The sequence below is a fragment of the Cebidichthys violaceus genome, unplaced genomic scaffold (assembly GCF_023349555.1).
Source record: "Cebidichthys violaceus isolate CVI_PGR_0920_01 unplaced genomic scaffold, fCebVio1.0.p SCAF_3, whole genome shotgun sequence".
NCBI lineage: Eukaryota > Metazoa > Chordata > Actinopteri > Perciformes > Stichaeidae > Cebidichthys > Cebidichthys violaceus.
In genome coordinates, this window is record NW_027176483.1 from 9,581,786 (window position 1) to 9,711,149 (window position 129,364).

At 40.2% G+C, this 129,364-nt stretch overlaps 7 protein-coding genes across 9 annotated transcripts; 3 read left to right on the top strand and 4 right to left on the bottom strand.

The window, feature by feature from the left end:
• Nucleotides 1-1,273: 1,273 nt before the first annotated feature.
• On the bottom strand, nt 1,274-36,028 carry otud7a (OTU deubiquitinase 7A). Its single transcript, XM_068723532.1, has 13 exons — nt 35,911-36,028; nt 22,915-23,044; nt 19,696-19,849; nt 17,011-17,196; nt 16,678-16,896; nt 14,596-14,697; nt 13,967-14,094; nt 13,236-13,348; nt 11,633-11,760; nt 11,403-11,552; nt 6,054-6,168; nt 4,750-4,834; nt 1,274-4,430 (listed from the first exon to the last, which is right to left on the bottom strand). The coding sequence occupies exons 3-13, from the start codon at nt 19,778-19,780 to the stop codon at nt 2,871-2,873; spliced, it is 2,871 nt and encodes a 956-aa protein (XP_068579633.1). The 5' UTR covers nt 19,781-19,849; nt 22,915-23,044; nt 35,911-36,028; the 3' UTR covers nt 1,274-2,870.
• A 928-nt stretch (nt 36,029-36,956) lies between these two features.
• Nucleotides 36,957-52,327, top strand: LOC137881881 (proprotein convertase subtilisin/kexin type 5). The gene is made up of 16 exons (XM_068724064.1): nt 36,957-37,298; nt 38,954-39,157; nt 39,242-39,310; nt 39,463-39,505; nt 42,932-43,077; nt 44,066-44,260; nt 45,290-45,376; nt 45,468-45,666; nt 45,777-46,000; nt 46,148-46,390; nt 47,309-47,554; nt 47,752-47,947; nt 48,270-48,475; nt 48,595-48,695; nt 50,513-50,684; nt 50,760-52,327. The coding sequence occupies exons 1-16, from the start codon at nt 37,121-37,123 to the stop codon at nt 51,140-51,142; spliced, it is 2,892 nt and encodes a 963-aa protein (XP_068580165.1). The 5' UTR covers nt 36,957-37,120; the 3' UTR covers nt 51,143-52,327.
• Nucleotides 52,328-52,704: 377 nt separating this feature from the next.
• On the top strand, nt 52,705-54,903 carry gcnt3 (glucosaminyl (N-acetyl) transferase 3, mucin type). Its single transcript, XM_068723919.1, has one exon. The coding sequence runs from the start codon at nt 52,859-52,861 to the stop codon at nt 54,122-54,124; it is 1,266 nt and encodes a 421-aa protein (XP_068580020.1). The 5' UTR covers nt 52,705-52,858; the 3' UTR covers nt 54,125-54,903.
• Nucleotides 54,904-76,229: 21,326 nt separating this feature from the next.
• Nucleotides 76,230-77,651, bottom strand: LOC137881858 (beta-1,3-galactosyl-O-glycosyl-glycoprotein beta-1,6-N-acetylglucosaminyltransferase 3-like). The gene has a single exon (XM_068724017.1). The coding sequence runs from the start codon at nt 77,135-77,137 to the stop codon at nt 76,397-76,399; it is 741 nt and encodes a 246-aa protein (XP_068580118.1). The 5' UTR covers nt 77,138-77,651; the 3' UTR covers nt 76,230-76,396.
• A 1,116-nt stretch (nt 77,652-78,767) lies between these two features.
• LOC137881857 (proprotein convertase subtilisin/kexin type 5-like) lies at nt 78,768-83,180 on the bottom strand. The gene is made up of 6 exons (XM_068724016.1): nt 83,144-83,180; nt 82,798-82,993; nt 82,270-82,475; nt 82,050-82,150; nt 79,674-79,845; nt 78,768-79,598 (listed from the first exon to the last, which is right to left on the bottom strand). The coding sequence occupies exons 1-6, from the start codon at nt 83,169-83,171 to the stop codon at nt 79,216-79,218; spliced, it is 1,086 nt and encodes a 361-aa protein (XP_068580117.1). The 5' UTR covers nt 83,172-83,180; the 3' UTR covers nt 78,768-79,215.
• Nucleotides 83,181-95,774: 12,594 nt separating this feature from the next.
• On the top strand, nt 95,775-97,624 carry LOC137880999 (beta-1,3-galactosyl-O-glycosyl-glycoprotein beta-1,6-N-acetylglucosaminyltransferase 3-like). Its single transcript, XM_068722659.1, has one exon. It carries the CDS (start codon nt 95,783-95,785, stop codon nt 97,046-97,048), a length of 1,266 nt encoding a protein of 421 aa, XP_068578760.1. The 5' UTR covers nt 95,775-95,782; the 3' UTR covers nt 97,049-97,624.
• A 613-nt stretch (nt 97,625-98,237) lies between these two features.
• bnip2 (BCL2 interacting protein 2) lies at nt 98,238-107,767 on the bottom strand. 3 transcript variants are annotated; one of them, XM_068722656.1, is made up of 11 exons: nt 106,737-107,767; nt 104,712-104,807; nt 104,508-104,575; nt 103,949-104,125; nt 102,285-102,467; nt 101,965-102,067; nt 101,751-101,882; nt 101,525-101,611; nt 101,343-101,441; nt 100,342-100,377; nt 98,238-98,804 (listed from the first exon to the last, which is right to left on the bottom strand). In XM_068722656.1, exons 1-11 carry the CDS (start codon nt 107,099-107,101, stop codon nt 98,747-98,749), a joined length of 1,404 nt encoding a protein of 467 aa, XP_068578757.1. In that variant the 5' UTR covers nt 107,102-107,767; the 3' UTR covers nt 98,238-98,746. The 3 variants fall into 3 exon arrangements, with proteins under 3 accessions (XP_068578757.1, XP_068578756.1, XP_068578758.1); XM_068722655.1 differs by having other exon boundaries at nt 100,321-100,377; XM_068722657.1 differs by lacking the exon at nt 100,342-100,377.
• Between the last annotated feature and the right edge of the window lie 21,597 nt (nt 107,768-129,364).

A 129,364-nucleotide genomic window follows, 5' to 3' on the forward strand; every position in this document is an offset into this window, starting at 1 on the left:
GCTGTAATTAAATGAACCATACATATCTACAAAGGTAAATAAATAATTAGCCATGTCTTTGAATTTTCTGAGTCATTTGAGTCACTGAGTGTTTGATACCATTTGTCTTGATGTGTGACATTTGCGCGCATGCAGGAAGCCATCACCAGATTCAACCATGGCAGGGTTAGAGGACACTCTCACATGAATGCACTTGCTGACTTTCTGCTGCTTTTCGAACGCCTCTTTCGCTGCGTGGCATCGACCCTAATGCCAATGTCGGGGCATCTCTGGAGGAATAAAGCAGAGCTCCAAGTCTGGAGTGCTGCCCTACTTGTTAGTTCACTCCCAAGAATCTCAATGCTGTAACCTCAGAAGGATTTTGATGGAAATATTCCCCTCATTCTGTTTTGTTTGACTCATTCAAAAAGCAAGATTAATTACCTTTTTTCCATTAATGCAGAGTCTTTCAAATAACCATCGAAAGTGTCCTATTTCAGAGACAAATAGCCTATTAAAGGGGCACTGCACTGATTTTAGACATGAAGACCAGTTCGTTGGAAGTACTTTGCAGTTGTATAATGTCTCCTGAGGCTCTGGAGAAGCTTTGTCAAGTCTGAGAAATTAACCCTGGTGATGTCATCAGGGTTATCTCAGCTTCAGCTTGGGGACTTTAAACTCGTTAAAGTCTGTGTTACAAAGTTGAGGCATGGAGTTTAAAAGACCAGCCAGAAGGCTTTTATAATAGAAACTATTCAATGAAACTGGGAAACTAGGAATTGGAGGATCCAGTCTGTTTGGAGCTTGACCCACATTTGCAACAAACAAATCAGCATATTTTAGTCTCCGTTGCATCAATTTAGACAAATCTTTTTTTTTTTTTTTTAAACTGTCTCTCACAAGTTCATCAACATTATGGAAGTGCAATGTTAAAAGTGGAGTACCCCTTTAAAGATGCTGCTAAATTCTGCTAATGCCAATGACAGTTCAAATATTCATCCTCAGTGATTGTTGTTTAAAAGAACATAACCATATTTAGTTTTGATTAGTTCTGGTACCCTAATACAGTAATTTAACGAGTTATCGTCTGCCTTTAGGCCTCACTAGAAAAAGGAAAAGAGGATAAAAGCTAATAGCAAAAAAAGTGTAAGAGAAACCTAAACAATATGATCTCAATGGTAACTTGATTGAATATTGATTTAGAAAATCATCAGCCTAAAAATAAAATCTATAATCTCTACATTTCCTGATGATAACCTCCTTAAGGTCAAACAAAAATGACGCAGACACACCATGTTTGTAACAATAAACTTCATATTTACATCTGTACCTAATGTGCAAATTAATAATTTAAAGTAGTGTAAAACTCTTAAAGGAATACAAAATCATATCTTACAGTCCTAACATGGTGAGAGTCCATGAACTTGTCACATAGAAACAAAGAGGAGCAACACTGCAGTGTGTACAGGAGAGAGACAGAAGCAAACCCAGGGAGCAGTGGACATCCTTGGCCAGGACACACTTAGGTAAGGACAGCATGGTACATTATCCAAGCATCACCAGAACAAACAGCAACACAAACACTGCGTCTTTACAGTAGTCATGTCAAATGAGCAGAAAGCACTTGGAGGCCCGGGGTTTTACAAACCCACTGATTGGTTAAAGCACTGATGATCACAAAGGCTTGAGGTGCTCTTAGCAGCAGGTGCTTCTTTTAACGGCCTCTAGATATGGAAGAAGAACAGACAATCTCACACTGGACCAGTGACACATCTATACTGCAGGTCACCACATAGTGCTAATAGCATGATTGCACATTGTGTTGTTTGTGTGGGGAGGGGAAGAGACACGTAATCACACTTCAGACAAATACGCATCGGCCTGCTCTCACTACCCACAATTCTTCTCATCTAAACACATTAACCGAATAGAGTAGTTAACAGGCGACTCAGAGAAACACACCATAAACACTGCATATTTAGAAGCAATTCATCCTATGCACATTGTTTGGTGTTTGCCACAGAAAACATTTTGAAAAATTTGAATTGTAATCTTTTTAAGGAAGCCAGTTTGGCAGTGCTTGTGGACTTAAGGAGGTCGACTTCAGGTACAAACGTGAAATGATATCTTACACATTATCTTGAGTCCAATTCTGACACAGGAAACCCTTGTACTGTGGCAAGAACAAAGGTACACTTAACAAATGAGATAGTTTTACATTTTCATCCTAATCCAAGATTACAATCTATAATGCTTACACATTTTAATTCCTGTAGTTCAAATTTGTTTACAAAAGCACACCGTGACAATCCTTTACCATTTACAAGACACAGTTAACCTACAGTAACTATATTATTGGTGCATAGACAAAATTGGGAGAGGGTGTAGCAAAAATCACCAATTTATTGCTTTAAAGTCTAATATTAATCTCCCATTGAATTTCTTTTGATTGCAAAACAACTACAAATTTTTGAAGAACCAAACAGAGGTATTGCATTCAAACTGATTAAAAGAGCTAAAATGTTCCCTCCTGATGAGATGCAAATCTTTTTGTACTTTAAAAAATAAAGAACTTTCCCTCACATACAGAAAGTTATATCACAGAGAGATGACTTTTACTCTAAAACAAGTAAAAGACTAACTTCAATGAGACAAAAAAAAAACACAGCACAATTTCTGGCCAAAGCTGCTCACTGTTTCAAGTTCTGCTTCCCCTATCACAAAGTAATAATCTTTACTAACAAGGGAGGGGTGAGAGGAATACAAGAGCATTCTTCAACAAAATAGGAAAATGTTTGCCATCATGTTATTCTAAATGCAGAGTGCAGATGGTGTCGTTCCCTCACGTCTCCTGCGGCCTTGCTGACAAGTGGCTGAAGTGGCTGTGATGGCTATGCAGGCCTCTGCACTTTGCTCTCCCTCTCCCTGCGTTTCAGCTCCTCTCTATAGCAGTAGGAGCAGTAGTTGTCTGTCTCTGGCCTGCCGTAGAAGGAGCAGTTCTCCCTCTTGCAGCGGCGCTGCTGAAAGCAGTACAAAGGGCTTCCAGAGCTCCGCCCTTTGGTTTTCTCTTGGTTGAGCCAGGTGTGAGACGAGTTGTCCTCATCAGCAAACTCCAAGCAGTCCTGAATGTCCCCCGCGTTGAATCCATTGGTGTAGGTGTGAGACTTGTGTTCGCCAGGCATGTTGTAGGACAGGGTCTCTATGGTGTTAACAGTGCGGACCCCAGACAGGCGAGCAGGGCTGTAACTCTGGGATGAGAGTGTGCGGTTCTGCTGGGGGTAGGTGGCACATGTCTTTAGGGTGCCCACCACAGGCTTATAGGGGTCATCTTGGAAGATGGAGGATTGCATGTTGACATCTTGTAAGTGAATCACGCTGTGCCGCTGGATGGGCGGTGTATGGCTGTAGTGGGCAGACACAGGAATGGGCCCAGGTCTCTTAGCACCAATACTGGGGGAGGAGTAAGGCGCAGGGGCTGGGGCTGGGTGGGGGACATGGTGGGAGGCTGTTGGCGGGGTGAGAAGAGGGACTGGGACAGAGACGAGAGGGGCTGCAGGAGTGGGACTGTTCCTGCCCTGCATCTTGAGACCCAGTGGGGGCTGGGAGTTGTGGTTGTAGGTGTGGGTGTGGTGGGGCAGGACGGGAGAGCAGCTCTCTGGTGGCGAGCTGTCCGATCTCTCCCTCTGGAAGACACTCTCATGCTCGGGCTTCTTCACGGCCACCTCGTTAGTGGCAGGTGGCTTCTTCTCTGCCTCCTTCCTCTTCTGCTCCTGCTCCTGGCTGAAGCGCTCCTGGGCGTTGGTCAGGTAGTAGCTGATCATCTCCTCATGGAACTGGTGTCGATGGCTGGTGAGCAGGAGGCCTGCAAAAATGAACTTGCGCTCCCCCTGCATGGCAGCCCGCAGGATGTTGAGGCTGAGCTTGACATCGGTGCTGTATTTCCAGTTTTCCAGGGTCTTGTCTCTCGCTGCACTGTCTTGTCTCCCGGGGGGGGAAGAGCTGGAGGGTCCATCTCTGTCTGTAGGGGATGGACTAGTGGCCTTCTCAGAGGAAGTGGAGCTGGCTGACTGGCCCGACTCCTCCTTGCTCCCTTTGGTTGTCTTTGACTCCTTTTTCTTTGTCTTTTCCACTCCATTCTCCCCACTACGACCTGAGCCAGAGTTAGATTTGTTCATTTTTCCGTGCACAAGGCCACCCAGACCTCCCATGTTCTTCTTCAGCTTGATTCCCAAGGTTTTGCTGAAGCTACCTAGTTTGTTGGCTACAGAATCAGCCCGGCTCTTGTCTTTGTCCTTGCGCTGCTTGTCTTTGTCCTTCTCCTTGCTGGGCTTGCCGTTGTTGACGTTAGAGTTGCTGCCGACAGACTCGCGGTCAGAGTCCATAGACTCAGCTAGAGACTGGACATCCTCACCTGCAGAGGCTGTGGGAGACTCTGGCTGAGCTAGGGGAGCCTGCGCAGAAATACACACAAAAACATACAGCAATGACTAAAACAAAGAACATAGCAATAGCAACGAGGTCTCAGGGAAATTAATCAGGGACTCCCAATCTATTCCAGTCAAATTACCCCAAAAATATTTAAAAAATAACATTGTTGTCTGATTTTCGGTGATTCATAACCAGAAAAAAACAGAGGAATTCCTGGAACTCTGACAGTAAATAAAACTGATTGATTGAACAGTATGTGGTTTCAAGAACATCTGGAATCTGAAGTCTCTCTCGGGCTAAATTAACCGTGATGAACCACAAACACGTGTGAGAAAACGTTACCCTTGTTTCAGATGGAATTCGGATCCATGTTACATTCATGTAGTTGTGCAGCAGGTTGAGTTTGGCCTCAAGAGACAAGATGAGACTGTGGGAGAACATGTGTCCACAATTAACAACACGCAGTGATATAACACAGTTGACATTTGACACATTTTGTTTTTTACCAGGACCCAATGGTATATATAGCATATTAATGTAGCTGAGTATGACATGTTTAGGAACTTACTGAATTTAAGAAAACTATGAATGCATTAAGGGTAATATAAAGAGGTGTTATTAGAAGCTTGAACATTCTTCCCATGTATAGCTGCATTGTTCATTATGGAGCTTGTTAAAGGGACAGTTCACCCCAAAATCAAAAATACATATTTACCTGTAGTGCTATTTATCAATCTATATTGTTTTGGTCAGAGATGCCTAGTTTTGGAGATATTGGCTGTAGAGATGTTTGCCTTCTCTCCAATATAGTGTGACTATATTACAGCTTGTGGTGCTCAAAGTACCAAAACAATAGATTTGAAAACAGCAATATCTCTCTCCAGAAACATGACCCGGTCCCTCAAGATAATCCACAGACCCTCGATCTAGTGTCACAAACGGTATCAGCATGTAAAAAGAAGCGTGCATCTACTCATGGACGAGATGTAACCTTTAATTGTAGTATTGATTATAGACGCACCCTGGGAATACGGTTGGCAGGTGTAGTTTGGTCAGAAAATAGTTCCTACATGAAACAAGGTCTGTGTATTATCTTGAGTAACCGGGTCATGATGTCTGGAAAGAGACATTGCTGAAGTTTTTCCAAACTGTATTTTTTGGCACTTTGAGCACCACAAGCCGAGTCACATCTAGTCCCAATATACTCAAAAGAGAGCAGAAATCTCTTTGGCGCCATCTCTAAAAGTAGGCCACTCTCAGCAAATATGTATTTTTGATTTTGGGGTGAACTGTTCCTTTAAATGATAAGCTGACCCCCTGACTGGCAGGAATGTGAAACAGAAACCCTTACATAAACTCTTTGTTAAACTCAGAGTGTGTTGCTGCTTTAGTGAGGCCATTCCTGGAAAACCCTATGGATGACTGACGTATCTCACAATTTGTTCTCTCTCTGCTCACTCTTTAAAAGTGACCTGAGCTCGGAGGCCATAATGAGAGTTAAATCCTCCACGTACAGCCCTGTGGGTAGACTAACAGAACTGCCTTGGCCTACAGTTTTTCACCCTTCATGGGTCTTTCGTAGTCAGCGCCACTGTGTTCTTTGTTGATAAGCATCAACACCCTGCGATATGCTCTCCAGGACTTACTTGGCTAGCTTGGTATTATCATTGTCGTCCCTCCCCCACTCCCAGTCCCTGCCAGGGTCCACGGCAAAATGGAGTGCCAGCAGCTTGTGCTCCGAGTCAGTCAGAGGGATAACAGCTGGAAGAGATGAGATTATCAGAAGGTTAGTTTGGTCTAGCTTTACCATCGGAGTCTACGTTGCGCGCCACCCATTCTCTCACAAGGCCACCGTGGTGTCAGAGCTAACGTGACGCCACACTGATTCACTAGAATAATGACATGTTAATTATCCCAGATGTCTGTCAGCATGGGGTAAATATACTGTGGGTGCATTCTATCTGACATACATTTATTAGGCAGAGAAGTAACCGTGACCCAGTGAGTGTCACTCATGCTGACTCATCCAGACAGAGAAGGTCAAGAATTAATTATTAATTCTCAAATTGGCTCTTATTTTCATGGGCATCTTTACTATCTGCAATGATAACACTGCAATATCTAGAGATAATACTTAGATCTGGGAACACAGTGACATCGCTACAGCAAAGTCCAATGGGGCAGGGCAAAAAAGAAGAAAAAAACCCAGTTTAGTCAGATTATCTAAGACACTTTATTTGGCGGTAAATCCAAAAAGAGTATACTTTAATTAAATGTTGGTCATAATCCTTTGATTCACAGAAACAACTATAGGAAGTATGTTAGGTCAAAGTTGAAGTAGTCAGTCAGTCAGTCTGTAAACTGTGATGAATTTACAACACACAGCTTGGGTCATAATTTTACCATTTGTCTTTGTTTTCTCTTCCACATGAATTTGGCTAACCTTGGTGTCTGCCTTGTGTGTTTTCTTTTTAGAGACATCCCAGACCTTTGCAGATACTTGGGTCAGTGCAGTGTTATCATTACCAGAAGGAGTGATGGGCTAAACTACCAAAATAGGACCCAGTTTGTGACAAACTGAAAGCATCCCTGAGCTAAACTAAAGGATTTTGTAGTCTGAGCTTGTCACGATGAGACTGCTGCTTGGATTTACATTGAACCGAGTAGCTCTGCAGTTGTTCAGGGCTGTACAGGATGATTTAGTTTAGTAATAGAGTGCAATCAGACACAGAAGTACAGAAAAATTGAACGAGTGCTGAAATAATTTCATTCATACCCTGCTGATATGATCAGCTACTTACAAGCAGGAAGATGTTTTCAACATTATAACACTGGACAGAGCACATAAAACAGACACCCACCCGAGTGTCCTCTCGTGGGAGGCGTGCTTATATTATGTGCACAGTGCGGGCGTGTATGTGTTTGTGTGAGTGCATGGCTGCCTTTCAAAACAAGAGTGTGAGGAGGACTAGCTAGACCCCACTGGCCCACATGACAGCTCTCCTCAGGCGGCCTAGTGTGGGGGCTGTTGTCCACATGACAGCAGAGAGAGGCAGGCTGTTCAGGCAGAGGACATTCCAGCCTTCACTGTCAGCCCCAGATGGAAGATACAGTCTCCTCCCTGCCTTATCAATTCTTCCACTGCCATTGGGCTGCTCTGCTCTGCAGGCTTCATGCGGACACAGACACGAGCAGCAACGGCCCCTCCCGTGTCCCTGATGAAACTGCAGGTCAAACGCTCACTGAGTGCCTATGCATAGGTGCAAAGTACACTATGTGTCAAAATAGTGTTGATACATGCATAGTGATGATGCCTTAAGTTTTTGAAGCAGAATTAGTGCGGCCACACCCATGCTAGCAAATTTAACACTGCAAACATGATCACTTAATGGTATCTGACACCATTAGTCGCTACGCAAACAAATTCCAACAGCTGAATAAATACATCACTAATAGCAGTGCTGACAAACTTGTCTACAGACCTGTTCTAAAATGTCAAGGTTGCCTTTGCATTATATTTGTAAATTGCAATGCATTTTACAGCATCTTCCAAAAAAAAAAGCATGACTAATGCCTGTAGCCACAGAGACAAACAGTAATGACAGCAGTGGCATTGCAGCGATGAACACTGGGAGAAAAAAAAGAGTGGTTTTCTTAAAGAAGGGTCTTTCCTAGAACACTCTTGCCCAGAAAAATTCAGTCATAATCAAAAACACACACGGACAGACAGAACGCAGTTAACCAGCTCCCACTCAGTTCCCACTAAGGGTCATGCAGCAGGCAGCGGAGGTCTGTGAGGTGGCGTCCTGGCTCCCACGATGCAGCTGTCCTCCATTCACGCCATTCCAAACTGCTGTGTGTGCTGTTGTTCCCACTTGGGTCCGGTCCAGATTCAGAGATTCAACACTGCCAATGGAGCTCTGGGGGACTAAAGTGTGCTGTAATGTATTTACTATCCCTGTTGGCAGCCTTGTTTTGTTGTCCTTGAATGACCGATTCCCATAGCTTATGCATGGATGACATCATAGCCCTCCGCGCTATGCGAGCTGTGCACTCAGCAACATAGCTGCCAGCCTGCCTCGCCTTGCTCAGTTTGCATCTTTGATTCGGAGGGGGACTTGGGTGTAACCTGTGAGGAAACAGCTGTTGGAAATGAGGTAGATAAACTTTCTAAGCATGCATTCACATGATGTGATTGCTTTTTTTAGTTTGCACAAAATTAAAATGTACAAGTATATCATGCCTTGTGTCATGAGAGCAGAAAATGAGAGGATTCTCTCTCCTCGTTTACCCCCTTCAGAAAACAAACTCACCCATTTGAAGCATTTATTCACAGCAGGAACAGTGAGCCAATGTTTCCTCTGTTTGCAATTTAAGAACAATTTGTGCTGTCTGGAAAATGCACAAATTTGAATCCTTGACTTTGGTCACTCAGCCCAGCTGCAGATTTAAAGGACTCAATTCAGCAGACTAAACAGCAGTCATGCATATAAACAAGCCTGGGCTTTTTTTCGCCACAGATTTTAACAGCAGAACCATCGTGGTAATTACAAGAGCATCACATTTGAAGTAACATAAAACCACAACAAATAGCATTTTTATTCAGCCATATTGATTTAATTATGCCGACTGCATGGGGAGAAATACACTGGGTGTCTTTAATAGATAGAGAGGTAGAACCTGGCCAGAGCTGGATGGTTACACCGCACTGTTATGTAGGTGGTCTTTGTGTAAAAGACGGCCATTTACTTCATTCAGATGGGTGTTAGGGGGTTGACGATGGGATGCCAAAGAAAACCTGGAAGTGTTTTGGTACTGGGACCAGAGCTTGAAATAGCTCCACCGTTTTTTAGAAGTCCAGTTTCACTCATACATCGTTTAACCACAGGAGCACAAACAAGCTGATAAAAGACAGTGCCAACGGCGTCTACTGAGGAGCCAGTCATTATCACACAGCAGGTGAGCAGCAGTGGGCTGATAGAAAACACATAGAAAGCTCTGGGTTCACCTGACTACCTTACTCAGAAAAAAAAAACTTGACTGTGCGGTTGGGATGTGCCCAGAGGGAGAAAAATGGAATAAAAGAAAGTTTTGATCCTCAGCAATAACCTCTGACCTTAGACACCCCTCCCTTTTGTTTTGTTTTTCATGCAAGCTATCCATAAAAGGGTCAGTAGCGTGATGTGTCAGTGTGATTTAGAATCGGGTTACTGAGGGGGGACTTCGTTATAACCTTCCGTACAGAAGAAAGAGCCAGTATTCTAACCCAGCCTCTGGCACCTGAACACACACATGCCCAACAGCTTCTCGGATGCTCTTCACTGTGCTGAGGGAAACTGAGACCAACCCTCTACCTGAGACGTCCACACACTGGCCTGACTGTAAGCAGAGAGGATCAGTTTGTTGAGGCCCCAGCACAGGACCCTGCCCATATGTGGTGAGGGCTTAGGGGCCGGCTGGTGCTGCTCCGTCCTAATTGGCAGTGGAAGATTAGGTCTGTCCGTCTGTCTGTCTGTCTGACCCTCTGCCTGTCTGTCTGGCATTTGTTCAGCGATATAAGTTAGCATTGTTCCATTCATTAAAATTCAGAAACACACATTACTTATAAATATCATACAAAACAATAAAACTATAGAGGGGTTATTTTTTATGTATGTACCTCTTACATACATAACAAATGCAGAGAAACATGCCAGGAGCAGCAAAGATTTGTGTCATTGCTGTGTAATATGATTCATCACGTGACACACAAATGCACCATGCTAAGCATGCAAATGTTTTCATAACATCTTGGAGAGAGAGAATGCGGACAAAACGCACTCTGATTCCTATCACAGGACACAGTGTACCAGAATGAAAAAGTAGAGTCATGCAGTGGTGTAGTGGTCTAGCTACAGCCGGTTCTTTGGACATATGCACCATCTGGTGGACAAAACAGAGAACCCCCTCTGCAACACTAAAACACCCAAATAAATAAAAGTGGGTGTGCTGAATAGTTATGTGCTGTGGAGTAGGCTGCCTTTGATGTACTGCTGGCACAGGGACTGACTTCAGGACAGGGATTGCATGTTAGTAATCATGTCTGTCTGCTAGTCTGCAGTGGTCGTACCCAGACTTAATAACTAGGTTGGTGTTTACATGCCGAGAATAGGAAACGTACATGCTCAGAAAAGCACAAGAGAAGGAGGAAGACAGAGAGAGGAAGAAAGAAAACAGTTTGCACATCTGTGTTTGAGAGTGAGAAAAAGAGGCAGAGGGGACGGAGTTGGCCAGCAGCCCACGCAAGTGACAAGTGAGTTCCTCCCACTGAGTCAGATAAAGAAGAGTGCCGTGACTACTAAGACTGGTTGTCAAGGAGATCCACTCTATTTGTCAATTAAAGGAACTCCATGTGAAGATTACTCAGACCTCGAGAATAAGCAACACATCCGGAGTGGGAGCACAACAAGACAAAAAAAAAAAGAGTCACTCACACAAAATGGAAAATCCACACCCCCTCGCCACGACATAACACAATCAATATGCTCTACCCAGCACCATATCACAGAGCCCTGTGAAAGAGGCAAACCGTAAACAGACCTACTGTAACTATCTAAATTCAAACAGTGACCTCTGAGAGAGATGTAGATATACAACAACATGCAATTGAATGATTTGATCGGTGCTCAGTAAGTCATCCATGTTGGCCACTCCCTGGCTCCTGCTGTCAACTGACCTGCTTTAATAATGGAGCACAGGTAATTAGACTGCTGTCTCATACATTATTCACCTCTAGCAGGACAGGCAGACCACTCGCCCTCATTCTTGCAATCTACCCACTTAAAGTTAAACCAGAGACAGTCTAACTAATGCACATTACAGCAGGTGACACTTGGGATTTTTGAAGAACAGGAGGTCAAGAAAAGGTTTACATCCCACATCCCAATCTGCGAATGCCGCCAGATTTTTCTGTCAAGATTATGCAAGTGGTTTTGTGATGATGCACAGTTGCCTACCTTGCTCTCGCTGCTGGTCTCTCTGCTCCATGGACACCAGTGCGGAGAAGTGAGCCTGATCGTAGGCTAGGACCAGAGGTGAGCAGTGGCAGCGGCTCGGAGGAACCTCCAGAGGCAGATAGAGCCCTCCAAACGGGATGGGAGCAAACGCTGGAACACCACATCTAGTATCAGTACAGTGCTTATCCTACTGTAATGTAGAAGATCAACGCAAGGTGCGTTAAGCCTACCTTCTCCTCCTGAGTCTCTGAGCATCGTGTCAGCCACCACTACAATTGGCCTGCGTAACACGTGGGCCAGCACAAACACATGGAACTCCTCCAGACTCTCATAGACCGGATCCTCAGAGTTATCCACCCTGCAACAAAAAACCAACAACAACCATGTAACACAGTGGGATCATGGGATACCATGACAATTTCCTGACTTGGAATAGACGGATGCAAAAACAACTGCCAAAACAGTAAATGTCATGTGCCTGCATGATCTAACCTGATCCATTTTGCCCTCTGGCTACCTTGAACAGACTTGTACAAAGATCCATCTATTCATACATGAGATTGAATGAAAGAGAGCAGGAGAGAGAGAAGAGGGAGAGAGGGTGAGACCGAGAGAAAAAGCAGAGGCAGAGCTATCAGGCATGCAACCACCAGGGAACCAGAGGATGTGCAACAATTAAGTTGTCAGCCATACAAACAGCCACGCTGCCAAATTCACTCTAATAAAGAGCCTCTTAATATGTGAATCCCACTCATCCTATTTAGGGGCTCATCTCACACTAGGACCATCAAACGTCCCTGACCTGATTACTGTATTACAGTCTAACTCAATGAGAGGTTAAAACCACCAGAGTAAATGACTAAATTGTGGGATATTTTCAGTGATAGAGGGCTTTGTACTGGAAGTCAACGCTGGCGAGGACAGCTAATTAACGCAGTTATTAAATTGTTTTCAGATGCTGCTGTCACACGGAAATAGCCTTTGCATGGTTTCTTATGAGGTTTTTTACATTTATCTTTGTCTGCACTGAGCGCAAACAACCACAACCTGCTTAAATCACATTGTATGCAATTGAATTACATTTCAACAGCAGACACCTTGGTGAGTTTTTTTTAATTTCCATTATAGTTGTTTTTTTCTCTACCAAAATAGCTGCTATGCCCATCGTGTGCATAAGAGAGAGTATGAGTGATCATTTCAGTGAAAATGGAGACAAACCACAAGGTTTCTGTGCGTAGGAGGAGGAAACTACAGTTAGTTTCCAATCTGCCTCTGTAGCCTATGATAAACCCACTCTTACACTTGTTTATGCAACGGGTGGGGTGGACACACACACACACACACACACACACACACACACACACACACACACACACTCACACACACACACACACACACACACACACACACACACACACACACACACACACACACACACACACACACACACACACACACACACAAATTATTAATACTGATGGCAGCCAGTAGATGGCACAGTCTCACACTACAGCTTCAACAATGTTATTAAATCAAGAAGTCAATTTAAAAGTACTAGTGGGAACAATGAGTTTCCCTGACAAATCTATCTAAGTGAGAAGGTCACTTTTGTTTTAATTGTGGGCCTCCTGCGGTGTTTCAACATACAAGCCATTAAAACACAGCAGGAGAGTGTAATGTGTGATGTGGGACGAGAGCTGTGCAACATATTATGGCTGCTCCGTTTTGTTCCACTCTCCATCTAATACAATGACTACGGAGCAAACATTGCTGGATTCTGGTTGAAGGGATGTAATATGCGTTGTGGGGATAAATGTGAGTCAAACTGCTTACCCTCCACTGGTGTTGCCGTTTTTGCTGAGGTGAGTGCGAGGCTCACTGGAGGCCAACTTCAGCAGCTCATTCCACTCTCTCTCCCACTCCTCCTCAGTGTACACCAGCCCCGACTGCACCAACACACACACACACACATAGAGAATTTCTAATAAATCACCCACACAATCCTTATCATTATTGATCATAATTAATCTACAAAGTTATCTCCAGAATCTTTGTGCATCTACACATTTTGGTATTTTTTGTCATATTTTTGCCGGTAATGGATGAAAGATGAAAAAACAGACAGGGATTATGTGTAATTAGAGAAAGGTGGATGACATGCAACAAACCAGGACGCTGCATTTACATGGGATGCGTCTTAGATCAGTGGGCCACCAGAACGCCCAAGGCATTTTTAAAATATGAGCATCTGGACTACTTCTTTGCCTGAGCTATCTTTGGTGACACCATTTTTCTAATAGGCAAATACTTTAATCCATGAACATCAAGAGAAGGGAGAGGACGTGCAGAGGATTTGACAGTATTAACACTGCTACTAATGCACACTTGGCATCATCAAAAGACTATTTTCCTCGCAGCAAAAATCCAAATGTGCGACCCAGCAACAAAACTAAAATCATTGCTTAATAACAGAGGCTACATGTGGCTCATCCCTTCGCTTGCTCTTATGGATGTATTAATGCTATCATTCGTGAACGTGGATGTGATGCATTTACTCTTCCAACCTCCTTGTTCTGTTGGGTTTGCTGCCACCTCCACCTCCTCTTCAGAGCGTCCCTCTCCGCTCCGCTCTTCATCATGGTATACAGGGATTTCCTCAGCATCAGGTCTCTGTCATGGAAGCCCCACATCCCTGATGGACACAGATTCAAGACACCGTTACTGCTTGTTAAGATTGAGGACATAAAACAATGACACAGCCATTGCACCAAACTATATAATCATTATACGAAAACCTCAGCTCTTTAACTTCCTGTCTAAAAATGTCTTTCAGCACTCATCAAAGGGCCTTAGTTGTCTGACTGTCAGTGCAAATTGCATTAGCTCTGGTGCCTCTAACATTGACAGCTCCTGCTCCAGTAGTCCTCACACTGGGAAGTCAACAACCTCCTTCGGCAGGGACCTGAATAAACTGTGAATCCACTGAACCCTGCAGCTGACAGCTTCCTGCAATGTATAGGTCACTTATCTCCCTCCCTCCCTTCCTTGCTACCTTTGCTCTTCCAATCCTCCTTTCCCACTCCCTCCTCTGGATTCAGTAGCTGTGACGCAGCACTGACACTGTTAATAGACAGCGCCTTGCTCTTGTTGTTATGGATGATATGGTAATATCATGTGTACATGAGTAGCTCACCTAAAGAGGCAGCATGCAGAAGGCAGTTCCCGTCCCCTGTGGTGGCCAGAGGAAGCAGCTTCTTACAGCTAGTGCACATGGTGGACCACCAGTTCAGACGACCTGCACACACGCACAATATTAGAAGACCATGAATTCTGCACAAAACTGAAAAACAGAAGGGAGCAAATACCTTTTAGTTTCAATCCATTTTCAAGTCAACGTTCTCTTGATTTACTCAAATTGAAATGCACACACAAAAAATGTATTTGTGCGTTTCCAATATAATATGTAATTGGGCTTTGCAGGGCCAAAGCAACATTTATTCCAAACACCAGCCCAGCATCTCTACCAAGAGGAGAATACAATCTACAAAGAAGAAGTTGCAGCACATAAGAAAAACAGAAAAACTTTGGGAGAGGCAATTCCAAGAGAGATGTTTATTCCACGGGCGACTGGGTATATAACAGGGGCCATAGGTGATCAAATGAATGAACAGAAACATACTAATTTATCAATAATAGAAATACAACAATTTTAGGTTCATAGCAAGTATATTTTAGATATAGAAAGAGCAATACAATAAATAAATGAGTCTCAGGTCCATAAAAAGCTCTATAGCACATTATTTTTAAATTATTTACTACATTGTTAAGGGTTACTTTATTTATAAAAATAAATAACATGAAATTAGTGTCATTTTGAGTGTAGTTTATCTCCAGATTAGATTATTTTAGACATGGGATTAACCATCTTGTGAAAAGATTATTAATTACTGCTTTCCAGTGTGTTTCTAGTCTAATTGGTCCTTTCAGATTCTGTAAAAAACATGTCTGTCAGGAATGTACTACGGATATTTACAGCAGCCTTCAATTGCCCGTCACAACTGTTTGTCACCTTGTTACTCAAATGAACTGTAAACTTAATGTCCTCCAGTCTCACACTACTGGAGCAGGTACCAGTGATGGCCCAATGAGAACAATTAGCCAACAGGCATAATTAGCTTCATTAGCTGAACTTTGAAGGCAATGATTAGCACAGGCCATATGCTTTGCACACACCCTCAAATACCCAGCAGTCTTTCAAAAACCCACTCTGAGTATCTTCCTCCTCAGCCTGACTTTTACAGTATCTCCAGTTTCTGCTCCATCACCGCCCTGCCAGCATCCCTGAGGGAGAGACGACTGCTTCACAGCCCCGGGCACGGCACACTGCTTTACTGCAGGCAGCCTCATCGCTCTGAGCCTGGGGTGATCTGACTGCATCATTTATTTAACAACAGTAAACACAGAAGAAGCTCTGAATGATTTACCCCTCACTGTGGATGGGCTCAAAATGCAGATGTTTTGCATTTTACATGTTAGATATGAAGTTAATTTTCTAAAAACTTGGACTACTGTTACATCCCAGTTTGTTTCATGATGTTATATCCATGAATGATTCATGTGCTGGTTGACATTCAACCACCCATAAAGGGATGGCTAATACTAAACTGGTTGTTGTAATTTATCTTTTTATTTGCAGAGATACATATTTTATAGTATTTATAGATTTTCTGGTTGGACAGTTGAAAATGTATTCACAATACTAGACAGATTCTCTCTTATTCACTTGTTTATGAAATACAGAAATATGAAAGTCAATGTATTTAATTGTCCTGACCTTCTTTTTGGACGACTGTTCCCAGAATTTGAACAGAATTAGGTGAGAAAGGCTTTACAATCTCTGCAGTCTCTGTGTGAGAACATCTGCAGGAAGATTTGAAACTTCACTAACTAGTTTCTCTCTGTTAGTTCAAAACTGAAGCTGGGAGATGAATCCTTTGGGATCCTGGATGCTTTGAATTAGTTGTTGTCGTCTTGCTTCCAGATAATGCTGCTCCGTATCTCTTCTCTCAGTCTCACCCTCCACGTCTCTGTCTACATTACTGACTTTCAATGGTATTTTCTCATTGCTACTGCTTTGTGGGCCTGCTGCATTTCAGTGTAATCTAAATCAAGAACACGCTGAAATGCCTAAGATTCTGTTACATATCTCATATCAGTAGTAGGAGAAGCACTATACCAGAACGTATTGTATAATATTATATCCGGTATTACTCACCGGCCTGCTCCAAAGCCATCATGGTGGACTGCTCAATCAGGTCTCTCTCTATGAAACTCCTGAAATCCTCGCTGTACACGCTGAGATCTGGTAGCTGGAATGTGTAGATGGGCATCTCAAGAGGGAACTGCTCGCTGGTACACTCACTGGCCACCTGCAGCCGCGCCAGCGAGACGATGGCAGAGCTGGCGTGGGAGATCCCGCGGGACAGACGCTTCTCTAGAGGGGAGAAGAAGCGAGAATTGCACGGATGAGTGGGAAGTGAGTGAAGAAAAGACAAAACTGGTGGGGGTCATTGGTGGTGGCAATATGGTGTTGAGGGAGCCCTCGTACCTTGTGCATTGTCCTCCTGCTTCTGTGCACATGGCCTGTCGATCTTGCTGACATGGGTGGGCGTGTCACGTGTCTCTGGCTGCTTGTAGTAGCGGCCCTCGTTGAAGACCTGCGGCAGGTTGGCAGTGTGGACCTGCCTGAGCTCCTCATAATCATTCAGAGCAGCACTGAGGTCCCAATTTTTACCTGCGGGACACAAACAAAAGGTCTGGTCGATTGCACGTCAACACTGATTAAAAATATCAAGAATGAATATTGTGTACGATTATTGAAGGGTATCATATTGATATATTTTTTTTTTTATATTTAGTCAAAGATATCCTGCATTTCTGAACAATTAGAGTGGTTTACCAAATATTATGTTCCCACACATCAAAAAGTAGTTTTTTTGGTGCAACAGGACACTTTTCGCTTACAGGGTTATCTCATGGTGAATAACTCATAATATGTTACCAATAGCTGAAAGGGAAGAAAGAAATGGGGTGAAATGCAAAAGGGCTATGCATCTGCAGATTTTTGGATTACTGTCTTTTTCTAAAACAAATTCAGATAAATTCCCAGCTATTTACAAATATTAAATAATGAGCCCCAACAATAATGATGTATACAGCCCATATGGAGCAATGCCATACAGTGTCTGAGTAAAACATGCTGCATCATAAGAAGAATAACCGGAGGTTGAGGTTGGGTGGTGCCACAACAATGAAGACGCTGAGGGGAGACAGATCATTTCACAGAGTGACAGCAATATCCTGATGTGCAGGAGGGACCAACACACTGGTAACACATGCACGCCATGAGCACACACACACACACACACACACACACACACACACACACACACACACACACACACACACACACACATCCTGTCCTCTGGGTGTTGTCTCTCTAATAGAGATCCCTTCCAGGTTTGAGAGAAACAAGTCGAGCCTCAGTCTTATTATAAAACAGTGTGCATTCTCATGACGCCACAAGAACTATCTACAGTCTATACAACTCACATCAACGTCTACAACTGCAAACATTCAGAGGGTTCCTGCATGTAATCTGAGTATGTTTGTGAGACAGGGTCCATTAATGGACTGCCTTCGTAAGAGACCTGGAAGAAGTTGTCTTCTTCCTCACTTCCAGACATGATGATTCTCGGCAGTCTGAACATGAAACCTGGCACCACTAAACCCCGTCTCTCACGACGATCAATGCAAAACTGCTTCTACTTTATCGAGCTGCACACATCCAAGAATACAATTTAAGGTCCAGCAACATAGCCACCCAGCACCTAATGCATGTTCTTTAAATGCTTCTACATTAGCCTACTATTACTGTGGCATGGAAGGCATTGTTTCAGCTCCTTCATTTTGAATGGCTGCCGTCAGCAAAAGGAACATTGATAAATTCATCTGCAGTGTGAACATGCATCATCCCTATCTATTAGAAACACAGCAGCTAAACTCCTTTTTCTCCTTTAAGGACTGTGAATTAAACCAGGTGCACAGGCGCATTTGAGGGCAATAGAAGTAAATCTTTATGAGCAAGCTTTACTAACTATCTGATTATTTTAATTAAATGAAATCTCCTAAATTAGTTTGTAAACCCTTTTTCCTATTCTAAAAATGAAAAACCCCAGAACACAGAAAATGTCCTGGTTGTCAATAAATGTATCCACAAAGCTCCAAAGAAATTCTTCAGTACATAAACCAGCCTCTAGGGGGAAGCACCACATGTTGCGCTGTCATATGACTCAGACTAGGGGGTCACAGCTGATTGATGCAGGTCTGGAGAGCTAAGCTAACACCAGAGAAAAGCAGCAGGCATGACACTGAAATAGGACATCCAGGCCCACGTCTGTCTTGTCTGAGTGCTGTGTCTTGTTTGGTGTCTTGTTAGTGTCCCTGTGGCTTTGTGCCAAAGCCGAATCAGAAAAAAAAAATGACTGAAGGGGAGGGAGAGACAGACACCCAACACTTTAATTCTTTTATCAGACTAGACACCAGCTGCATAATAAACATGCAGAGACAAAAAAAAAATTCCAGGACGCACTCTACAAGGATTTCATCCCCTAATGGAAGTCTGATTTGTGTGGAGCATGCTTTTATTCCTGTAAAGTAGACAAAACTGGATCTAAATTAAGAGTTCAGCATTTCTTTACTGCAGTTTGAACAGATGCTTGAGTGCAAAGCGAAATCGTCTGAGACTGAAATTGCTGAAAAAAATCGGAAATAAAAACACAAACCTCACTTGACTGTCTCAAGAAAGCCAATTCAACTGACCATCAACCAGCTTTCTGTTGCCGTATGCACTTTTTCTCTCCAGTTTTTTCCCCCCAAAGTGGCCCTGTATGTAAGCTATACAAGTGCCAGTAGCACTCTGCTCCTCAATGAGTTCCAATGAATGGGCACAAAGCTCTCCCTGGGGAGTGCACTCGTAAAACCGTCACACTGGCCTCTAAATCAGCAGGCTGGCTCACTGTTACAGGCCCAACTCCTCTCCTCCCCTCCTTTGTTTCCTTTCTTTTCCCTTCCCCTCATTTCCTCTCCTCTTCTGTTCTTCCCTCTCCTCTGCTCGCTTGAGTACAACCGCAGCACAACAGGGAGCAGCTGATCAAAACACAAATTCCCACATATTGAGTCTTTTATACATAACCTTGAATCTCAGAGGTGCAGGACAGTTTGGGTCTCTTACCTTCCAGCAGGTCTCTTGCCAGACCCGGTTCTGCCCCCGTGGACCGAACAAAGTCTGACAGGACCGCGTCCATGTCCAGAGTCATGTGATCATGTGTGTGCGCTGCCCAAGGTGCAGCGGTGGCCTTGGTGGATGCCAGCCTTCACGTTGTCATCTGGAAAAAGACACCATTTTATTGTAAATCCATTTCAACGACACTCTTAAAAACCCATCACTTGTGAGAAATCAGAAACTGGGCGGCCCCTCTCTCTTATTCTTATCCCAGCCAGCAGTCTCGGCCATGTGTAATGCTTAGAGCTGAACGTACATAGTACTGTGAACAGCACTCCACTCCCAGAACTCCTCCCAGCTCTTGCTAACAGTCATAACATAAAATCCAACAGCACGGATGTAATATCAACAATACGACCAGAGGTTGTATCCAGGACACACCTGCCTCTCTCCAAAGCTTTTGGCCCACCACCCATGACGTAAAACAAACACTAACCCTCTTCCTGCCACTGAGTGCCAACCAGGGGTTTCTGGGTATGATCCAGCATCTCGAATCACATGAGCTGGACAGCAAGGACGGATGCCTAGCAACTGTTTGTGGAGCGATTCAGTGTGATGTTATTTAGTATGATGCTAGCTAGAGAGCAGGTTAACAGCGCGGCTCTAATGACCAACAAGCGTTCCTTTGTTAGATCTTAAATATCACTTCTAAGATGCACAAGTGTTCCCTCCCTCGGCCCATGGAACGACTGAGCCCATGCATAGCTTTCATTCCTCTGGAGGCTGTGTGGGTGACCGAGGAACGGAGTTCAGAGCGTCGTCAGTGAAGAAACAAACACCCACAGGTTTGCAGCTCTGACACCGGGGCCTCTGTGTGTGCAGACCGGAGGTTTTGAAGGCTGCTCAGGTCTGTGGCTTTGACCGAAAGAGGAGTGAGAGCATGCTGCAGACATTCTGATACTCTGCCCACATCGCTGAGCTGTACGCTCAGTGTGGCCACATGACATACGAGCGTACATCAGGTTTCGGCTCAGTTTTGGCACAGACGCTCTTATCTGGAAATGCAGCCGATGCAAAAAAACATTTCAGTTGTTTCCTGCTTCTGAGACGGATGAGCATTAGTGGATAGGACATCGCAGCATATCTTTAACTGATCATGACAGAACAATCTCAGAAACTCTCGGTCAGTATTATCATCACATGAAAATGAAAAGCTCACGACAAAAAAAAGAAAAACAGACAGCTGAGCACTGCTTGATTATTGGCATCAGAGAGAAAATATCTTTGTTCAAGACCCAGCAACTTTAGTCTTTATCATATGCATTATTGATGAGTCAAAGTCGCACTTAAGCTGTAGTTTAGCTGACCTACTTACTGTCAGCCACTTGCATTGCGTTGCATGTGCTGCAGCGGTCACAACCAAAGGTTTGTCAGAGATCATGAGATTGGGATTGATACACATTATGTTATCAGATCAAAGGGGACCCCTAATGTATCGCTGGAGGAGAAGATAGTTTTCTCTTTATTGGCACTTCTTTCTTAGAAATCAACTAAATGTTTATGATAACACATTTTAAATTGTAGGACACTTTTTACAGGAAATTCAAAAGACAAAGAAACAACATATGTGCACATAATTACACTGTCTAGAGGTCAACACTGAGCACAGAATAATAAGCTGCCCATCAAGTGAGAATCACAGCATTGCTTTGCAGGTCAAAAAGCCTTGAGTCTAGTAGTGTGAAGCGAGTCACAGGAATAGCTGAATATTATAAGTCATGACCTCATCGTTTCCCTGAAGAACAGCCTTATTCAGATCGCTTTCCTTGTGGGAGGTAGTTATGACTCAGAAACACCCTAATGCATGTGTTTTTATCTGACATACAGCCTGGGAATGTCCAGCTTCCCTTTAATCATAATGACAATTTGCTTATTTCACAAACATGATGTATCCGGCTTCTACAATCGGCATTATAGCAGCACAGTGAACTAGAAAAAGATCTACAGGGTGACCGTGGATAAGTGGAGAGCAGGGCCGCCTTTCAATCAGTGGTTCGATCCCCGGCTCCTGCTCTACTAGTCTCATGTCAATGTGTCCTTGAGCAAGACACTTAACCCCAAAATTGCTCCCGTAGCTGCGTCTACGGTGTGTAGATAGATACTGAGTTGTAAGTCGCTTTGGATAAAAGTGTCTGCTAAATGACCGTAATGTAATGTAATCTACGTTAAAGGATTAACGTTTGACAAATTTGTCTTATTCTTAACAAATGGCATGAAAAGACCAGAACCAACAATGCATTGGTCCATCTATTAAAACTTTCAGACTCTGCTGCGATCCTCAGGCCCAAACCTATTTGTTACAACTTTATATTTAGTCATATTTTATCTTTAACTGGGCAAAGTAGTCTCTGAAAATCTTACTCAAATACGAGTAAATCTTCAATGGTGGATTAAGACACATTTGGTGTACTAGTTGTGAATATTTATGGCACCAGGTGCAGTGATGCAATGTAAAGAACTATACTCAGGTACTGTACTTATGTACAGAGGTACTTGTACTTTTTATAGTACATATTGTGTGCACTACATTTATTTGACGGCTATAGTTACTTTCCTGATAAAGATTGTGTAGGAAAAAAACATATAAAATATGAAAAATTAAACAGCCAAACAGTATAATGTGGTTAATATTACCTCCCGCGTGACCAACTACAGCACAGCAGTAAAACGCTTTTCCCCTATTGATGCATCAGTAACAATAATCTAATAATCTAAAACTGTACATAACTATCACAGGGACTGTTTGTCTGCCATCAGTTATAACATTTTGAATGTAAGACTGTAATGGAGTATTTTTGCACTTTGGTATTGCTGCATTTACTTCAGTATAAGACAATGTATATGTGGGATTGACTCAAAATAGACCACAGTGCCTGTTCTATCGTAATGAAGGAACATGTTACCAAGTGCAGCAGTGTGGCTCATTTGTGTGTTTTTAGTAGTTTTTGGTCAACAATGGAGGTCTGTGCCACAGATTAATAAATTAGTCCTCGCATACACAGACAGCACAATAGGATCAACTCATTGTTGTTTTTGGTCTTTTCATTTGTTGTTAATGAGAGAAATATTGAATACCTCTAGCCTCATCCATTCAGTGTTATTTAGCAGCTGTCAGCTACAATGTGGATGACTGTGATTCAACTGCTTTCTGTTAGTTATGACACATACTTTCTGTATTTTTGCTGAGGGTTGTTGAAAAGCCATCTGATGACCGTGGGACTGTCAGGACCAGACGCAGCTCTAGTCCATGGCTTCAGAGGCCGCAGAGGAGAGGAAGACACCGGGGAGGCAGAGAACCCTGAAACACACACACACACACGCACACACGCACACACGCACACACACACACACACACACACACACACACACACACACATATGGAAAGTTATCACCCTGAAACAGAAAGTTATGGCCCTTAGTTCTGATCGACTGAGCTCAATTTGAAGCTGCTGTGAAACACCCGATGGACACACACCTGTGACTGCATCAGCGTTAATATGCAAATTTAAGAAGCCATTACTTTCATAATGTGTAATTTAGAAACCACTTGGTCTACTGACTATTCATCAGTAGAGCATTGCTCTTGAACAGCCAACATGTAATCATCGATTGAAAATGAAAGACTTTTTACTAAAATGTGGAATTACATCATTGATGTCATGCTTGAGTACTTTTAGAACAGAGTTTTAATCTGCCTTGTGATATGTGTAACTACACCAGTCAGCGGTTGTAAGAGCCCTATAAAGCTGCCTAACTGCCTTCTTCATGAACATTTCCTTAAACAGCTGAACCTGAAGTTTAGGCAGCAGCTGCACTTAAAAGCAGCACCGTTTCTTCTAAGACCGCATCTTCTGAAGGCGTAATCATATTTTCAGCTCCACAAAGTAAGATGCAGATGTTTCTGTGACACCAACACTGACGCAGTAAAGAAAGTGCAGCGCTAGCCTCACGATCTTTGCTTTTACGTAACGAAACGCAAACACGCTGATGCCAGTAAATGCGGAGGAGGTCACTGTACGAGTCGCTGTGATCCAGGATGATCCTGCATGATACAGCAGGCAGAGAGACGAGATTATCAGTGTGTGGAGACAAACACATGGAAACTGAGAGAGAAGAGTGTGAGAGCAGCCAGCAACAGAGCAACGGAGGATATTCTGCCACTACCGACGCCTCTCTTCACCCTTTCAGCAGAACACTGCTGAGGAGTTAGCGTCAAAGCCCTCCTAAGTGGGACTGAAATATCCTTCAGTGTCATGCATAATTCACACGAACAGTAAAAATGTCCATATACTGTATGTGTCCTCTGTTTATTTGTACGATATATATCACAGCAACGTTAACCACAGCACTATGTGTAACCTTTGAAATCAGAGCGGTTCCTCACTTAAAATGACAGCAAGTTGAGCAAATTGTAGTTTGCAAATTTGATGCTGACTATTATCCGTGAGTTATATAAAAGGAACAACTATCGCTTCACGTTAGTGATGACTACTACAAATGTGATTAGCATGGCAGGAAATAACACGAGAACATTCCACCTGAGCAGAAGTTACTTGACTAGTGTTGTCCTCGAGTAAAAGTCAGATGACTTGCGTTGAAAAAAGATTTACATTTACCAAAGTAATGTACTATCCTGAAGTAAAATCCTGAAGTACTTGTACTTAACTTGTGCATTTCCATTACTTTATACTTTTACTTCACCACATTTCAGTGGAGAAACTTGTACTTTTTACTCCACTTGATCTGACAGCCGTAGTTACTAGTTACTTTTCAGATTCAGATTTTACATGTCAAACATGTGATCCGCATTCAAAATATGGAGCATTGTTATAGATTAAACTAATAATTATCCAACAACATGATTATATAACACTGACATGGGCTATTGCAAAAACATGAACACTTTTGTGTCAGAAGTGAACACACAATGTTCACTGCAGGCTGCATCTTTGATCTTGTGGTTTCGATACAAACACTTTTACAGTTTTAGACTGCGAGAAAACGTGTGGCCTTGCAACCAGCTACGGCCTCATTTTCTCTCGGATGTTTCTGCTTTCGGTCTTCCTATTACACAGCTGAGCAGCAGGCGTATTAGTAAAGCAGAGTCAAGTTGTGTAGTCTCCTAACTGTATTCACAACAGCACTCAAACACACTGCGTCTTTTGCCTCCTATAGTCCACTGACCCATGAGCATTCTGCCCGCAGTCCCTCCATATTTACAAGAGCCCGTTTGTAGACAGTAAAAGACAGACAAAGGAATTGTTTCTTAATCGTCTGACTGCACAAGCACTGGAGGACGGTCCACTGACTTCTCCTTCAGCATCGATGTGTCCACTCAACAGCCCTGGTCCACAGACACTGCAGCTATACAGTACAGTATGACATTCATATCAAATTATTTAGCCTTTAGCATCAGACATGACATAAACGAATCACCTACATGCGAGCTCAAATACATTTTTCATAAATAACAGCTGTAATTTGCATGCAAGCATGAATGCTGGACCGACTGTTATAAATGAGGCCCCCGGGGGAGCTGTTGGATGAACCCCACTGAGAGCCGTACATTGCTGATGGTTAGAAATTTAAAATGTAGTATCTGTGTTTTGGGTATACGACTATTACCACTTTACAAAATCAATCATTAGCAACTGTCAATCAAGCCGTACAACCACCACAAGACCATGAACCTACCTCTGTGAATTCTGCTGCAGGCTGTTTAAATCCAATTAACCTTCTCTCACCGATCTCTTGTGAAACAATAAAAAAAGCCTACAAACACAGCTGTTTTTGACTTTGCCTTAAAAATAATTAAATGCAAAACCACCCTACACTATGCATGCTAATGCTGTATAACAACTCCCCACCCACTACTTACTTTTTTGTTTAACGCTATTTGAAGAGTCACTACTTTAAACCACCAGTACACCAGTTGGCTGATTAGAAAGTGTGAAAAGACTCAACAATGAAAACTTGGAGCCTTTACTCCGAGAATACTTGTGAGTGTCGCACAGATGATCAAAAATGACGCACAATTGCTTTCCATCGTCACAAGCTCATTTCCCACTTGATACAGATTTTCTTTTCCATAACATCCACTATTAAATGCAAATGTGCTATTTTTTCCATGATGTACATGTATATACGTAACCATATTACAGTAACAGGATGAGTTATAGATGAGATAATTGTCTCCATCGTGAGCCATGATCGCCCACATGCAAGGCAGATACACAGCAGGTGGGAGGTGAACATACTGTATAAACACTTACACTCTGGTCTTTACACTGCATCTCCTTCGTAACTGCAATATGGTCCAGCAGCAAATCCTATACATGCACACCAATGTTAACAGCAGGGTATACATTCCCTTAGATACGCTTTAAAAGGCAGCTTCTATTATATTTTGCAAATGTGAGTTTATGTAGATTTCAGAGTACATTACAAACAATGATGCTGTAACAAACAACTTTACACACCATATTAATTTATGTTCGATGAATTCCCAGAGTCTATATTTTAGTCTATAAATGTCTAGATACAAGCACATCTAAGAGCCTGATACCACAACACAATACATCCAGTCATTCTTTAAGTAAATACAAAAATAAGTCCTAATGAACACTGTATCTGTGGAAATAACAAAATGCAAGATATTTTATGAATATAAGCATTTAAGTTGATTAGTGGCGTTGAAAATCAGACAACATATGAATGAGACAGTTGATCTCAGTCACTGATTCAATGCATCCTTCTTGAGGAGGACTAGCTCACGTCACAGCTTAGTAGGTGGCACTAGTCCAGAGATTCAAGAGTCAAAAAGACCGTTGGAACCTGAAACATGAGCCTGATCAACAAAATAGTGGCAAGAGACATGCCCAGCAAGGGTTGGACAAAAGACGTGGGCTTGTTGGTAAAACACAAATGAAGTTACTCAAACCTCAAGTAAGTGTGATCCCTTCTCTACTTGAGAGAATATTTTGGATCCTTCCAGGCAGAGAATAAAATCGTACGTTCTGGCTTTGACATACGGCTCTGTCGAGCCAATTGTGGCTTCATGAGCTGATCTGCAGTTAGCAGGGCCAAGCACCAACTGGCTTAAACTGTTATGTTCAACGGTGGTAGATAAACACCCTATGATCCCCGTCTCTAGAGCGCATGAGGGTGTGTGTGTTAGTGTGTGTGTGTGTGTGTGTGTGTGTGTGTGTGTGTGTGTGTGTGTGTGTGTGTGTATGCAAAAACACTAACTATTGCATGTTCACTACTCATTCTGCCCTCTGTGTGTTTACCAATCTCAGAGCCAACAGAGCAAGTGCTGCAACAAAGGGCTGCCAAAACACAGAAGACAGTTAATAAAAGATGGCATTCATTCTTACCCAGTACTTATTCACATGCCTGTGCACAGCAAAATGTCAAGCCACCCTTTCATTTATGGTCAGAAGAAAAATGTCAGTTTTTTCCTAAAACAATTGCTGTTTGCTCTTTTAATATACTGAGATAATATAATATATAATATAACAAGATGGAAACACGAATACCAGACAGTTTCAAAACTATGTTGTTGCTCTATTGATGTCATTGAATATATAAAGACAGAAACAGAAAAAAATACAGAGATTCGTAACACTGTTACATTAGACTTGGGGTAATTGTATGTTGGAGGAACAAATGAGCACAATTCAACGGAAACAGATAATTTCCACCTTGCATCAGTACCGAATAATCAACACAATCCATTAGCTTGCTTCATAACACAGCACACTTAAGTGGCATGGAAAATTCATGTAATGGGATATTATAATGTCTCACCAAACTACAAACTAAGCACTTCAACAATTTCAAAGTCCTTGCTTGACAGCACAAGATTCAATCAGTGAATTTCAATGCAGACTGGAAGCACCACTTGCTATTCAGCCTTCATATCAGTCCGTCAGTCAGCCTCAATCTCCGTCCCTCCTCCTCCTGCAGTCACAATAGTAAGCTTGTACTTGTGGTGATTGTGTATGTGCCTCACCAGTGCTCAGGGTAGCAGACGTGCGCATGTACACGCTTATACGCCGCCATCTAGACGGTATTATAGGCGGGCATGTGGTATGTATGACGTGTTTCAATCAGTGCCTGGAACGACATGTTCAAGCGAGAGCTCTTCACCCTGCACCAGCTCATCAAATTAAGCCATTTTGATTTCCGAGAGCTCCATCTACGTCTGTCTTTCTCGCCAGTCACCACCTGGGAGTGTGCCGAATCACTCCTTATCCTCCATTATGCTCACCAGTGGGACTTCCCCTGCCTTTAGGACCTACAGATGGCATTTATTTGCTGTGACCTGACACCCTAAGAAATCAATGCTGAGCCCCTGCTTCCAGTGGCAAGAAGATGGAGAGACCAACAGCGAGAAATGCAAGACTGTGAAGGGACAAACACCAATGTAAGGCACAAAGAGAGTGGGACACTCCAAAGTCTTGACCTCTAGACAGAGTCTGTAATCAAGCCATGCACAAGCACTGATACTCCCACTAAAAAACTTTCCTTCTTAATCCTTCTCTAAACTTAAAGAAAAGCCAGACGTCTGTGCAGCAGCCCCTCACATGCTGCAAGAAAGATGCTGCTGGAAGCAATAATGTCACTTTGCATCTCATTGCTGCGCTGCACACTGCCAGCACAGCATATGCATGGAGGGGGAGAGTTGTTGTCAATCTGCACGAAATGCATCATTGCATTAATATTTGATACAAATTTCAATTAATGCTGCAGTGGAAAGCATAAGCACTGCACTGTGTACCTGAGGTGACATGAGTGTTCCTAGAAAAACCTTTTTGTGAAGAAGTTTAGAAGCACAAGCTATGAATTTGCCATCAAAATGCTACATTTTACGACTTCACCTGTATTTTCTGTTATCAACAGACGCAAAAACGACACTACAAGCAATACATCCATGTAACAAAGCAACTGATAATTCTTGTGTGTGACCTTACAGTGAAGTCAGACCTTCAGTTCTAACAGAGCTGCAGCTCGGCTGTCTGTGCAGCGTGCACCCAAACAAAGAGCTGGTTGCTGAGGGGCACAGAACAAGATCGTAACCCCTTGAAATGTCAGCCCCCCTCTAGCCCCCCGACCACAGCGGCCAATACCTCTTCTGCAGACTGGGCCCTTTTCGACAGAATGCCACGAGCAGACAGCTGTGAATAGAGACCAAAGCCTTACCAAAGAGGAAGGTTCCTGCATTTCTGTTGATTTGAAGAAGACAGAAAAGACCACGCTGTAAAATTATACTCTACAGCCAGTGTGAGGTGTATTAATGACATGGATGAAAAAGGCGGTTTCAAGCACGGAAGCTAGGGGGTTGCATATAAGAGCTGCTTGGTATCTGAGTACGTATATTCTAATCCCACGTGAGATAAACACACCAACTAGCTGAAACCAGCTGGTATGTCCTATTTGAGTTTGTGCTGAGGGAGGGCGTCCTCTCAAGTGTTGAACACACAGAATCTTTTGCTTTCTTCCACCGTCCTCGCCAGCTCAAAGACCTATATGTGGCCTGGAGATATATGTATGATAGTGGATCGATATGCTCTATCTGAGGGGTTGGAATGTTACTCTACATGTATATTTTTAAATCTAAGTCGAAAAGATATATAGAGTAGATTATAATTATGTCTCCTCTGAATCCACACACACAGCTACATATAGTAGCTAAGATAAGCAGCAGCAGCTATACAGTACTTCATGTTCTCTTGTCAACCTGATTATTTCATTTTGGTGCCATGGAAAAAAAACAGTAAAACAGCATTTACTGCAAAGCAGCGCACAATGTCAGGTTCGCTAGATAACCTAGTGCAGTAGCTTTTTTTTTATAAAACAAGCATCTGAGATGTACAGAAATATCAAGGAACTACAGTAATTGTATTCAGCTGAAACTCTGCTTCAATCATATGATGCCCTACAATGACCCCCAAAGATAAGAATTTCATTATCTGCACACATCCAATAAGAAAGGAAATGCTGAAAGAAACTGTTTTGACACCCGTTATATCTCAGACTCCACATCTCACCATATCTGTATGTACAGTGTTGGATTGACTGTATGTGTGGGTACACTCATGTAGGTGGAGAGGGCAATATCATAACCTTGTTCTCAATTTAGTATCTGAAGAAAAAGACAAGAAAACCCATAAACCAGTAGGTTCCCGAATAAAAAAAAGGATCTTTCTGGCTAAACCACAAGAATGCTGTGATGATCTTTCACCACTTTTGTTCTAGTTACCAATTATCACAAATACTGAATGGGTTTATTGCTTCCTTCAGTCAGCAACTGCTTTCTGGGGTGTCCTTTAGCAATGTAACAAGACCCACTAGAGGTCTACATAGTAAAGAGATAAGGCAGGTATTAAGGATAAGAACAGCTGTGGTACAATTTGTAGGTGAGTGCAGTCACTAAGAGGTAGATTAATAATTATAGTTACTATGCCTTTAGTACTGTTAAAAAGGCCTCCTGTAGTGGTGCGCTCCGTCCCCCCTGTGAAGTTCAGGAAGATGCTACACAGTTGCTGAATTTCAGTATTGAGGTCAATTAAGTTCCAACACAGGTGTTACTGCCTTTGTTTTTGACTGTTTCTGTGCATAGATCGAATTAAACCACACATAACACTAAGAAATACATGCACAAAGGCATTGTGTTGCATTCATCCTGTCAAATCACTTTTTCGGAAATACATTGTCCTATCTGGAACGTCTGGATTATTTGTGACTTGATCGGTCACTTCAGTGGTGGGCTGGAAGTATATCAGAGAAGTCTTTTTATGTACTAAGTTTTATGTATAATGTCAAATGAATCATTACATACTACTGTAGTTTTTCCTCACCTTTTGGGAGGCATGGCGAAAGAGAAGAACCTAATTGCATTTCCTCGGAAAAGTAATACCTGAGCAAACAATTTCCTTATGATACAGCTGCTGGGTTTATTAGACATTCACAGTTGCATTTAGAAAAAAAAGGTTAGAGCCTTTCCTGCTAAATACTTCTATACATAAAAGCAGCATGAGTTGAATAATAGTCTTTGTTGCGAGAACAATATCGTTCAAGAATCTGAACGACGAAACACATTTTACAACTAACCATGTCCAGTGTAATCTCATCAGAGATAAGAGAAAATTCTCTGAAGCTAAGAATTGTTAAGACTCAAACATTCTAGCGAGAAAATTAAAAACTTTGCTCAAACAGACTGGAATCCAAACAATGATCTGAGCACTGTGCTACAATATTAACTTACTTTTAGCAAGCAGAAGAACGGGACCGAATGCACTTCTTACGCTTGTGGTCCGACATTTGTAAACCTGTAGAAGGAAGCTTCATATGACCCTGAACTTAACTGCAGTGCTTCCGGTACTTTACTGTGGTCAGTTTGGCTGAAGGCACGATAAGTTATCCAAATGGAACTGATGTTAAGTGCAACAGCCATTTTTATTTGACAACCAAACTGTTTCTGTCAAAGGATTGACCAGAGCCAGTCAACAGTTAATGGAAGCTGCAAAACAATTTACTCCCATTACAAAAGACATCAATTATCACTGTGAGAGATGAATGGATCCAAGCCTGAAACTTTTACGCAAGTATTTTGGACTTATTGGAATTATTGTCTGATGTTAGTTCTCCAAACTGGCCTGAAGTGCACCCACAGAAGGAGCATTCAGCAGATAAGGGTACATAGCGAAGGAAGGATGTGTCAGACCTGTATCAGTAACTGACATGTATGTTTCCCTTTTATAGTTCAAAGGGTGAACCAACAGAGACGGTCTGTTTAAATTATTAACTGATCTGATACAGCCTACGAGGATTTTTATTATGTAATATGTATACTTTTAATTGGCTTGTTGGCTTGCAAATCTAAGTTTGTTACATCAGGGGTTTTATGAGCTAGCCAAAAAAAGTAACATAATATGCCACTTTTGTGATTCGGCCAATTCATTATGTTATAATTTAATATTTTATAATAATCTTTGTAGTACAAAGTTAGCCTCTAATCCCACTAATTGTTAAATTTACAAGGCATTTGTTTGGAATAACTTACAACCATTGATATGACTTTAACCAGTCATTATTTAGTTGTAGAACAAACCTTAAACTCATTATTACTGACCGGGTGCAGCGTTCAAATTTAACTTCTTAGAGCTGTGCTGGGCTTCTCAACTCTATTCAGTCCCCAAACCAGATTGTACAGTTTTCAGATTTCTATGAAATCACTCCGCGCTTTTGACACTATTCATGGTCGTAAATCTTCCAGCAATAGCTATTCAATTACATGCTATAACTAGAGGGGCACTGGGAGACCTCCGCCAAGGCCAATTATCCAGTCTTTCATGTTCTGCAAGCGCAACCACTATATATGTCAGGATATATTTCCAACATTAGAATTATATCAAAATGTGTATATGCTCAAAAATGTAATGGGTTGTTCCTTGGCCCATGCTACTCTCTTCCACCAAGTTTCATGAAAATCAGGCCAGTAGTTTTTCCGTAGTCCTGCTGACACACAAACTAACCAGCAAACCAAACCAAAAAACATATTGTTGTTAGTGGCGGAGTCCACCATTATAGCGATTTCTCAAGGAACGTTTGCTGCCTCTAACTAGTATCGTACCTTTGGGCGTCGCTAAATCAATCAAAACTGAACTCTTACATTAAAGTTCCCTGCAAACCTTTGTAAGATAAATATAGTGTACAAAAAATAGGCTACTGTACTTCTTGACCCTCTTGAGTGATCTCAGACATTTTTCTTTGTCCTCTCACCAGAAAGAAGACCACGAAGAGTGGCGAAATATAACTACAGATGAGAAAGGGAAAGATGAAAGAAAGGGCAGTGACAGTGACAAACAGCAGAGCATTTCTTTTCTCTACTTAAGAAAATGAATGACGTAGAAAGCAAGCTGAACAAGAGCGCTATTGCTCCTCTTTTCTCAGGGTGGCATCTAACCTGCATTTCCCTTTTTACATTTCCTTCAACGGAAATAAACTGTGAGACAAAATGGAGATAAACTGAATTTCCAACAAATGCAGCTGGGGTTTGCAGAGAGGCCTGACCTGTTTTTCTGAATGAATGGAAATGACCTACGCTGTGGGCCTGTGTGAATCTAAATTGTCACCTAGAGTATCCTGTGCAACAGTGTTCTGTTTGATTTAGGAACTGCTCCCTTGCTGATTCAAGGCCGGACAGGGGATGGCTGTGCCCATTGGGCCTTTTGGGGAGAATGTCACAATGACAGCCGTCTCCAGCCGCCAGCCTGCTCCCAGACTCAGCACCAGACGCGAAGCAACACAAATGCAATTAGGTGGCGCGGACACACACACACACACACGCACACACACACACACACACACACACACACACGTGTACACGTAGGCATACACAAGCTAGGCCTATGTCTGTCACAGAGGATATCTTCTTGGCAAAATGTAACATCCAACTCCTGTTGCTAAATGTGTCACAATTGGATAAAAGAATGAAGAAAAAAAAGCTCTGTTTGTCCATAAACACAAACGTTGTGGTCTCTCTCTGTTGATCACAACGTCTTCACATTGGTAATGAGAGTTCAATGTGTGCAACTGAAAAATGTTTCAATGTCAACTCAACTCAAAACACCAAACGCGGGTGTCATGAAAGTGTTCTACAGAAACGTCATATTTTGCAAAGCGGGTTGACTGAAACCTCAATAGACAATATCTCTGCTACACCATAATAGCCATAATTGCATATTATTATAAAATTAATATATCATAATAGCCATAAAAGCCACCTCTATGGTGTCTTCAGGGGCAGTACATCGTGATTATAATAAACCTTTATATCATATTGCAATCAAAAAAGTGAAATTCACACATTGGCGTTTAGATTTCCTCATTTAAGCACGAAATACAAAAGATGACATCAGGCTATTGTCCGGGCCTCTAATCATCTTTTCAAAAACGTATGGGTCCCTCCGGACTGTAGTTACAGGCCATGTAGAATCCCCTGTACACCTCTTTAGAGACTCAAACATCAAAAACAAACAAACGTTAAACCCAAACCCTGACCTCGCAAACACTGTAAAATATGGATTCATTATAAAAGTGTTCATAAATCACAGTTAAATGCTTTCTGCAGTAAACGTGTTCTTTACCACAGCAGAGAAGGGAATACTGGTGTAAGGATTTATTACAGCTTTATGACACAAGGCTTACAACTTAATTTGTCTGTGATTTGGAGGTATATTTCATGTTGCCACATATTCACATTTGAGAAGAGTTGGAGACAAATTTTCCAGAAGTACCTGTCCGACATCAAGGCCAGTGTACAGACTCACATGTGACCACAGGGCAGTGACTGGAAAGCTCCACCCTCCCCTGTTTTGATGTGTGAGAGGAGCCTCTGTGCCTGCCTCCATGGCCTCTAGCTGACCTCCTGCTGCCTGCAGACAGAACACTTAACATTGCTATCCCACCTGTACAGATGTCTGAAGAACAGGGCCAACTTCAGAGCCGTGCAGTGATTGGGCCATGATTACCATGGGCACTTGACTCATTTCATGTCCTCTGAAGGACTAAACTTTGGGGGAAATCAGGCATGGAGACATGGGATTCTTTTCAAAAGGAAACAAGAGATTTAAGCCCCCTTTCCAGGTGCTTTTCAGGGTTCACCTGATGATTTACCTTCATCAGTTTTTTTTATTCCTGCCTCGTGATACCAGAGGAAAAACACACCATCATTGCTGCTGGGTCCTTTAGGTGCAAAATATGTAGAAATGTAAACTTAAAGAGTCATTCTAAAAATGCAACCAGTGTTTTATTTATTTTTTTACATTAAAAGCTTATGAGTGTAACGTTTTTTCTTCTTAGGTTTTTGAAGTAGGTAGTGGGCAACTGGCACAGATGTTTGCAAAGGAATGTCATTTTGTATCAGTCAACAAGCACTTTGATAAAGCGACACTGCCACAGTGGCATGAAAGCCCAACTAGGTTCAACAACAACCGTCATCTCTGCTCTGCTTTTCTGTAGCTAAATGCCAGTGACAGGAACAGAACTCACTGTGGTAACTGATCAGGTGCCAAGCGCCCTCTCCCCAGTGCCCTGCTGCACTAAAGCCCTCTGTGGAGCTGGCATGGCCTGGCAGCTACGGGCCCTGCTTTGTATCTCTGCCCATCTATACAAGCTGTCTCAAAATCAGACTCCACTACTGTTAGCTGCCCATCTCATGTGCCCAAGTGAAGCATTGGGACAGGTTTAATAGGTGGCAGAATATGTTGTAAAGGTAAGACAGCAAACCAGTTGATTTGATGTGCATCATTATCTTCCAAATGACCAGGAGGAAACCGTGGAGTCAATTTCATTAGTGTTGTACCCAGCTCAAATATAATCTGATATTAATGATAGATTAAAGGTTTTATTATGTAGGTCTTTTAAAAATAACATAGCAATGAATTAGTGGCCTCACCATCTTTACAGGCAGCCGTATGTGGTAGATATTGTGAACCAGGCCAACAATAAAAGAAGCGTATATGTGCACCAGAATTAAACCATCCAGTGGTATTTGCAGTTATTGTAAGGTTTTTACAATAACTTAAGATGGACAGATAACCAAGAGTGAGACTGCTTTGATTTACTATATGAAACATATAGCTGTTATGTATTCCATCACCATCTACATGTTCAACCATCTGGCCCAAAATACACTGTGATGATTTAAATGTCATGTCTGTAAAAAGAACCAAAGCCTCCTATACGCTAATAGCCCTGGCTATTTATTTTTTTAGGATATGCCACCATCACAAAATAATATTCTCAGCTCTCTCATTTTTGTATTACATATGCTACTGTATGTTTCTACATCACAAAGGTCTGTGACTAAGCATAGAGATAGAAGACCACATCCATGTTTACAGCATTTCACTCTTAGACTACCGTCTCATCCCAAAACCGTCGATGAGATTTGTGGCCTCGATGCATTTGCCTTCGACCTAAAATAAAAAGGTATTCGCACGGAACCTGAAGTTGAATGCATCGAAGCACGTACTCGCATAAAGGCAGGTGCACCTGTCTGCAGTGGTAGCCTATTGTGTTCCCTGTCAAATGAGCCATGAATCGGCCTGTGGCGCTGTGTGCGCAAAATGCAATAAAAACAGGTCTGTCTCTTACCGTTCTGTTTTCAGTCATTACTCCCCATCCTAAGGTTTGCAGTCCAGACCTCTGTCGAACCGTTAATTCCTGTCAGGCTGTGTCTCTCCCTCTCTCTCTCGCTCATCCCCATGTCATATTTCTCCGCTGCAGCAGAACAAAGCCACGCCTCCTCCAGCAGCCTCGCTGCCGCGTGACGTCGGCCGGTGAGGACGTTTGACTCACGCGCTCGGATACACACATCCGGAAAGGAGCCGCGAGAGGCCGCTGTGTCGTCACTTCGACTTAATATTTTACCAAAGTCCGAGGCATATAGTGGCGTTGTGTGGCTTAGGACTTTATATTAATATGTTGTATAGAAGATAACTGCTCGTGCTGTATGCATCACTGGGTTTTACACTACAATTACCAGTTAGACTGTTGAAACAGTTCCATCATTTAAGTTAATAGCAATTCATGTTTCACATTATTCTTCCGAGAAGCAAGATAGTGCTTAAAAGGTGGCCTATAAAACAAGCATAAGACGTCGCCAACGAATTGTATTTTCTTCATTGTTTTGAGGTTAAAGTTTTCCCTTTAGCCTAATACACACAAATGTCAACTACTATACCTTTAATTCCTTGCTTAAATGTTAACAAATCTACCGTTAGCTAGCTTCACATTTAACATTAGTTAGTTAGTTAACAGATGAGTGAATCCTGAAATCAGTGGCGTATAAATTAAGGTACACATGCTCAATGTGTTGACCTAGTTATAGCAATATACATTGTTGACGGCTACACAACAGCTAATTAATTATAGTCTGTAATGCATTTGGTTTGGCAGGTATATCACCTGAACTTCCCTGTTTCTAATTAGAAGAATAAACACATGCACCAAACGCTTTGCGAACAGTCACTCATCTCAATTAACGTTTTTCTCCAGCCACAGTATCTACGGTGTGATGGTTTGTTAAGGCGATCCACTGTAAATAGTCTATTGTGACACAGAAACTGGGTTGCTCTCTTTTTTTCTTCTTCTTTAACTAAATGCTGACCGCAGTCCACGCTCATTGTCGAGGGCTTCACTTGAGCGAACTGGTCCTGCGAGTTGTTTCTGTGCTGGTGTCACAGAGCCCCATATCGATCTGCCAGCGTACCTGCTGCACGGACACTGCGTCTGTGGAGGCACTCCTGACTGAGTGTCTGTTTTTTCCCCCCTGACTTCCAGTGAAAGTCTTCGCGAAACAGCCATGCGGTCCGACGTCGCGTTTCTGATCTTTCTCCACTGTGTGGGATTTATTGGATGTAAACCCTCATCGCCCTGTTTGAGCGGACAGTTTATGCTGAAGAACCAGTGTGTCCTCTGCCACCCCACCTGCTCCGAGTGCGACGGGCACGAGCTGTTTGAATGCACTACCTGTGGAGTTGGTGAGTAAAATGTACTTTCAACGCAGCATACAATCACGGATGGCTTTTCGGCGAATTATATATGAATTAAATCTTTTATTTTTCTCAAAATACGATGCCCTTGATTTACTTTAACAGGGGTTTAAAATCAGCGATGGTATACCCTGGTTATGCAAGGACAACAAATAAATCACCACCAGCTAAACAAAGGCTTCATCGAAGTTAGACAATATCCTTCATCAAATGACAAATTTCACATTCCTCATTATTTCTCTATGAGCTGTGCAAATGTGATCCGTGAATTGCTTGCCATTGACCGATATAATTCCTCTGTTTTTATTTTATTTGTATTTATTTAGTTGGGGCTCCACAGATGGATGATTAAAAACAAAGCCATGTCACAGACTCATTAATCCATCTGAAAGAGAGGGAGGCAGCTCTATTTAATGATTACCAAAGTAAAGTTGTTTGAATGCTTTTGAATGAGAAAAGGAGCAATCTGGTTTACCATTTACCCTTGGCAAACAGTCAGATTGACTGTAGAACTTTTTGGGTTGGATTTTTTCTGTCACAGGGGCACCTTTTGAAATAGGTAAGAAATGAAGGTGTGATCATTTTTCTCCCGAGCTTTCACAGTGTAATCTGATCATGTTAGAATGGGGCCTTTGTTAATCAGAGGGAAAGGAAAAAATATCCCCTCGGGCTAGAAGTATTATACTGTTGCAGTTCACTGGGCGTAACCTGAAAAACCTGCACGTCTCTCTTTCTCTTTCCCTCACACATACTCCTTTCTTTTATATATTCTTTTAATATATGCATTTTGACTTTGTCACATTGATGCCTTTCGGATTTTACTAACTGCATTTCAATGTACATTGATTATATTATCTGTTTTGTTGTTCTTTCTGAACCAACTTCAGCCAAAAGACTATACCACGTTTCTCATGCTCTGTTGCATGTTGTCATATAGAAGTCACATTTCTCTGTGCTTGCTGAGGTTGAATCTCTGGGAAGTGGAAGGGTTAGAAAGGCCCCTTTCCTCCCTGTCTCACACATCTTAAGTGCAGCAACAAGCAGATGAGACAATGCTGTAACTAGGATGCTTCCAGAGAGGCCTCAGGTGCCACAGCTAGGCTAGTGGCAGGTGGCAGAGAATGAATCATTAGAGCCAACAGAAGACTCTGCCTCTGTCTCTGCCCACAGCTCTGATCTCTCTTCTGCCTCTGATTGCCCTTGTTTACATTAGTTGGAGCAACATCAGTCTTGAAGTGATCTCAAACTGTGATCTGTTATTTGCAGGCCTCCAGTCAACATCCTGTGCTGCAGCCATCAGTTCATGATGTTGCTCATGGCTTTGACATCCATTTGTTCAGCTACTATATTCTGTTTTCGATTTCTGCAATATGTGTTAAGTGCTGAAGACACCAAACTTTAACACACTTGGCAGCTTGTCCTTTTGTCTTTCTTTCTTTCCATGTAATTGCCGGGCCCATTTGGCTCTACTTCTGCATTTATTATGAGAAGCTCATTGATTTCCACTTTCAGAAGAGTCTAGATTTTTTGGAAATGGCGTTTCCTGGCAGGAGTTCCGTGTGGCTAATGGCATCTTCATCAGAAGAGAAAATACAGTAGGTTTTATATTAACAAATCCCCTGTGTCCTCCTCCTCCTCCTCAGATGAAGATGGACAGGAACGTTTCCTTCACCAAGGTCGCTGTCGGACACACTGCCCCCGGGGACTCTACCCTGACAGGGGTCACTATGCCTGTCTGCCCTGCATAGCCAATTGTGAACTCTGCACAGATGGCAACATATGTGCCAAATGTCGGGAACACTACAAACTCCAAAATGGAGTCTGCCAAACTGCGTCCTGTGTCATAGGTAAATGTAAAGTATAGTTTCTGTGTTGGCTGTAGGTTAAGAGAAAGTCATTCAATGTTATTATGCTGGATGTCTGGGTTTTAGGGCAGGTGCAGGACCCGGATACAGGGGAGTGCATCGACTGTGAGATGGGCTGCAAAGCATGTTCCACAGGCAAGTCACCATACAACACCATACTATTCCCTCCCTAAAGTAAGGTTCATTGGCTGTGTATTTTGTATAACCCTGGTTATAATAGTGGTACACAATGAAGGTTGCTTTTCCCTATGAGTTCTAATTAATCACCTTTGCTCATTTTTGCACAGAGGACCCTGATATCTGCAACAGCTGTGTGGAAGGTTACTTTCTGTGAGTATTTTCTTCTTTCTATAAGTGCACTTTGTTGTCCTCCCATATTTTCTGCAATAATATCAAATGCTTTCTTAGGTATTATTTTATATAGCTAACATTTTATATTAAGGCTGCTACTAATATTATTTTTGATTAATCCAACTATTTAATTTATTGTATGATGAGGCATGATTAATAAAATGTCCAAAAATAGTAAAAGAAATGCCTACTGCAATACATACAATATTTATTTATCCTCAAAATTGTTGCTGATTATTATGTTTTTGGGTTGTCAGTACGTTTGTACCTACCAGGCGGCACCCTTCACGTTTGAAAACTGAAGCCAACGTGGAAGTGCCTTAAACTTGCATTATTTCTAATAGCCAGCAGGGGGCGACTCCTCTGGTTGCAAAAAGTCTGATTGTATTGAAGTCTGTGAGAAAATGACCTTACTTTTTATTGATTTATTACTTCAGTAAACATCATAAACATGAGTTTTTGATCTCGATAGTCAGTTTCAAGTCTTCTTCAATACAGCATAATGTTCGTTTAGTAAATTATGGTCCCATTTATAGTAAAATAGACTATAAAGCAGAGTATGCTTTAGGGTGTGGCTTCCTTGTGATTGACAGGTCGCTGCCACGGCGTTGTTCAGTCTGGGTGTTGTCAGCGTTTCTATCTTACAACGTTTTCAATTCATGAAAGTTAATTCTTAGCGTTTGGTTGCCTAAAAATGTCTTATTCAATGTTCGGTTGTACTTGGCTCCATCCTCTCCTGTTACTTCTGGTTGCAATAAACCAAGATGGCCACAGCCAAAACCCAAGATAGGGACGGCCAGAATGTCGAACTCAGGCCTTTAAAACAGTAGTCGACAAACCAGTGGGTGACGTCACTTTGACTACGTCCACTTCTTATAAACGGTCTATGCCTCGTACGTATATCCGACAGGACCATTCTTGTGAACACAATAGCCTTGGAACACTTCTAGGAGATTTCTTCAAATTTGGCACAAATGTCCACTTGGATTTAAGGATTAACTGTCTAAAATTTGGTGGTCAAAGTTCACTGTTACCTCACAAAACATGTTTTTGGCCATAACTCAATAATTATGACAATTTTACAATTTTTATCTAAATAAGATATAATTATGAAGTAATGACATTTTTGACAGACATGGATGTAAACTGCAACATGACTTGTTGGCGGAGGCATACAACTGTTCGGCTGTAATTCTACCTAACTAAATTACCTCGGAATTGTTTTTATTTGCATTGCCACAATACATAAAGAGTAAATCAATATGCAGTTTGTGAGTTGATACACCATACCTTTCTATAAATTCCATTCCTTTTTATTCATGCCACAAGAAACTACATTTCATCTGTATATCTGTTTACACCACATTATCACTTGGAGGTTACAGAGGTAGAACAGACCTTCAATTGTTTACCTCTCCCCTGAGTTTAGGCCTCCTGGTATTGTGTTAGTCGGGTTACCTTCCATTCGGAGTTGTACACTGTTACCTGAGCCTTGGTTTGAGCACAGAAGAGTAGTTTGCTTCACAGAGATAATTAACAGTGTGTGTTTTTATGTTCTGTGTGTGAAGGAGAGTAGTAAAGAGAACAAGTAAAAGTGGAAAGCATAGCCAGTATCGGGTGTGATTATATAGGGTGTACCATCTTGACTTCACTGACTGCTCTTGTGAATCACAGCGGAGGAGGGTTGAAGGAAAATTCCTCGCTTCACTGCACTCACCTCCTCTTACTGCCTTTACATAGGTTCAATGATATACTCAGTCTTCTTCTGTGAATCTAATTGTGTAAGTTTTACTTTAACAGTAATGGTTTAGAGATTTAAAACAGCAGGTCCACTCAGTCATTTCTGTGGCAGCAGTACTTATTACATCTATCATGTGAGGCAAACACCAATGAAAGAAACCTCATAGAGCATCAACTGCAGGAAGAGCCTCACTGTGATAGATTGTGACAGTTTCCAGCACTTAAAGAAATTCCACTACCGAGGTTTTGCTAGTAGTAATGAAAAATGTTTAAGCCGGACAGCTTTGGCACAATTGTGAATCTGTGGAGCCAATGTTATTCTCGTATAAAACACTGACTATTGAAAAGAATCACAGCATGATTGATGATTCATTTATTGACATTTATCTTTATCTCTATGGATTATCTGTGCAGCTAAACCAAGAAATAGTTGTCATTCACTCTCAATATATATTTATATTGTATATATATTTTATTTACTTAAGCTTTCTTAACTTTAGGGATTACATAAAGCATATTATCAGCTTTTCCTAACAGATTAAAGGAGTAAAAGCCCTAAACAAAAGTTCCTTTGGAAATGCTGATGTGCTCTCCTGGAATGGATAGTCTAATATTTGCACAGAGGGATTCTTAAACATCCCGCAGATTCTTGAGTGGTGTACTGTTTCCAGGCCAGAGACAGGGCCTGGTCTGCACCAGTTGCTATTGGGAGTGAGTTGATGGATGCAGTGTGGCGCCTCCAGCTGTTCCTTCTCAAACAACCACCGCATCTTAGCACCAAATCCATGGCAACGCAGCAGGAATTGCGTCTAGACTGTCGGTGGTAAAATTCTCTCATGTTGGGAAGTGGCTGCAGAGCATGTTGTACTATATAAGTTAGTGGCTTATTATTGCTGTTTAGCTTGTTTCATTTAGAGTGTTAAGTCTCTAAATTAGGAGTCATTCTTGTTTAAATGTTTTATGTGTGACATTTTTGCAACTCAATATCTCAGCTCCTTTGGGCTAGATTTTTTTTTTTTTAGGACAACTGTCTCATGTTTAATAGCTCAGTTAAGCCCCGAAGGACTAATAGGACAGGTTAATGATAGAAATCTCCCCATGTTTCTGGGCTACAAATAAAACACCAATTAACTTTCTGTCCTAAGAAGAGAATAGAACCATGATAATCTTCAAGTAAAGCAGCCTACATTATGTTTTGGTGTCTGTTTGCTGTCCTTACTGATGTTTGACTGAGTACACCTTTTGGTTAAGGACTGAATTGAAGTCAACAATAGAGCTGCAGGTGTGCTGTGGACTGACACAGTGCATGATTTCCTCTTGCATGCGGTTTGTTTTGTCTTTTCCTTGGTTTCAGTTCACAGCCTCAGACTCATCCATGTTGGCAAAGCCATTCTTCATTCACTGTAAACCTTTGACATCATACAATACAATCACAATAGTTTTCATCAGGTCTTTGATATTTCAATAGCTTTGTTCTGCATGTTTGCTTTCGAAAAAGGAGCCTCTTTTTGCTTAATAGCTATGACGGACAACAATCTATTGACCTTTTTCCCACACATAGAGCAACCCTAGTTTTAGACAGACGGCTGTTAATTGTTATGGATTATTGGTTAACACTTTGGATAGTATTTGATTTTAGTTGTGAATCAACCTTTTCTTTTGCAGTTTCAGACACCAGTGTCGCAGGCATTGCCCCCAGAGCACCTATGAAGACTGGGGCAGGGGTTTGTGTCTGCCCTGTCCAGCACCATGCACAGATTGCAGGAGTAACACACGCTGTCTTGCCTGCCAGCCTGGTTACTTCCTCAATGGTACCGGTCGCAAAGAATGACCATTTCTGTGTATATTTTGTTTACTACTAGCGCACTAAAGGATTCAGGTGACCTCTTTGTCCTACACAGTACTAGTAGAGTTTGGGTGTAATATACTCTTTAATCCCTGTGTATGAGAGAGTGATCAATCATTCTTGCGAAAGACAAATGATGGCACTCTGGAGTCTTCATTTGGATTGCAAATCATGTCCATGTCAGCAAATCAGGAACATGAGATATGCAAATGAATGGTTTATGCAAACAAGGAATTATGATTGTGTTCTAAGGTTGTCTTCTTTATGGGCATCTAAGAACAATTGTTTTGAGAATGTAAGTAAAGCCTGTAGCTATTTAATAAAAGATCAGCGAGTATACATCTACTCTATCAATCTGATTTTGTACATATTTCATGGGCATGTGGTTATAAATAGTGTCAGACAGGATATATCACAGAAGGTCAGCTTATTTGCTCTTCTTTAGCCACAAGGTCTACTTTAAGAAATATTTTTGTAATATTATGTACCTGGGCATTTGTATGGAATTTGGAGAGAGAGAGAGAGAGAGAGAGAGAGAGAGAGAGAGAGAGAGAGAGAGAGAGAGATCCTGAAAGGGCAGACAGAAGTAAATGAAGATCTTTTGATGAGATTTGAATCTGAGACCACATCAGAGCCACATTGCTAGTTTTTATGCTATGTTTCAATAAAAATAGGTTGTACTGATTCTAAACATTGTGTTGTGCAAATTGGAATACTTTAGTGTTGCCCTCCTGAAATAATTTATGTTACCATATCACATAGTGATTGGGCACTCCTACATAAGATAGTAAGACTCTTTGAAACTTCCCTCAATAGATAATGGTTGAAATGGTAAATTATATATTATCTACAATATTGTCTCTGCTAGGTTTTTCAAGATACTATTTGCTGATACAGATGAAGTGCAGTACCAAAAACTAGTGTAACTTCTTCTCTACTTACTGCCCTGTCAGGAGGTGACTGTATAAAGCAGTGCCCCCAGCAAACCTTCAGTGACTCCAGTGGGTGGCTCTGCCAGTCTTGCCACAACTCCTGCCAGACATGCCATGGACCTCGGGCAACCAACTGTGACCTGTGCCTTGGTGGGAACCCTCCTCTACATGGGCAGTGCCCTCTGGTTAACTGCCCCTTGGGACAGTACTTTGAAGGTAAGAGGAACAACCAAATCAGGCCTAATTTTTAACAGTTAATGTGATCTTTCTCAAAAGGTAACTGTTTCTGACTTACAGAAACAAGACAACATGAAAGCAAAGTGATTATGACATCAGGTGACGGTTAAATCAGAGATTGTACTGAATAACATGATACTTGACTCGTTGATTCCCTGATGGAAAAAAATGTTTTTCTCCTGTGGGAGGTCAGAGCAGTACCATAGGAATTTGGAGGGATTCAGTGTCTTGCTCATGGACATGTTAGCATGGTGGATTCTTGCCCCTGAGACAGTAGCTTGAACCCTGCTGAAGGACCTCTAGGTTGAAGGACGCTCTCCAACTCACTATGTCACCCTGCCGCACATGCACTGCCTCACCTTTCATTCAAAAGCCATTTTAGTGGAGCTATTTCAAAAGGCTTCTCTGCCTCAAGCACAGGGCTCTTCAACTGCTTCCCCTGTGGTGTCTGTGTCAACAGCATTGGAATATCACACTCCACTGTCATCAACCATACAGGGTAATTGGGCTGATCATTTATAGTCGGTCTGACGTTCATTGTAAAGAGCACTTATCATAAGTGACCTCATACCAATGTGTTGCATTACAAGTATAACTGATTTTTATTTTTGTAATACAGAGTATTTTTTAAAAGCTTGGTTATTCCTTACATGCAATCCTTATACCTTGTATATAGTTGTATCCATATAAAGGGTGTAAGAATTGCATGTAAACATCAATGGTTTACATGCAATAATGGATAATTTCGTGGCTTCCCTATTGTGAATACCCGGTACCATTTTGCAGGTTTCAGACACCCCAACCGCATCCATCCTTTGTGCCTAAGCAACACAAGACTTATTATTGAAATAGTTTATTATGCTTCCATCTAGTGGTAAAGGTGGGTAATGCAGACAATTGTCAAGTTTCTGTACTCAAGTCCTCAGATGAACAGGATAATTCTCTGTGTTCTGTCAAATGTGATGTTTCGTTATATATAATATATCTGTTTATTAATTTATTTTTTAGGGAAATATAGTGAATGCCACGCATGTGATGCTTCCTGTAAGAGCTGTTTTGGCCCACAAGCGCTGGATTGCTCTTCTTGTTTCAAAGGTACAAGTATTTACTATCTTCATTTATGACTATAAATTGAAACATTATTCCAGTTCCTTTTGTGCATTGTGTGTGCATTTGTGTGTCACAGGATATTTCTTGGGTCAGGACAGTTCTTGTGTAGTGCAATGTCCATCTGGCTCCTACGCAAACACTGCAACTCAGTTGTGTGAGGACTGCTCGCCAAGCTGTGAGGCCTGCGTGGATACCAGTGATAACTGCATCAGCTGTTCTAAAGGCAGCTATAAACTTTTTCTCCACCAGGGGAGGTGCTGGTCAAATTGCCCAGAGTAAGTAGTTGGAGAAGCTAAGCAGTAAAATGAAAAAAAAACCTTTGTTAATGATGGTGTGTTCTTGATTTCACTCTTTATGCCTGAACAAATCTACTGACTAATTTCAGAGGTTTCTTTGAGACAGCAGAGGGATCATGTGAAGCCTGTGATAGCTCCTGTTTGTCATGTGATGGGATCAAGTCCCAGTGTCTATCCTGTGCTGATGGCCACTACTTGGAGAGTGGTATGTGTAGATTCAACTGTTCACTGCGGACATATCCTGCAGATGATGGTACCTGCAGACGCTGTTCTCCCCACTGTGATGTTTGCTCAGATGACAGGACCTGTTTCAGTGAGTTTGTGGCTGTTTGGGCAGCTTTTTTAATAAAGAGGAAAAATGTTCCAAGTGGATTACATTTTACAGTGAATTGTAAGACATTGTATCACATCCTGAAATCTCTTCATACATCTTTACCACCCTTCCTCAATATCATTTCAGAATGCAGTTTCCTTTACCTGATGCTGCACGGTGTGTGTAAGGCAAGTTGTCCCATGGGCTATTATGAGGACATGGAGGAGGGCCGCTGTGGTCAGTGCCACCCAACATGTGTCAGCTGTTCAGGGCCTATGGCAGATGACTGTGAGACCTGCTCAACATTTAGCCCCAAACTCTATAAGGGTACATGCTCCAAAGACTGTCCCACTGGTACCTACTATGAAACTGAAGCTCTGGAATGTCAAGGTAAGCCTCTTGATACGACATGACTAAATTCAATTTTTAAGCAGCGTTGAATATACAAGCATAGTTTTCTGATCATGTACTATCTGGCCCTGCCCTTTTAGATTGTTATGCAGGTCTCATTGTTTATGCACAAGAGCAGCTCAACTATGGAAACTAAAATAGTCAAATATACACTTTGTAAGACCTCTGCACCGGCAGCAGCGTTTCTGTGATATCTCAGAAATGCAATTTAAGTAAGTAAATAAGCAAATCTCTTCAAATTTGGTAAAGAAACACTTGGACACAAGGAGGAACTGATTTGATTTTGGTGGTCAAAGGTCAAGGTCACTGTGACAAAAATGAATATTTTAATTATGATAATTTCACACAAATGTCTAATAAGATAAAATGATGAAATTATGACATTTTGTACGACATGGATGTAAACTGAAACTTGATGATCTGCAGAGGCATACAACCGCAAGGCCGCGGTAAACCATACTATACTATACAGAGGCATACATACTATGACTATTTCATGATACTTTGCATGGCATACTATAATATGACAATGTTATGCCTCTGTACCACCAACATATTCATCTGAAGTGATCCAGGTGCACACTGGGTATTTTACCAGACAGTTTTGTAGAATGAAATCCAGCTTGACATTATGCCTTGGCTTGTAAGGGTTTAATATAACTGGTTGATCAGAAAAATCACTGGGCATGTTTTACAAAGACACAATTTACAATTGTATGTAAGTTTGCTTATGCTTATGTAGAAAGCACTAAATCCACAGTATGTAAAACCACAACACTACCATGTCTGTCTGTTGCTTAAGATGATAATAATTTACCTTGGTGATCACATCCCCTTTTGCAAATACAGTCATATTACATTCACCTGACGCAGTCTCATTTGTTTCACCATGGGCAGAGTGCCACCAGACCTGTATGAGCTGCTCCGGTTCAGATGCAAACCAGTGCACCCAGTGTGAAAAGGGACTTGTGCTGGATCCAAACACATTGTTGTGTGGTGTGACAGGTGACACTGACTGCCCACCGAGGACTTACCTACACGATGACCAGTTCACCTGCGTGCGTTGCCATCAGCACTGTTACTCTTGTGAGGGACCAGGCAACGATGAATGCCAGACCTGTGGCGTCCCCAAATACCTTTATAGTGAGCATGTTCCACCAATTTTTTACTGCACACTGAAGGGGTTTTGGGTGTAAAATAAACAGAAATCAGCAGAGAAGCGGATTTTTAAAAAGTGACTAAAAGTGTCCAGATAAACAGGACAAAAAAATAAAGAAGTAAGAAAGGATGCATGAGTGTGTACTAATAAATTGGGAATGGGACTGTCTGCTATTTTCCAGACAGCACTTGTGTAAGTGAGTGTCCGGCTGGTACATACGACACAAGCCAGGATGCTGACGGAACAGAGCTGGGCCTCTGTTTGCCTTGTGATAACGCCTGTTCCACCTGCTCGGGAGCATCACCCAAAGATTGCCTCACTTGCTCTTTAGGATACCTGCGTCTCCTTCAACTCTGTGTCACCCATTGTCCCACAAGGTAAAAAACCTAAGCCTCCATATTTGTCTTGAATATATTTACTTTGTGATGAAACAAAATGGTCTGTTGACTTTCTCCCCACCCTTATTGATCCAATAAAACAAAGAACATGTCTGGAAACGAGCAAAGCTGCTAACAGAGCCAATATGTTCCATTTCTATGCAATTTCTTCAACAGCAGAACAACTTCCTCTGGAAACTTTTATTCTTAATTGAGTCAATTCCACAGATGTAGACTACTTTTTTAATCCTAAATTATGTCTGGCAGAATCCAAAAATCAAAGTACATGTCTGACTTGTTTATTGATGATGCATTTCTTCAGGTATTACAGAGAGGGCTCCCACTGTGAGAAATGTGACCAGTCCTGTGAGCAGTGTACAGGACCAGGACCTGAGTCCTGCAGGGCCTGTTTACCTCCTCTTCTGGAGCTGCAAGGCACCAAGCTGTGTGTTGAGCGCTGCCCACACCGCTTCTATCGGCTCAGTGACATCTGCAAACAGTGCCACACCAGTTGTCAGACCTGCATAGGTACAGATGATGAAGCTATTAACTTAAGCTATCAAATATTGTTGTCTTCTCCACCTATTGTCAATATTGAACATTTCTTTATTAGTTTTCGTATCATGAGTACGTATATGTGTTTGCAGATGCCTCGCCCCAGGGATGTATGACGTGCGACTGGGGCAGCACTTTAAAGGACAGTGTCTGCTATCCACACTGTGAGGAGGGGCAATACTTTTCGAAAAAGGTATAATTATTATAATCATAATATTTAAAGGCACAAGATTACATGACATTACAGTCATTTAGCAGACGCTTTGATCCAAAGCGACTTACAATAAGTGCATTCAACATTGGTAATCAAAAGAACTACTAGTCACCAGAAGTCATAAGTACATCTCCTTTTCCAAACAAGCATCAAGCAAACAAAATAAATGCCTACGTTTGATTTATACCTAACACAAAGTGCAAAGCAGTCGCATTCATTTCTCACTTAATCAGTGCACTGCTACATTGGAATAGTGGATGTACTTTGGTTGTTATATCCATAAATGAGATACTGCTGATGTCCTTTTGTATGCATTATGAAATCATAATTAAGTACATGATTCAATTTGACATATGTTTTTTTTCAATCAGCTTCTTACTATAGATCTGCCAAACAAAGATGTTTTCTTAACTTCGTATAGTATGATGGGCAGGGGTGGGCTGGCCATAGGGGATACCGGGCATGGCACCGGCACCAAAACGTAAATCCTTTAAAGGTGGAGCTGAAAAGCTCAGGGAGAAAAAGAAGAGATGTCTTGAGGAAGGTGCATCAAAATGTTTTTAAATCTCTGACTTATTTGGGAAACCTCTGACTGGTGACAGTGATATGATGGTAAGGTCTGACAGTAACTCCACTTTTTTCCCCCAGTCCGCCCCCGTGTGTAGGCCAGGATATCTGCAGCACGACCATATTGAATTTAAATCGTTTTTTTAAACACACGTTTTGCCTTTAACAAATATTTTGCCTCCTTATTGCCATATTGCAATTTTGATAACATTTTGAACAATTGTTCAGCCCGATTTTTTTTTAACCCTCCTGTTATATTCGTTTTTTAGGTACAGCCATAATGTTCGCAGGTCAATTTGACCCGGTGCATGTTTAATCATCCAAAAGTGGTCAGAAACCAAAAAATCCTAATAAATACAGTTTGTACCTCATCATCAACTCCATTACTAACAATTCAATCAGTATTTAGTGGAATGTAGTTATTCACCCCTCCATAGATCATAGTTCACTCGTTTTCATGAAAAATATATGTTCAAACATTGTTTTTGGTACTTTGGAAAAACCTAGATATAAATTGCATTAGTCTACCATAACATGTATTTATTTAAAAAAATTTTGTACATTTTGAAACTTTCTTTTTTTCATGGGGTGATGTAGATAAATAGAGATGAGACACCTCTGCTGTTCAGGGTCATATTGACCCGCTCACTCAAAATCAAGCCAAATGAATACAAAAGGATTTGTATTGAAAGTAAACTTCATTTATGTTCATTTATAGTGTTAAGAAATAGAAATTTACAAAAATGAACAAGGGATGAGCACAATGAACAGGTGTGTGTGTATGTGTGTGTGTGTATGTGTGTGTGTGTGTGTGTGTGTGTGTGTGTGTGTGTGTGTGTGTGTGTGTGAGAAATGGGGTGAAACATGGTGGGAGGGAGTAAGAAATACTTTGTCTCACGTTTTCAAAGAAAGAAATGGTCTAAACTTGACACTTCTGACCCCTTATAGCCTCCATTTTCACTGCCGGGTCAAATTGACCCGAACATCATCTCTGTTATAGAAACCTGCAGGGGGTGGGGGTTTTTTTAAACGTTGATTACACTAATTAAGGCAAGCAGAATAAGTTTCATACAGAAAAAGTACTTTTAAATATTTTTTCTAGATTTTCAAACTTTGAAACGGGTCAATTTGACCCGGAACATAACAGGAGGGTTAAATATATTTAAGTGCAGACAGATAGATGTGCCCAGTTCAGAAAATATATAATTTCTGAAAGTGTACCTTTGTAGGAAACCTGTGAGCCATGCGACAGCTCCTGTGGGCATTGCACTGGCCCCAGACCTGACCAGTGTCTGACTTGTCACCGGGATTCTGCTCTTCATGCTGTGGAGAACCGCTGTGCTCACTGCTGTCAGGTCGGAGGGAATGACACAGATTGTTGTGTTTGTGACAGCCGCTCAGGTAGAGACGCTGCCTATCATAACAAACACAATTGTTTTTATTTGACCATCTACTAAAGGCAGTTTTTTGTTCTAGTTCTGTGTGTGGAGGCCCCCCAACCCAAGTCAGGAGAGGATCAGGCAACAGACCTGAATATGTCTTCTAGAACTCTGAAGCACACCTCAGCTGGCCTTCCTATTGCCCTGCTGCTAGCACTGGGGTTGGCTCTGGCCATGTTTGCCTTGGTCAAGGCCCATGCCAGGAAGAGGCTTTGCTGGGGCCAAAGCTATGAGAGACTCAGTGGCAGCGCCAGCATCAATATGCCCCACGGTGTTCCCGAGCCGGACAGTGGAGACGAGGTGGATGTGGTGTACACCAGTAGAGGTGGATCAGTATATCGACGCTACAGCTTTATCCATGAACCGGACACAGGTGCAGACCAGGATGTGGATGAGAGCACTTGTCTCAATCAATTTTAGATACATACGTACCAGATCTTGAAGTGTCAACACAGGTGAATTCAAAATAGTTTAGTCAATGTATTTTGCCTTTTAGTGATATTTTGCTTTGGTACATTGCTTGATGAGTTATTGTGTTTATTCTACTTTACAAAGTGCCTGTACCTGTATAATGCACATTCTAAGTTGAGGCATTTGCGAGTAAACAGTGAAAGAAATACATATGTGTATGTATTAAAATGGTAAACAGCTTAGTATAACCGATACCCCCTCCCAGTGTGGGTCACTGAAACACTGCTGTTCTATAACCTCTAGCTTCCCTGACAGCGGGATAGCGACAGAATGTGTTGATTATATTTATTTGTATTACTCTGAATCTGTAAAGTAACTAATGTTAAAATGTGTCACAATAGAGCTGCATTTCACCCAAAGAAATGTGTGCGTGTGCATGTGCGTGTGTCTGTGTGTGTGTGTGTTAGATAAACCCAAAGTCAGGCAACAGAAATGTGGTTTGACTGCATCCATTTAAATCAGGAGCGATAAGGTGAAGAATTGTTTGTTAAATACAGATGATAAGTAATGCTAAAGTCTTGACAGACTCATAGGCTCTTGGACTCTACCAGGACAGCTATTTAGACTGCATTTTACAGTTGGCACACCAGATTGGTACAATTTAGGATTAATGACCCCCTCAGCATCAAAGCACGATCTGGTTGGGAGTCAGGGAGATGAAGGAGTGACACCGGCCTCTGCAGGTGCCATGTTATTAATGGGGGCGCCATCAGCCTCTGGTCCAATATCCTGCCACCGCCTGCAGCGGAACAAACTGAGAAATACACAGAACAGCACCACCCTCAGACAGGGAGGGAAAACAACACAACCACACACAAAATACAAGATACACATTATGACTCAGGTTCCTAACCCTCACTATATATCTCTATGGCTAAAGGTTACAAATGTATAAGTTTGGGTCAGTTACTATGGGCTCGTGCTTTCAGCTGTCTCCAATCCTGTAGCAGATCTCACCTGCAGTTGATCACAGAACTACAGTTTCACAATGTTGGAACAATGTTTCTAAGTATTCAATTCATTTACAATTAGTCAATAGATAAATTAGATGAACAGATGAATATATCTGGGTGGACTGTTTCTCTGACAATTTGGGTGTATACCTTAACAGTGTGTATTACTTTTTATGTTTTACTTGAGATAAAAGAGATATTTGTTAAACATTGAAATGATCATGTATAATAATTGAAACCTGAATGATATGTTATGAATATTAATTTATATATTTATCATTTCTATAATAATCTTTTCTACTTGATGTCGTTAGTGCATCTTGAAAATTGGCTATATTTTGATGGCTGTAGGGAGTCTTTAGTGTCAGTGTAAGCAACAGACGTAGGTTATGTCAATCTTGTGTGTTTAAACAAGTCTACAACTATACTACTTTGTTCGTACATCTTCTCCGTTGTCACATGCAATACACCACACCCTAGTCAGGAACTATTGGATAGTATACTTAACAAGCTCCTTCCACACCTTAGTCTGACACACCTCCTTAGGGGGCAGATTCAGCTTGTGTTCATGACAACAGACCGTGTCTCACTGGACAAACTCTAACTCGCACTAAAGACAAGGTGTGTTGTGGTTAACTCGCACTAAAGACAAGGTGTGTTGTGGTTAACCCGCACTAAAGACAAGGTGTGTTGTGATACCTCAAGCAAGGACATGGCTTATGCAAGGCTGTTGAAGAGCCAGATGTTGAGGACCTCCTTACTAATCGTCATCGGTATGTTACTTTCTTTTGTCCTTTGGGAAACTGCCTTAAAAAGGCAGCCATTGCCTGATCTCAAAATACCACTGCAGTTCTCTTCAGACCTGCCTGGCTGCTTGGCTATCATCAGTGGAGACGCAGAGGGGAGGAAAGACGAATTAAAAGGGCTTCTGGCATCCCGGAAAAGACAAATTCTTTTATCCGAGGACTTTTACCTTGATGTGACAAAGGACTGTCCATCTTACATTGAAAAGAGAGGTTTTATTACAGCACCTTTCAGTGAGGAGGAAAATAATTTTCCCATTGCCTACTCCATGGTGATCCATGAGAAGATTGAGATGTTTGAGCGACTTCTACGAGCTGTTTATACTCCTCAGAATATCTACTGTGTGCATGTGGACCAGAAATCCACTAAAGAATTTCAGAAGGCTGTGGAGGCAATTATTTCCTGCTTTCCTAATGTGTTTCTAGCCAGTAGATTAGAAAGAGTGGTATATGCCTCATGGTCCCGAGTGCAGGCAGATTTGAACTGCATGAAAGACCTGCTGAACTCGCAGGTCCAGTGGAGGTACCTGCTTAACACCTGTGGGACAGATTTCCCCATCAAAACCAATGGAGAAATGATTAAGGCAATGAAGACCCTCAACGGGAGAAACAGCATGGAGACTGAGGTAACCAATGACTACAAGAAAAATCGTTGGCTGTATCATTACAATGTAACTAATGAGATCATCCGGACAGATGTGAAGAAAAGTCCCCCACCCATTAGCAGCCCCATGTTCACAGGAAATGCTTACTTTGTGGTCACCAGAGACTTTGTGAAACATGTGCTGCAGGACAGAGAAGTTCAGCAACTTCTGGAATGGGAGAGGGACACATGGAGCCCTGATGAGCACTTGTGGGCCACTCTACAGCGAATGCCCTCTGTTCCTGGATCAGTGCCTGCCAACAACAAGTATGATGTGTCAGACATGCAAGCCCTCGCTCGTGTGGTGAAGTGGGGCTATTTAGCAGGAGATATGAAAAATGGAGCCCCGTACTATCCTTGCACGGGTGTTTACAGAAGATCAGTTTGTGTGTACGGAGCTGGTGACCTCCCGTGGCTCTTGAGACAATATCAACTCTTTGCAAATAAGTTTGATCCTGAGGTTGATGATATTGCCATTAGATGTATAGAGTCAATTCTACGTTTGAAAGCTTTAGGCCATGACCCACTTTAAACAGCTCAATATTCCATCATTGTGTAAAGCGTGTTATTACATGAAATGTAAAATGTATTTTACTTGTCAGTTTGTTCTTTGGACAGGTAAATAGTATATAAACCTCTAACTTATTCTATATTGTCAACGATTTTCTACTGCAATGTCATTAAATATTTTGTATTCTTTTTATATTTTATCATTATCTTTTAATGGGAATATTTTATTCTGTGGCTGTTAATGTTATTATCAGTATATTGTTATCCATCATCTATAATATTCATTCTTATATTATTTTCAAGATATTATGGATTTTGCTTCTTTATTCTAATCAAATTTATATGATTTCAATTAAATCTATTTGTGGTGCCTTTTAGTGGACCGTCAGTGGAAGAGAAAGCAAAAAAAACTACATCGCAATTTGGAGATTATTAATTTAATCTTGTCAAACGTGCTTAGTGTTTTGTCACTTTACAAATTACATCTATCTTGTTACCATGGCAAAACTGTTACTAAATAGAATATCACAATTGTTTTCTCTCCACAAATCAGGGGGAACATTCAAGTGAGGGGCAAAAAAAACAACTTTATTTTCCCCAGGCAAGATTTTGATAGAGAACATCAGCAGTGAACATTGAAAAAGGTGTTGTCAAAACTTGTTCTATGAAATACCAGTCAACGGGTCAGAGACCATAATGCATTGTAAAAGTCAGAGCAACCATAAAAATATATTAAATTTCTCTCCATTGTCACCTTTTGAATATAAATATGTATTTAAATGTAATAAAGCAGAACATGCATCAACCACTTGTAACAGAGTGCCTTAAATAGCGTGTAGTAACACCAGTAACTAGGGAACACCAATAAGCTAAGTATGACATAATGATTCAGCAGTAAATACAAAATAAAGATTACAAATGTTTCAGACAGCATGTGGAAAAACGCTGAAGATCGAGCTGTAAAACGTTCCATGGTGTGACAGGCAGCATAGTTTCAAAAAGGCACTTTCTTGAGTCACAAAGAGTCATGGCAGTCGAAGCGTTCTCCTCCTCCACATCTCGCAGTGCGAGCAGGGTCACTCTGGAACAGCAGCAGCTGCGATCTCCACTTTGCCGTGCATGTCCTGGTCGATTCTGCAGACAAATTCAACAGGCATCAGACATCTGTGTGCCAGGGATGGTGTTGGAGAAAAATAACTTTTAGAATGATCAGTTCTTATTGTTTAACATACAAGGCTCCGTGAAGTCTGTGACTACTGTGTGAAATCTCTTCACACTTGTTATCCTCAGATGTTCCTCGTTTAGCAGTCACTGTGACCTTCTGTAAGGGACGATTGTATATCTTACTAAACGTCAAGATGACGTTTGCTTGTGCGGAAGGGGCAAGTTCAAGACATGCCACGTAGCTTTATGCAAATGATTCTGTGCAAACGCACTTGTGTGTTATCCGAAGTATAAATATCAGAGACTCAGAGACAGACCTCTGAGCAGCCTTGATACATGACTTGTATGTGTTTCAACTCTGTCTCCTTCTTGCAAGAATAAATGTCCTGTGATAATTACTTTTACATCGGCTTTGAGTGAATTTCTCTAACAGATGGCATGTCTTCTAACAGGGCTAAGATAACTGATAATCAAAGTGACGACAAGCTACTAAACTGCCCATGAACACACTTTTCATATGATCGCATCCTGAAATGTGATCATTGCACTTATACCATTAAAAAGAGGAGTCTTTGTGTATGACAGAATATTTCTATTTCTGGACCAGACTTGCCGAATTTTGTCCATGATTTTTCTACTGAATGCACTTTAAATATCTGGCCACCGATATCTATTATGAGGTTCTTACTTCCCTTGAAACCTTGCAAGACAAATGCACTAATGTATAGTATAAATCCATGTTAGGGCACTTTATCTCCAGCACACACTGCAAACAGTCGTACAATAAGACAATGTATACAGGTTAAGCAATCTGTGCCAAACTCCAAATTCCATATAAGTGCAACCGTTGTACTTCAGAAACAGCTCCATGGCAATGTGTGAGGTTTTAGTGTGCCTAAATATTAATATTAATCTTCAACTTAAGAACTCATGCACCTTATAACAGAAGTGTTACTAATTGTGACAGCATTGCATACACAATACAGAGTCTCTTCCACAACCCAACAGTTATTCTGTTTATAATTTCCTAACATGACCCGACATATCTGCAAATGAACAATCTCACACTCACTTCTCATCTGTACAGAGCAGAACATTTCTGTGTGCTTGAGCAGGTTTTGTGGCAATAACTAAACATCAGCAGGAAGTGGGTAAGCAGTGAGTCATGCAGAGAGCTGTGAGAGTGGACAGGCCGAGTGTTCAGTGAGGGAGAGTTACTGAGGGGAACCATGTGAGGACATAACAGTGCAACCAAAAAACCACAGTGACTAAGACCAGCTACTTCCTTGTAGACCCATCGCATTTAGTTGTAAAAACATGAACAAACTTAGTAAACATCAACCACATCAAATTCAAAACCTGTTTTTTTTTTTTTAAAAGACACATGCAAGTAAGTGCTACTTGATGCCCCAACTTTAATATTAGAAAGAAGCAATTAAATCATTTACTTTTCAAACTATTCTAACTTGATATTGACATAAAATCGATAATTTAGCATTCCAGTAGAAACGGTGCCTTGGGTATAAAATGGGCTTCAAAGTACATGGTACGATTCAAACCACATACAGATATAGCAATAAATAGAAAACAAAATGAACAAGAAATGACTTTGAAATGAACATCACAGAATTGGCTCAGAAAAAGGATTTAGTTGGTTAAACAATCACCAAGCCACCTATTTTTGGAAACCAATCAAACAGCTTCTCAGTCCACTTTTAAAGGAAATCTACTGTGAGAGAGATGTGGGACATTTGGGGAGGATCATTGTTGGTTTTAGCCAGAAGTTAACGACAAATCATCCCACTACAAACCCGTGGGACAGAATGAGGTGTATTGGTGCATTTATGAAAGCCAACGGATCATTTCGCTGTTAGTTTGGTGAAATACAAAAGAATGCTGAGACTGACCCTGGGTGCAAGTGCATATACCTTTTACGGCTTTTCCTATTTTTTTCGTCATCAAACCTTAAGAGGGGGCAGGGACATGGAGTCAAGGAAAGGAGAATTACACAGCCAACAGCAACCAGACATCCAAAAGAGCAAAAACATTTGATTAGATAAGATAAATGTCATGTGGATAGAAAACACATCAAGGAAAAAAACAGCAAACATGAGCTCAATCGTCATCCATATCAGCAAAGGTTAACACTTGTTGAAATGTTACAAAGAACTCAGGTGCACAAGGCTGTACTATTCTCTAAATTTGTATAATATAAAAGAACATGTTTAGATATTTGTATTTTGTTGCATTTGGACCTCTACCTCCATCAGAATATATACAGTGTAAGTAAGACAATATTTCACCTAAATCCTGTCTGGTATTTTTAGAGCTTTGAACGAAGATTAATTGTACACAATTTTAAGTGAGTCAGACACAGTGGCCTCGCAGGAACAGCAGAACGTTGCTGTAGCACCACCTACAGATGAAATGTAACCACATTCTGCAGGACCAGTCAGAGCTGATACTGCGTATGCACAAAACATTACTAGAATACCTGCTAGTTTTTGGAAACCAGTTAAAGGAAAAACATGAAGGCACGTCAAAAGGAGTTACTTTTGTTTTGTGAATTGTTTAATTATAATTTGTACCATGTCCCATGGTGGGGATTGGATGAAATCTGTAGAAAGGAAGAAATGGAAGGTGATCTCTACCGATGTGGTTCTTTTTATTTACTAATTCAAGTGAGAAGCCATGTATTGCCCCACTGCACAGCTGCAAAATCTGCAATTCATATGGAAATAAAAACATAAGACATGGAACTGCTTACTCAAGCGTTCATTGAACACCTTTTATTATTAAAACCAGAGCGTCAAATCACCACATTTCTGACATGGCCTTGGATTTATATTTGTTAGCTTGCAGACACCTTAATATTTTGTCTTTTGACAGGACCTTTGTCTTGAACATTGCTGACGTGTTTGAGTGGAGCATACTTACTGTTTGATACAATCTGGTATGGACACGTACTCCATTGGAACCAGTTCTGCAAGATCTGTCAAGCTGAACACATACTTGATTTTCTGACTAAATTTGGTGCTGTGAAAAGAAGCAAGAAATCGAAATGTTACCGGAGAAGATCTTCATTTCATTATCCAGAGGAGGGCAGTGTGGAAACACAAGAACAACAAAGCACATTAGGCAGCAGCAGTCTGCTGGTGGGTTGCCACGAAAGCCAAGAAGGGGATTGAGGTGTGTGTGTGTGTGTGTGTGTGTGTGTGTGTGTGTGTGTGTGTTTGTGCGCGTGTGCGCTCAAACGCCTATGCAGGGGTCTGGGAGAGGAAGTGTGTCCATCTGATGAATGGACATGAGCCTGAACTATATGCTAATTGCAGTGTCATTAATTTTTGCTCGGGACAATCTTAGGTGTAAAATAAAACACCAAGACTTTAATGTAAATGATCTGAATTCATTTTGTGTGTGCAGATGCACAGTGTGGACACAATTAATGGAACTTTATGACAATCAGATTAAATCATCAAAAAATGTTTAGAGCAAAAACATGGAACACAACAGAAGGGTTGAGTTCACTTTCAATTAATAATGAATTCATTGCTACAGTTGTTTATATTTTAAATTCAACTATAATAATTATTATCAATGATGGTATTTATCAATATATCTTGATCATAACATTTTCCGACAACCCCTGAAGGCATCATATGTATCTTTATATGTATACGTAGTTACACCATAAGGAAGAGAACCTTAATTATTCGTCTTCCTCGGCTGACATCGAAACATTTGCTCGACAGTCCGGGATCTTTCGCTAAGAAATGGCCCCCAAAACCGCAACAAATTTGATTAAAGGCGTATTGGCGGACCTGTCACAGGACAACTTTGAGAAGTTCCGCGACGAGCTTTTGGACTGTGAAGAAGAGCCGCGGGTCGAACACAACCAGGTGGAGGGTAGACGACATAGTAGTCGCTGATGTCTTGGTTTCAACTTTTAACCTGCAGTGGTTGTAGAGTTATTGAGAGAGATCGGCTGCCACAAGAAAGCAGAACAGCTCGGTAAATATCTCACGGCTTCATGGTTTTGATGTGGAATGAGAGTAGAATCTATATTTGGTTTAAGATCGTTAAACCCTTAAAAGTGTGCTGGTAGATAATTAAGCGACAAATGACCACGTTTAATTGGAAAGGTGATAATTTTGCAGCATAGTCTATTTTCTACAATATTAAATAACATGTGTGCATGCACATGTAGGTCCAGTCAACGCTTATTTCCAGCTTAATACAGCAAAATGGCACAGCTGCTAAATAGAACCCTTTTCACGGCAGACATTTTGATTTGTCATAGTAGGAAAAGCACAGGTGTTATTGTTATTAATTGTATTCATTATATTAAGTGCCCCTGTAAGCTTTTCCAGTGTGCACAGTGTGCACACTGGAACAGTAAACTCTAAACTATATCTGGACTATACTGCGACTGAGTTCTATCGCCTCAAGTTCTCCCACACAACTTCCTTTCTCCGTTCTCTACACTGGCTCCCTGTAAGATCTCGCATCCAGTTTAAGACTCTGGTGCTAGCCTACAGGGCAGTGAAAGGAACAGCTCCTTCTTATCTCCAGGCCATGGTCAAGCCCTACACCCCCGCCCGACCACTTCGCTCTGCTGCCTCGGGGCGATTGGTTGCCCCGTCGCTCAGAGGTCTCTGCGCCCGATCGACCCGGTCACGGCTGTTTTCTGTCCTGGCCCCACAGTGGTGGAATGAACTTCCCACTGACGTCAGGACAGCAGACTCGCTGCCCATCTTTCGGCGCAGGCTGAAAACTCACCTCTTCAGGAAGTACTACCTGGAGCCTTCCACTTAGCACTTATTGTATTCATACTAGTTTGTTGCACTTATTGTACTCATTAGTTTGTTGCACTTATTAGGGCCCGAGCCACCGACAACGTCGGGCCAGCGAAGGCCCTATTGAAATTCTAAGGGGTATTATTAGGGCCCGAGCCACCGACAACGTCGGGCCAGCGAAGGCCCTATTGAAATTGTATGGGTTATTATTATTAGGGCCCGAGCCACCGACAACGTCGGGCCAGCGAAGGCCCTATTGAGTTTCTAAGGGGTTTTATTAGGGCCCGAGCCACCGACAACGTCGGGCCAGCGAAGGCCCTATTGAAATTCTATGAGGTATTATTATTAGGGCCCGAGCCACCGACAACGTCGGGCCAGCGAAGGCCCTATTGAAATTCTATGGGGTATTATTAGGGCCCGAGCCACCGACAACGTCGGGCCAGCGAAGGCCCTATTGAGTTTCTAAGGGGTTTTATTAGGGCCCGAGCCACCGACAACGTCGGGCCAGCGAAGGCCCTATTGAAATTCTATGGGGTATTATTATTATTAGGGCCCGAGCCACCGACAACGTCGGGCCAGCGAAGGCCCTATTGAAATTCTATGGGGTATTATTATTATGGCCCGAGCACCGACGTAGTCGGAGCGGAGGACCTATTGTTATTCTAATGTTTTTTATTATTATTATTATTATTAGGGCCCGAGCACTGACGTAGTCGGAGCGGAGGACCTATTGTTATTCTAATGTTTTTTATTATTAGGGCCCGAGCACTGACGTAGTCGGAGCGGAGGACCTATTGTTATTCTAATGTTTTTTATTATTATTATTATTATTAGGGCCCGAGCACCGACGTAGTCGGAGCGGAGGACCTATTGTTATTCTAATGTTTTTTATTATTATTATTATTATTATTATTATTAGGGCCCGAGCACCGACGTAGTCGGAGCGGAGGACCTATTGTTATTCTAATGTTTTTTATTAGGGCCCGAGCACCGACGTAGTCGGAGTGGAGGACCTATTGTTATTCTAATGTTTTTTATTATTATTATTATTATTATTATTATTATTATTATTATTATTATTATTATTATTATCGTACCAGTTTCATCGCAAAAAGGAGGTGCTTGGGATACTGGGAATCTTTTGAAATTTGGCACAAAATTCAATCGTGGTGAAAATTCCAGTATTATTGGGGTGTCCAGCTGCGGCATGACATTTTGGCTTGATAGCGCCCCCTACAGAGTAGCCCCAACTTTGGGTTTCACCTAGCTGTATGAAATTTGGTAGGTATGTGGAACGTGATGGGACGTACAAAAAAGTCAAAAGGAGATATATCCTAAACCAAACAGGAAGTCGGCCATTTTGAATTTTATGACGTTTTTGGACCGTTTCAAGGCACCGTACTTTAACGAACTCCTCCAAGAGATTAAACTCGATTGCCTTCAGATTTGGTCAGTATGCTCTTGAGACCTTGGCAGTGAAACGATACTCAAAGATCAAAAAGTTATCGAACTATGTGTCCGTGGCATGGCGGCAAAAAAACACCATTCGCCATGAAACAGGAAGTTGTTGTAACTCGGCTGTACATTGCCTAATCTGCTCCAAATTTCTCAGATGTCATAACATCCTGACCCTGAACACATGTATATGACAATTTAGAATCATAGTAATAGCGCCACCTAGTGGCAACTGGAAGTTGTACGTTTTGTACTTTGACATCCTGCTCCTCACAGATTATTCCGATCCCTCTAAAGTTTTGTCAGAAAAGCCTTAAGATGTTGATAATGCTTCATTGTGAAGATCGTAAGAAGTTGTCGAAGGGCAGCGACGTGGCGGCTCGGCGAACTTCGATCCTTCGCCATGAACGAATAAACTGATGTAACTCGACTCCGCATCATCAGATCTTTACCAGATTTCACATTTTGATTAAACTCCAGGCCTGAAGACATCTGCAAGCCAATTTTGAATCATAGTCATAGCGCCACCTACTGGCAACAGTAAGTTAAAGTCTTTATACTTTGGCTTGTTTCTCTTAGTTGGAAAATCAGATCAACATCAAATTTGTTCCACACAAATGTAAGAAGTTCATAATGCCAGTTCTCTAAGCTTTTGATGTTTCGTCGAACGACGTTGCCGTGGTAACGCAGTCTTCGGCGTGAAAAACGATGGTCATTTGGAGAGGTTAAAAAGCTCGAAACACAAGCAAAGTTGACACACAGATCACAAGGCCAAAATGTAGTTCTATAATATGATTTTATTCAATCAGAGTGTTAAATCGGCTCAATAGCGCCCCCTACAAAATTTCGACAAAGCAGCCCTCGCAGTACGTTTCACATAGATTAACAAAATTTGGTAGGCACATGTATCACATGTGGACTTAAATAAAAGTCTATTGGGGCCATGCCCTAAACCCAACCGGAAGTCAGCCATTTTGAATTTAGTCTGAATTTCTAGTGTTGTTTTTTCAATTTCCAGGCGCTCTACTTTAACGAACTCCTCCCAGGGAACTAATCAGATCAACTTAGAATTTGGTCAGAACAATCTAAAGACCTTTGTGATTAAAAGTTACTCAAAGCTTGTTGTTTCGTGAAATGCCGTTGCCGTGGCGACGCATTCCTCGCCATGAAAAACAAAGGTGTTTTTGAGGGGCTAAAAATACTCAAAACAAAATCAAACTTGTCACACACATTTAAAATCCTGAATGTAGTTATCTGATGTAATTTTAATGCTTCAGAGTGGCAACTCGGCTCGATAGCGCCCCCTACAATATTTCGACGATGCAGCCCTCGCAGTACGTTTCACCTAGATGTATGAAATTAAGTAAGCAGGTGTATCACATGTAGACTTAAAAAAAAGTCTTAGGGTCCATGCTCTAAACCCAACCGGAAGTCAGCCATTTCTAATTTTGTATGAATTTGTCGTGTATTTTTCCCATTTCCAGGTGCTGTACTACGAACTAGTCCTAGGTAATTAATCAGATCAGCTTAGAATTTGGTCAGAACAATCTAAAGACCTTTGTGATTAAAAGTTTAGAATTCATCAAACATGGACTTGGTGTAGCGGCCATTTTACATGGTTCGCCATCATCCATCAAGCTGTTGTAACTCAACTGTACTTTGTCAAAACTGTCCCAAAGTTGACATGCTTGATTACCGTCATGATTTTAGGACATCTGCATGCCAATATTAACTCATAGTCATAGCGCCACCTACTGGCAACCACGGATGTAAGCAGGATTCTATAATTACAGCGGCCCGAACACTGAACTTAATTAAAGGGTTTGTGGACACACCATGAGAAAAAGACTTCTCTGATCTAAATATGTGCAAACTAAGATGCTTGGAGAGCAAAAGTTAGACAACAGTGGTTCTCAAACCATGTCAGTGGTCATTAGTATAAATGATCAGTCCAGAGCTTCTACTCGAGAATCAGAATAAATGTTGCAATGAATGCTTCACACTACAATCTAAAGTTACAGAAGAGCTTAAAATGAAAACAGTGTTAAATTAAAGTGTTCAAGTAAAAGCAAATTACACTACTGTTCTGTTAACTTTCATGTGAGTCCAAATACAATCAGCAGGACACTGCAGCCAGTAAACTGACAAGTCTGTTATGTTACAAACACTGAAGCGCATTCACGCACATTCATTTTCTTAATGATCTTAACAGGCTTCCATTTATGATTGCATCGGAGTAAACTCAAAACATTTGAGGCATAATGCCTGGCAACATGATCTTGCTACGCTGCTGGTCGACGCAGAAATATCATCTAACTCGTGCACGCAGTGTATGATGGTCACAGAAATGCATGACCGCGTCAACCAGAGTCCTGCCAGTATCCTCGACGTGCGCGTAGTTGCGAGGGCCCGATCAATGCTGCTTGCAGCTTTAATTATTATTATTATCGTACCAGTTTTATCGCAAAAAGGAGGTGCTTGGGATACTGGGAATCTTTTGAAATTTGGCACAAAATTCAATCGTGGTGAAAATTCCAGTATTATTGGGGTGTCCAGCTGCGGCATGACATTTTGGCTCGATAGCGCCCCCTACAGAGTAGCCCCAACTTTGGGTTTCACCTAGCTGTATGAAATTTGGTAGGTATGTGGAACGTGATGGGACGTACAAAAAAGTCAAAAGGAGGTATATCCTAAACCAAACAGGAAGTCGGCCATTTTGAATTTTATGACGTAAAATGACGTCTGCGAATTTCGATCCTTCGCCGTTAACAAATAAACTGATGTAACTCGACTCCGCATCATCAGACCTTTATTAGATTTCCCATGTTTGATGAGTCTGTGGTCCTGAAGACATCTACAGAACAATTTTGTGTAATAGTCATAGCGCCACCTACTGGTAACAGGAAGTAAAAGTCTCTATACTTTGGCATGTTTCTCTTAGTAGATAAATCTGATGAACATCAAATTAGTTCCACACAAATATAAGAAGTTCATAATGCCAGTTCATGAAGCTTTTGATGTTTCGTCAAACGCCGTTGCCGTGGCGACGCAGTCTTCGGCGTGAAAAACGAAGATGCTTTTGAGGGGCTAAAAATGCTTGAAACATAAGCAAACTTGGCACACAGATTTAAAGCCAAAAGTTTAGTTACATGTTATGGTTCTATTGCTCTAGAGTGGAGAGTAAGCTCAATAGCGCCCCCTACAATATTTCGACAAAGCAGCCCTCGCAGTACGTTAGACCTAGATGTATGAAATTTGGTAGGAATATGTATCACATGTGGACTTAAATAAAAGTATCTTGGGGCCATGCCCTAAACCCAACCGGAAGTCAGCCATTTTGAATTTTGTATGAATTTCTAGTGTCGTTTTTTCAATTTCCAGGCGCTCTACTTTAACGAACTCCTCCTAGGGAATTAATCAAATCAACTTCAAATTTGGTCAGTACAATCTAAAGATCTTTGTCATGAAAAGTTACTCAAAGGTTGTTGTTTCGTGAAAGGCCGTTGCCGTGGCGACGCATTCTTCGCCACAAAAAACAAAAGTGTTTTTGAGGGGCTAAAAATGCTCAAAACGTAACCAAACTTGTCAAACACATTTAAAATCCTGAATGTAGTTATCTGATGTGATTTTAATGCTTCAGAGCGGCAAGTTGGCTCGATAGCGCCCCCTACAATTTTTTGACGATGCAGCCCTCGCAGTACGTTTCACCTAGCTGTATAAAATATGGTAAGCAGATGTATCACATGTAGACTTAACAAAAAGTCTTAGGGGTTCATGCTCTAAACCCAACCGGAAGTCAGCCATTTTGAATTTTGTATGAATTTCTTCTGTTTTTTTCCATTTCCATGTGCTGTACTCCTAGGGAATTAATCCGATCAACTTAGAATTTGGTCAGAACAATCTAAAGACCGTAGCGATTAAAAGTTACTAAAAGCTTGAGGTTTCATCAAACAACATGGACTTGGTGTAGCGGCCATTTTACATGGTTCGCCATCATCCACCAAGCTGTTGTAACTCAACTGTACTTTGACAAAACTGTCCGAAACTTGACATGCTTGATTACCGTCATGATTTTAGGACTTTTGCATGCCAATATGAACTCATAGTCATAGCACCACCTACTGGCAACCACAGAAGTAAGCAGGATTCTTTAATTACAGCAGCCCAAACACTGAATTTATTTAAAGGGTTCGTGGGCACACCATGAGAAAAAGACTTCTCTGATCTCAATATGTGCAAACTAAGATGCATGGAGAGCAAAAGTTAGACAACAGTGGTTCTCAAACCATGTCAGTGGGCATTAGTATAAATGATCTGTCCAGAACTTCTACATGAAAATCACGTTAAATATTACCATGAATGCTTCACACTACAATCTAAAGTTATAGAAGAGCTTAAAATGAAAACAGTGTTAAATTAAAGTGTTAAAGTAAAAGCAAATGACAATACTGTTCTGTTAACTTTCATGTAAGAAAGTCAGCAGGACACTGCAGGGAGTTGAACCCCATCCCAGTAAACTGACGGTCTGTTATTTTATAAACACTGAAACACATTCACACATATTCATTCAGTGTGGCTTTGTGGCACAAGGCAGTAATACTGCCTGTGCCAAAGCACACTGACTGTAATCCTGCGGGCTTATTGTTGGTATGCTGATTCAGCATTCCAAGTATTGTTATCCTAATCTTTATTCTTCAACTATTTCTTCCGTACGTATTTTGGCACTTAATAACTTCAGCATCTTTTCAGCTACAGAAACCGTTCAAATATGAAAATGTTCAGCTTTTTCAGGAGAGGGGTGCTATGTCTTTTTATGTTTCTAATCTTTCAACTTTTTTAATTATTAAGCATTTTGCAATTTTTTTTTGAATGGGATGTCTATGGAGAAACTTTTCAAATCCTCTTAAACTTGTTCAACTTTCAGATCATTCTACTTCCTCATACTTTCAGCTACAGACACCATTTAAACTTTCAAATGTTAAGAAAACCCTGATCAATGATTGTATGTTATAATCATTTTGATATCTTTTATACTTTTTGAGCTGTAGCAATTTTGCTTTTATGTGTTTTTCAGTCCTTTTCTGCTTTTATAATGGGTGTGTATTGCGCAGCTTAGAGTGCGTGATGTCATCGCTAGAGTGAAGAGAAGCCTGAGATTCCTGTGAAAAAAATATTTGTCTTTTGCGACTGACTCCTCAATTTTCACTCTACATGCATAATTTTTGGATGGAAACGTAGCTAATCTTGTCCTTGTCGTAGACATATGACTGTGGAATCTCACAGATTTACACATTTGGCACAAAAGCCTTTACTTGAGAGGAAAACCAACTTTCTCCTCCATAGACCCCAATGTTAAAACGTACTTCAAAAAAGTCTTACACAGACAACCGTACCCCATTTCTAAATCGCCATTGAAGCCACCTTTTTTTTACACTACAGACACAATTTTCACATGATCTGTTCTTCAAGTCATCCTCCCTCTCCAGTATTAATATTGGAGCAATAGGGGCTATGATTATGGGGTTTTGGGGGTTTTGTTTGACAGGTGTTTCCCAGTCTTTTCTCATGAAAAGGCAGCCAGGCTCACAGGTGTTCGTACTTGAGCTAATTACTGATGTTTATAAACACACAGACTCACAGACACAAGCCTCACTCTATCTCTCTGTGTCTCTCTCTCTCTGCGTGTGTATCTCTCTCTCTGTGTGTCTCTCTATCTCTCTGTGTGTGTCTCTCTCTCTCTCTGCGTGTGTATCTCTCTCCCTGTGTGTCTCTCTATCTCTCTGTGTGTCTCTCTCTCTCTGCGTGTGTATCTCTTATACAGTCATTCAGGTATTAGAGACTTTTAGAAGACCCCCCCACACACTCACACACACACACACACCATTTTAAAATACAAGCCCCACCGAATGAATTCCAACTGAAATGCTTTTGATGAAGCCTGTCATTTAATAACCTGTTTGTGTTTATCTAACATTATGATTCAGTCACCTCTCCTCCTGTCTAACCCACCCAGCCCCACCCTTTCAAAATAAAAGCCCCATGGATTAACTGTATTTAAACATTAAGCTTAAAATGAGGCTTTTTTGTTGAAATAATTAATGCTCTTACTAATACTACGACAACTACTACCGCTGCTAATATTTCTACTATTACTACTACTGCTACTAATACTACTACTACAACTTCTATTACAACTTTTGCTCTTGCGACTATTACCACTACTACTACTGCTATTATTACTACCACTACTGCTAATACGACCAGTACTACTATTACTTATACTACAACTGCTACTACTACTACTACTACTGCTGCTATTCATGCTACTGCCAGTACTAATACTACTACAGCTATTAGTATGAATGCTACTAGTATTTCTACTACTGCTATTACTGCTACATGAAATACTCCCATTACTATTACTAATACTACTACTTCTTCTACTACTACTACTGTTATATTAAATACAACAACCACTGCTACAGCTATTACTACGACTACTTCTACTACTTCTTTGAATTACTAATACTTCTACGACTAATAATACTTCTATTACAACTACAACTTCTACTACTACTATAAATATCTCTAATGCTACTAATACTTCTACTTCAAACAATACTTCTACTACAACTTCTACAAATATCACTACTGCTGACATTTTTTAAGCCACAGAAACCATTCGAATATCAAAATGTTCAGCTCTTTCAGGAGAGAGTGATATGACTTTTCATATTTATAATCTTTACATTTTTGAATTATTAAGCTTTTTGCAATTTGTTTTGAATAAGATATCTATGGAGAAAATCTTCAAATCCTGTTAAACTTCTTCAATTTTCAAAGCCTTCTTCTTTCTCATACTTTCAGCTACAGACACCATAGTTAGACGTTTCAACTAGAAGGGTTTTCAGCAGTGCAGTTTAAATGCTTTCGGGCTTCAACATTTTTCAGACAGGTACTCTCTCATTTCTGTATTTTCAGCAATGTTTTTGCAATTCATTTCAGCTTTCAGCATTCCAACGCATTTTCAGCAGGAAATGCATTTTCTAGTTATTCTTATTCTCCATCTTCCACATCAGAGTTTGCCGCGAAACTTGCCCCACAGTGTTGCCAACACCTGCTCAAAAAGTAATTCAACACGTGCGGCTTGATCGGGAATCGTGAGCTATGACTTTTATAAGAAATTCGTCCAGCGGTTTCCCCGAAAATCGCGATCTACGATGAAAAATCGGCCCATTGACTTGAATGGGATTTTGGCGTGAAGAAAGCAAAAAAAACACTTAACTTTGGACCCATATTGACCAGCCATACTTTAACGTAGAAACATGATTCAAAGTTTAAAACGTAGACAAATTGATGGACGTTATTGAGCAAAATGGACATTTTGCTAGCTAGCATAGTTTTCATGAAGTCACCGATTTAGTTTCAGCAAAACTTTGGGTCTGTTTGAGATTTTATAATGGGTGTGTATTGCGCAGCTCGTTAAGTGCTAGAGTGATGACATCACGGTCAGAGTGGAGCAGAGCAGGAAAAAGTTCTGTGATTTTTCCAAACAAATTGCTCCCATTCCCACAATTTTTACTCTTTATACACCATTTTTGGCCAAAAAGCTTGGAAATCTTGTGCTGGTCGCAACAAAGTGTCTATGGAATCCAACGGACTTACACATTTGGCTCAAACAGCCGTGGAGCGACATGAATTCCAACCGACCGCCCCATTAGACCCCATGTTAAATCAGAAAAAAAAATTGTCAAAGAAAGCAGACGGTACCAGTTTTGTAACTTGCGCTGGCGCTCACATTTATAACACTATAAACATAAAAAAACATACCAGGGCGTTCGGCAGAGTCTTATCTCTCTCACGGTGCACTTATTTTATTGATTGGACCCATGGTTTTGGTATAAAGTGCATTTGTTTGACAGGTGTTTTCCAGTGTTTTCTCATGAAAAGTCTGCCAAGCTCACAGGTGTTCTTAATTCAGCTAATTACTGATGTTTATAAACAAACAGACTCACAGACTCTCCAGGCCCTGCGTCGTCACCATGGCAACCAGTGACACGCACGCACGCGCTCTCTCTCTCTCTGTCTGTCTGCCTGTCTCTACACAGAAGGATTTACAAATAAATGTGACTCACAAATGCACGCAGAACAAATATATTTCTGCATTTGTATGTATTTGTGTGTGGATGTTTTCTATTTGTTTGTGGATTTGTGTGGATTTGTTTGTGGATCTCTTCACATTTGTTGGTGGGTTTTTTGAGACTCCCCTGCCTGGCCGGATTCACAAATACGTTTTTTTTAACATGGACCTATCTGTAGCCAATCAGATGTCAGCCTCATTTTCAAGCAATCACATGAGCGCAGCTCCCCCCTCCCCTCCCCTCCCCACGAGGCTGCCAGCTGTGTTCACACCGAACGCAGGGCGAATTATTCGCGCGATGAGATTACATACAAAGTCTTTGCACAGACGCGATGAGACTGCAGTGACGCGAATTTTGCGCGGCGCGTTTGGGGCGACGCGTTTGAGGCGACGCGTTTTGAGCGACGCGTTTGGGGCGTTTGGAGCGTTTGAAGCGACGTGTTTGGAGCGACGCATTTGAAGCGACACGTTTGAAGCGACGCGTTTGGAGCGACGCGTTTGGGGCGTTTGGAGCGACGCGTTTGGAGCGACGCGTTTGAAGCGACGCGTTTGGGACGACGCGTTTGGGGCATTTGGAGCGACGCGTTTGAAGCGACGCGGTTGGCGCGATGTTCCTCCTGTCATCACTGACGTCCTGTTGTTGTTGAATCAGGAAGTACAAACTGTAGCCATCTGTGTTCACCCAGAGCTCTACGCAGGGACGTGCGGTCAGGGTGTGATGATGAAATGTAAAAAACAAATAATGCTAAAATAAAATAAATATTAATATTTCTCTACTGATCTGCGCTATAAATGTAATTTCTGTATTATTCCAAACATTTGTATAATCAAAATCTCTGAATTAGCGCATGTCCTGTTCAAACAGAGAGGAGACAGTGAGGTGAGGCAGTGACCAGCTGTTCCTCACTTCAGACTGTGAATCCCTCACAAACTGGGTTGAGCGCGTTCCTTTTGCTGTCTTATTCCTGCACACACTGTAATATTTGTAGACACTTTTATTATATGTCCTTTCTTTCCATAGAATAGGTACTGTATTTCACGTCTGTGTAGAACATATTTAGTGTTGCTGATCTGACATTAAGGGGAGGCAAACACTACTCTGCCTCAATGAAGGGTGCGCGAGAGCCCAAGGCTCGGGTTTATTGCGTCAGTTAACACAGAGCAGATCGACCCAGGCAGGAAGTCAGACACCGATAAGGGTTAGAGCATCCGGTAAGTTTTCAAAATGAAAGCGTCAGCTTTAACTTGGTTTAACTTTTTCAAGAGTATGAATCTAAAATGCAGAAAAGAGAGAAGCATTATCTCAATCGAACCTCAACGATACTGCCGGTAACATCAGCGTTTATGTATATATTGCGACGTCTTCGGGCAGTAGAAGCCACACTGTCAAAATTTCTTGCGAAATTTTCTAGTTTTACATCTAAGATTGTCCCGAGCAAAAATGAATGACACTACAATTAGCATATAGTTCAGGCTCATGTTCATTTATCAGATGGACACACTTCCTCTCCCAGACCCCTGCATAGGCGTTTGAGCGCACACGCGCACAAACACACACACACACACACACACACACACACACACACACACACACACACACACACACACACACACACACACACACACACTTCAATCCCCTTCTTGGCTTTCATGGCAACCCACCAGGGAACTCTTCCCTTCACAGTAATGAAGAAATTAACCTGGTGTAAAAAAACACGTCACCCAGTGCAACGATGTGACACTTTTAATAGTGTTACAATAAAGCTCTGTGGCACAGAATGATACGATAGAAGACTACCAGGCTTTGGATACACAGATAATAATAGTAGTTCACTTTTGTCTTTTCATAGGATTGATTGAGTGTTATGAGAAATATAGAATATTGGCATGCAGCATAAGCGCAAAACAATATTACAAAGACTCATCTACTTCCGACGCACAGACAGAAACTAGAAGATGCAACGCTTGTGGTCAAGATGTGATGCACCAATAAGACAAAGCTAGAACCTCTGGCCTGCTTACACTCCACTGAATGGAGTATTTTTCATACTGCAGCCACAGACGTGGTTTAGTAGCTGACAAGAAAGTACACAAAAATGATTTATGATCTCATGTTACTTAGTGTTCATTAAATGGTAATAACATATGTGATATTCTTTCATTCATAAATATGTTTTCCTATGTGCCTTTATATTCAGTGAATGGTAAAGATAATAAAGTATTTGATCATTGTCAGAGTTAGGTATAGGAAACAGGTTGTAAGTTGGAGATACTGCAAACTGTTAGAGACATCCGGTTGAGATGCTCCACCGACGAAGGCCAGGCAGGAGCCTTCAAAGGAGGGCTACCCAATCAATGTTATTCAACGAAAATACCGAAAAGAGTGTTATCAGTGATTTGGTAATGTTTTAGCTGTTGACCATACCTGGATCTGGAGATGAAAGATGTTGAAGTAAAAATGTATAAATAGGGGGAAACAACAAAGGATCGAGGTATTTGGAGTTTTGTTTTAGGTCGCTGACCTTTTTGGGATTTTGCTATTTTGGTTTTACTTTTCATGGAGGGCGTTTTTAATCGTTTTTGTATTATTCAGTGTGGCTTTGTAGCACAAACTGTGCAAAAGCCCAAAGACTATAATCCTGGGGACTTAATATTCGTATTCTCCATCTTCCGCCTAAAAGTTTGACGCTCTTCTCCTCACACAGCGTTGCCAACACTTACGCCACAAATATATCAAAACGTGTTGCCTAATCGGGAATAGTGTGCTAGTCATGAAAACATTTCCCTTCTTGGGTTTATTTGTTGGTTTGTAACACAGAAGCAAACACGTTATCAAACTAGTCTCTTATATCCTGGGTCTTGGATCTGGTTGTATTCGCCTTCCTTGATTGTACAGGTTTGGATAGGCAGCAGACTGCTGTTGCCTAATGTGCTTTGTTGTTCTTGTGTTTCCACACTGCCCTCCTCTGGATAATGAAATGAAGATCTTCTCCGGTAACATTTCGATTTCTTGCTTCTTTTCACAGCACCAAATTTAGTCAGAAAATCAAGTATGTGTTCAGCTTGACAGATCTTGCAGAACTGGTTCCAATGGAGTACGTGTCCATACCAGATTGTATCAAACAGTAAGTATGCTCCACTCAAACACGTCAGCAATGTTCAAGACAAAGGTCCTGTCAAAAGACAAAATATTAAGGTGTCTGCAAGCTAACAAATATAAATCCAAGGCCATGTCAGAAATGTGGTGATTTGACGCTCTGGTTTTAATAATAAAAGGTGTTCAATGAACGCTTAAGTAAGCAGTTCCATGTCTTATGTTTTTATTTCCATATGAATTGCAGATTTTGCAGCTGTGCAGTGGGGCAATACATGGCTTCTCACTTGAATTAGTAAATAAAAAGAACCACATCGGTAGAGATCACCTTCCATTTCTTCCTTTCTACAGATTTCATCCAATCCCCACCATGGGACATGGTACAAATTATAATTAAACAATTCACAAAACAAAAGTAACTCCTTTTGACGTGCCTTCATGTTTTTCCTTTAACTGGTTTCCAAAAACTAGCAGGTATTCTAGTAATGTTTTGTGCATACGCAGTATCAGCTCTGACTGGTCCTGCAGAATGTGGTTACATTTCATCTGTAGGTGGTGCTACAGCAACGTTCTGCTGTTCCTGCGAGGCCACTGTGTCTGACTCACTTAAAATTGTGTACAATTAATCTTCGTTCAAAGCTCTAAAAATACCAGACAGGATTTAGGTGAAATATTGTCTTACTTACACTGTATATATTCTGATGGAGGTAGAGATCCAAATGCAACAAAATACAAATATCTAAACATGTTCTTTTGTATAATACAAATTTAGAGAATAGTACAGCCTTGTGCACCTGAGTTCTTTGTAACATTTCAACAAGTGTTAACCTTTGCTGATATGGATGACGATTGAGCTCATGTTTGCTGTATTTTTCCTTGATGTGTTTTCTATCCACATGACATTTATCTTATCTAATCAAATGTTTTTGCTTTTTTGGATGTCTGGTTGGTGTTGGCTGTGTAATTCTCCTTTCCTTGACTCCATGTCCCTGCCCCCTCTTAAGGTTTGATGACGAAAAAAATAGGAAAAGCCATAAAAGGTATATGCACTTGCACCCAGGGTCAGTCTCAGCATTCTTTTGTATTTCACCAAACTAACAGCGAAATGATCCGTTGGCTTTCATAAATGCACCAATACACCTCATTCTGTCCCACGGGTTTGTAGTGGGATGATTTGTCGTTACCTTCTGGCTAAAACCAACAATGATCCTCCCCAAATGTCCCACATCTCTCTCACAGTAGATTTCCTTTAAAAGTGGACTGAGAAGCTGTTTGATTGGTTTCCAAAAATAGGTGGCTTGGTGATTGTTTAACCAACTAAATCCTTTTTCTGAGCCAATTCTGTGATGTTCATTTCAAAGTCATTTCTTGTTCATTTTGTTTTCTATTTATTGCTATATATGTATGTGGTTTGAATCGTACCATGTACTTTGAAGCCCATTTTATACCCAAGGCACCGTTTCTACTGGGATGCTGAATTATCGATTTTATGTCAATAACAAGTTAGAATAGTTTGAAAAGTAAATTATTTAATTGCTTCTTTCTAATATTAAAGTTGGGGCGTCAAGTAGCACTTACTTGCATGTGGCTTTTAAAAAAAAAAAAAAAAACTTTTGAATTTGATGTGGTTGATGTTTACTAAGTTTGTTCATGTTTTTACAACTAAATGCGGTGGGTCTACAAGGAAGAAGCTGGTCTTAGTCACTGTGATTTTTATGGTTGCACTGTTATGTCCTCACATGGTTCCCCTCAGTAACTCTCCCTCACTGAACACTCGGCCTGTCCACTCTCACAGCTCTCTGCATGACAAAACCTGCTCAAGCACACAGAAATGTTCTGCTCTGTACAGATGAGAAGTGAGTGTGAGATTGTTCATTTGCAGATATGTCGGGTCATGTTAGGAAATTATAAACAGAATAAGTGTTGGGTTGTGGAAGAGACTCTGTATTGTGTATGCAATGCTGTCACAATTAGTAACACTTCTGTTATAAGGTGCATGAGTTCTTAAGTTGAAGATTAATATTAATATTTAGGCACACTAAAACCTCACACATTGCCATGGAGCTGTTTCTGAAGTACAACAGTTGCACTTATTATATGGAATTTGGCACAGATTGCTTAACCTGTATACATTGTCTTATTGTACGACTGTTTGCAGTGTGTGCTGGAGATAAAGCAGTCTGTGCCCTAACATGGATTTATACTATACATTAGTGCATTTGTCTTGCAAGGTTTCAAGGGAAGTAAGAACCTCATAATAAATATCGGTTGCCAGATATTTAAAGTGCATTCAGTAGAAAAATGGACAAAATTCGGCAAGTCTGGTCCAGAAATAGAAATAATCTGTCATACACAAAGAATCCTCTTTTTAATGGTATAAGTGCAATGATCACATTTCAGGATGCGATCATATGAAAAGTGTGTTCATGGGCAGTTTAGTAGCTTGTCGTCACTTTGATTATCAGTTAACTTAGCCCTGTTAGAAGACATGCCATCCCTGGCACACAGATGTCTGATGCCTGTTGAATTTGTCTGCAGAATCGACCAGGACATGCACGGCAAAGTGGAGATCGCAGCTGCTGCTGTTCCAGAGTGACCCTGCTCACACTGCGAGATGTGGAGGAGGAGAACGCTTCGACTGCCGTGACTCTTTGTGACTCAAGAAAGTGCCTTTTTGAAACTATGCTGCCTGTCACACCGTGGAACATTTTACAGCTCGATCTTCAGCGTTTTTCCACATGCTGTCTGAAACATTTTTAATCTTTATTTTGTATTTACTGCTAAATCATTATGTCATACTTATTGGTGTTCCCTAGTTACTGGTGTATCAACATGCTATTTAAGGCACTCTGTTACAAGTGGTTGATGCATGTTCTGCTTTATTACATTTAAATACATATTTATATTCAAAAAGTGACAATGGAGAGAAATTTAATATATTTTTATGGTTGCTCTGACTTTTACAATGCATTATGGTCTCTGACCCGTTGACTGGCATTTCATAGAACAAGTTTTGACAACACCTTTTTCAATGTTCACTGCTGATGTTCTCTATCAAAATCTTGCCTGGGGAAAATAAAGTTGTTTTTTTTGCCCCTCACTTGAATGTTCCCCCTGATTTATGGAGGGAAAACAATTGTGATATTCTATTTAGTAACAGTTTTGCCATGGTAACAAGATAGATGTAATTTGTAAAGTGACAAAACACTAAGCACATTTGACAAGATTAAATTAATAATCTCCAAATTGCGATGTAGTTTTTTTTGCTTTCTCTTCCACTGATGGTCCACTAAAAGGCACCACAAATAGATTTAATTGAAATCATATAAATTTGATTAGAATAAAGAAGCAAAATCCATAATATCTTGAAAATAATATAAGAATGAATATTATAGATGATGGATAACAATATACTGATAATAACATTAACAGCCACAGAATAAAATATTCCCATTAAAAGATAATGATAAAATATAAAAAGAATTCAAAATATTTAATGACAATGCAGTAGAAAATCTTTGACAATATAGAATAAGTTAGAGGTTTATATACTATTTACCTGTCCAAAGAACAAACTGACAAGTAAAATACATTTTTCATTTCATGTAATAACACGCTTTACACAATGATGGAATATTGAGCTGTTTAAAGTGGGTCATGGCCTAAAGCTTTCAAACGTAGAACTGACTCTATACATCTAATAGCAATATCATCAACCTCAGGATCAAACTTATTTGCAAAGAGTTGATATTGTCTCAAGAGCCACGGGAGGTCACCAGCTCCATACACACAAACTGATCTTCTGTAAACACCCGTGCAAGGATAGTACGGGGCTCCATTTTTCATATCTCCTGCTAAATAGCCCCACTTCACATGTTTCACAAAGTCTCTGGTGACCACAAAGTAAGCATTTCCTGTGAACATGGGGCTGCTAATGGGTGGGGGACTTTTCTTCACATCTGTCCCGATGATCTTATTAGTTACATTGTAATGATACAGCCAACGGTTTTTCTTGTAGTCATTGGTTACCTCAGTCTCCATGCTGTTTCTCCCGTTGAGGGTCTTCATTGCCTTAATCATTTCTCCATTGGTTTTGATGGGGAAATCTGTCCCACAGGTGTTAAGCAGGTACCTCCACTGGACCTGCGAGTTCAGCAGGTCTTTCATGCAGTTCAAATCTGCCTGCACTCGGGACCATGAGGCATATACCACTCTTTCTAATCTACTGGCTAGAAACACATTAGGAAAGCAGGAAATAATTGCCTCCACAGCCTTCTGAAATTCTTTAGTGGATTTCTGGTAGACATGCACACAGTAGATATTCTGAGGAGTATAAACAGCTCGTAGAAGTCGCTCAAACATCTCAATCTTCTCATGGATCACCATGGAGTAGGCAATGGGAAAATTATTTTCCTCCTCACTGAAAGGTGCTGTAATAAAACCTCTCTTTTCAATGTAAGACGGACAGTCCTTTGTCACATCAAGGTAAAAGTCCTCGGATAAAAGAATTTGTCTTTTCCGGGATGCCAGAAGCCCTTTTTATTCGTCTTTCCTCCCCTCTGCGTCTCCACTGATGATAGCCAAGCAGCCAGGCAGGTCTGAAGAGAACTGCAGTGGTATTTTGAGATCAGGCAATGACTGCCTTTTTAAGGCAGTTTCCCAAAGGACAAAAGAAAGTAACATACCGATGACGATTAGTAAGGAGGTCCTCAACATCTGGCTCTTCAACAGCCTTGCATAAGCCATGTCCTTGCTTGAGGTATCACAACACACCTTGTCTTTAGTGCGGGTTAACCACAACACACCTTGTCTTTAGTGCGAGTTAACCACAACACACCTTGTCTTTAGTGCGAGTTAGAGTTTGTCCAGTGAGACACGGTCTGTTGTCATGAACACAAGCTGAATCTGCCCCCTAAGGAGGTGTGTCAGACTAAGGTGTGGAAGGAGCTTGTTAAGTATACTATCCAATAGTTCCTGACTAGGGTGTGGTGTATTGCATGTGACAACGGAGAAGATGTACGAACAAAGTAGTATAGTTGTAGACTTGTTTAAACACACAAGATTGACATAACCTACGTCTGTTGCTTACACTGACACTAAAGACTCCCTACAGCCATCAAAATATAGCCAATTTTCAAGATGCACTAACGACATCAAGTAGAAAAGATTATTATAGAAATAATAAATATATAAATTCATATTCATAACATATCATTCAGGTTTCAATTATTATACATGATCATTTCAATGTTTAACAAATATCTCTTTTATCTCAAGTAAAACATAAAAAGTAATACACACTGTTAAGGTATACACCCAAATTGTCAGAGAAACAGCCCACCCAGATATATTCATCTGTTCATCTAATTTATCTATTGACTAATTGTAAATGAATTGAATACTTAGAAACATTGTTCCAACATTGTGAAACTGTAGTTCTGTGATCAACTGCAGGTGAGATCTGCTACAGGATTGGAGACAGCTGAAAGCACGAGCCCATAGTAACTGACCCAAACTTATACATTTGTAACCTTTAGCCATAGAGATATATAGTGAGGGTTAGGAACCTGAGTCATAATGTGTATTTTGTATTTTGTGTGTGGTTGTGTGTTGTTTTCCCTCCCTGTCTGAGGGTGGTGCTGTTCTGTGTATTTCTCAGTTTGTTCCGCTGCAGGCGGTGGCAGGATATTGGACCAGAGGCTGATGGCGCCCCCATTAATAACATGGCACCTGCAGAGGCCGGTGTCACTCCTTCATCTCCCTGACTCCCAACCAGATCGTGCTTTGATGCTGAGGGGGTCATTAATCCTAAATTGTACCAATCTGGTGTGCCAACTGTAAAATGCAGTCTAAATAGCTGTCCTGGTAGAGTCCAAGAGCCTATGAGTCTGTCAAGACTTTAGCATTACTTATCATCTGTATTTAACAAACAATTCTTCACCTTATCGCTCCTGATTTAAATGGATGCAGTCAAACCACATTTCTGTTGCCTGACTTTGGGTTTATCTAACACACACACACACACACACACGCACATGCACAAGCACACATTTCTTTGGGTGAAATGCAGCTCTATTGTGACACATTTTAACATTAGTTACTTTACAGATTCAGAGTAATACAAATAAATATAATCAACACATTCTGTCGCTATCCCGCTGTCAGGGAAGCTAGAGGTTATAGAACAGCAGTGTTTCAGTGACCCACACTGGGAGGGGGTATCGGTTATACTAAGCTGTTTACCATTTTAATACATACACATATGTATTTCTTTCACTGTTTACTCGCAAATGCCTCAACTTAGAATGTGCATTATACAGGTACAGGCACTTTGTAAAGTAGAATAAACACAATAACTCATCAAGCAATGTACCAAAGCAAAATATCACTAAAAGGCAAAATACATTGACTAAACTATTTTGAATTCACCTGTGTTGACACTTCAAGATCTGGTACGTATGTATCTAAAATTGATTGAGACAAGTGCTCTCATCCACATCCTGGTCTGCACCTGTGTCCGGTTCATGGATAAAGCTGTAGCGTCGATATACTGATCCACCTCTACTGGTGTACACCACATCCACCTCGTCTCCACTGCCCGGCTCGGGAACACCGTGGGGCATATTGATGCTGGCGCTGCCACTGAGTCTCTCATAGCTTTGGCCCCAGCAAAGCCTCTTCCTGGCATGGGCCTTGACCAAGGCAAACATGGCCAGAGCCAACCCCAGTGCTAGCAGCAGGGCAATAGGAAGGCCAGCTGAGGTGTGCTTCAGAGTTCTAGAAGACATATTCAGGTCTGTTGCCTGATCCTCTCCTGACTTGGGTTGGGGGGCCTCCACACACAGAGCTAGAACAAAAAACTGCCTTTAGTAGATGGTCAAATAAAAACAATTGTGTTTGTTATGATAGGCAGCGTCTCTACCTGAGCGGCTGTCACAAACACAACAATCTGTGTCATTCCCTCCGACCTGACAGCAGTGGGCACAGCGGTTCTCCACAGCATGAAGAGCAGAATCCCGGTGACAAGTCAGACACTGGTCAGGTCTGGGGCCAGTGCAATGCCCACAGGAGCTGTCGCATGGCTCACAGGTTTCCTACAAAGGTACAATTTCAGAAATTATATATTTTCTGAACTGGGCACATCTATCTGTCTGCACTTAAATATATTTAACCCTCCTGTTATGTTCCGGGTCAAATTGACCCGTTTCAAAGTTTGAAAATCTAGAAAAAATATTTAAAAGTACTTTTTCTGTATGAAACTTATTCTGCTTGCCTTAATTAGTGTAATCAACGTTTAAAAAAAACCCCACCCCCTGCAGGTTTCTATAACAGAGATGATGTTCGGGTCAATTTGACCCGGCAGTGAAAATGGAGGCTATAAGGGGTCAGAAGTGTCAAGTTTAGACCATTTCTTTCTTTGAAAATGTGAGACAAAGTATTTCTTACTCCCTCCCACCATGTTTCACCCCATTTCTCACACACACACACACACACACACACACACACACACACACACACACACACACACACACACACACACACACACACACACTCTTTCTCACTACGCCACCTGTGCGAGAAATACAGATACTATTTTGACGAGAACCTTTTATAAACTCCACCCACACTTAGCAGGGGAGGGTTGCTTGAGAGTCCTACCAACATTACACTCTGCAGATGCATACAACACAGCAGAATACTGTAGGACAATATGAGCAACAGAAACAAAGGATGAGGCTCTGGAGCACATCCTTGATCACGACATGAAATAGAGGAGGATGTGTCTGAAGGTGAAGTCCATCTTGAGGTCAATTCAGATTATAATGGTACTGATAATGAACCATCAGATGAGGAAACGAGGAAATGAGGAAAGACAATCACAATCACACACACACACATATACACACACACACATACACACACACCTGTTCATTGTGCTCATCTCTTGTTCATTTTTGTAAATTTCTATTTCTTAACACTATAAATGAACATAAATGAAGTTTACTTTCAATACAAATCCTTTTGTATTCATTTGGCTTGATTTTGAGTGAGCGGGTCAATATGACCCTGAACAGCAGAGGTGTCTCATCTCTATTTATCTACATCACCCCATGAAAAAAAGAAAGTTTCAAAATGTACAAATTTTTTTTAAATAAATACATGTTATGGTAGACTAATGCAATTTATATCTAGGTTTTTCCAAAGTACCAAAAACAATGTTTGAACATATATTTTTCATGAAAACGAGTGGGTTATCCTCATTGAACTATGATCTATGGAGGGGTGAATAACTACATTCCACTAAATACTGATTGAATTGTTAGTAATGGAGTTGATGATGAGGTACAAACTGTATTTATTAGGATTTTTTGGTTTCTGACCACTTTTGGATGATTAAACATGCACCGGGTCAAATTGACCTGCGAACATTATGGCTGTACCTAAAAAACGAATATAACAGGAGGGTTAAAAAAAAATCGGGCTGAACAATTGTTCAAAATGTTATCAAAATTGCAATATGGCAATAAGGAGGCAAAATATTTGTTAAAGGCAAAACGTGTGTTTAAAAAAACGATTTAAATTCAATATGGTCGTGCTGCAGATATCCTGGCCTACACACGGGGGCGGACTGGGGGAAAAAAGTGGAGTTACTGTCAGACCTTACCATCATATCACTGTCACCAGTCAGAGGTTTCCCAAATAAGTCAGAGATTTAAAAATATTTTGATGCACCTTCCTCAAGACATCTCTTCTTTTTCTCCCTGAGCTTTTCAGCTCCACCTTTAAAGGATTTACGTTTTGGTGCCGGTGCCATGCCCGGTATCCCCTATGGCCAGCCCACCCCTGCCCATCATACTATACGAAGTTAAGAAAACATCTTTGTTTGGCAGATCTATAGTAAGAAGCTGATTGAAAAAAAACATATGTCAAATTGAATCATGTACTTAATTATGATTTCATAATGCATACAAAAGGACATCAGCAGTATCTCATTTATGGATATAACAACCAAAGTACATCCACTATTCCAATGTAGCAGCGCACTGATTAAGTGAGAAATGAATGCGACTGCTTTGCACTTTGTGTTAGGTATAAATCAAACGTAGGCATTTATTTTGTTTGCTTGATGCTTGTTTGGAAAAGGAGATGTACTTATGACTTCTGGTGACTAGTAGTTCTTTTGATTACCAATGTTGAATGCACTTATTGTAAGTCGCTTTGGATCAAAGCGTCTGCTAAATGACTGTAATGTCATGTAATCTTGTGCCTTTAAATATTATGATTATAATAATTATACCTTTTTCGAAAAGTATTGCCCCTCCTCACAGTGTGGATAGCAGACACTGTCCTTTAAAGTGCTGCCCCAGTCGCACGTCATACATCCCTGGGGCGAGGCATCTGCAAACACATATACGTACTCATGATACGAAAACTAATAAAGAAATGTTCAGTATTGACAATAGGTGGAGAAGACAACAATATTTGATAGCTTAAGTTAATAGCTTCATCATCTGTACCTATGCAGGTCTGACAACTGGTGTGGCACTGTTTGCAGATGTCACTGAGCCGATAGAAGCGGTGTGGGCAGCGCTCAACACACAGCTTGGTGCCTTGCAGCTCCAGAAGAGGAGGTAAACAGGCCCTGCAGGACTCAGGTCCTGGTCCTGTACACTGCTCACAGGACTGGTCACATTTCTCACAGTGGGAGCCCTCTCTGTAATACCTGAAGAAATGCATCATCAATAAACAAGTCAGACATGTACTTTGATTTTTGGATTCTGCCAGACATAATTTAGGATTAAAAAAGTAGTCTACATCTGTGGAATTGACTCAATTAAGAATAAAAGTTTCCAGAGGAAGTTGTTCTGCTGTTGAAGAAATTGCATAGAAATGGAACATATTGGCTCTGTTAGCAGCTTTGCTCGTTTCCAGACATGTTCTTTGTTTTATTGGATCAATAAGGGTGGGGAGAAAGTCAACAGACCATTTTGTTTCATCACAAAGTAAATATATTCAAGACAAATATGGAGGCTTAGGTTTTTTACCTTGTGGGACAATGGGTGACACAGAGTTGAAGGAGACGCAGGTATCCTAAAGAGCAAGTGAGGCAATCTTTGGGTGATGCTCCCGAGCAGGTGGAACAGGCGTTATCACAAGGCAAACAGAGGCCCAGCTCTGTTCCGTCAGCATCCTGGCTTGTGTCGTATGTACCAGCCGGACACTCACTTACACAAGTGCTGTCTGGAAAATAGCAGACAGTCCCATTCCCAATTTATTAGTACACACTCATGCATCCTTTCTTACTTCTTTATTTTTTTGTCCTGTTTATCTGGACACTTTTAGTCACTTTTTAAAAATCCGCTTCTCTGCTGATTTCTGTTTATTTTATACCCAAAACCCCCGCAGGTGAACTGGTCATCGTGTAGGTAAGTCCTCGGTGGGCAGTCAGTGTCACCTGTCACGCCACACAACAATGTGTTTGGATCCAGCACAAGTCCCTTTTCACACTGGGTGCACTGGTTTGCATCTGAACCGGAGCAGCTCATACAGGTCTGGTGGCACTCTGCCCATGGTGAAACAAATGAGACTGCGTCAGGTGAATGTAATATGACTGTATTTGCAAAAGGGGATGTGATCACCAAGGTAAATTATTATCATCTTAAGCAACAGACAGACATGGTAGTGTTGTGGTTTTACATACTGTGGATTTAGTGCTTTCTACATAAGCATAAGCAAACTTACATACAATTGTAAATTGTGTCTTTGTGTCCCAGTGCATTTCCCCAAAATGTCATCATAAATAAAATGTGGGAATGGCATTTGGAGAAAACTTAATTTTGTGACAGTAAGATGTTCCCTTATTCATTAGCTGTAACAATAGTGCGTTTTTAACTGCATGTGGGTCCCAGGACGAATCCTGGGACCCACATGCAGTTAAAAACGCGTCAATGAATGCAATACACATGCAACTGAAATATAGAAATCACTGTTACTTAATCTGAAGTCCTTTTCTTAGATTGTATCAAGTTGGCTTCATGTTATCTCCAAATCTAATATGTCATTGTCATTTTTCCTTCTTTCCTCAGGGGAGCACTTTGATTTAAGATGAAAATCTCGGCTACCATGAGGGATAAGATGAGGAGGCTCTACTCTGGTCCCCTGGATTCTGCTGGACCTGAAGGCAAAGAAATCTTCTACAGAATCCTTGAGGAAAAAAGGAGACATTTCTCATTGCTGATCTCAAGAAACTTAGTGTTAAGTGTGTTATTGCAAATACTATATATATATATATATTCAACCCCTTCATGACAAGCATCTTTAGTACTTAGGAGAGCACCCTTTTGCTGTTATGACCTGATGCAAACGAGATGCATAACCAGAGACCAGGTTATGACAGCGTGCCAGAGGAATCTTAGCTCTTTCCTTACGGGTAATGGCCTCCAGAATTTTTTCCCAAAAATTCTGTAACTTATTAATATGATTTTGAGCATATTGGAGCCGACTTTTCTTGTACTTTTGGGTCAGTAGTGGTTTACGTCTTGGAGTTCGGGCATGGAGATCTTCAGCGTTTAGTATGCACTTTACTGTGGAAACTGAAACCTCAGTGCCTGCTGCCACCAAGTCTTGCTGCAGGTCTTTTGTAGTCACTTGAGGGTTTTTGGCCACCTGCCACCAATCAAACGTATTTGATGTGTTCTATCTCAAGGACACCTGGTGCTACTAATGAGGCTCTTGTTTAGTTGCATCAGGTTTGCATCAGGTCATAACAGCAAAAGGGTGCTCTACTAAGTACTAAAGATGCTTGTCATGAAGGGGTTGAATCATTTTGAGACTGTAATAGTCATTGAAAGTGGTATTTTGTGTTGAATTTGGAGAAACCACTTGTAACATTATTTGTGTTGAGCTATTTAAATTGTCATTGTTTATTGAAAACTCTAACTTGTAAATTTTGCCAATAAACCTTAATTTACAATGGGGGTTGAATCATTTTGAGTGCAACTGTATATACATACCACTTATATGAATGGTATACCACTCTGATTCAATGGCATATACCACTAATATGACGTTTCAAGCGGCACCTGCCTTCAGGAAATGGTGTGTCGTTGGAAAAGTACTGGCTTACCACTCCAGGGATAGGTATCTACTGCTGAACAACAGTAGCATACCACTCCAGGGATAGGTACCTACCTCTGAACAACAGCAGCATACCACTCCAGAGATAGGTACCTACTGCTGAACAACAGTAGCATACCACTCCAGAGATAGGTACCTACTGCTGAACAACAGTAGCATACCACTCCAGAGATAGGTACCTACTGCTGAACAACAGTAGCATACCACTCCAGAGATAGGTACCTACTGCTGAACAACAGTAGCATACCACTCCAGAGATAGGTACCTACTGCTGAACAACAGTAGCATACCACTCCAGGGATAGGTACCTACTGCTGAACAAGTAGCATACCACTCCAGGGATAGGTACCTACTGCTGAACAAGTAGCATACCATCGGCCATTTTTTGATCGTGGCGTCACTCCCTCAGACACTGAATTAAAATAGCATTAAGAGTGAAACGCTGAATTAAAATAATATCAAGAACAGTGTAATAGAACTGCATCACAGTCTAGCTTGTTAACAAGTCTTTTACACATGTATAGTTATTTTGAACTGCATGAACTCACGCGTGAATGAAAACAATAAGGAGAGAGAACACCTTGAAAGAGGACTTGACAGCAGCATCTGGCTGGTATCCTCAATCTGTGATGACGGGTGACTGTAGAACAAACTAGAACATTTCGCAAGAAATTTTGACAGTGTGGCTCTACTGCCCGAAGACGTCGCAATATATACATAAACGCTGATGTTACCGGCAGTATCGTTGAGGTTCGATTGAGATAATGCTTCTCTCTTTTCTGCATTTTAGATTCATACTCTTGAAAAAGTTAAACCAAGTTAAAGCTGACGCTTTCATTTTGAAAACTTACCGGATGCTCTAACCCTTATCGGTGTCTGACTTCCTGCCTGGGTCGATCTGCTCTGTGTTAACTGACGCAATAAACCCGAGCCTTGGGCTCTCGCGCACCCTTCATTGAGGCAGAGTAGTGTTTGCCTCCCCTTAATGTCAGATCAGCAACACTAAATATGTTCTACACAGACGTGAAATACAGTACCTATTATATGGAAAGAAAGGACATATAATAAAAGTGTCTACAAATATTACAGTGTGTGTAGGAATGAGACAGCAAAAGGCACGCGCTCAACCTAGTTAGTGAGGGATTCACAGTCTGAGGTGAGGAACAGCTGGTCACTGCCTCACCTCACTGTCTCCTCTCTGTTTGAACAGGACATGCGCTAATTCAGAGATTTTGATTATAAAAATGTTTGGAATAATACAGAAATTACATTTATAGCGCAGATCAGTAGAGAAATATTAATATTTATTTTATTTTAGCATTATTTGTTTTTTACATTTCATCATCACACCCTGACCACACGTCCCTGTAGAGCTCTGGGTGAACACAAATGGCTACAGTTTGTACTTCCTGATTCAACAACAACAGGACGTCAGTGATGACAGGAGGAACATCGCTCCAAACGCGTCGCCCCAAACGCGTCGCTCCAAACGCCCCAAACGCGTCGCTCCAAACGCCCCAAACGCGTCGCTCCAAACGCCCCAAACGCGTCGCCTCAAACGCGCCGCGCAAAATTTGCGTCACTGCAGTCTCATCACGTCTGTGCAAAGACTTTGTATGTAATCTCATCGCGCGAATAATTCGCGTTCGGTGTGAACACAGCTGGCAGCCTCGTGGGGAGGGGAGGGGGGAGCTGCGCTCATGTGATTGCTTGAAAATGAGGCTGACATCTGATTGGCTACAGATAGGTCCATGTTAAAAAAAACGTATTTGTGAATCCGGCCAGGCAGGGGAGTCTCAAAAAACCCACCAACAAATGTGAAGAGATCCACAAACAAATCCACACAAATCCACAAACAAATAGAAAACATCCACACACAAATACATACAAATGCAGAAATATATTTGTTCTGCGTGCATTTGTGAGTCACATTTATTTGTAAATCCTTCTGTGTAGAGACAGGCAGACAGACAGAGAGAGAGAGAGCGCGTGCGTGCGTGTCACTGGTTGCCATGGTGACGACGCAGGGCCTGGAGAGTCTGTGAGTCTGTTTGTTTATAAACATCAGTAATTAGCTGAATTAAGAACACCTGTGAGCTTGGCAGACTTTTCATGAGAAAACACTGGAAAACACCTGTCAAACAAATGCACTTTATACCAAAACCATGGGTCCAATCAATAAAATAAGTGCACCGTGAGAGAGATAAGACTCTGCCGAACGCCCTGGTATGTTTTTTTATGTTTATAGTGTTATAAATGTGAGCGCCAGCGCAAGTTACAAAACTGGTACCGTCTGCTTTCTTTGACAAATTTTTTTTCTGATTTAACATGGGGTCTAATGGGGCGGTCGGTTGGAATTCATGTCGCTCCACGGCTGTTTGAGCCAAATGTGTAAGTCCGTTGGATTCCATAGACACTTTGTTGCGACCAGCACAAGATTTCCAAGCTTTTTGGCCAAAAATGGTGTATAAAGAGTAAAAATTGTGGGAATGGGAGCAATTTGTTTGGAAAAATCACAGAACTTTTTCCTGCTCTGCTCCACTCTGACCGTGATGTCATCACTCTAGCACTTAACGAGCTGCGCAATACACACCCATTATAAAATCTCAAACAGACCCAAAGTTTTGCTGAAACTAAATCGGTGACTTCATGAAAACTATGCTAGCTAGCAAAATGTCCATTTTGCTCAATAACGTCCATCAATTTGTCTACGTTTTAAACTTTGAATCATGTTTCTACGTTAAAGTATGGCTGGTCAATATGGGTCCAAAGTTAAGTGTTTTTTTTGCTTTCTTCACGCCAAAATCCCATTCAAGTCAATGGGCCGATTTTTCATCGTAGATCGCGATTTTCGGGGAAACCGCTGGACGAATTTCTTATAAAAGTCATAGCTCACGATTCCCGATCAAGCCGCATGTGTTGAATTACTTTTTGAGCAGGTGTTGGCAACGCTGTGGGGCAAGTTTCGCGGCAAACTCTGATGTGGAAGATGGAGAATAAGAATAACTAGAAAATGCATTTCCTGCTGAAAATGCGTTGGAAAGCTGAAAGCTGAAAGCTGAAATGAATTGCAAAAACATTGCTGAAAATACAGAAATGAGAGAGTACCTGTCTGAAAAATGTTGAAGCCCGAAAGCATTTAAACTGCACTGCTGAAAACCCTTCTAGTTGAAACGTCTAACTATGGTGTCTGTAGCTGAAAGTATGAGAAAGAAGAAGGCTTTGAAAATTGAAGAAGTTTAACAGGATTTGAAGATTTTCTCCATAGATATCTTATTCAAAACAAATTGCAAAAAGCTTAATAATTCAAAAATGTAAAGATTATAAATATGAAAAGTCATATCACTCTCTCCTGAAAGAGCTGAACATTTTGATATTCGAATGGTTTCTGTGGCTTAAAAAATGTCAGCAGTAGTGATATTTGTAGTAGTAGAAGTTGTAGTTGTAGTAGAAGTATTATTAGTAGTAGAAGTATTAGTAATTAGAAGAAGCAGTATAAGTAGTAGTATCAGTAGTCGTAGTAATAGCTGTAGTAGTGGTCGTAGTATTTAATATAACAGTAGTAGTAGTAGAAGAAGTAGTAATAGTAATGGCAGTATTTGAAGTGATAGCAGTAGTATTAGTACTAGTAGCAATCGTACTAATAGCTGTAGTAGTATTGGTACTGGTAGTAGCATGAATAGCAGCAGTAGTGGTAGCAGAGAGAGAGCCAGAGGGAGAGAGGGAGAGACAGAAAGAAAGACAGAGAGAGAAACACAGAATGACAGGAAGACAGAGATAGAGAGACTGAATGAATGAGTGTGAGAAAGTGAGAAAGGCAGATAGACAGTTATTTGTACTGAGTAAGTGAGACAGGCAGACAGAGAGTTATATGTACTGAGTGAGTGAGGGAGACAGGAGGACAGACAGCCATCTGGATTGAGTGAGAAGAGCAGTCAGACAGTTATATGAACTGAGTGAGTGGGAGAGAGAACAGGCAGACAGACAGTTAGATGGACTGAGTGTGTGGGAGCGAGAGACAGACAGACAGACAGTTAGATGGACTGAGTGTGTTGGAGAAAGAGAGACAAGCAGACAGACAGTTATATGAACTGAGTGAGTGAGACAGGCAAACAGACAGTTATATGAACTGAGTGAGTGAGACAGGCAGACAGTTATATGTACTGAGTGAGTGAGTGAGACAGGTGGACAGACAGTCATCTGGATTGAGTGAGAAGAGCAGACAGACAGTTATATGTACTGAGTGAGTGGGAGAGAGAGACAGGCAGACAGACAGTCAGATGGACTGACTGTGTGGGAGAGAGAGACAGGCAGACAGACAGTTATATGAACTGAGTGAGTGAGACAGGCAAACAGACAGTTATATGAACTGAGTGAGTGAGACAGGCAGACAGTTATATGTACTGAGTGAGTGAGTGAGACAGGTGGACAGACAGTCATCTGGATTGAGTGAGAAGAGCAGACAGACAGTTATATGTACTGAGTGAGTGGGAGAGAGTGACAGGCAGACAGACAGTTACATTGACTGAGTGATTTGGAGAGAGAGACAGGCAGACAGACAGTTACATTGACTGAGTGATTTGGAGAGAGAGACAGGCAGACAGACAGTCAGATGGACTGAGTGTTTGGGAGAAAGAGACAGCCAGACAGACAGTTATATGAACTGAGTGAGTGAGTGAGTGAGTGAGTGAGACAGGTAAACAGACAGTTATATGAACTGAGTGAGTGAGTGAGACAGGTAAATAGACAGTTATATGTACTGAGTGAGTGAGTGAGACAGGTGGACATAAAGTCATCTGGATTGAGTGAGAAGAGCAGACAGACAGTTATATGTACTGAGTGAGTGGGAGAGAGAGACAGGCAGACAGACAGTCAGATGGACTGACTGTGTGGGAGAGAGAGACAGGCAGACAGACAGTTATATGGAGTGAGTGAGACAGGCAGACAGACAGTTATATGTACTGAGTGAGTGAGTGAGGCAGACAGACAGTTATATGTACTGAGTGAGTGGGAGAGAGAGACAGGCAGACAGACAGTCAGATGGACTGACTGTGTGGGAGAGAGAGACAGGCAGACAGACAGTTATATGGAGTGAGTGAGTGAGACAGGCAGACAGACAGTTATATGTACTGAGTGAGTGAGTGAGGCAGACAGACAGTTATATGAACTGAGTGAGTGAGTGAGTGAGTGAGACAGGTAAACAGACAGTTATATGAACTGAGTGAGTGAGTGAGACAGGTAAACAGACAGTTATATGAACTGAGTGAGTGAGTGAGACAGGCAGACAGACAGTTATATGTACTGAGTGAGTGAGTGAGACAGGTGGACAGACAGTCATCTGGATTGAGTGAGAAGAGCAGACAGACAGTTATATGTACTGAGTGAGTGAGTGAGGCAGACAGACAGTTATATGTACTGAGTGTATAGAGAGAGACAGACAGACAGACAGAGAAAAAGAGAAAGTGTGTGTGTGTGTGTGTGTCATTGGTTCCCATGGTGACGACGCAGCAGTTGGAGAGTCTGTGAGTCTGTGTGTTTATAAACATTAGTAATTAGCTCAAGCACGAACACCTGTGAGCCTGCCGCCTTTTCATGAGAAAAAAACTGGAAAACACCTGTCAAACAAAACCACAAAACCCCCATAACCATAGCCCCTATTGCTCCGATATTAAAACTGAAGTGCAAGGATGACTTGAAGAACAGATCATGCGAATATTGGATCTGTAGTGTAAAAAAAGTGGCTTCAATGGCGATTTAGAAATGGGGTACGTTTGTCTGTGCAAGACTTTTTTGAAGTACGTTTTAACATTGGGGTCTATGGAGGAGAAAGTTGGTTTTCCTCTGAACTAAAGGCTCTTGTGCCAAATGTGTAAACCTGTGGGATTCCAAAGTCATATGTCTACGACAAGGACAAGATTAGTTACGTTTCCATCCAAAAATTATGCATGTAGAGTGAAAATTGAGGAGTCAGTCGCAAAAGACAAATATTTTTTTCACAGGAATCTCAGGCTTCTCTTCACTCTAGCGATGACATCACGCACTCTAAGCTGCGCAATACACACCCATTATAAAAGCAGAAAAGGACTGAAAAACACATGAAAGCAAAAATGCTACTATTCAAAAAGTGTAAAAGATATCAAAATTATTATAACATACAATCATTGGTCAGGGTTTTCTCAACATTTGAAAGTTTAAATGGTGTCTGTAGCTGAAAGTATGAGGAAGTAGAAGGATCTGAAAGTTGAACAAGTTTAAGAGGATTTAAAAATATTCTCCATAGACATCCCATTTAAAAAATAAGTTGCAAAAAGCTTAATAATTCAAAAAGTTGAAAGATTAGAAAAATTATGAGAAATAGCACCCCTCTCCTGAAAAAGCTGAACATTTATATAGTTGAATGGTTTCTGTAGCTTAAGAAATGTCGAAGTTATTAAGTGCCAAAATACGTACGGAAGAAATAGTTGAATAAAGATTTGAAGAACAATACTTGGAATGCTGAATCAGCATTCCAACAATAACTAGAAAATGCATTTCCTGCTGAAAATGCGTTGGAATGCTGAAAGCTGAAAGCTGAAATGAATTGCAAAAACATTGCTGAAAATACAGAAATGAGAGACTACCGGTCTGAAAAATGTTGAAACTCGAAAGCATTTAAACTGCACTGCTGAAAGCCCTTCTAGTTGAAACGTCTAACTATGGTGTCTGTAGTTGAAAGTATGAAAAAGAAGGCTTTGAAAGTTGAAGAAGTTTAACAGGATTTGAAGATTTTCTCCATAGATATCCCATAATTCAAAAAGTTTAAAGATTACAAATATGAAAAATATCACCCCTCTCCTGAAAAAGCTGAATATTTTTATATTCGAACAGCTTCTGTGGCTTAAAAAATGTCAGCAGTAGTGATATTTGTAGTAGTAGAAGTTGTAGTTGTAGTAGAAGTATTATTAGTAGTAGAAGTATTAGTAATTAGAAGAAGCAGTATAAGTAGTAGTATCAGTAGTCGTAGTAATAGCTGTAGTAGTGGTCGTAGTATTTAATATAACAGTAGTAGTAGTAGTAGAAGAAGTAGTAATAGTAATGGCAGTATTTGAAGTGATAGCAGTAGTATTAGTACTAGTAGCAATCGTACTAATAGCTGTAGTAGTATTGGTACTGGTAGTAGCATGAATAGCAGCAGTAGTGGTAGCAGAGAGAGAGCCAGAGGGAGAGAGGGAGAGACAGAAAGAAAGACAGAGAGAGAAACACAGAATGACAGGAAGACAGAGATAGAGAGACTGAATGAATGAGTGTGAGAGAGTGAGAAAGGCAGACAGACAGTTATTTGTACTGAGTGAGTGAGACAGGCAGACAGACAGTTATATGTACTGAGTGAGTGAGGGCGACAGGAGGACAGACAGTCATCTGGATTGAGTGAGAAGAGCAGACAGACTGTTATATGTACTGAGTGAGTGGGAGAGAGAGACAGGCAGACAGACAGACAGACAGACAGAGAATTAGATGGACTGAGTGTGTGGGAGAGAGAGACAGGCAGACAGACAGTTAGATGGACTGAGTGTGTGGGAGAGAGAGACAGGCAGACAGACAGTTATATGAACTGAGTGAGTGAGTGAGACAGGCAAACAGACAGTTATATGAACTGAGTGAGTGAGACAGGCAGACAGGCAGTTATATGTAGTGAGTGAGTGAGACAGGTGGACAGACAGTCATCTGGATTGAGTGAGAAGAGCAAACAAACAGTTATATGTACTGAGTGAGTGGGAGAGAGAGACAGGCAGACAGACCGTCAGATGGACTGACTGTGTGGGAGAGAGACAGGCAGACAGACAGTAATATGAACTGAGTGAGTGAGTGAGACAGGCAAACAGACAGTTATATGAACTGAGTGAGTGAGACAGGCAGACAGACAGTTATATGTACTGAGTGAGTGAGTGAGTGAGTGAGTGAGACAGGTGGACAGATAGTCATCTGGATTGAGTGAGAAGAGCAGGCAGACAGTTATATGTACTGAGTGAGTGAGAGAGAGAGACAGGCAGAGAGACAGTTACATTGACTGAGTGATTTGGAGAGAGAGACAGGCAGACAGACAGTCAGATGGACTGAGTGTTTGGGAGAAAGAGACAGGCAGACAGACAGTTATATGAACTGAGTGAGTGAGACAGGTAAACAGACAGTTATATGAAGTGAGTGAGTGAGACAGGCAGACAGACAGTTATATGAACTGAGTGAGTGAGTGAGACAGGCAGACAGACAGTTATATGTACTGAGTGAGTGAGTGAGACAGGTGGACAGACAGCCATCTGGATTGAGTGAGAAGAGCAGACAGACAGTTATATGTACTGAGTGAGTGGGAGAGAGAGACAGGCAGACAGTTATATGGAGTCAGTGAGTGAGTGAGACAGGTAAACAGACAGTTATATGAACTGAGTGAGTGAGTGAGACAGGCAGACAGACAGTTATATGTACTGAGTGAGTGAGACAGGTGGACATAAAGTCATCTGGATTGAGTGAGAAGAGCAGACAGACAGTTATATGTACTGAGTGAGTGGGAGAGAGAGACAGGCAGACAGACAGTCAGATGGACTGACTGTGTGGGAGAGAAAGACAGGCAGACAGACAGTTACATTGACTCAGTGATTTGGAGAGAGAGACAGGCAGACAGACAGTTATATGTACTGAGTGAGTGAGTGAGGCAGACAGACAGTTATATGTACTGAGTGTGTAGAGAGAGACAGACAGACAGAGAAAGAGAGAGAGTGTGTGTGTGTGTGTGTGTGTGTGTGTGTGTGTGTGTCATTGGTTCCCATGGTGACGAGGCAGCGGTTGGAGAGTCTGTGTGTTTATAAACATTAGTAATTAGCTCAAGCACGAACACCTGTGAGCCTGCCGCCTTTTCATGAGAAAAAAACTGGAAAACACCTGTCAAACAAAACCACAAACCCCCATAACCATAGCCCCTATTGCTCCAAAATTATGACTGAAGTGCAAGGATGACTTGAAGAACAGATCATGCGAATATTGGATCTCTAGTGTAAAAAAAAGTGGCTTCAATGGCGATTTAGAAATGGGGTACGTTTGTCTGTGCAAGACTTTTTTGAAGTACGTTTTAACATTGGGGTCTATGGAGGAGAAAGTTGGTTTTCCTCTCAAGTAAAGACTTTTGAGCCAAATGTGTAAACCTGTGGGATTCCAAAGTCATATGTCTACGACAAGGACAAGATTAGTTACGTTTCCATCCAAAAATTATGCATGTAGAGTGAAAATTGAGGAGTCAGTCGCAAAAGACAAATATTTTTTTCACAGGAATCTCAAGCTTCTCTTCACTCTAGCGGTGACATCACGCACTCTAAGCTGCGCAATACACACCCATTATAAAAGCAGAAAAGGACTGAAAAACACATGAAAGCAAAAATGCTACTATTCAAAAAGTGTAAAAGATATCAAAATGATTATAACATACAATCATTGGTCAGGGTTTTCTCAACATTTGAAAGTTTAAATGGTGTCTGTAACTGAAAGTATGAGGAAGTAGAAGGATCTGAAAGTTGAACAAGTTTAAGAGGATTTAAAAATATTCTCCATAGACATCCCATTCAAAAAATGAGTTGCAAAAAGCTTAATAATTCAAAAAGTTGAAAGATTAGAAAAATTATGAGAAATAGCACCCCTCTCCTGAAAAAGCTGAACATTTATATAGTTGAATGGTTTCTGTAGCTTAAGAAATGTGGAAGTTATTAAGTGCCAAAATACGTACGGAAGAAATAGTTGAATAAAGATTCGAAGAACAATACTTGGAATGCTGAATCAGCATTCCAACAATAAGCCCGCAGGATTACAGTCAGTGTGCTTTGGCACAGACAGTATTATTGCCTTGTGCCACAAAGCCACACTGAACTAAATAAAAACTTTAGAAACACAATGTTCTGAACTTCTGGAAAGTTCTATGACATCCAAGCTAAACACACTTAAAAAAAGCTGTGGGTGTGGAACTGTAGGTTTGCATGTGCCTCACATATGTTAACATATCAGGGCAAGTCTTTGCAAAAAGCTAATACAACAATACCATTCAGTTTAAATGAACAGACATGCCTGTGTGATGAGCTGATTACATTAGGTGAAGAAATGAAGCTAAGACAATGGACCACAATGGACTAACGTTCAACACTAAAATGAGTTTGATCTGGTGTTAATGTTGCTCCTGGGATAACACACACGTAACGTTACTGTTAGTGTTAACTGTTCATCGTCTTGAACACACGTCGGCGATCTCTCCATTTTGATAATCGGACCGTTTGCGATCTTACAGTCGGTCCAATAAGAGCACAAGTAAACACATGTAGATGGATTGTGATTCACCACTTCACAGAAAATACTGAATTATGCTGATAAATTACAGTAGTCTGCTGTTATGGTTAATTGACGGCATTGACTGTTAATTTACATGAGAGGGATGAACATTTAACTATGTTACTGTTATCATAAAATACTGTAAGATACCATTTTAAATCCACTGTAAATTTACAGCAATTCATTACAGTGTACATTTTGATGGCTGTAGGGAGTCTGATTTCAAACCAGAGTATTATAAAATGATTAAGAAAATGTTTAGTGTCAGTGTAAGCAACAGACGTAGGTGTTTAAACAAGTCTTTACAACTATATTACTTTGTTCATACATCTTCTCCGTTGTCACTGTTGCCAACACAGCAAATGTGGAATGTCCACTGTAACATCCATGATGACATGCAATACACCACACCCTAGTCAGGAACTATTGGATAGTATACTTAACAAGCTCCTTCCACACCTTAGTTTGACACACCTACTTAGGGGGCAGATTCAGCTTGTGTTCATGACAACAGACCGTGGCTCACTGGACAAACTAACCTCAAGCAAGGACATGGCTTATGCAAGGTTGTTGAAGAGCCAGATGTTGAGGACCTCCTTACTAATCGTCATCGGTATGTTACTTTCTTTTGTCCTTTGGGAAAGTGCCTTAACAAGGCAGCCATTGCCTGATCTCAAAATACCACTGCAGTTCTCTTCAGACCTGCCTGGCTGCTTGGCTATCATCAGTGGAGACGCAGAGGGGAGGAAAGACGAATTAGAAGGGCTTCTGGCACTCTGGAGAAGACAAATTCTTTTATCCGAGAACTTTTACCTTGATGTGACAAAGGACTGTCCGTCTTACATTGAAAAGAGAGGTTTTATTACAGCACCTTTCAGTGAGGAGGAAAATAATTTTCCCATTGCTTACTCCATGGTGATCCATGAGAAGATTGAGATGTTTGAGCGACTTCTACGAGCTGTTTATACTCCTCAGAATATCTACTGTGTGCATGTGGACCAGAAATCAACTAAAGAATTTCAGAAGGCTGTGGAGGCAATTATTTCCTGCTTTCCTAATGTGTTTCTAGCCAGTAGATTAGAAAGAGTGATATATGCCTCATGGTCCCGAGTGCAGGCAGATTTGAACTGCATGAAAGACCTGCTGAACTCGCAGGTCCAGTGGAGGTACCTGCTTAACACCTGTGGGACAGATTTCCCCATCAAAACCAATGGAGAAATGATTAAGGCAATGAAGACCCTCAACGGGAGAAACAGCATGGAGACTGAGGTAACCAATGACTACAAGAAAAACCGTTGGCTGTATCATTACAATGTAACTAATGAGATCATCGGGACAGATGTGAAGAAAAGTCCCCCACCCATTAGCAGCCCCATGTTCCAAGGAAATGCTTACTTTGTGGTCACCAGAGACTTTGTGAAACATGTGATGCAGAACAGAGAAGTTCAGCAACTTCTGGAATGGGAGAGGGACACATGGAGCCCTGATGAGCACTTGTGGGCCACTCTACAGCGAATGCCCTCTGTTCCTGGATCAGTGCCTGCCCACAAAAAGTATGATGTGTCAGACCTGCAAGCCCTCGCTCGTGTGGTGAAGTGGGCCGGTCATGCAGGAGATATGAAAAATGGAGCCCCGTACTATCCTTGCACGGGTGTTTACAGAAGATCAGTTTGTGTGTACGGAGCTGGTGACCTCCCGTGGCTCTTGAGACAATATCAACTCTTTGCAAATAAGTTTGATCCTGAGGTTGATGATATTGCCATTAGATGTTTAGAGTCAGTTCTACGTTTGAAAGCTTTAGGCCATGACCCACTGTAATGAAGACCCTCTCCATTACCAGCATTTGTGGACTGTTTTAAGACAACACACGCACACGCACACGCACACATACACACACACACACACACACACACACACACAAATGTTTTATTGTACTGTTGTGGTTCTGATATGTTCCCAGGTATAGCTGTGTCTCCTCTCCAGGGTGTTTGGCCAAACGAGTCCCCAGGATACATGAGCGCCATTTTATAGTTTCGGGAGATACCATGTAATAATTAATAGAGGGGTGGTAGTGAACTTGAATTCCCTGTTCGGGCCGTATATGATCTCTCTGGTGATGTGTAACCACCATAGAGATCATATGGATAATTGACCAAAGGATGTTAGGAATCCATTTTAATGTATGTGTTGTAGTTTAGGTAATTGTATTTACAGGTAAGGGGTGTAGTTACCTATCTTGTAGTGGGGTGGAGGTCCTCGTTGGTGGCATGCTATATAAGGCTTCCATATTAAATCTAGTGTGTTACTGTTAGGACCACATGCTGCCTGTGGTCCGACATGTAAAGAGCTCTGCCATGTCTTTGTTGCTTGTCGGTGAAATAAACACCTGGTTGGTTTGCACAATAACCTCTGTGTCTGTCCTCCTGCTTCTAAAGTCCAGCCGCTGTGTGGCCAGCCTAACACCCACTTTAAACAGATCAATATTCCATCATTGTGTAAAGCGTGTTATTACTTGAAATGTAAAATGTATTTTACTTGTCAGTTTGTTCTTTGGACAGGTGAATAGTATATAAACCACTAACTTATTTTATATTGTCAATGATTTTCTACTGAAATGTCATTAAATGTTTTGTATTCTTTTTCTATTTCATTATCTTTTAATGGGAATATTTTATGTGGCTGTTAATGTTATCAGTATATTGTTATCCATCATCTATAATATTCATTCTTATAGTATTTTCAAGATATTACGGATTCTTTATTCTAATCAAATATAATGATTTCAATTAAATCTATTTGTGGTGCCTTTTAGTGGACCGTCAGTGGAAGAGAAAGCAAAACAAATTACATTACCTATCACAATTTGAAGATTATTAATTTAATCTTGTCAAATGTGCTTAGTGTTTTGTCACGATACAAATTACATCTATCTTGTTACCATGGCAAAACTGTTACTAAATAGAATATCACAATTGTTTTCCCTCCACGAATCAGGGGGAACATTCAGTGAGGGGCAAAAAAAACAACTTTATTTTCCCCAGGCAAGATTTTGATAGAGAACATCAGCAGTGAACATTGAAAAAGGTGTTGTCAAAACTTGTTCTATGAAATACCAGTCAACGGGTCAGAGACCATAATGCATTGTAAAAGTCTGAGCAACCATAAAAATATATTAAATTTCTCTCCATTGTCACCTTTTGAATATAAATATGTATTTAAATGTAATAAAGCAGAACATGCATCAACCACTTGTAACAGAGTGCCTTAAATAGCGTGTAGTAACACCAGTAACTAGGGAACACCAATAAGCTAAGTATGACATAATGATTCAGCAGTAAATACAAAATAAAGATTAAAAATGTTTCAGACAGCATGTGGAAAAACGCTGAAGATCGAGCTGTAAAACGTTCCACGGTGTGACAGGCAGCATAGTTTCAAAAAGGCACTTTCTTGAGTCACAAAGAGTCATGGCAGTCGAAGCGTTCTCCTCCTCCACATCTCGCAGTGCGAGCAGGGTCACTCTGGAACAGCAGCAGCTGCGATCTCCACTTTGCCGTGCATGTCCTGGTCGATTCTGCAGACAAATTCAACAGGCATCAGACATCTGTGTGCCAGGGATGGCATGTCTTCTAACAGGGCTAAGTTAACTGATAATCAAAGTGACGACAGGCTACTATACTGCCCATGAACACACTTTTCATATGATCGCATCCTGAAATGTGATCATTGCACTTATACCATTAAAAAGAAGATTCTTTGTGTATGACAGAATATTTCTATTTCTGGACCAGACTTGCCGAATTTTGTCCATTTTTCTACTGAATGCACTTTAAATATCTGGCCAACGATATTTATTATGAGGTTCTTACTTCCCTTGAAACCTTGCAAGAAAAATGCACTAATGTATAGTATAAATCCATGTTAGGGCACAGACTGCTTTATCTCCAGCACACACTGCAAACAGTCGTACAATAAGACAATGTATACAGGTTAAGCAATCTGTGCCAAATTCCATATAATAAGTGCAACTGTTGTACTTCAGAAACAGCTCCATGGCAATGTGTGAGGTTTTAGTGTGCCTAAATATTAATATTAATCTTCAACTTAAGAACTCATGCACCTTATAACAGAAGTGTTACTAATTGTGACAGCATTGCATACACAATACAGAGTCTCTTCCACAACCCAACAGTTATTCTGTTTATAATTTCCTAACATGACCCGACATATCTGCAAATGAACAATCTCACACTCACTTCTCATCTGTAAAGAGCAGAATATTTCTGTGTGCTTGAGCAGGTTTTGTGGCAATTAAACATCAGCAGGAAGTGGGTAAGCAGTGAGTCATGCAGAGAGCTGTGAGAGTGGACAGGCCGAGTGTTCAGTGAGGGAGAGTTACTGAGGGGAACCATGTGAGGACATAACAGTGCAACCAAAAAACCACAGTGACTAAGACCAGCTTCTTCCTTGTAGACCCACCGCATTTAGTTGTAAAAACATGAACAAACTTAGTAAACATCAACCACATCAAATTCAAAACTTTTTTTTTTTTTTTTTAAAAAGCCACATGCATGTAAGTGCTACTTGACGCCCCAACTTTAATATTAGAAAGAAGCAATTAAATCATTTACTTTTCAAACTATTCTAACTTGTTAATGACATAAAATCGATAATTCAGCATCCCAGTAGAAACGGTGCCTTGGGTATAAAATGGGCTTCAAAGTACATGGTACGATTCAAACCACATACAGATATAGCAATAAATAGAAAACAAAATGAACAAGAAATGACTTTGAAATGAACATCACAGAATTGGCTCAGAAAAAGGATTTAGTTGGTTAAACAATCACCAAGCCACCTATTTTTGGAAACCAATCAAACAGCTTCTCAATCCACTTTTAAAGGAAATCTACTGTGAGAGAGATGTGGGACATTTGGGGAGGATCATTGTTGGTTTTAGCCAGAAGGTAACGACAAATCATCCCACTACAAACCCGTGGGACAGAATGAGGTGTATTGGTGCATTTATGAAAGCCAACGGATCATTTCGCTGTTAGTTTGGTGAAATACAAAAGAATGCTGAGACTGACCCTGGGTGCAAGTGCATATACCTTTTACGGCTTTTCCTATTTTTTTCGTCATCAAACCTTAAGAGGGGGCAGGGACATGGAGTCAAGGAAAGGAGAATTACACAGCCAACAGCAACCAGACATCCAAAAGAGCAAAAACATTTGATTAGATAAGATAAATGTCATGTGGATAGAAAACACATCAAGGAAAAATACAGCAAACATGAGCTCAATCGTCATCCATATCAGCAAAGGTTAACACTTGTTGAAATGTTACAAAGAACTCAGGTGCACAAGGCTGTACTATTCTCTAAATTTGTATTATACAAAAGAAAATGTTTAGATATTTGTATTTTGTTGCATTTGGATCTCTACCTCCATCAGAATATATACAGTGTAAGTAAGACAATATTTCACCTAAATCCTGTCTGGTATTTTTAGAGCTTTGAACGAAGATTAATTGTACACAATTTTAAGTGAGTCAGACACAGTGGCCTCGCAGGAACAGCAGAACGTTGCTGTAGCACCACCTACAGATGAAATGTAACCACATTCTGCAGGACCAGTCAGAGCTGATACTGCGTATGCACAAAACATTACTAGAATACCTGCTAGTTTTTGGAAACCAGTTAAAGGAAAAAGATGAAGGCACGTCAAAAGGAGTTACTTTTGTTTTGTGAATTGTTTAATTATATTTTGTACCATGTCCCATGGTGGGGATTGGATGAAATCTGTAGAAAGGAAGAAATGGAAGGTGATCTCTACCGATGTGGTTCTTTTTATTTACTAATTCAAGTGAGAAGCCATGTATTGCCCCACTGCACAGCTGCAAAATCTGCAATTCATATGGAAATAAAAACATAAGACATGGAACTGCTTACTCAAGCGTTCATTGAACACCTTTTATTATTAAAACCAAATCACCACATTTCTGACATGGCCTTGGATTTATATTTGTTAGCTTGCAGACACCTTAATATTTTGTCTTTTGACAGGACCTTTGTCTTGAACATTGCTGACGTGTTTGAGTGGAGCATACTTACTGTTTGATACAATCTGGTATGGACACGTACTCCATTGGAACCAGTTCTGCAAGATCTGTCAAGCTGAACACATACTTGATTTTCTGACTAAATTTGGTGCTGTGAAAAGAAGCAAGAAATCGAAATGTTACCGGAGAAGATCTTCATTTCATTACTGTAGCCACCGTAAACATTAAAGTTACCTTATGAAAGGTTTTGTGAGTGCCAGCAGGGTGCGAATAAACCAGGAGGGATGGACAATTATCAAAGACTTCAAGTTCTTCCGTAACCTGTACAAAAAGAGTGAGAGAAGCTGTCAACAATTTAATCACATATGATGATGCTGTTCTTGGGTTTGGCCTGATGCCTCTGCATTTGTAGTGAAAAAAACCCCACTTGTTTTTGAGTGCGATTGCCACTCAGACTCACCTCCTATCAATCTGCTGATAACATTTTCTGAGCCAGCCAACAGTTGGCATCTTTTTCCGAGAGGTTGCCCCATTCAAATACACAATCATATAGTTCTCAGCAACCAAAAGCTCCAGCGTGCCAATGACATACCTGCAGGAAACGGGAAACCTCCATTAGCACTGGTCCTAACATATTCGCTCACAAGGCCAGAGGAAATCAAATAAACACTTACTTGAATAAATTGTCCATGATGTATTTATAATTTGGTTGATTGCTTTCAGGCATAAAGCACACAGCGAACACAATTATGGCATTCAATCCGTCTCCATAGTAGCCTACAGTGAAAAATCAAACATGAAAAATTGATGTTTCAGGATCAAAACAGTATTTACACTGTTAAAACATTCTTTTTCTTTCATATTTTCAATAAACACAGACTGATCAACTCAAGTCAAACACAAATGTGACACAGCTTGTTAATCCAGGAACATAGACACTTAAAATGACTGTATTTACGTTTTTTGCCAAATTTCACAATGTAATGCAACTGACCTCCATGGCTGATAACCCTCTTGTAAGGTTCGATGGCCTTCATGTCCACTCTGTGTTCCTGGTCTCCGATACGAAACACCCTCCAGCGCCGACCCTCCTCCCGCTCCTCCGAGACGGAGTACTCCTGCACTGACTCCACACCCTTCTGAAGTAGTTCTGTGGTTTTCGGCTTGGGGAGATCATCTTAAAGGAGAGGAGGCATTATAAACCCACAGCTAGGACGCTACTCCCCATGGATGTGAGGGATGTCTGATGTTATCAAATCAGATCCATTTTGATCAAATAATATATTAAATGATTAGATCACTCAATAATTCATAATTTAACTTTTCAAAACACATGCATTTGAATCAATGGACATTCACATTACATGTTCTTGCTTTTATCTTTTGTATCTGGATGGCATGCTTTCTCTTTGAATCAACACCAACAATGACTCCCTTTCACTTGAGGTCAGCATTTACAATTACCTGATACAACTTCCTTCCAGGGAAACCCTGCTATTGTTCCCTGCATGAGAAATAAATGTGTCGAACAAACACTGCTGAAGTCGTGGAGGACTACTGTGCATCTTTTGTAGGATGTATAGCTAGCTGCATGATGTGCACAATGTTCTGCGCAACATGTAGACATCAAGTTAAATGTTAAAGTGATCATCTATCAGGCATGTAGCAGTAGAATCAACTATCAGTGAATAGTGCAACCAAATCACATCAACACACTTTTATGAGTATCTCTCTGTGAATATTCCAAATCACATTGATCTGTTTCTCCATCTGTATGATCCAGATATACGGATTTAGAATGGAAATGACTGGTCAGATGTTTATGAAATCATTGACCAAATCATGGATTTTAAATCCCAAAATATGACATTTAAGTGGTGAAATGCCAAATGTAATGCATCTCCAATTGAAGGCTAAATTTATTTATTTCCTGAGCTGTGTGTTATCTTGTAAAATATGATCACTAGTAAACAAACAGCACAGGTTAGCAAATGGCTAATATCTGAAAACTGCAGCATTGATGTGCAGATCGAACCACTGCTTCTTTGCCTTAATGGACAAGTTGCAGGATTGATTTTTCAATGTTTCCTCAAATGCAGGGAAATTTCAAAGAAAGAAAAAATGACATGCACAAAAAACTGTAACTGAAAATGAAGTTTATGAAACACAAAACCTCCCCATGATTTGTTCAAAAAACTGAAGACAGAATATAATCTGGACAATAGGAGGTGATTGATGGATGGTTGGCAGAACAAAATGGGGGCGTTCCAAGAGACCTTACCACGAGAAAGAGAGAAACCTGTTGCAGGCCTGCAGCCTGTTTCCAGGCTGAGAATGGAAACAATTCTTCCATGTGAAAAAGAGGAGGGCAGTGTGGAAACACAAGAACAACAAAGCACATTAGGCAGCAGCAGTCTGCTGCCTATCCAAACCTGTACAATCAAGGAAGGCGAATACAAACAGATCCAAGACCCAGGATATAAGAGACTAGTTTGATAACGTGTTTGCTTCTGTGTTACAAACCAACAAATAAACCCAAGAAGGGAAATGTTTTCATGACTAAATTACATAACCGTGGACCTTTAATCTGAGTCCAGTTTGAAAGCATCTTTGCATCTGTATTAAAACTGTTCTCATCACATAATGTGAAGTTCTTACCTTCCCATTCAAACTCATTGCTATTGTCTGAAGGTGTGTCTATGTCATCGAGGTCCAACTCTGTACTTTCATCCAGCTCATCAGAGAGAAGAGAGCCTTCACTGCGGTCGAGTGTAAGACTGATGTCAGGAGCTGCGAGCTTCTTCTTTGCCTTCTTGCCTTGGTCCTTTGCATAGCCTGAGGTAGATGCCAAATCATCAGTAGGTATAATGTTTGTATGACAATTAAAAGGACAGGTTCTGATTTACCAAGATTATTATAATACGATTCTGTAGTTCATACAGAGATAATATGAGGCTTCCATTCAGTCTGAAAAATCAAGTGGTATCTTCCAATGTTAATCTTATCAGTACCAAATTCCCTCTTTGTGTTACTGTGTCTCCAAAGGAAACACTTTTTTGTGCTAAAAAGACTAAGTTGGAAGATAGAGACACCATATTAATTTTGGCTGAACAAGAATGATTCCAGTGACTAATAACTCTCTCAACATACATATAGGCGTGAGTTTTAACTAAGACTAAAAAAAATGCAGGTCTTTTCACTATTCTGTTTTCCTTACCAGGGTCTATCTCTTCAGAAGTTCCTGCAAAAAGCTCATCTTCAAGCTCCTCTTCCTCCGGTAGGGGCCTAACAATCAAACAGCAGGGGATCATGCCTTCAGAAGGATTATGTTTCATGTGACTTTCAAAAACACAACATGTGATACAAAGCTCTGAACCATGATTTATACGGGATTTACAACATTATGAGTGATTGACAATACCGTGGAAAGTCCTCATCCTGCCACTCTTCCTTCAGTTCAACTCCTTCCATTCTTAGGCGAGCTTCTGTTGTGGCGACTGACTCTTGGCGCTCCAGGCTGGGAATGGAAACACAAAACGGTTATGCCATCTTTTACGTTTAATGATCTCTAATTGTTAAAAGGCCCTCTTGTACTACAAATATACTAAGATCGAGAGCAGGGCCTGCACAGATCATCCACGACAAACCCAAACACATAACTAGTTGTCTGACGATGGCTGCTTGTGACTTGTACAATCCTCAAAAGATTATGGGAAAATAAAGAACAGGAGGTTTTTTTTCTTGGGTTAATACGTTAGCAATAAAAACAAAATGAGTGGATATTAATAGTGACAGTGAATAAACGCTACAATAGAATGAATACACTTGAATAAAGCTGCACACTATTTCACACTCTGCAAACAAGGGTGGGGATAATATGTTCTGAATAGCATAGGCAATGTTGAGAAAATGCAACACAACATTGGAACAATTGTAGTAAGAGATTGTGTGCCATGTATTGTCACCCAAAATCAATACAGCTTACTCCGCAGTTTGCATTACCTAAGATTTTAGTCACATTGCACATGACAGGTGGGACAAGTAATATGGAATGAAACATGGTCCATGTCAATGTTGCATTCAGGCACCGTTTTAAATTTAAAAAGGCAATTTTTAGCTTCACAACTGGGCATACTGTTTATGACGTACAATTATGAAAACAGAGCCAAAGTTTCGGGGAAAGCGTAATTTGGCTTTTAGGATGAACCTTAAACTACTTTTCTATATAAAAAAAATGGTAATGACCGCTTTTTGTGTGCTGTGGTTAACCCCACCTGTTAATTACCACCTTAGCATTACATCAATGAAAACCCTGTTTATGTTTAGATGCTTAGCTGTATGTGCTTCTTCACTATCACAACAGTCCTCCAAGGAAAGGCGAGATATGCTTATTGCCTTTTTCCAATAAACCAAGTACTTTGATTTGATATAGACAGGTGCTTTGTGATGCTGTGCTCAAATTAATACATAATTCACAGTCCTGGAAAGTTGTTCGGCAGGCTCCTGAAGCGTTTCAGCTCGCAACTGGCCACATAATCAGATCACTGGCTTTTTGAAAAGCTTACACGCTTATGTTAAGCGCTTAGTTTATGAACCATGAGGCTACTTACTAATGCTAATCATGGTATCTGTATCTTTGCTGTACAGAGCTCTCTTTGATGCATTAATCACATACACAACTGCATTTGTGCTCCCAGACACAAAAACATTCTGAGCATTTGGTACTCAACATTTCAAAAAACTTTAGCTGTTTGCTCATGTATAGTGCTAATCGCCACATTACATTTGAAATCCATGTGAGACAGGTAGAAATGCCACAGGAATGTGGTTCCCTGAAAACAAACCCTTGTAATCGAAGTGCAGTGGAGACAAAGCTGCAATCAAGTGGATGTAGCAACATTCAGGAGTGGAAAAGATGAATGACAGTTTAAAAACTGAACTCATAATAAAGCACTTAGTGGCGGGTAGAATTAAGCAGCACATCAGACAGGAAGAGTTGATCGAAATGTTTACTAAGAAGTTTTTTTTTTTTTCATGCCACCACAGACATTGCTTACTATATAACCTACAATACCATGTTATATCATATCCGTGGAGTATACTACATTCGCAAAGCTTATATCCCTAGTTTTTGTTTACATTGTGCCAGAGAAGTGTTGATTTAAATCAACCGTGATTTCCAGACATCCTAGTCTGGACAAAATAATAAGTTGAGATCGTACAAGTGTTCCTGTTATTGTGTCCACCCCCTCTAAAATGTTCAGGAAACAAACAAACATTCACAAACGCTTGAACCTAGGCAGGCATCTGGCTCAGGTGCTGGAATCTGGAAGAACAGCATTATTGCAAGGGAAAGATGAAACCGTTCCTTTTTTTTTTTTTTTTTTTAAGTTGCCAACATGTAACGTTGGGCCAAACATAAAATAGTACATATAACGTTACAGACCTTCCAATGGGTCCAGGTGGTGAGCGTGGCTGCGGGAGGCTCACTGGGGTAGAGCTTCTTGCTCCCGGCTGTTCCTGCTCATTGTCTGGAGTTGTCCTTTCCTGTGGCGTACCTCTTGTTTGGGTCAGACTCTCTTGAAGTGCCTCTTCGCCATTTTCCACTGTAGAATCGGTGCTATTTTCTAACTCGTCTAATTCCTCATCACTTTCTCCCGACACTCCAGAAGAAGAGGGACTAGACGTCTGTCTGTCTCCCAGCTCCTCTTGAGTCATCCTGGGTGTGACACAATCTGGGCTCCTATTGTTCAAATTAATATCACTTACAGCCTTCAGCACCGCTTCACTCTCAATCACATCCGATGCCATACTTTGTTTTCCTGTCGCGCTATAGTGCTGGAGCGGATCAGAGTGAAAACAGTTCGACAGGGACAAGTTAAAAACACCGGTTTGCTAGTTAACTTAAATAAGTCAGACACGCAACTTCTTTAAAAGTTAATAGCTATCGTGCTAGCTCTCGTTCGCTGTACCGCTAGCCAGGAGGAGTGTTGTTGTTGTTGACAGCTAACTTTAGCTTTAACAACTAACAGCAATCTCATTAACCAAATAGCGTTAAATGTCACACAGGGTGCACAGATAGTCACCTTTCCTAAATGCGTCACAGTGCAGGAACTCGGGAGACCTAACAGTATGCTAGCTTTGCATAAGCAACAGCACGCAGATCCTACTTATGAATTTCCTCCCTTCCTTCCTTCCTACGAGTCAGAATGTTCTCCTGTGGACGTAACGTTAGTCACGCTAGCGTGTGTGCTACAGTTAGCTAACTAACTTAGCCACAGCAAAAGACAAGCTAATGTTGTCCACTTAACGCTGGCGTTAATTTATAAAATCGACCCAGTTGTCAACTACGACACAACATAGGGACAACCGATCCATGTTCAGTATAAAGTTAGTATCCGCTGATTTCACCAGCCGGGTCCACCAACATCAGTTTCCGTTGTGCTGTTTAACAACGCTACCGTTAGCTACCGTTAGCGAACTAACCAGAGCGTTCTGTTGTGACGTTTCCCAACTAGCGGTCGCGTGCGTGCGGTTGAGTTGCCAGTTGTGTTTTCTTGCAGGTTCTTATCTGAACTTTCTACGTTCATCAATCAAGCGCAAAGCACAGCAAAATCATACTAAATTACAATATTAAAATGTCACTTCTTTTCAGTTTCTCACAAGTTAAAACGATCAAGGAACGATGAAGCAACGTTGACAAAGTACATGTATCTCCAACTTTAAAATGCATTATATAATTAGAGTTAGAGTCGTTGATATAGGTTAACGTTACACGATATATTAGTCGTAATGTTTCTGACTACTGCTCTATGGAAAATAATCAAACCTGGCACCCCTGCCATATTTGGTCGTTCCTTGACCTGTAGGTGTCACTCATATACAGTCTATGGAGTCAGAATCTGTTGATATGCTTTGTGTTCTAGACTTTGGTTTTCCTTTGGGCTTTTGGGGAAATCTCCTAAAAGTTCAAAGTAGTATGCAACATTTTGATTGCACAGTTATTAATAATGTCTTTACTTTACTTACTGTAAAGTGTAGTAGGTCTGTAAAGTGGTAGGCTAACTAAGTACATTTACTCAAGTAAATACAAAGAATACTTTGTATTCATAGTATTCATGTAAAATGCTATTTAAAAAAACCCAATATGAAAATATTCTTGTAAAATACTATTTCACATGAATATTTTGAATACTTTACCTCTTTTTAGGCCTATTTATTTTAGGAATTTTACTCAATTTAACAGAAGTTAAAGGTTAAACCTATGATCACGTTATTAAATAAATTGCATTGTTATTGATTGAACAACCCATCAATAACAATAAGTAATATGTTATATGAAATATGTATGCTTATTTTGTATGCATTTTTGTTAACAAATATAAAGTTACAGTGTGTTGAAATATGGGCCAGGTCGAATACCTCTGCTGTGTAATAACCATAGACTGTATACAACGTTTGCATTGATATGGAGAAATTTATAGTTTGATAAAAAAGTTGAAATATCCTCTGTTTTGAATAGCCCTTGAAGTTCTCAGGTCCTTTCTTCTGTGGGCGCGGCCAGGTGTCACTTTGTTATTAGCCAATCAGTGCCTATCGGAGAAGAGCAACGTAACCTACCTGGTTCGTAGATGGGGGCGGGACCAGGAGAGCGAGAAACAGAAATACTCAACGTTAAGAGCCGGTTGTGCATGCTGAATAATCTGTTAATTCACAGTGAATAATCGAAGTCATCGAAGCCATAGCCAGGTGTGGACTGTTTCTCACTCTCACAACTCACCGCTGAACAGTTTGTAAAGTGCGTCCTAAGGAACAGTGAGAACAGACAGTGTTTTCCTTGAAGTTTTAAAATGAGCCCCAACAAGCACAAACGTTTTGGTTCCACCAGCTGACTTAATAATGTTTTTATTGAACACATTACACATGTACAATTTCACAAACTGACAATAAGAAACGTAAAATGGGATAGCTAATGCACACATTCTAATTGTATAGTAACATACATAGATCACAGGTAATGCATGCTGTTTCAGTTATTATGTCTTGTTTGACTGTAAAGCATTTAATACTTTTTATGCACATAAAAAAATTGGTCTTCGACTTGTAAACTTAGATTTCTGTATATAGAATTTGGCAAGAATAATCAATAGATTTGTGATGCCCTTGACTCAAAATTTCTGTAATAGGTAAAGAATCTAAATATACCATGTTAAATCTTTGTACAAGACAATACAATTTGAAAATATATTACTTTGTTGTATTTTCTTTGGGTCACCATATCATTTTATGTTCATGCATTCAGTTGTGGTTTGATGTTAATTGTCTGATGATATTAATGCGATTCATCTGGTAAAATAAGGGCTATAGTGGTATTTATGAAAGCATGGGGGTCTAAGCTCACAATGACAGTATAGCTATAAGATCAGCTAATTTGGCGTCTCTGCGTCCTACTCGGTCATATGCCCAAATTTGTAGCTGTAAACACATGCTAATTTCTTATTTCAGTAAACTTCAGCAATTCAGCCCCCAATGCGAAGGGATTATCAGATGTAACAATAAAGGGGTATGCAATGCTAATTCTGTAAAAAAAAGAAAAAAAAGAAAAAAAAGAGAAGGAATTAAGTATACAAATATATGCATTATATTTGTTGGAGCCATAATGTGGTTTTGTTGTTTTATTTTGTCTTTGAGGGAAACATGGGGTGGGTTTACACATAGCAGTGCTGACACTGAACACAGGGTGGCGCATTGAGTTAAAAGTGCATTTAGGTAAGTGCCTGGTGAAGAGAATCATGTGTGTGGACGGGAAGCTAACAGTTTTTGACCGTGTCAATGTGGCGTGTCAGCAAGCGTGTCAGCGTGCCTTCTCCAGGTGTTATATTATACTGTCATGCAGTATGCTGTGGTGTTCTGCTATGGTGTCAATGTACAAGCTGAATAAACGGATCATACGGATCGAAAGAAAGACAGCGCACTGGACAGTGAAATGTTTGTGGCATGAAAGTCACTTCAATATTATTTATAACAATATTTTTCCTCTTAGATAGTTTGAATAAACATGTACTGTATATTGGAATTATTAAAAACCACATCATCTCAGATTAATTATACACTTAATTAGGTATTTCTTATCTTTATTCGAGCTGAGGCCTGCAAATAGGCCTCGTTTTTAAAAGGTTAAATAACCTGTTCATTTTTAAATTGTTTAGTTAGGCTATATGTTGTGTGTGGTTTATTAGGGTCAAAATCAGATTTTGGAACAGTTACTTTAGTCACTTCAATAAGTCTTAGCTTCATCCTCAGTGACTCATATTTTCCACTAGGTGGAGGCAGATGCTTGTATAAACGCTGCAGTCTGGAGGGATGCATTTATTGATTAAGATCCGCAATAGCTTAAACCCTCTTGAAGAGCAAACTGAACCAAAGTCGGAGATGCAATGAGGAAAAAAGTGCAATTTTTAATTACATAAGCAAACTTAAGTTACATTTACAGATGGTTCCAGATTTATCTGAATTGATCAATGACACATTGCCAAATTAATATGGTTGTGGCCTTATCAATAGATCATTCTTGAAAATAGGGCATGTCAATCTATTTAATTTGAAGAGCTTTCAGCAACACTCACTTCCAAACTAAAATGAGTCATTTGCAACAAATGTGCTATAATTTCTCTTTTGGTTATAATTGCTATAACTATCAGACAGAAAAAAAAAGCAAAGACAGCTATAGATATAATATAATGATGCTGCCTGGTTAATACCTCCTCTGTGTGCAGCGGATCATTCAGTGTAATTTCTAATTAACACGTTGCTATTTACTCTGTTGGATCATTAGGCCTCATCACAAAAGGATAATCCAGTCAAATTGAGAGTTTATGCTTCCCTTCCACCATGGTGCTGTTTGCTAATGAGTCATGTTGCAATTATCGAACAAATTAAGACAAATGTTGCCTGTTTAGCCAAGATAAATGTATTGAGCCAGGCTATAGCGTTAACATGTATAACACAGATGGATGAATGAGGTTCCTTGTAAATTCATTTCACATTTATACTCAAAATGTCACAGAAAATACCAAGAATAACAGTGGAATTATGATTAATCATGCCATTTGATGTAAGCTTTTTTTTTTTACCTTACTTAATACAATATATTCTTATAATATTATGAAATTGTATGTAAAATTATACAATGATAAATGACAATAAGAAAGCTTTAAAAACATTTTATTTGAGCAACAATCCGACCTGAATAGTTGAGACCAAAAAGGCCAGTGCAAATAACCTTAGTGAAAGAACACTATTGTACTGTTTGCTTAGCATTGTGCAATATACAGTAAACCTATCTCGTCAATACACTTGCGTGTCAGTGAGCAGCTTTACAGTTTGACAGTAGCTTAGCAGTTGGTTTAAACAATAAAGTAGCATTGTCTGATGCGGGATGTATTGCCTTTCAAAGTAATACAAGAATTCCAGATCTCAACACAGATGCTGTAGCAGACCCCTCCTTTCATGATGAAAGGAGGGATGAATGTTGGGATCAGAGATGGAAGCTTGTAACCTATTTGTGAAGCAGAATCATTAGGAGGGTTCTCCAACCAATTTCCATAAGTGGGGTAGCGGGATGTATTTAGGCTACTCGAAGTATATCACTAATGAGAAAAGACAAAAAGGATTCATGTGCATGTTTTATGCAATCTCTTTCTGGGTGTAGATGAATAATTATTTATGATTGCAAAGCCTAAAAGGGAGGCAAAAAGATAGCAACTGCAAAGAGACTAGTAAAAAATTTAAAGAGGAAGTTAAATGAATATTTAAGGCAAGATGAAATATTTAATGGAAACAAATGAGCAAAACATTTAAAACGGCATGATAAATAGTAGTGAGTGCCATTAAAATGACCCTCTTAATTTGTGCTATTTGGTGCAGTAGCCATAAGGTCTCATTCATACTCAAAACGATGCAAACTCAAGACTCCGACAACTGTTTCCAACATGCCACTCATTATATTAGGACATTGTGTCTGTAACCCAGGGCTGACCTCATAGCTGAGACATATTAGCCTTTGATTCAGTGGCGTTTGTATTGACGCCACGAGGCAGAAACAATTAATGTTTTATTGACCTTCAAGTTGAGGTTAGGGTTCTGAAAAAAACACATAATGACAAAAGTTCTGAATATGGTCGCAATTAATTTCTCAAGAGACATTCTGCATTAGGTTTTATAATAACATTAGTGTTTCACTATGATACTCGCAGTACATTTTGTAAATTTTCACCTACCGACATTAAAAAAAAGAAAACAATCTGGAGTATGCACCAGCTCAGTTCATTTGTTTTCCAAATGTGAAAATGATTAAATCAGCAAACAAATAATTATTCAAGTCAATGAGAACAATTATCTCAAAGACGCCTCTGAGACTTGGATGTGCATACTGAATTGATTAATTATCCTGCTAAAGATAATTGAGTGGAGCTAGATCTTTGACTGCTTCCTTTCAACATACTCTCGCCTCCATCTCAATCATTTCCACCATCAATTATAATGTGGTCATCGTGAACACTTGCCACGGTATGATGACATGTGGGACTAAAGAGCTCCATTTTAATTTTGCAGTCTCTGCATTACTCCACATTATTCCTGGATCATTCGGAGAAACAATCTAAAAATGTCCAAAGAAATTAGAAATGAAGGGATATTCATGTCTTACTTAAACTTCATAGACTCTAGGTTTTACAATAAGTTCTGATATTTATTAAATTGCTTTTTTAAGATGTAGCCGTATACTGACCAGAGTTTGTCTGTCCAAGTTCAACTTTGCCGGTGTCGCTGTGTCATGCCCTTACTAACCCCTGGGCAGACTATTACTTACTTCTGAGCCAGACAGAGATCATTACCTCTGTGAATGATGGCGAGGTAGCCCGAGCCCAACAGCTTTATTTCCCAGCTCAACTCAACGGACGCAGGCCATCACATCCTGTTAACAATTCAATGGCTCCACCATAAAGATAAGCTCTCTCAATCGGCTCCGTCTGTCTCAGTCGCGCTGAAGGGCCATCAGTCATCACTGGGTGGGACGGGAGCCCTCCATATTCACTTGTGATTGACACCGTTTAGATGATTCAGTTAGAATCACTGGGCTGTTTATTTCCTCTGTGCACCAGTGTGCTGTTTTCTGATCAGGGGAGTTCATGAAATATTTATTCTTGATATCGGTACATTCAGCTTCATGCAGTGAGTCTTTTCACACTGAGCAAATATTGGTCCAATTTTAATGTGGAATCTTTCAAATGGCGAGATGAATTAAGGCTTTGACATTTTAATCAGAGTGAACATTAGAAGCCAATTGTCACTGTCAAACCACATGAAGGTCATTTCAGTTGTTACGGATCTGCTTGCCAGAACATTTAATAGTTACATCCTAATGATTCGTTTACATGTGAGATCAGGTTGATATTTTATGTATAAGCACATATTCTATTCAAGGCCTTTTATTCTATTAACCTGTCCTGTCTTTATTGGATCCTTTCTAAGATAATTCCCATATGGCTTAGCCTTTGATAAATATGCTTTTAGGTCTGTCTAATTAATGCATTCCGCTGTGATTTTCTTCACTTGTCACCCACTCTTTAACCTCATAGCGGAGGAACAGACTTTTCCTACTCAAATTAAAGGTCCTCTGAGACACTGTACATGTGTGAGCTAATGATGTCGTGTGAGCTGTACAACCTGCTATCTTATCTTCAGGGCCTTGTTGAAATGTTTTTGAGTCGAAATTAATTATATGACCTCACTCTTATGGAGTGTGGATATATTCCAAGCAAACATGTTTTCGTTTATTGTGTCGGTTCTTAACTGATAATTCTGACTTTTTTTAGTTTGATTGCCTAGTGAATTCAGAGTGTTGGTTGTGGTACAAACAACAATATTTAGCTTTGTGATTAGGTTCCCATAGTGGTGGTCTCAAGTGTTTGTTGCCATATTACAGTTGATAGTGTTTGTTGATTTTTACCAGACTGCAACTCTTAACATTATTTTAAAAACAATGGGGAAAATGTAATCAAACAAAGCTACGTTCATGTGCTCAGACCATAAAGAGACGGCTCGGTGTTGAGACAGCATTTCTGAAGGCACACAGGAGGATAGGCCTCCACTAGGTAAGTCTACCTTTTTCCAAATTAATTAAACCAATTCAGCATTTTTAAATGTACTACTCAATTTTTCCTTTCACTGCCAGCATAGCTGCAGTTTCCAGCCATGTGACCAAGGGACCATTCATATGTATAATGAATGGGGTAAGGTGGTGATCAGCATAGACACATTTAAAGTTGCTTAATGAGAGAAAGGCCAGCTGAACGCTTTAAGTTATTACAATAAAATAGTTGCATAAGGTCTATAACATGTTATATTTTTATAACACACCATGCTATTCATTGCAATAACACTATGTCAGACACTCCAATGTCTGATTTATACAGCTATCACCTGTTATTTTGTTAAATGTTACAATGTGGCTGAACAGGGAAAATGGCTTTAAAAAGTCACTACAGGATTTGTTGTCTATTTCTATGGTAACAAGACCCAGGGTGCCTGGTGCTAAAGCTGAGTCTTTACAAATAGTAAACATGGTCTTTGTACACATCCAGAGCAAAGGTTGTTAGGGAGGAACAGCTCAGGTTCTTGGGTGGTCAGTGAGAGCCCTCTATTCAACATACATGAGTATTTTATTGACTTTTATTCAGATCATCCAGAAAAATTCAGGAAAAATATTTAAATGCAAATTAATAAATTAGTTTGCAGTTGTCCATTGGACTGCAGATGTGAGATATGATTATTTGATAGTTACCTCTGCCTTTTGGGGCCACCAACATTTTTAAATACATAAAGTATGAAGTACCCTTATGTCACCGTATATGGTGGATCGGTCAGAATTAACTTTTTCTGTCCAGAGAGGTCTAAAGTGACATTTAAAGGGGGTTTTCTTATAAAATAAGAATTAAAAATATGAACAATTTTTTCTCATTACAGTTTGCATGATATCTTATGATAGGCATAACTTTTATTTTCACATCCTATTAAAACTGAATACATTCAGATTTGCAGCGCAACTATAGATTCATGGTTTAGTATTTAGATCATGTTATTCAGAGTAAGTTTAGAGTCAGTTAAGGTAAGATCAAAATGTTGTTACTGTTAAAATCAGTTTGCTGTAGTATCGTATACATTAAGATACAGCACTATTGATACAATAACAGGAAATGTTCCATTACATCAGGTTCACTGAGGACACAAATCTTAATTCAGTAAAGAGTTCTTGTGTTATTTAGGCAAAATAGAATTTTGACAGTTGACTGAGCTATCAAACAACTTTAGTGCATCCATTGTCAAAATGCCAAGAATGTTTCAAAGTCAAAGATTGATCAAGCCCTCTCAAACACAAAACTCTTTGAAGCATCCTTTTAATGTAGTGAGTCTGAAAAGCCTACCGGTAACTGTCAGTGCAGGCGTCTTACATCCAGTGTGAGTGATGAGAAAAAGCAAAACTTATAATTACTCTTTCTGTCACTTTTTCATGATAAATGTTTAAGTTACCATCCACACAAAACAATAAATATTGTGCACAAAAGCTGCTATTCTCCCCAATCTGGCTTCAAGCCCTCTAACGAATTTATTCACCATTACAGCCAAACAGTGTAACTACAAAAATACTTTTCCTTGTCTTTTAAAAAGATGAAATATTTTCTCTGCTATGTAATTCTCCTCTCTGTATTTCGAGAGATACTGACCTAAAAAGGTTGATCAAAGACTGTTGGAACTCTACAGCCTGCAGCAACCAATAAATTGGTCCATTCGATGTTTTGCACTGACAAATTATTCTCCAGAGTACTAACATTCTTGGTAGCAACTCAATTAGCAAGAGACAGATGTAGCAAGGATTCACATTTATGTTTCATAGACCTTTCAATATTTTATTATTTCAGTGCATGTTAGCATGGACCCTTTTATGTCACAGAAATGATAACTATTTGCTAATTCTCACATAAAGTGATAGTTGTTTTGGTGCGTATTCAGATTTGTGGGGGAAACTACGCTGTATAAATCCCTTCAGGCTTCCACACAATGTTGGAATGGCCCTGAGCATCCATTTGCTTTAAAGTGGCTGTTAAAAGCCAATATTTCTTATTGTCGCTGAGGGGAGACCGGTCCCGCTCACTGTCAATGTAAAGAGAAATTTCAACAAAGGAAAGTGGGAAAAATCATACCTAGGAGAAAAATCACTTATTAATTAACCCTTTGTGAAGTTTATATATTTAAACGTTATGAGCTCAGTTCATTTCAGTCTATCTTGTGACATGATAGATAGACTGAAATACATCCTCATGATTGCCATTAATTTGAGCAAACAGTTGATAAAGAATGACCGATTCTTTTATTTATTTCTTTTTTTTTTTATCTCATGTTAGTTTGGTAGGTAGAATAGATTGTGATGAAAGTACACTGAAAACACTGTATGTTTACTGACGTCTTAAAAAACAATGATTTGCTATCTACCTGCTTTGCACAAGGGAATATAGACTGTCATTAATATGCATGGGTCCCTCTTGTCTATGTTTGGGCGTTTGATATTAACCCTCAGAAACACTGGTGACCTTTTGCACCAAACCATATGGTTAACGGTGAGCGATCTCCCTGCTGTTCAAGCATCATTTACCTCAGAAAGACAAAAACAGAGTGTCACAACATAACCTATGAAGATGGGTACAAGCATTGAAGAATTCAGATCATAGAAGAAATTTAGATTAAATGTAAATTGTGTACATGCTTCATACATAGTTTATGTATGGACATTATATGTAGCTTTTCTACACAGTAGCTAATAATTCTTCAGTGTATTGTGTGTGTGTGTGTGTGTGTGTGTGTGTGTGTGTGTGTGTACTTATGGATTACAGAACATCAATATTATAAATATATGATTATACTCGTGTTATGAAAATCAAACATTAGGGATTACCACCTTATGTCACAGGAACTGAATCCAGTGAGTTATGACGTACTGATAATGCATCTCTTCAAATACAAGTAACGCTAGCATTTTTCTAAACATGCTGAGCTTTTGCAAATGGCAGAAGCAACAAAACACATGGTGCACTTTCTGTTATGCAAATATGAAATGGAACCAGACCACAATAACAGCTTTATGGTCTCACTGTACATTTTCTCAGAACATCTGAGAATACCAGCCGGCATAATTAACTGCCAATGAAATGTTCCCTCGAGTCAGTCTTCTGCTTTATTAACAAAGTAATGCAGTCATTTTTAATTGGCCATTTCATTGTTATCCAAATTAGATAAAATGACTTGGGCACCTTTCTGAAGAATAGAGAGTGTATTGTCTTCTTTACCTTTGTATTTCTATGGTCATAACAAATTAGATTTTCCTCATCAAAAATAAAGAATATGATCTTTTATTATTATTACTATTATATTTTCATTAAAGTGTAAGTGTATGAACTGTTTATTATCATAGGTGGATAATATGTATTGTATATTATGAGACCATAGGTGTTTGTTGTGATGTGTTTTTTATAAATCATTTTTATATATTTGTTATGGCAGGGCTGTTTTTGTCTTTATCAATTATTTATTAGTGTTGAATTAGTTAAAAGATAAGTGATTCAAAATTCAATAATATTGTAGTGGGTTCTTAACTTTCCCAAGAGTTAAATAGAACTAGTTGGAGCTAATGTAATTTAATTTACATTTTTATATGTATTTCATAATGAGCGTATTAGGGAGTTGGGTATGCCTATTACAGTAGTAAATATACTGTAATTAGTGTTTCAACCACTTATTATTGTTGTTTGCTTGTCTGTGACAGTTTGATTTCACATAGATGCAAGTGCAGTACTATTAGTATAGTAATAGTATATAGTGTTTTAGAACTATAGTGGACGTGATCTACTTCATTCAATGCAGTCTAGCTGCCTGCAATTTTTAAATTCACTGAGTGGCGTTCAGAACATGATGTAGGACTCTAACAGATGTAAAAACATAGTTGCAGCTCTCATCACAGTTTGAGATGGAGTTGAAACAGTTTTTTTCATTTAGATCAAAGTAAAAGTTTATAAAACTGAAAGCAGAAGGTGCCCTTTGTGGCTCCACATGAAAATTTCCTGCAGCATAGCTTAAAGAAGACAACCAGAGGGTTGACGAGCAGTTGTGAAGACATCAAACAATTCTGCCTCCTATTGAAGAAATAGTGGAGAATATTTGGTAAGTGAGCCTGTCTTTTTGGCTGGCAGGGATTTCAGAGTGGGTGTTGCACTTAGCAGCAGGGAGGCACCAGTGGAGAACTACCTGGATAGCCTTTTCCTAACCACAGACCTCTCCCCGAATGGATCATTAACATTGTGCCAAAGATGGATGGCAACTTTCTGCTCGACTTGCTGGCCGCCAGTGTACGAGCAGGGCGCAGGCTTTCCTCTGGTCCCTTGGCCTGCCTGCTGACCTGCTCCTGGGTCTTAGTTAACATTCAGGAGGCCCTGACCTGAAAAGCAGGCTTGGCAGCAGAACCAAGGTCCCACCTTCCCCAAAGAAATTAGAGTCGGTAATCTTTCAGGAACAACTTGCTAACCTTCCCGGACCATGTAAATGCAATAGATGCAGCTGATTGCCCTGCTTCTGTTTTGCAGCCCCTCTGTGTCTCCCTGTCACCGGCCATGTTGTATCGTCTCCAATTTATGTGTATTTGACAGCTCAGAGGTAACAAATGACGACTAGGGCTAAAAGAAGGTTACATTTAAACACAGCACAGGTCAATGGGGCAGATGGCTGAATACTAAATCATTGTCAGAGAAACTAATGATACAACATTATAAGACAACAGGGCACGGTGAAAGATAAAGTGCAGGATGTCATGCTGATACTATAATCAACCAATGTCTATTTCAACGGCACATTCATCTTGATTTTGCATAGACATTCACATATTCTAGTCATTTTCTGAATGGAAACACAGGAATCCAATACAAATGTGTGGCATGAAAATATAACATTACGGTATTATAGCTGGAAACATAATGACCCTTTATATCCTCCTTCCCTGTTATACTATCGGGACTGTTCCAGTTACCCTGTAATTAAAACACAAAATCCACTTTGTTTAGCATTAGAAACAAATATTTAATTCGTCTTGTCTAAGATCTGTTGCACCTGCTGTAGCAATTTCAAAAACACACAGGAAGTGTGAATAACAAACACAGAAAGAGCCTGGGAACCAAAGCACGAGTTGTGGCATCTTGACAAGTCTTTAAGTAATTCTTACAAGAACAAACACCCCAAGGCTCACTTGCTTCATTGCTTAAGTCAAAACAGAGAGTACATACAGCCACTAGGCTGCCACGGTAATCAGATAAGTAGTGCCCACTCTTTTAATGAGTAAATTGAAATGATTAAATGGACATCACTGAGAAAAAACATGGGCTATTGTGTTGTTGGCAAGTGACCTCAATTTAGGAAAGCATAATTGTGTGATTTTTTTATTTATTACTGATTGTAATCTTGATGTTCCTTTCACAATTTTGTTTACATGGAATGACCACACTTCAACATTTTTTACTTCAGTGTGTCTATGATTTCTTTATTTAAAGGAAAAGACAGTGTGGCAGCTAATAACCATTAGTACAACCTAGCTCCATGTAGCTGGAGGTTATGTGGACATGAGTGTCCAGGATCTCAAGGACGGCTCACACTCCCAGATCAAACAACATTCACTCTCTGTCAAATACCTAGCTCCCAAAACTGCCAAGCCAGAGGAAAATGAGCCCCCACACGACCCTCGCTGTGGATGACGAGATGAAACACAAGACAGTTGTGCCTGAAGGGGACTCGGGATAACGAAATAATCTTTAATCTCTGTCCCTTCTAGGCACTTTCAACACCTGTTATTCTTGATGGCATTGTGAGAGGGGGCAGCTAACAGATTCATTTTACTCTTGGTAATTATTACACTAATTATTCACTTCGGTGTGGGGTGATTACTAGTCCTCGTTCAGGTGAATACACGTCCGCTTGCACACCAGCTGAGGCCAGAGCAGCTCGGTGGAACAGTTGTTCCACTCCTTTTTCCCTTGCAGATATTTGACCTTTTGTCATATTTGCAATCTGTACTTTGGGGGGAGGGAGAAAAACAGCAAGAAACTTTTAATTGCTCAACAGAAACAGGAGTGAAAAGCACAGGTTGGCCATCTGTTCAGCCAACACCGTCTCTTTAGCAAAGAAACTTCATATTTAAACAGGTTGGATGGTTTCAACTATCCTGTGGCTCTGTTGGGGTCTTACTAGCAGAGTTGTTGCTGTGCCGTCCTACGTAACGATGATACATTATTTCTGTTAATTTAATGAGTACCCATAGTATTTTTTCTTGTTCTCATAAATAATTAATGAATCAAGATATATTCTTTTCATTTAATGGGATGCATTTATAATCATAGCTTGGGGGTTTGAAAGCCTTTAAGACAAATATTTCTGCTCTTTGACTAGATTTAATTCAATTAGTACACATCAAATACTATGCCTCCATTAACAGATCTTTCATGTTAAAAATGAGTATCATGAATTTTACATCTGGTCATATGAAAACCATTATTCTCTCATGATGTAAAAATAAAAAAAACTGCGTAAGTAATTTCCCTTTATTGTACAGGTAGTGTTGAGTTAGATCTGACAGATATTAACTCTGGGCTGTAATGTTCACCTCATCACAGTCTGTTTTAATATGAAATGACTCGTCACAAAACCCATTTAAACATGATTTAGAATTATTACAATCCAAAGGATCAATTGGCAGTGAAAACAGCATTTTACCATTCACATTTTGGTGGGAAATGTTTAATGTCGAGATCACCTTTTCGCACTACATCGATATTCTATGTTATTGTTATTGTCACCAAATCTCTGAAAAGACCAAATTCAACTATGTGTTAGCTCATCTCTCAGTGCTTTCCAACTTTCCTACCCTGTTTGTGGCCCTCAGCCTCAAGCCCATTCTTTTATAATGAAGAAGTAAATGTTAAAAACAGGTCTTTTAATTTTTTTAAAAGGTTAAACATAACTAAAAAAGCTTGGCTCTGTATTTGTTCAGCAAACATTACTTAAATGGAAATAGATTGTGTCATGAACAAGTGAGTTATTTACAACACCAGAACAGGGTTTGACAACCACCCCATAGCCCCTGGTCACAGCTAAGGGTCGTTGTTCTGCCCCACACCCCTCAGCTGTGATATGATTACTACATACCTCGGCCTGTCGTGAGCTATTGCTCAAAGAAACCACAGTCTGTAATAAACTAACATTTTAGCCATTGAAGCAATAACTTCCACGGGTGTGCTTTGAATAGATAATTCTTTTTCATTGTAGGTTTGTCTTTTCATGGGATTTGTTGCCAATAGGATGAATACAGAACATCATTTAGGCACAGAATCTAAAACATGAATACCGCCTTTATGTAAAGATTTGAATTAACAGTGTTTTTTGGAATTGGAGCATAAAACATCCACAGGTAAAAGAAAGTCAAGCGTGAGGGAGGGAGGAGGAGAAAAGAGCTCACATGATTTTCCTTATTAAAATAATAATCAACTGATTTAATTCATCAGGGATTAGGCTATCGATAAAAAGCCTTTTGTACATAAAAAATATGAGTGAAGGGACTCAAGTGTCATTCAAGATTTATCCAGTTACCTTTGTATCCATATTCAAAAGCAGATAAATCCCTCATGATGCAAATAAAATCATGCAGTATTGTATATAATTCTCTACAGTAGCTCTTATAAATAAACAGAAATATAGGATATTGTTACTAATATTGTTGATGTACACACTAAGTACAACATATCTTGAAGTAACACCCCCTCCATGTTCTGACCTAACTCATCCACCTACCACTTGAAGAAACTCAATGACAGAAAAGAAAGTTAGAAAACCAAGTGGAAGGAAATGTTATTCTTTGCCGGGCCTCCTAAAGGTCAGGTTTCACTGTCTCAGGAAGCACCGCTGAAATATAAATGCTCTGCAACACCGTGTCTGCTGATTGCTTTACTCTCTAGGCAATGTCAATTTTGTGAAAGTACTTGCAGATTAAGTCGGCAGGACGTCAAGGGCCCTTGTAGAAGCTGCTGTCTTGTCTTATCGAAGGGTCCGAAAGCCCTTGTCTATTACTGGAGACACCCCAAGGACAGATGTTTTAGGCTTAGGGGGGTGATGGAGAATAATAGCACATTAGATTCCTAATGTCTCTCTGATGCAGGACTCGGGGGAGACAGAACTCCAGGGTAATCCAAATTCATCTCTCTTTCGCTCTGCTTCTCTCCCTCATTTCCTCCTTTCTTTCTTCTCTTTCTTCGCTCTAACCAGAGTCGGGTCCTCTCTGCCTCTTGAGGTGCTGAATCGTTGCCTGAAGCTACAAGCCACAGTCCATTCATCAAAAGCATGACCCTCTCCAGTGAGGGACAGGATGCTATATGGACTAATGAACTCAGTGCATGGTATGAACGCATGTGTGTCGTATCTCTGTACATAAGGGAGGGGATCTTTATTGTTACAGGCCATCACAAAACAAAAAAAACACCTGTATCATATTTCAATGTGAAGAGGACAGTCCACCTCTGTCTGGTGTGCGTGTCCTTGTTTTTGATGTGAAACTACTCCACTAAAAACAACATTAAAAAGCATGAAAGTCATTGTGATGTATAAGGTGTGATGCTCATTGGTCTCAACAGCCGATATACATGCAAAACAGATGGGTGTTTATGTTTTTGTGTGAAAAATCACCTGCATGGACAGACATTTTGTCATTCAATCTTTTGGAACTTTTTTCATACAAGGCCTTTCAGCTTGGTAAATATATTGCCATTAAGCTAATATGTAATGAACAGCACTGTGGTAGCATTCCCCTCTGGAGTTTCTTTTTTTATTGTCATACATCATATGCAAATTGGGGATAAAGGGATTTTCATTTTTTTCTTGTGCCAGCATGAATGTATGGTGTACCAAAGACATGCTAGTAATATGAAGTCCTTGCACCCATCCCCCCCCAACCACCCCTCACCACCAGCGTGGAGCCCCCACCCCCATCAGGCCAAGGGTACACCTTGATGAGTGAAGAGGGAGGCTAATTCAGTCCTCAGGCTTAATTAAACCTATGTCTTATTTGATGAATGGCTCCCAAATTGTGCTGTAATAGTGGTATTTTTTTGTGAAGGGGAGCAAGGTGTTGACACGAAGCTAGGAGAAAGTCAAAGTCGGGACTCCGAGAGGCTGGACTTGGGGCTTTGTTTGCAAAGTTGTAGTCCTCTGTGGACAGTTTAAGCCCCGTCCTCTGACGTCAGGACAGCTGCAGAGAGTGATGGTAGGCTGCAGGGAACATGTGTTTATGGATTTCTCCTGGCTAAGATCACTTTAGGAGTCCGCCTTTGTCAAAACTGACAAACCCAGCATGATTTGTTTTCTTTAAATACACACAGTAGCCTGTGACGTTCTTTCTGTTCTACATTAATATCTGCCTCAGGGGGGCAAAACATTACAATGATAAATCCATATTTGACTTTCTAATGAGAGGTGCCTAAACTTTAGAAAACCAACACTTTTTCTTCATAATGAATTTTTTCTTTATAATGTGACCCTAAATTGTTCAGTTGTTTGACCAAGGTTATAGTTCAATGTAGAGGTACCTCAGATATGCCCTTTCTGACATAAAAGTGGAATTTTATTGAACAATGTTACTGTCATAGGCACAACTGTAATATATTATTATTGGGATATGTATTTTTTTTCCCTGCGCTGTAAATGTGCTTCTTCACACCATATGATACGAGTCTACCCACAGATTCGGGCCTCCTGCTTTTGCCCCATTTAATATGAATCCTGCAGTCACAAAGGGTTCTGCTTTAAGCATGCATTGTGCTAACAGAGGTAGCACTTAAAACTAACGATGTCATAAATTTTTCTGGCTAATATGGCAGGCGTAAAGGGAGCTTTGGCGGGTGGGGTGAGGGTCTGGTGATTTGAGAGGAAGGATGATGAGATTCGGTGGCCTAGCCCAAGCAATGAACTTGATTAAACTAATCTCATCTCTATCAAAGCATCACTCTGATCCCCTTGTCCCATTATTCATGGCAATGGGATAATTACACCGAGATGCATGGGGCCAGACAGACAGCACTGTGACTCGGGCCCTCAGACCCTGGGCTATGCCTCCACTGCTATGTGGCCTGTTCATTTTAAACACAGATTAATTATGGTCAATGGGTTGGTTCACATCTGTCACTCTTAGTGAGAAAAATGGAACTGATTGCCCTCAAGATGATAGAGGATGTATATTAAGTCATCTGCCGGTTGGAGGTCCAATGTGGATAAATACAATCAGCATTTCGATTTTGACATCAGCACCATGATTGTTAGAATAATGTGGAAAAACTGCATCAGTAAACATGATAATGTCGATGTTTACAGCCATTGTACCAGACAACTCACAACTCTGCCTCCTAAAATGAAAGTATACAGAGATAATGAAAATTGACTCTAAATATTTTCTGCCCATCTACACCTGAGCATACTCTGTCTTCCTGTGTGTGTGTGTGTGTGTGTGTGTGTGTGTGTGTGTGTGTGTGTGTGTGTGTGTGTGTGTGTGTTATCTACAGTGCTTTGGTAATGAGGTTAGATGTCAGTAAATTTCATTTGAAAATGACACATCTACATTTGTATATTTGGACAAATGAAAACAGTATTGAGACAGATTTTAAATTTATTTTATCTCCCAGTGTGCCCACTCACAAATCAGTTCCCTGAAAAACACAGTGACATAAATCATATTCCCCATATGGTTGGATGGGTTGATTGTTATGGATGTATTACAGTTAATACAACTCTTTCAACATCTAAGAGAAACACCATGCATGCTAGTATTTTTGTTTTCTCCAATACTTAATTATAACTTGTGTAAAACTCTTAAGTCCTGCATTGAAACACAACATTTATTTAGTTTTATTTCTAACTTTTTTTGGGGGTAATTTTTTACCCTAAGCATGGAGAATGATACTATCAATGTGCTGCTAAAGCATATACTATATAACATAATACATTATGTATATAAACAAAAGTCCTGTGATTCTCCTCCTTTTAAATTAATAACGTACAAATAATTGAGAAATGCAACATTTATGTAATCAACTCAGATGTGTTTGTGGTACAGCGCTAACACCTACACACATCAGCAGTTTATACTGTGCAATCTTTTCAGGCACTTAAATTTGCTTCATCTGAGAGACTTTTTTATTTATTGCGACTTAAAATAATAAAAAATTAAAAAACAAGTAAGGCCTTTCCCTTTAGCTCAAAAATAAATATAAGCCAAGCAGCTTAATTGCACAGTGTGCTTTAACAGGTTTTGTGTTTATATTTTATTTCTGTTTGGATGGCTGTGTCAAACACACAAATTACTAATTTTTGTTCAGCAAAGCAGTAAGAAGTGATTCCTGTTTGTATAGGGTTCCCCAGCACACACATACATTTCCATTCACATCCCCAAGGGACTCCTGCGGGACAACAGGAAGGGGTGACCAGACACAAGCAATAGACACCCAGCCAGTGTAATTGTCTCCTGGAGTGTTGTATGTAGTCAGTGAGTTCTGCTCTGCTACGGTCAGAGCTGTGTGGCCCTTAGTGCTCGTCTCCAGGTTGTTTTTACCATCAAAATGATTGGGTTTATTCCCCCAAAAGACCCAAGGATGTTTTTCTCCAGTTCAGCCTTTCAACTGTGTCCCTGAGGACTAACACAGAGTCACTGAAAAGTGACCATACCACTTGAAACTAAGATGATTATTTGGTTGCACAATGTACTAGCTTTCCTTTTCTGTCTTTATTTTTGATGTCTCCATTATCTGAAAAGATATTGTTTTGTTGTTAGAATACAGATCAAAAACTGCTCAATATGTCTGTAAAATAAAGATTTATTATAATAAACAGGCTGTGCCCAGATGTGTGCAGACATGTCTGTTGTAGGGTTTATGTATTCAGTTAGAAGTGCATATTAATCCCTCTCCTTGTGCAGTAATTCTTCATATGTGGATTTGGTCCAATACAGTAAGAATGCTCTCAGATGCAATCTGTATTGCATCTGAGAGATCTGAGATTGTAATAGTCACTTTTCATCGGACCAGCATTTTACATGCTGTGACAGTTATTGATTGTAAATTAGGAATATTTTAACTTTAAATATAGGAAGTGAAAAGGAACACTGTAACATTAAGGGGGAATTATTGGCAGAATTGAAATATAATATTCACAGCTATGTATGCACTAGTGTTTAATCACCTGAAACTAAGAATCATTGTTTTTGTGAGCTTAGAAAGAGCCATTTATATTTACATAGGAAGCGGGTCTTCTTCCACGGAGTCCGCCATCTTGCATCGCCATGTTTCTACAGCAGTCCAGAATGGACAAACCAAACCTAAGAGAAACCTAATTAAATCGGGTCTGACCACAGTCTCTCATCTCAAATGTCATGAAAAAAGTCCTAGAGTTGTATGCCTTTAAAAAGTTATAGTATGGTTAAAAAACTAAAGTATGCCATGAAAATATCACAAATTACATAAAAATTCAAAATATAATTTTTCATGAAAAAGTCATTCTATAGTATACCATATAAATATAATTTAAAAAGTCATAGTATAGTATAGCATATCAAAAGCAATGAAAAATACATGGTATAGTATGCTATGAAAATGTCATAGTATAGTATGTCAAAAATATGACAAAAAAGACATGGTATAATATGTTGTAAACATATATAATAAAATCATAGTATAGTATGTCATGAAGAAAATCATTAAATAAGTCATAGTTAGTATAGTATGTCATGAAAAAAATAATTTAAAAAGTCATAGTATAGTATGTTATAAAAATATAATTAAAAAAGTCACAGTATAGTATGTCATAAAAATATTATACAAAATTCATAAATTAGTATGCCATGAAAAATATCATTAAAAATGTATGGTATAGTATGTCATACAAATATAAAAAAGTCACAGTACAGTATGTCATAAAATTATCATAAATAAGAGATAGTACAATATTTCATACAAATATTGTTTAAAAAAGTCATAGTATAGTATATCTTAAAAATATCAGACAAAAGTCATAGTATAGTATTTCATAAAAAGTTATAATTTATAAAATGTCATACCATAGCATCCAATGAAAATGTAATAGCAAATATTATACAAATTCACAATATAATTTCTCATAAAAAGGTAATAGTATATATATATACTAATAGTATAATAATGTATAAAAATATATAAAGACATAGTATAGTATGACATAAACATGTCATGAAAAAAGTCCTACTTTTACATGCCATTAGAAAGTCATAGCATAGACTGGCTTAAAACCTTCATAGTATCAGTTGCCATAAAAAAATCATTAGAAATGATGTCATAAAAATGTCATAGTATAGCATACTATGAATAAATTGTATTAAATAATACCATAAAATATCATAGTATAGTTTATGCCTTAAAAATATCATTTAAAAAGACAAAGTATAGTATGCTATAAGAATGTCCCTAATAAGTTATAACATAGTATATAAAGAAAGAAAACATTACATATATACGTATAGTTTGTCATTACAGTCATAGTATACAGTAGTATGCCAGAAAAATGTCAACATTTTTTCATTCTTTGTCCGGCCCTCAATCATAACCTGGCTCCTTAAATTGGAATGCAGTCACCAAGACTTTGAGAACCTTCTTTCTAGTAGTTGAAGTAGTTCTTATAAAAGTAGGTATTGTAAAGGTTTTATTTGATTTTGTAGTAGTTGTAGTAAATGTAAGTAGTATGTAAATGTGATGCAAATTCTTATCCCCCATTCTCTTCTTTTTTCCCCCCAGAGGGCAGAGTTCCGAACAAAAACTGAAAACAATGGAGTTTTGTCACTTCGTCCACGTCGTCCAAAAATGTCTAATGTATGAACTCAGTAACAAGGATTTAACTCTGTTTCGTGTTCATCTAAGTGTTGAAAAAATCTGTCAGACACCTAATGTTAAAGTCTACAACATCTTTTTTCACTGAAAGCTTTTTTTGTGGAGTGCACCAGTTCCTTTTATTTAAACTCCTGTTGTGATCCAATGTTTTAATAAGTCCTAAAAATCAATTGGAAGTCTGTATTTTTATAGCTTCTTTTATAGAATTGTGTATGAATAATTTGTTTGCAGAGGAAATTAGGACAGTAAAATATCTTGAATTTAAAAAAAATAATTATTTGTCATAGTTGTGAAATACATTTACTTTCTATAATGTCTTCTTGCTCAATTTTTTAGGATGCAAGATCTTTCTTCAAGCACATTTCCAAGAACTCTAGTACCACAACATTCATTTAGCTGATACAATAAGTGCATTCAATCATGTGGATACAAATCAAAAATTACAAGAATCATGCAAGTACATCAACTTCAACAAAGATATTGGAAGTACCTTTAACAACAAGGGACAGGGAACAAGTTTTTATATTATTTTATGGACCAAGGTGCTGTCAGAACAGATGAGTTTTCAGTCTGTGACGGAAGATGTGTTGAGGTTTTGCTTTTCTGATGGGGATCTCAGGTTGCAGCAATTATAATAGTAAACAACTTTAGTTACACAGCGCTTTTTTAAAACACAGTTACAAAGAGATTTTCAGGAAACATTTTAAACAAAAACAATAGAATAAAATGCTAAAGAAACGTCTGATCTTAGCAGGTTGAGCATTCTACAGTCTGGGTGCTTCAACAACAGCAAGAAAGGCTGATGCCTAAAAGTCTGTGGTGAAAGGATCAAGTTTAGTTTTCCAGGGGTTTTGTGTGTTTGAGTTAAGTTGAAGAGGAATGACCAAGTATCGCATTCCAGTCCTTACCATTGTGAGAACAATAGTGTCCAGAGCACCACCACGGAGGTGGACATGGGAGTATCAAAGAGATAGGGGTTATGGAACAGAAAACTACACATTTTAATAATTTTCTACTGAAAATGCAGCAGACA

What these genes read in the sequence shown, in the direction of transcription:
- otud7a (XM_068723532.1), bottom strand. Translation starts at nt 19,780, where the DNA reads ATGACTCTGGACATGGACGCGGTCCTGTCAGACTTTGTTCGGTCCACG. An exon ending in AAACCCAACAGAACAAGGAG is followed by an intron (nt 13,349 to 13,966) that starts GTTGGAAGAGTA and finishes GTGTTGGTGCAG; the next exon opens with TCGGGGCTGGTGTACACTGA. An exon ending in GATAATACCAAGCTAGCCAA is followed by an intron (nt 4,835 to 6,053) that starts GTAAGTCCTGGA and finishes GTTCTCCCACAG; the next exon opens with TCTCATCTTGTCTCTTGAGG.
- LOC137881881 (XM_068724064.1), top strand. Translation starts at nt 37,121, where the DNA reads ATGCGGTCCGACGTCGCGTTTCTGATCTTTCTCCACTGTGTGGGATTT. An exon ending in CTTGGGACAGTACTTTGAAG is followed by an intron (nt 44,261 to 45,289) that starts GTAAGAGGAACA and finishes TTTATTTTTTAG; the next exon opens with GGAAATATAGTGAATGCCAC. An exon ending in TGTTTGTGACAGCCGCTCAG is followed by an intron (nt 50,685 to 50,759) that starts GTAGAGACGCTG and finishes TTTTTGTTCTAG; the next exon opens with TTCTGTGTGTGGAGGCCCCC.
- gcnt3 (XM_068723919.1), top strand. Translation starts at nt 52,859, where the DNA reads ATGGCTTATGCAAGGCTGTTGAAGAGCCAGATGTTGAGGACCTCCTTA.
- LOC137881858 (XM_068724017.1), bottom strand. Translation starts at nt 77,137, where the DNA reads ATGGTGATCCATGAGAAGATTGAGATGTTTGAGCGACTTCTACGAGCT.
- LOC137881857 (XM_068724016.1), bottom strand. Translation starts at nt 83,171, where the DNA reads ATGACCAGTTCACCTGCGGGGGTTTTGG. An exon ending in CAGTTGTCAGACCTGCATAG is followed by an intron (nt 82,151 to 82,269) that starts GTACAGATGATG and finishes ATGTGTTTGCAG; the next exon opens with ATGCCTCGCCCCAGGGATGT. An exon ending in TGTTTGTGACAGCCGCTCAG is followed by an intron (nt 79,599 to 79,673) that starts GTAGAGACGCTG and finishes TTTTTGTTCTAG; the next exon opens with CTCTGTGTGTGGAGGCCCCC.
- LOC137880999 (XM_068722659.1), top strand. Translation starts at nt 95,783, where the DNA reads ATGGCTTATGCAAGGTTGTTGAAGAGCCAGATGTTGAGGACCTCCTTA.
- bnip2 (XM_068722655.1), bottom strand. Translation starts at nt 107,101, where the DNA reads ATGGCATCGGATGTGATTGAGAGTGAAGCGGTGCTGAAGGCTGTAAGT. An exon ending in CCACCTGGACCCATTGGAAG is followed by an intron (nt 104,808 to 106,736) that starts GTCTGTAACGTT and finishes TTCCATTCCCAG; the next exon opens with CCTGGAGCGCCAAGAGTCAG. An exon ending in TTCTGAAGAGATAGACCCTG is followed by an intron (nt 104,126 to 104,507) that starts GTAAGGAAAACA and finishes CATCTACCTCAG; the next exon opens with GCTATGCAAAGGACCAAGGC.